The sequence below is a fragment of the Ranitomeya variabilis genome, chromosome 8 (genome assembly GCF_051348905.1).
Source record: "Ranitomeya variabilis isolate aRanVar5 chromosome 8, aRanVar5.hap1, whole genome shotgun sequence".
Lineage (NCBI taxonomy): Eukaryota > Metazoa > Chordata > Amphibia > Anura > Dendrobatidae > Ranitomeya > Ranitomeya variabilis.
The window spans coordinates 77,225,799-77,369,977 of record NC_135239.1 but is presented as its reverse complement, the minus strand read 5'-3'; positions in this window follow the sequence as shown (position 1 = coordinate 77,369,977).

Here is a 144,179-nt window from a genome sequence, read left to right as displayed (position 1 = left end):
TGGACTTTCTGGTATCAGGTCATTAGCTCTTATGGATTCGTCGGGCAGACAAGATACCAACTTGTTTAGTTCCTTGTAATAGTCCTGTGTAGGATCCAACTCCAATTTTTGTAGTAGCGTGTGTCCATAAGTTGTCTGTTTGCTTACTTCATATAGTCTAATGTGTTCATCATGACTATAGCACCTCCCTTGTCAGCAGGTTTGATGATGATTTCTTTGTTGGTTTTCAGAGACTGTATGGCCTTTCTCTCCTGGGCACTGATGTTGGATGCTTGTCTCCTGTTAGTATCTATGATGGTGGATTTTATCAAATGTCTGAAGGAGTCTATATATTTATCCAAATGAGGGTTGCGTCCAGGTGGAGGTGTCCAGTCTGACCTCTTCTTTGTTGTTAGGATCCCTTTTCCTTCAGTCCAGGTGGGTTCTGAATCTTCTGTATCATTGAAATATTCCCTCAGGCGCAGTCTCCTGAAAAAATGTTCCATATCACTGCAGAGTTCAGTTTTATCCAGGGCCTTAGTAGGAGAAAATAAGAGTCCTCTGGAAAGCAAGGCCAGTTCCACTGTGTTGGGTTTATAATCTGAGAGATTAATGACACAGTTAGATGCTTTTGTGTCTGTAATGGAGTGGTTGTCCAAGTTGTCAGGTTTTGGCTTTGTTTTGTATCTGTTTGCATAGAGTCCTGAATTGAGGCGCAATCTGTGCAGTTTCTTTTCCTTGTTATGAATCAGAAGGGCCCGTAGTTTGTTGCAATATTGTTGTAATTTTTGCTCTGTGTCTTCTGTAAGTGTTTTCCTCACAGTTTCAAATTGCTCTTGGACTTTACTCTTTATGCTGTAGCAGACATGCAAAAGATGATTCCTTAATCTCTCAGAAGTCCTGTGACACAGGTTTTGTGCATAATGGGTATTGTAGGTATGAAGAATTGGGTTTGTAATCCAGAGTCCTTTGGGAATTAGATTCTCCTTTTTGCATTTAGATAGGAAAAAAATGTCGCTGTCCATTTGAGCACGTTTCTTCAGAAGTGGTTTTAGCTCCATAAAGATGCGGTACATTCTGGTATCCTCCATTTTCATACAGGAAAGATATATATCTTGCTACTGTGTTAGCCAGTCGATAGAAAATATTTAGAATTGACAGTCCTCAGTGGTTGATACCTTTTAATGACTAACTGAAAAGATGGTAACACATTGCAAGCTTTCGAGACTGCACAGGCACATTAGGCAAAGACTAAAAGAAATTCTGAAGAATCACATATTTATGCACAACACAGCACAGGAAAAAAAAAAAGGGAAAAACCATGGATAAGACAGGTGACATGAAGCAGAATTACCATGAGTGATAAACAGTTGTGTCCATAAATATTGGGCCAGTTCTTAGATTGTTTTATTGTCCTCTGATTGGGGTCTTGTTCTGTTGTTATGACCCCTCATAGTCTGAGGGGCAAGTTCCTTAGTTGATGTAAAAAGACATAAATCCATGCGACACATTCATTCCTGCAGTGAGAGTGTCAAAGGTCGTCATCAGTTTATATTCCCAGACTCTTCTGTCTCTCTTAGATTTGAAGCTACCTTTTAACACAAGTAATTTCATTTCCATAATGTTATGATTTGGGAGACAAAAATGTATTGCCACAGGTAGATCCATTCTTTTTTCTCTTATTGTGTGGCGGTGAGAATTCATTCTTGTTCTAAGCCTGATGAAGAGACCTGTGTAGTCTCGAAAGCTTGCAATTTGTTACCATCTTTTCAGTTAGCCATTAAAAGGTAACTATCAACCACTGAGGACTCTCAATTCTAAATATGTTCTATCGACTGGCTAACACGGTACCAAGATATATCTTATCTGCCATAGTAATGATAATTACTATGCTCTAAGGAACCTAGTGCATATTATTAGAAAATACTTCATCATGAGGGCATTTTAAATTCCCCTAATTAGGTCTATGAATTTGGGAATAAAGTGGAAGAAGCAATTATTTTTGCCTTTTTTACGATATATCTTGCTTAACATTTAAGTTATTGCTATGTTTGTAGTTTTTGCAGGGATGGCCTACATGCAGTCATTTAGAATGATTATGGCTTTTGTCATTCTTTAGTTTTATTGCTTTTTCTTTATTTATTTTTGATATTATTTCAGACATTGTTTTCTTCATAGGTGATCACAAACTTTGTTGTTCATTTCAACTTTAAAATGTTTTTGTTTATTGCTGGTTTCTTCTCTAATTGGGGTTGGCAAATTGGCCCTATATACAGGGCAAAGTCAGCCGTTCTGTACTGGAAACATTGCTCATCTCTGAGCAATGATGACAACATTACAGCATATAAGTATTGTTTGGCTGCAGTGGTCACATACTGACCATTTGGAAGCTAAGACTAGGAGGAGTGCCAGATCACTGAGCAAGAAAGTTGGGAGTATCATCTAATTTTTTACTGTTTTTCAGCATTTGACAATATTTTAATTATTTATTTGGTGACAGTTGATAACTCCTTTAATTGCAGCATTGAGGGGTAATTGCTGAATCATTTTAGGTAAGTCATTGGTTCATAAGTATTTATGATATCAATGGAACAAAATGAAGAGCTTGATAGCTTTTTTATTCTTAAGTTTGAGATCGTTTTTCCTTTTATTTTCCTGAATTCTTATGGTACCACAGTGAATTCTTATGGTACCACAGTGACATATTGTCTTGAAAAATTCCAATTAATTCTCTTTATTATCCTTTTCATTGACAAGTTTTCATTTTTCTTTTCTTACTTTCCTACACTTTCCCCTAAGAGACATTACAGGTTGTTGCCTGAGGCATGACGCCCATCTCTTCTTATGGCAGAGGCAGCACTGGTGGGTCATGGAGTCAATGGTGCTTGAGCATGGTCTTCAGCTTGATCCGTGTCCTGACGAAATGGATACAGTTGAAAGGCCGTTAATCTACTCAAGACCAGCAGACAATTGAAGTGTTGCTGAATCCTGATATTCAGGATTCATAGAGGAAACCTTGTAGATTATGTGAGAAGCAGAAAGAGGCGAGCAGAGAAAGTTTTGTGAAGACTGGAGATTACAAGGTCAGAAAATAAGGGCATAAAATTATGGAGAGGACAGGTTGATGACAGCCTCATATGTCACTGCCATCATTATGCATTGAATTTGGTGAGCAATGTGTAGCCATTAAGAGGGCTTGAAGGAAGAACTAAAGAATGAGAGGAGTGGTGGATTATCTTGGTAGCAAAGTTGAGGGTTTGTAAGTTAAAAAGGGGTTAAAGGAGCTTTTCATCTATACATTTTAACTCTTTAGGTTTGCTGTAGATAAAAAAAAGTAAATTCAGCAGTTGGATATGATGTGTTTGAATAAGTTTTTTTGGGGGAATTTAAGAAATTGTTTAAGATGGAGGTGGATGTGGCAGAAGGTTTAAAGACCTTGGATAATTGGTGTGATAGGAACAGAATCAAACTCCTGTAGAAATAGCAAATTCTTCAAAAGAAACTTAGATTAATGCTCAATAAATTATTATTCAAAATATTAATATTGCATATTTCATCATGTATTATTTCTTCTCTTGATGTTAATATTATTGATATTTTATGAATATTCTTTTTTATCTCCTTTACTTCCATCTTTATCTAAACACAGACATTTGACCCATAGATGTAAAAGTGCCTGGGGATGGAAATGTTTCTCACTGTGTTATTTCACAGCAGAATGGGAATTTGTGTCCCTTGACATATAGGACCAAAATTGTTTTACTTTCAGACAGATAGATTCTGCTATTGACGAATCAGGAGAGGTCACACAGCAATTTAGAAGCAATTAAAAGGTAATGAGTAGAAAAGACAGAAATCTCTGCCTGGAGATCTTCCCATGTGAAGGAATGAGTAAGATAAATGAGCTTTGTCTCCTTTTTTATCTCAGCTTCTGCTCAGTTCACTGGTTACAGTTAGGGAAGCCAGGTCTTAAATCCTAGCACAGAGGCAAGAAATGACTCACTGCCATGTTTCCTTTGGGGGTTAAACACTTGTATCTGGCAGAGTGATTGAGGAGTAACAGTACAAAGGTGAAGTAGAGTCATTGCTCCATAATTTACTAGGTGCACTCTTAGTCCTGTAAACATTATCCCCTTTTACCTTGTGTACTTTAATGTCTTTTTTTCATCTTCTTCCTATATCTGTTATATTTTCTTTTACTGCTAACTACTCCTTCATTAAATATGTCCTCTTTCTTTACCTTCAACTTTTCTGAGTTTTATATTGTGCTCCATAAAAAACTTTGCTTTGCATACTGGCTGCATATTGACCACAGCTAAAAAAAGAGTGATGTTTGGGCTCTACATCTCATGACACAGGACATAGCATGATGCAGCATGATTTAATAATCAAATGTGTCAGAGAGATGTCAGAAATCATTAAGGGGTTTGTGGCAACTCTGGGTTTGCTGGAGTTTAAATGTAGTTTTTTCCTTTGGTCCAGCAAGAATTAATGTCAGTCTCTTTCTGGCTTCTTTTAGGCTGGTCAGCTGATTTTGGTTGATAGCCACTCCAACCACCCTTTAAATAGTCACATGACTCATCAGTGGGTTAAAAAGTTACTTCTATGCAGACCAGCTAGGTGTATGGAACTCTCTTGTGACTGTGGTGTTGCTGCTGTTGAAGTCCTGTTTACCTGGTGCCATTTACTTTGTTGCTGTGGAGTTAAGCAGCAGATTCTGAGCTGAGTTGTATCCTTTCTGTCAGTCCCTTGTTTGTCTCTTTCCCTGTGTAATATTACCTGCAGTGGCAAGGCTAGCATCTTTGCCGGCTAGTGGACAAGCCAGGGTTAGTAGAGGTGACAGCCAGGGACTAGGTACCTGATAGCGGCAGAGGTAAGGACCCACATAGGGCGTTAGGTGTGCTTAGGGACAGGTGTTAGGGGTTGAGCTTCTGCCTCTGCACAGGTGGAATCTCAAACCATCTCCGCTGTGGTCTCCCATTCTTCTCCAGCCGCAGTGGAGCCTGCTTAGCGGAGACGTTGTTCCCAGTGTCTGGCTCAGCCTGATACTGTGTGGATGGTTACTGCTGCCTTTCCAGGCTCAGCCATTGTAGCCAGTACTGGTCAGCGGTGAGCAGATGTCTCTGGGACTAAGTCCTGTGCTTCCCCTTCTGAGCATGCCCGGGGTAAGACCTCTCATTGGAGGTCGGGGGTCACATGATCAGGTACTTTGGCAGCTCCCATTTGTCCTTTAGGAAGGTCCTAAAGTTGCTCAGGCACTGTAGCAGCTACCATTGGTCCTCTAGGAAGGTCCTGAAGTTGCTGCAGCTATAAAAGGTTCGCATGGCCGCATAGTATCAGCTTATGTTATGAGCTTTAGCTACTCAGTAGTCTTGTCTGCTTGTGGTCAGGGTCCGGCTGAAATAAGCCACTAGAATACCGGCACCTCCGGTGAGGAGTTTGTATGGTGAATTCAGGGCTGGCGTAAAGCCATTCGAATTCCGGCTTCACCGGAGAGGAGGTGTTTGTGTGCTTGCTACTCCCTGACCACTGATTGCTTTTGCTCTGTTAGGCAGCTGTGTTCCCCTGTGACGCTAACAGGGCACAGCATTTTCCCTTCTGTTCGACTATGTGAAGTAACAGAGTTCGCTTCTACAGCCATATTGTGCCACCATTTGCTAGCAGCAGGTTGATCTCCTGCACGGTGGACCCCGGGCTGCGAACGCACCAATAATAATATCTAAATATTCTCGGTGCGTTCCGCCAGCCCTAACAACAGGTTGCTGTCAGAAGGTGTCTCATCCCCCTTTCCTACCATTAGGGCCTTCTGCAACACCCGATAGGGCCATGGGGTACTCAGAACCGGGTCCCACGGCTTTTAAAGGGCTGGTCATGGCAGCATTGATTATTCATGACACCACCTGTGGTACTCGGCCAGGAATGGCCAATGCTGCTTAAAGGTACCGCTGGGGATGATGGTGATACAGCTGGGATGGTTCTGCTCCCCACATGTTGAGCAGGGCCCCAGGGCTACCAAAACAGTTTATGAGGGATGGTGGATGTTGGAGTGCAGGAATAAGGTTGCAGGAATAACTAGAGGACTCAAGGGTTGCAGTTTCCTTCACCTTTAATCCTAGGTTGCAGGTGCAGTCCGGGGCACAATTCACAGCTGGTAATGGAGATCCGAGCAGCCTGGAAGCAATTCAGGATCCTCCTAGCCAGGTGGGATTGGAGGCCTCCCTGCTGCACTGTTCTCTGGGTGCTTGGTGCTTTTAGTTCTCCTCAAGAGAATAGTGAATAGTGAATAGTCTTTGTTTTCAGATCATTTGACAGTTGTTTTGAGGAGCCCATGATACCACTCTTCAGAGGAGATTCAAACAAGAGAACCACTTGCAAGTGGCCACTTTAAGTAGCTTTTCTCATGATTGCATACACCTGGATATGAAGTTCAAAGCTCAATGAGGTTACAAAACCAAAAAAAGTGCTTTAGTAAGTCAGTAAAAAGTAGGTAGGAGTATTTAAAACAAGAAAATGATAAGGGTGCCCATACTTATGCACCTGTCAAATTTTGTTTGAATGCAGATTGCACATTTCCTGTTAGTACAATAAACCTCAATTCAAGGCAGAAACATTACTGTGTCCAACAGTTATTAGATATATGAAACTGAAATAGCTGTTGCAAAAAAACCAATTTTTATAAAACATTAAGCTTAAGATTAATAGGGGTGCCCAAACTTTTTCATATAACTGTATATATATTTATTTTTCCTATTGCTTCACATGTAGGGTGTTTTCACAGTAGTGCATGGGATTTATAAGAGTTATATTTTATTACTACTCCGATTAGAATAGACATTGAATTACGATCAGTAAGTTATCACTAGAGATGAGCTAACTTGTTTGGAAAACGTTCGCCAATCTCAATTACGGCATGAACTTAGCACATTTGGATTTGTGTTCGATTTCACAAGCATTTTTACTCAAAGTCAGCAAAATTCTGTCACAGTTCGGTAAGTCATCGATTTTCACTTTCCACTAATGCTTTTGATAATACCATATTTTTCCGACCATAAGACGCACTTTTTTTTCCTCCAAATTTGGGAGGAAAGTGTGGGTGCGACTTATGGTCGGAATGCAGCATGTGGGGAGGGGGGCAGCAGCGAGTGGGATCGCACTGTGATGCCACTTGCAGGAGGCAGAAAAATGTCCCAGCTGCAGGAATCCAGTGCTGGGGAAACCACATGGTCGCCATGATTAAAGTGCAGTGATTATTAATTAACCGCTTCTCCGCCCACCTGTCAGCTGAGCAGTGAGTGGGGAGCAGCAAATGAATAGTACTTCACTGAAACACACATGGTTTCCCCAGCGCTGGATTCCTGCAGCAGCTGGGGAGATCTATGTGTCTGGTGTAGGAGGGGGCAGCAGTAGGGGGCCGGAGGAGACAAGATCGTCACATACCTGCTCGACTGTGCTGGATGCTGCCGCATAAGGACCTGTGCAATGTCATGTAGGGGGTGGGCTGGAGCATCACATGATGGCACAGAGCCCTCTCTCTTCTGATGTCATCACAGGTCCTTCAGACACCACACTAGAATCTGCTGGCTATCTCTTATGACCTGTGCTGTGGAGAGGCAGGGAGGGCTTTGTGTGTGCAGTCATGGGGTGCTCCAGCTCTTTACCTCACCACAGCATGCCTAACTGTTGTGGATTCTGTTTTTGGGCTCCCTCTGGTGGTTACGGCTGGTACTGGGTGACTTTGGTGGGTTGCGGTCTCTGGTTTCCACCTGTCCATCAGAGGCTGGGTGTTTCCTATTTAACCTGGCTTTCCTGTCATTCCCTTGCCGGCTATCAATGTACTCAGATGTGCTCAGTTTGGTTCCTGACTACCTGCTCCCAGATCTCTCAGGATAAGCTAAGTTTTGTTTTTCAGTTGTTTGGTTTTTTGTCCAGCTTGCTAATTATGACTCTGTGCTAGCTGGTAGCTCTAGTGGGCTGAGGTTCTCCCCATGTGCCATGAGTTGGCACATGGGTCCTTGTAATCTCAGGATGGTTTTTGATTAGGGTTTTTTGCTGACCGCTCAGACCCCTTTTGTATCATTCTGCTTTCTAGTTATAGCTAAAATCTATTTTCATCTCTATGTGCGTGCCTTCCTTTCATTTCACCGTCAATACATGTGGGGGGCAACTATACCTTTTGGGGTTCATTCCTCTGGAGGCAAGCTAGGTCTTTATTTCCTCTGCAGTGCTAGTTAGCTCTTAGGCTGGCGCGTGGCATCTAGAATCAACGTAGGCACGCTCCCTGGCTATTTCTAGTTGTGTTTGTCAGGAGTAGGGCAGCGGTCAGCCCAGGTTCCATCACCCTAGAGCTCGTCCGTTATTTATGTTATTTTGCTTGTCCAGTGCGATCCCCAGCCATTGGGATCCATGACAGGATAGCCGGCCCACAAAGTGTTAATTGTTTGGGCTGAAGCAGGAGAAAAAGAAGTGTTTAAGGGAAATTTTTTTTTTTTTTTTCCCCCTCAGAGTTTTGCTGCTTAGCCCTTAATTGCTGTCTAGCTGCTTCTTACCTCCTCTTAACCCTTGAATGGCTCTGAACTTAGCTGTTTAGCATGGATGTCCAGAGTTTGACTTCCAGCCTGAGTAATCTTGCTGCAAAAGTTCAAAACATACAGGATTTTGTTGTTCACACTCCCATGTCTAAACCTAGAATTCCTATTCCAGAGTTTTTTTCTGGAGATAGATCTACCTTCCTGAATTTCAGGAACAATTGCAAATTGTTTCTTTCTTTGAAATCTCGCTCCTCTGGAGACCCTGCTCAGCAGGTTAAGATTGTAATATCTTTCCTGCGGGGCGACCCTCAGAATTGGGCATTTGCATTGGCACCAGGGGATCCTGCATTGCTCAGTGTGGATGCGTTTTTTCTGGCACTGGGATTGCTCTATGAGGAACCTAACCTGGAGATTCAGGCTGAAAAGGCTTTATTAGCCCTCTCTCAGGGGCATGATGAAGCGGAAGTATATTGTCAAAAATTTCGGAAATGGTCGGTGCTTACTCAGTGGAATGAGTGCGCCCTGGCTGCAAACTTCAGAGATGGTCTTTCTGAGGCCATTAAGGATATTATGGTGGGGTTCCCTGCGCCTACAGGTCTGAATGAGTCTATGGCTATGGCCATTCAGATTGATCGGCGTTTACGGGAGCGCAAACCTGTGCACCAGTTGGCGGTGTCTTCTGAACAGGCACCTGAGACTATGCAATGTGATAGAATTCAGTCCAGAAGTGAACGGCAAAATTATAGGCAGAAAAATGGATTGTGTTTTTATGGTGGTGATTCAGCTCATGTTATATCAGCATGCTCTAAACGCACAAAAAAGGTTGATAAATCTTTTACCATTAGTACTCTGCAGTCTAAGTTCATTTTGTCTGTAACTCTGATTTGTTCACTGTCTTCCATTTCCGTCGATGCCTATGTGGATTCGGGCGCTGCCCTGAGTCTTATGGATTGGTCATTTGCCAAACGCTGCGGTTTTAGTCTGGAGCCTCTGGAAGTTCCTATTCCTTTGAAGGGTATTGACTCTACACCATTGGCTACGAATAAACCGCAGTACTGGACACAAGTGACCATGCGCATGACTCCCGTTCATCAGGAGGTGATTCGCTTCCTTGTACTGTATAATTTACATGATGTACTAGTGCTTGGTCTGCCATGGTTACAAACTCATAATCCTGTCCTGGATTGGAAAACAATGTCTGTGTTAAGCTGGGGATGTCAGGGGGTTCATGATGATGCACCTCTGATTTCAATAGCTTCATCTACTCCTTCTGAGGTCCCTGCGTTTTTGTCTGACTATCAGGATGTTTTTGAGGAGCCTAAGCTCAATTCGCTCCCTCCTCATAGGGATTGCGACTGTGCTATAGAATTAATTCCTGGCAGTAAGTTCCCTAAGGGTCGTTTATTTAATCTGTCAGTGCCAGAGCATACTGCTATGCGGAATTATATTAAGGAGTCCTTGGAAAAGGGACATATTCGTCCACCTTTGTCCCCTCTGGGAGCAGGTTTTTTTTTTCGTGGCAAAAAAAGATGTTCCCTGAGGCCTTGTATAGATTATCGCCTTCTGAATAAGATTACAGTCAAATATCAGTATCCATTGCCATTATTGACTGATTTGTTTGCTCGCATTAAGGGGGCTAGGTGGTTCACTAAGATAGATCTTCGCGGTGCGTATAATCTTGTGCGGATAAAACAGGGTGATGAGTGGAAAACCGCATTTAATACGCCTGAGGGCCATTTTGAGTATTTGGTAATGCCTTTTGGACTTTCTAATGCTCCTTCAGTCTTTCAGTCCTTTATGCACAATATTTTCCGTGAATATCTGGATAAGTTTATGATTGTGTATTTGGATGATATTTTGGTGTTTTCTGATGACTGGGAGTCTCATGTTCTACAGGTCAGGAAGGTGTTTCAAGTCCTGCGGGCCAATTCTCTGTTTGTGAAGGGCTCAAAGTGTCTCTTCGGAGTCCAGAAAATTTCTTTTTTGGGGTACATTTTTTCTCCTTCTACTATTGAGATGGATCCCGTCAAGGTTCAGGCGATTTGTGACTGGACACAACCTACATCTGTTAAGAGTCTTCAGAAGTTCTTGGGTTTTGCTAATTTTTATCGTCGGTTCATTACTAATTTTTCCAGTGTTGTTAAACCTTTGACTGATTTGACTAAAAAGGGTGCTGATGTTGCTAATTGGTCTCCTACGGCTGTGGAGGCCTTTCAGGAACTTAAGCGCCGGTTTTCTTCTGCTCCTGTGTTATGTCAACCAGATGTTTCACTTCCTTTTCAGGTTGAGGTTGATGCTTCCGAGATTGGAGCGGGGGCGGTTTTGTCACAAAGAATTTCCAATGGCTCGGTGATGAAGCCATGTGCGTTCTTTTCCAGAAAACTCTCGCCCGCCGAGCGCAATTATGATGTGGGTAATCGGGAGCTTTTGGCCATGAAGTGGGCATTTGAGGAGTGGCGTCATTGGCTTGAGGGTGCTAGACATCGTGTGGTGGTCTTGACTGATCACAAAAATCTGATTTACCTTGAGTCTGCCAGGCGTCTGAATCCTAGACAGGCTCGTTGGTCGTTGTTTTTTTCTCGTTTCAATTTTGTGGTTTCATACCTGCCAGGTTCAAAGAATGTGAAGGCAGATGCTCTTTCCAGGAGTTTTGTGCCTGACTCTCCTGGAGACTCTGGGCCTACTGGTATCCTTAGGGATGGGGTAATATTGTCCGCCGTCTCCCCAGACTTGCGACGTGCATTGCAGGAGTTTCACGCGGATAAACCTGATCGTTGTCCACCAGAAAGACTGTTTGTTCCGGATGATTGGACCAGTAGAGTCATCTCCGAGGTCCATTCTTCTGTGTTGGCTGGTCATCCTGGAATATTTGGTACTAGAGACTTGGTGGCCAGGTCTTTTTGGTGGCCTTCCTTGTCAAGGGATGTGCGCACCTTTGTGCAGTCTTGTGAAGTGTGTGCTCGGGCTAAGCCTTGCTGTTCTCGGGCCAGTGGGTTGTTGTTATCCTTGCCTATCCCGAAGAGGCCTTGGACGCACATTTCCATGGATTTTATTTCAGATCTCCCTGTCTCACAGAAAATGTCCGTTATCTGGGTTGTGTGTGACCGCTTTTCTAAGATGGTTCATTTGGTACCCTTGCCTAAGTTGCCTTCCTCCTCTGAGTTGGTCCCTTTATTTTTTCAGAACGTGGTTCGTTTGCATGGGATTCCGGAGAATATCGTTTCTGACAGGGGATCCCAGTTTGTGTCTAGATTTTGGCGGACGTTTTGTGCTAAGATGGGCATTGATTTGTCTTTCTCGTCTGCATTCCATCCTCAGACGAATGGCCAGACGGAGCGAACTAATCAGACCTTGGAAACTTATTTAAGGTGTTTTGTTTCTGCTGATCAAGATGACTGGGTTGCCTTTTTGCCACTGGCCGAATTTGCCCTTAATAATCGGGCTAGTTCTGCTACTTTGGTCTCTCCTTTCTTTTGTAATTCGGGGTTTCATCCTCGTTTTTCCTCTGGTCAGGTGAAGCCTTCAGATTGTCCTGGAGTGGACGTGGTGGTGGACAGGCTACATCAGATTTGGAATCAGGTGGTGGACAATTTGAAGTTGTCTCAGGAGAAGACTCAGCAGTTTGCTAATCGCCGTCGCCGCGTGGGTCCCCGACTTCTTGTTGGGGACTTGGTGTGGTTGTCTTCTCGTTTTGTCCCTATGAAGGTCTCTTCTCCTAAGTTCAAGCCTCGGTTCATCGGTCCTTATAAGATCTTGGAGATTCTTAACCCTGTGTCTTTTCGTTTGGATCTCCCAGCATCGTTTGCTATTCATAATGTGTTCCATCGGTCGTTATTGCGGAGGTATGAGGTGCCCGTTGTTCCTTCGGTTGAGCCTCCTGCTCCGGTGCTGGTGGAGGGAGAATTGGAGTATGTTGTTGAGAAGATCTTGGATTCTCGTGTTTCCAGACGTAAACTCCAGTATTTGGTTAAGTGGAAGGGTTATGGTCAGGAGGATAATTCCTGGGTGGTCGCCTCTGATGTTCATGCGACTGATTTGGTCCGCGCCTTCCATAGAGCTCATCCTGATCGCCCTGGGGGTTCTCGTGAGGGTTCGGTGACCCCTCCTCAAGGGGGGGGTACTGTTGTGGATTCTGTTTTTGGGCTCCCTCTGGTGGTTACGGCTGGTACTGGGTGACTTTGGTGGGTTGCGGTCTCTGGTTTCCACCTGTCCATCAGAGGCTGGGTGTTTCCTATTTAACCTGGCTTTCCTGTCATTCCCTTGCCGGCTATCAATGTACTCAGATGTGCTCAGTTTGGTTCCTGACTACCTGCTCCCAGATCTCTCAGGATAAGCTAAGTTTTGTTTTTCAGTTGTTTGGTTTTTTGTCCAGCTTGCTAATTATGACTCTGTGCTAGCTGGTAGCTCTAGTGGGCTGAGGTTCTCCCCATGTGCCATGAGTTGGCACATGGGTTCTTGTAATCTCAGGATGGTTTTTGATTAGGGTTTTTTGCTGACCGCTCAGACCCCTTTTGTATCATTCTGCTTTCTAGTTATAGCGGGCCTCATTTTGCTAAAATCTATTTTCATCTCTATGTGCGTGCCTTCCTTTCATTTCACCGTCAATACATGTGGGGGGCAACTATACCTTTTGGGGTTCATTCCTCTGGAGGCAAGCTAGGTCTTTATTTCCTCTGCAGTGCTAGTTAGCTCTTAGGCTGGCGCGTGGCGTCTAGAATCAACGTAGGCACGCTCCCTGGCTATTTCTAGTTGTGTTTGTCAGGAGTAGGGCAGCGGTCAGCCCAGGTTCCATCACCCTAGAGCTCGTCCGTTATTTATGTTATTTTGCTTGTCCAGTGCGATCCCCAGCCATTGGGATCCATGACACCTAACTGGCTGCCACAATTAAAAGGTTAGTCTTTACAACACACAATAAAGCGTTCTGCCACTCCTGTGGTGAACTATAACTCCCAGCATGCCATAGGATCTGCAGGACATGCTGGGAGTTATAGTTCTCCCAATGGGATCTTAAAGCAGCACTCCAGTGTTATTTTTCAGTTCTGGAGTGGTGCTTTAAATATAAGCCCTGTGCCCCCATTCTTATACTCACCCTCCAGCATCTTCATACAGTACTTTATAGACACTACACTGGTCCCACAGCACCATCTTCTACCCATAGCTTCCAACATAATAACATACTATTATATATAATAACACCACATATAATAGTATGTTATTCAATTTTACCACTTTTTTTGCTTAAAATATTTTTTTCCCTATTTTCCACCTCTAAAACCTGGGTGCGTCTTATAGTCCGGTGCGTCTTATAGTCCAAAAAATACAGATAATACAGATGCTGAGATAAAGGTGCTATATGATGAGCAGTGCTGATTGGGGACCTGTTTGATGAGGGGAGGGTGTGTGGAGAGGTTGGAGGACAGACTTGTTCCTTTTTTTCTCCCCTTAACTTTATGTTTATCCTGGCAGCCAATAATGGTGCAAAAAGATGCACAGCGTCATGACATAAGGTCTTCTGTGATTGGCTGCCAAAGTCACATGTCCCTGGCCATATAAAAATAGGACATATTATTTTGCTGGCACCATTTTCTCAGTGTCACAGTGCAGAGAAGCCAAACAAGTGGGAAAAAGCAAGGTCGTGGTGCAAGGGGGGATAGGCTTGGTGTTCGATGTGTACATGAGTTAAGTGTTAATGTGAATGAAAGCTCAACTGAACAAACACCGTCTCATCCTATCCAAAGACTACTGACAACATCTGTTACTGGCCAGGCAACTAGACTCCCCTTCTTTGGCAGCCACACAGTGGTACACCTTGTAGATGAGGCTACAGTGGATGGCAAGCCTTGTATTAAGTGGCTTCTCCTCCGCTTCCTCCTCCTTAACATCACACACAGTACAATCCTCAGAAGTGGCACCCCAATCAGTCTTGTTCCCCCCTCGTCACAAAATTTCCAAACGCCCAACTGACTGTGGGGAACCTCAGATGGCCATTCTGCAGAGCTTTTCACACATTCTATTCCATGGGCATCAGAGGTGTGCTCCGAAGATTCACAAAATCCAGAGAAGGAAAGCATCTACACTGATGTCAATTTTTTTCATGTTGAATCTGGAAGTAGGGTCCAAGCAGAATCCAGACCCTCGTCACCAGATGTTAACCACCAAGGGTGGAGGTAATCATGTTGAGATTCAGATACCAGAGGCACATGTGGATTGCACTGTGGTGTCAGGATAAGAAGAGGAGGAGGGAGACTTTGAGGGTGAGGAATGTGAGAGCAGACAGGATGGCGATTAGGTTGTAGATCCCACTTAGTGTGAACTCAGAGGTAAGCAGCTGAGTAGCTCAGCAGAGGAAGTAGAGGCGGAAGATGAGGAGGATACGTTTTGGCTTCCCACACAGACATAATGTGGTGTAACCATGACAAGCACTGCATCCTCGGTCCCAAATCTGGCTGGGGCCAGCACCAGTCACGAGTGTGCATTTTGCAGAGGTGGCAAGGGTTGCCTAGCCTGGGGTTTTTTGAGACTTCAAATGATGATCCAACAGGCGTTATCTGTCAGATTTGCAAAAAAAAACTCAGTAGAGGCAAAAATTGCAATAATTTGATGACTACATGCATGAACCGGCACATGCACGATCAACATGTCTGTGTGGAAAATATGTGTGGAAATATCACTGCGATAAAATGTGGACTAGCGGGCCTTGCCAAATACCAACCATCCCATCAAACACATCTGCTGCTTCTTCCTCCTCCGTCACCATTCCAAGTCTTGTCACACAGGTCTCTTACTGCAGAAACTACAATTGTTTTCCCACTGCAGTCGGGGTGAGAGAGACGTTCAACTGTTATGGAAGTAGACATGACAGATGCTTTTGTGCTACTTAGCAGAACACATCTTTCTCAATCCATCATAGCATCTCCACCTGCACCTCACTCACAGTCCAACAGTTTGTCCTGTTCTACATACTCTCTCCTACACATGGCAAAGCTAAGAGCTTGAACTCCACCATCTCCAATCAGTTGGCCACGGAAATGCTGACTTTCCGCAAGTGGCATACAGATAGTTTAAGAAAGTTGATTGCAGTTTCAGTCCTACAGTATCGGATGCCCAATTGCCATTCCTTCTCAAAGGAAGCTGTGCCTGCGCTACACCAGCATGTCGCCGACAACATCAACCGTTCCCTCAAAAAAATCTATGTCTGCCAGATTGCATTTCACCACTGACACATGGACGAGCAAACATGGGCAGGGGTGTTACATCTCGCTGACTGGGCACTGGGTGACTATAGTGCCTGTGTAGGCAGGCAGTCAAAGGGCTGCTCCACAAATCTTGGAATTGTCAAGGCTTGTGGGAAAAACCTCTGTATCTAACTGTTCCTCCACTTCTTCCTTCTCCACTTTCTCTAGGGACTCCACCTGTGCCCTCAACCTATCCCTTAATCAGACTTGTGTTCCAACAGTGCAGATAGAGTCTCCCCCACCTCTGCACTGCATTTTTAGACCAGCCTGTGCACCAGCAAAACAGAGTACAAGTCTGACACTTTGTGAATGACTTGAGAGGATAGTGCAAGAATTTCTGGAACTCAATATCAATGCCATCAGGGCGTTTGGACCCTTTTGAATTTTGGTCCTCAAAAATGGAAGAGTGGCCTGAGCTCGCCTGTCAAGCCTTGGAGTTTTTTCTATGGCAAACTGCAATCAGGCAGTGTTTAAATTAATATGCCTTGAAGATCTCAGTCACACAGCTCTAGAGCTGTGGACAGGTATCCAGTCCCAGTTAGAGCAATGACTGTCTCCACTAAACCTGGAGCCAGGGAAGGCCATGTTCAATAACGGTGAAAACCTGTTGGCGGCCCTATGCTGTGGCAACCTCACACATGTGCCTTGCATGGCTCACATCCTCCACCTGGTAGTACAGCAATTTATCTGCCACTATCCTGGCCTGGATGCGCTGCAGCAGAAAGCAGGGTCTCTGTGTGCTCACTTTCGATGATTGCAACCCGCAGATCATTGACTTGCATTGCTACAGAGGTCTATAGGCTTACCGGTTAACCATTTGATTAGCTTTATTCCAACACTGTGGAATTTTACTTGGCACATGTTACAGTGACTGTGGCAGCAGCGACGAGTCCTGGTACAGTAAGTCCTTTTGCATAGCTTGGGCCAACGCAGTCACATTTGCTGAGTGGGCACAGGTGAAGGACATCTGCACCCTTTGGCGCAGTTTTGAAATTGCTACCAAGATGGTTAGCGCTGACAATGCTGTCATCATCATCACTATTCCGGTGATCTACATGCTGTAGTCCACTTTGAATAGTCTGCATGAGGATGTGATGGTTCCAGAGGAAGAGTTGGAAGCAGAGAAGGATGCGGAAGGGATAACAGTATCTTAAATTTACAGACTGTCATCGCACTGGCAGGTGCCATGGGAGGGGAGCTTACAGCGATCAAAGGGGGCTCATGGTACCAGACAAACTGTTAGTGAAGAAGCAGGAGCTGAGGAACAAATGAAGTGGGACAAGGTGATGTACGCATAACAGTCAGGAGATGAAAAGGATAATGATCTTCTCTCTCTTGTCTGTGGTTGGAGGGGACGGAGGAAGCAACTTTGAGTGTTACCCCACCATCAACACACCATGGACTTGGACTTCATGGAAGCGCCCCAACACATTAACGCCTTCTTGCTGCACTATCTTCAACACGATGCCTGTATTCTTAGAGTTAGAAATAATGCTGACTACTGAGTTGCCACTCTGTTAGATCCATCGTACAAAAGTAAATTTAGCCAGATGCTTCACTCCCTGGAAAGGGATTCCTGCATGCTGGTGTATTGAAACACACTTGCATACAATCTTAAGAGTGGTTTTCCCCAAGACAGTAGTGAGGCACACAGTATGCATCCCAGTTCTAGATGTCCATACCCATAAAGGCGTCATCGCAAAAACATTAACAGCAGCAGTGAAAGTGGCATAAGCAATTTCTGTGAGTCGTTTAACACATTTTTTAGACCAGCCTGTGCACCAGCAAAACAGAGTACAAGTCTGACACTTTGTGAATGACTTGAGAGGATAGTGCAAGAATTTCTGGAACTCAATATCAATGCCATCAGGGCGTTTGGACCCTTTTGAATTTTGGTCCTCAAAAATGGAAGAGTGGCCTGAGCTCGCCTGTCAAGCCTTGGAGTTTTTTCATGTCTAGCAACCAGCATTCTCTCAGAACGTGTCTTCAGCGCTGCTGGTGGTGTCCTGATGGATACGTGCTTCTGGCTGTCACCTGAAAGTGTAGACCACCAAATGTTATCAAAATGAACAAGTCATGGATCTCCAATGACTTTTGCACTCGAGTCGCAGATTGGGCAGACTAGCCGATGGTTTTGTTTTTAGTGTCATGTATTGATCTTGCATTACTACATTCTGTGTCATCTTTGTGGTGTCTTCTGTGCCTGCTGTTGCTACTGTTGCTGATGCTACAAAAAAATTTTTGAAATGTGGAGACTCCAAGTTGGGACTCCATCTGGTGGTTTGCATGTAGTAAAAGGTCGGTCTATTATACTGTTTCAACTCTATGAAAACTGATGCCACTTTAATGCTGTGTGACAATTAGTTTTTGAAATGTGGAGACTCCAAGTTCGGTCTCCATCTGGTGGGTTGCCTGTGTAAGTAGGGCTTCCAGACAGGCAGGCCTGAGTTTACTTTCAGTCATCTACCTGTGTTACTTTCCTTACATTTTTCTACCAATATTTCTGTGTGAAACTGAGGTTTGTGCCACTTGAGTGTGGCTGGGAAACTAAAAAAAATGAGCTGTTGCATGAGGTATCTGGGCTCCCAGCTAAGAAGGCTTACACCACTCCCTTAACCACTAGATCCTCATTAAAACTTCAATTCCAAGCTGTAAATGCTGGGCCAGACCCTGATATCTCATGCATGGGCCATGGCTGACTGCTTCTGTACTGTTCTAAAAGTTTCTACTGTGGATCAATTGATCAGTCAACTACCTGTGTTACTATTCTTACATTTTTCTACCAATAGTAGTCTATAAAACTGATGTTTGTGCCATCTGAGTGTGGCAGGAATTGAAAAAAATATATAGGTGTTGCATGAGATATGAGGTCTCCCAGCTAAGAAGGCTTACATAGCTTCCTTAACCACCATGTCCTCACTGAAAGTTCATTTCCAAGCTGTAAATGCTCGGTCAGTCCCTGATACCTCATGCATAGCCCATGGCTGACTGCTGCTGTTCCATTTGCAAATTTCTACTATGGGTCAAATGATGCCAGTTTTCATGGTGTCTACCCCTAATTTTAGCTGTTTGGGAAGCTTTTTGTCACGCGTTAAGGTGTTGTGTATACATTTGGTTTAGCCTCCCATTGAATCTAATGGGGTTCGGGTACGTTTGTCGAAACGTTCATCGAACATGTTCGGCAAACATCTAACCATTCAGCAAATTGAACCATACTTCGAAAGGTTCACTCATCTGTAGTCTTGAAAGAGAGTTGGAAACACCTGTGTGACTTGTTCTCTGTGCATGAAGGACAAAAGACCTGTGTTGTTGTTTAGTCTCTGAAAGACTAAGACCTGAGGTATATAAATGGATGAACCCTTATGGTCTTCTGTATGAACTGTTTTCTTATGTTATACCTTTTGCATCCAGAAGAGGCTATTTATGTTTGTTTGTTGGAAGTTTATGGACTTTTAAAAGATCCTCCTGTGTGATCAAGACATCACGTGCCTGTGTAAATACCTCAACTGCTGCCAAGAATGATTGTATCCCTTACAGGGTATACACAGAAGAGAGCAACATATTATGTGCCCAGTGGCGTAGGAAGGGGGGTGCGGGGGGGGCGGGCCGCCCCGGGCGGCACAATGCGGGGGGCGGCACAATGCGGCGGTGAGTCAGTGGCGTATCTAGGGGGGCGCAGCCGGCAGGGGGGCGCAGTCGGGCCGCCTAAAGCGGCGGTCCGCAGTGTCTCCCCCGGCGGCTGCATTCTATCACCCCCCGCACTGGGAGTCAGCTGTTCTCTGTGCCGACTGTCAAGCTGACAGCCGGCACAGAGAAGCTGCAGCGTGCCGGCTCCCAGTGTTCAATTGTACTCGTATCTGAGATGCGAGTACAATTGAAGCTCTGACTTCCGGGTCAGAGCGACGCCAGCAGCGTGATCAGGTCATGTGATCACGCTGCTGACGTCACTCACCTGCGCGGCAGAGCAGGTGCAGGAGATGCAGAGCGGTGGTAAGTGCTCCAGTGGAGCTGAAGACACCGAAGGTGCAGGGGGGGATTTACTGTGAGTGGGGATGGGGGGCATATATTGTGGGGGGGATTTAATGTGAGTGGGGATGGGGGGCATATATTGTGGGGGGGATTTAATGTGAGGGGATGGGGGGCATATATTGTGGGGGGGATTTAATGTGAGGGGATGGGGGGCATATATTGTGGGGGGGATTTAATGTGAGGGGATGGGGGGCATATATTGTGGGGGGGATTTACTGTGAGTGGGGATGGGGGGCATATATTGTGGGGGGGATTTACTGTGAGTGGGGATGGGGGGCATATATTGTGGGGGGGATTTAATTTGAGGGGATGGGGGGCATATATTGTGGGGGGGATTTACTGTGAGTGGGGATGGGGGGCATATATTGTGGGGGGGATTTACTGTGAGTGGGGATGGGGGGCATATATTGTGGGGGGGATTTAATGTGAGGGGATGGGGGGCATATATTGTGGGGGGGGGATTTAATGTGAGGGGATGGGGGGCATATATTGTGGGGGGGATTTACTGTGAGTGGGGATGGGGGGCATATATTGTGGGGGGGATTTAATGTGAGTGGGGATGGGGGGCATATATTTTGGGGGGGATTTAATGTGAGGGGATGGGGGGCATATATTGTGGGGGGGATTTAATGTGAGGGGATGGGGGGCATATATTGTGGGGGGGATTTACTGTGAGTGGGGATGGGGGGCATATATTGTGGGGGGGGATTTACTGTGAGTGGGGATGGGGGCATATATTGTGGGGGGGATTTACTGTGAGTGGGGATGGGGGGCATATATTGTGGGGGGATTTACTGTGAGTGGGGATGGGGGCATATATTGTGGGGGGGATTTACTGTGAGTGGGGATGGGGGGCATATATTGTGGGGGGGATTTACTGTGAGTGGGGATGGGGGATATATTGTGGGGGGATTTAATGTGAGTGGGGGGGATTTAATGTGAGTGGGGGGGATTTAATGTGAGTGGGGATAGTGGGATATATTATTGGATTGGGGATATTTAATATGAGTGGAGATGGGGGGATTTATTGTGGGGGGATGTTTAATATGAGTGGAGATGGGGTATTTATTGTGTGTGGAGATGGGGGATTGAATGTGTGTGGGGGGAGATTTGTCATGGGGATGGGGGGATTTAATGTGTGGGGGAGATCTGAGGACACAAAATGAAGAGCAAAGGGGGTGATGGGGGGGCATATATGAGGAAACAGTATGGGGGATGGGTGCAGACAGCATTATAATGACACTTGTATCTTTAAGGGCATCATGTGGAGATTTTCTGCAAAAGAACGGAGAAGATGGAAGTCTGCAGAGACGGCTGTGGATGAGAAAACTCATCATTGGGTCTGGACAAGATGAAGAAATGAAGGAGAACAACTCCAGAGGCGACGTCATCTATAAGGTACCTGGATGTACATGTTATTTGTGATACTGACTAACTCTCATGTTTTTATTTATGTTAGGAGCATTAAAGGGGATGTCCAGGTTTGTAATGAGTCTGCAGTCATTCTTTGTGACTGCAGACTTCTGACTTCTCACAGTGCGCCCTGCACACTGTCAGGATTCTCTGGTGCTGGCGATTTACATACATGCGGTCACGTGCTGACTAGACATGTGTGGCCTCACTCTATGAAAATGAACTGAGCGAGGCCAGGCACGTCTAGTCGGAATGTGGTCAGAAGTATACAAATCGCATGCTTGTGCTGACATGATTGTCCACCGGCAAGGGAGAATCCTAAAAGTGTGCAGTGCATGCGTTGTGAGAATTCAGAAGCTGCGATGTCAGGATTCACCTCTGCAGGTTCCAGTCGTCGACACATGGACACGTCACTCATATGCGATTTTCATACTCATGGTCCTGTAACAACGAGCTTCTCTTCTGCTTCTCTCAGTTTTTCACTGAACATTGGGAGCTTAAGGGAGAGGAGCTCGTCGGTACATGACTAAGGGTACTGTCACACAGTACCATTTTGATCGCTACGACGGTACGATTCGTGACGTTCTAGCGATATCGTTACGATATCGCAGTGTCTGACACGCAGCAGCGATCAGGGATCCTGCTGAGAATCGTACGTCGTAGCAGATCGTGTGGAACTTTCTTTCGTCGCTTGATCACCCGCTGACATCGCTGGATCGTTGTGTGTGACAGCGATCCAGCGATGTGTTCGCTTGTAACCAGGGTAAACATCGGGTAACTAAGCGCAGGGCCGCGCTTAGTAACCCGATGTTTACCGTGGTTACCAGCGTAAACGTAAAAAAACAAACAGTACATACTTACATTCCGGTGTCTGTCCTCCAGCGTCTCAGCTTCTCTCCACTGTGTGAGCGTCTGCCAGCCGGAAAGCGAGCCCGGCGGTGACGTCTGACGTCACCGCTGTGCTTGCCGGCTATGGCGCTTACACAGTGGAGAGAAGCAGAACGCCGGGGACAGACACCGGAATGTAAGTATGTACTGTTTGTTTTTTTACGTTTACGCTGGTAACCACGGTAAACATCGGGTTACTAAGCGCGGCCCTGCGCTTAGTTACCCGATGTTTACCCTGGTTACCGGGGACTTCGGCATCGCTCCAGCGCCGTGATTGCAACGTGTGACCGCAGTCTAAGACGCTGGAGCGATATTCATACGATCGCTGCGACGTCACGGATCGTGCCGTCGTAGCGATCAAAATGGTACTGTGTGACAGTACCCTAAGTGTGAAAATCGCATACGTTCTGGGGGGGGGGGGGGGGGCGCCAAACTCGGGAACAGCCCCGGGCGGCAAAAGCTCTAGCTACGCCCCTGTATGTGCCCTATACTCTGCTATGTTCTTCCTCTATATTGACAAATCTTATTAAAGTCTGTCATATGAACCTAACCAGTCCTTCTCATTTCCATCCATGGAGAACCATTGTTGGCACGTTACCGCATTTTAGTGCTGAGACATTCTACAGATTATGTCAACAATTGCAACTTGAGGTTTCTCACCACCTTGGAGACTTGTAGACATTTGTGTTCTTCATTTTAATTTCAATGCAAATTGTCTTTTTCATTTCAAATGTCTTGCAATCTTTATATATCACATCTTTTTTCCAGCCATTATCTATCTTACCATCTACTTTACGTAGTGCCTGGCTCAATTTGACTTTGTAACATTGTCTTTAATGGTCCCCTACAAACTTTTTACAATGCGCCGTATAGAAGTGAATAGATCACCCACTACTCATGCACATCCAGTAAATGATTTGTTCATCAATCTAATTTTCTAAAGTAAGAAAAAAAATACATTTAGTTTCATTCCAATCAACTGAAAAACTAAAAAGGGAATCAATTGAACATGTAAAAAGAAAAGGTTAAACAAAGCTTCCTATTTGGCTTTTTCATCGATAATGCAAAAAGCTTTGAACAGTTGCTTAAGAGGCTTGTAAAAGGAAAGTAGCACTGAAAAAAAAAATCCAAGATATTCTATGTCCCAGCATGCGTCATTTGTCATGGTGAGAGGCTCTTATCACTGTATGTGGCAGGAACACAAAAAAAGACCAAGAAAGGAACCTTTGTTGCTGATTTCCTTTCTCGCATGATTCTTACCCAATACTCAGCTTCGTCACACATGGTTCTGACATCTTAGCTCCAGTATGAATTGTGCTCTTCATTGTGGTAGGGGGAGCTGTTCAGCTTCTAAAAAGAGAGAAAAGTAATGTACTTGCACTTCTAGGCGAATACACAACTGTGACTACTGTAAAGATAGAGTTATATTAAATAAATATATATATATATATATATATATATATATATATGTCCTATATTGTAATTAAAGACAATATATATTTCTAAAATATTTTTCATTAATATATACAGTATTATCTTTGATTAAAATATTGGATGATGGGTAGGCAATGCTCTGTGCATGCTATTCATCAGGTAACTGAAGTTCCTCTAGAGTACATACAGGCAATTTGTCACCAGGATTTTGCCACCTCATCTAAGAGCAGCATAATGTAAAGACATAGACCGTGATTTCTGTAGTGTGCCACTTATTTTACTGCTTGCTGTAGTTTTGATAAAAGCAATGTGTTATCAGCTGCAGATCTACCAGTTCTCTGACTGCTGAGCTCTGTATAACCCCACCCACACATCTGATTGGCAGCTTTCTCTGTACACTGTGCATAGGCAGACAACTTCCAATCAGTGGTGGGGGCGGGGTTATACACGGCTCATGAATATGGAGGATTACCTAGCAGCAGGTTTGCTAATCCTCTAGTGACAATCTCCTGCGAACGAGCAGTGATTTTACCAAAACTACAGCAATAAACCCACTAAGGCTATGTGCACACATTGCAGATTTGACTGTGGAAATCTGCAACTTGTGCACATAGCCTTAGTTACACAATGCTAGAATCAAGGTATTTGTCTCTCCATCATTCAGCTCTAACATTAGGTTGAACAAAACCTGGTGAAAAATTCCCTTTATAAAGAAGTTTTAACTGTATTTATTGTTTGACATGAATCACAGCTCATCAGGAGAATCAGCATTGAACATCTATTGATCTCTAGAAAAGGGATGTTAAATGTCTTTAAAGCATAATGCCATTTTTTTTATTAGCTATGAGGGCGAGTTAATGGAAATCTCTCTTTCAGTAAAATAGAATTGTATGTATTCTATAGTCCCCTGTCAATAAATTAGGAAGGGATATGATGGAGCACAGCAATCTTCACTCTGGTTAGCAATGCAGACCTATTGTGCTTAGGGTCAGTACTGTCCTTAAGACACAGTCCATACTGATGACATCTTATAACATGCTTCAGTGACTCGTCAAAAAACACATAAGGTGAACATTCCTTATAAAACCTTCTCTGGTATTAGTATAGTGCCAAATAAAGTCATTTGTAAGCGCTTGTGCACACAACTGATTATATAAGACGAGTGCTATCTGTGGTTTTGACGGATAGTACTCGTACCTTTGATATTCTAGAATCTATGAGCTGTGCACATGTCTGATTTTTTCCTCGGATCGACTAATTTGCAGAAAAAAAAATCGGAGACATGTTCAATTTTGATCCAACTGCTTTATCAAATGCAGCAATGCAAGTTAATGGGTTAGTGAAAAAAATTGGACAACACTAAGATGACATCCAAGTGTGGTACAATTTTCACGGTCTGACAGAATGGAGAAGGAGAATATTTTTTTTTCATTTTTCTCTTGGCATCCAGGAAAAACTGTTACTAACTGAACTCTGATCAAAGGCTGATCAAACTCTGATGAAACACTAATCAAAATAATTGGACTGTTTTTCTCAGATGTGAAGGATAAGGACGTGTGACCCCACTCTTATTTCCTATGTGTTTCTGTTTATTTGATTCTTCGTCTTGGATAAGGCTGGAGTCTTCATTGATTTTTCATTTGATTAAGATCTGGAAAATGATGTGATTATTGTTTTCTCAACCTGGTCTTGTTGATGACTAGTTGTAGTTGCTTGCAGTTGTTTTCTCTTATTCCTCTATGTGGAACTATGATTAAAGGAGACTGGGGGAAAGCTTCCTTCATGTGGGTATTCTCCAACCAAACAAAGTGTAACATTCCACAAGTACTTGAATTGTACAAGAATCCATATTCTCCAGAACTTGGATTTTTTTGTAATTCGCTTTGCACAAATTCAGCAACAGAGGGAAGACAAAGAAAAGGAGGTTGCCTGTCATGAAGACCATAAGAGACCGCTCAGACATGGAGCAAATCACAAAAAAATAGGTTTGGGAGAATCTGATTTTTCTTTTTTTTTTATAAAATTCAAGGTGAATTCAATTTGGATCCATCTGATTTGCTCATTTCTAGTTCATACAAATGATAGAGTCCAATGCTTTAGATACCTTGTTTTGGTCCTGGAAAAGTTACTTAAAGCTATTGAAACCCATAAAATTCAATTCCTATTATGGCTGGTTATAATTGTGCTGGAGGACTTTCCGTTGCATAGTGCAAGACCCCATTAAACCACATGTTAGAAAACTCTCACCCAGCCAAATCAGCTCTTCTTCTTTACAATGATGAGGGTCAAGCAACCCAAAACATATATCTGCAGTTGGAACTTCTCAGAACTGTCCATAGGTTCATCAGAGCTGGAAGTGACAAACTAACTTGATGAACCCCAAGATTTCAATACCTGTGGTGGTGATGAGACATTGCGACACGGACTGGATGGAGGAAGGTTAGGTTAGAGCCAGAGAGGTGTGCAGTGAGGTAAGTATAAGGATTCTAACTATAAAATCTGCTTATCTCTAGTCCGCACTAGAGATCCAGTCATTTTCCTCATTGAAGAGGCTGTTTGCACAGTGCATGAGACACACAATGTACTGTTTATACAGGGCACAAAGCGCGATCATCCTGAGCATTGAGAGGACCATACACATACTGAAAATCTTGCAGCGGAGCGAGCATACGCTTAAGGTGAATACCAAAAATTTAGTCCAAACAAATTTCTTTAAAAAAAACCTGCCACTTCCAAATAGTATATAACCAAAATGCGGACTAACACTCTTGGAGGCCGCAAGAAGAGATCCAGATAACATTAAAGTTAAAACTAATTTTTATTATAATATTTTAAAATTAGACAGACATATCTAAAAGTATATACAGAAACCCCAACTAGGAGGGATTCTGGAACTAGTTACAAGTACATCTAGATATCAATATACAAATCAAAAAGGAGCGTGAGAACACTTAGTAACCACTGAGCACAATATCAAATCCATGAAACAGTCACTATTCAGTGCAAGGCAAGGATATTTTCATACCATCCATATCATAGTCATGTGACCCTACTACGCTCAAAACAAATCCCGACCTATGCTGAAGGGAAAGAAATCCTTTAACATATAGAAAGAATAATATTTTCAATTATTACCCGGTTATTCCAGTGTTGCTCCAAAGCCCTGTGGGTAGCCAGAATCCCTCCTCACCCCGACGCACGTTTCGCTTCCGCTTCTTCCGGGGGCATCCAGATGCAAGGTTTTTTTAATAGGACTGAAGCCAAATTACTTAAAAAAGTGATTAGCAACATTTAATAACTTTCAATGCTGCATAAAATTAGCAAAACATTTTTAAAGTTTAGTTACTCATTAAAGTGCAAGCTACATATAGCTGTGAAAAAAAGAGATTAGTGTGGCTTTCAAATGTGATATTTTCTAATCATGTTTATTTATGGACAGGATTGTAATCCTGAAGACTAAGCAGAGGCTCTTCTTATCACTAAGTGCCTGCACATGCTGGGTCCTATGCTGAAACTGTATAATAATAATAATTCATATTTCAATAATTGCTGCCGTACTGTAAGCAAGGTCATCACAAAATGTAAGGCGAGCTTCAATTAGGAGGAGGCCTCCAATTGTTGGGGAAGAACAGCTGATGGGAAGTGTTGACGTAGCTAATTATGGGAAAAATTAGGATAAACTGAGTTTTCCTTTTAAATATTGGCATAGATGTAGAGCACCAAAAAGTCTCTGTAGGACCTAGTGAACTCATCGGTATTCTGTGACTGTCAGACAAGGATCCTGTGAATGCTTTGGCTCATCTGTACATACAAAGTGTGCACAATTATTAGACAAATGAGTATTTTGACCACATCATCATTTTTATGCAGATTTTCCAACTCCAAGCTGTATAAGCTTGAATGCTTATTGGATGAGACAGATCAGCTGTTGTGTATTTGTGTAATGAATGGGGTGCAACCTAAGGATATCAATGCCCTTTATCAAATTATACAGAATTGTTATGCAGCTTGTCCTCCTTATAAAAAGTAGACCAAAATAAAGATTTAACTGACTCTGAAAAGTAAAAAAAAAATAAAAAATATTGTAAAGGGATTCAGCACTCTTGAAATTGCTAAGATATGATGATCACAGAACCATAAAAAGTTCTGTTATAGATAGACAACAGGGTCGAAAAAAGTATTTGGATGGAAAAAAAGATATACTTTAACTGCCAAAGATTTGAGAAAAATCAAACGCTAAGTAACCCAAACCCATTATCCTTCAGTGCTGTCACATTCCAGAACTGCAACCTCCCTGGAGTGCCCAGAAGTACAAGGTGTTCATTGCTCAGAGACATGGCCAAGGTAAGTAGACTGTAAGTTGACCATCACTGAAAAAGAATCAGAAGTTGAAATGGTAAGACTGGGTCAAGATATATCTGAAGGTTATTAAAGGTTGGACTGATGAGATAAGAGTGACTCTTGATGGACTAGATAGCTGGGCCCATAGTGAAATCAGTATCAGGCACAGACCTCCACTCCAACTCAGACACCTGCAAGGTGGAGATGGGATACTGCCATGGGCTAGTATAAATAAGGAAGAGCTAGTTGGTCCTTTACAGGTTCAAGATGAACTTACATTCGACTGCCAAACTTACTGCCTGATTTTAGAAAATACTTTGTTCAAGACGTGGTGCAAGAAAAAGTCTGCATCTTTCAAGAAAACCATGCTTTTTATTTAGGACAATTATCCATCACAGCATCAAAGTCTCCACTGCTTGACTGCCAGTAAAGGCCTTACAAATGAAAGATTAATGAAATGGCCCCTTTTCACCTTACCTAAACCCTACTGAGAACTTGCGGTTGCTTCTTAATCAGAAATTTATGGTGATATTATACCTCTCTTAACAGTGACTAGGAGGCTGTGGCTGGTGCTGCCCAAAAAAGTTGATCGGCAACAGATGAAGAAACTGGCAGACTCCATGGATGGTAGGCTTATGCAGCATGTTACTAAAAAGAAAGGAGGCTACTATGGTCACTGATATTTTTTGTGAAATATCAGAAATGTATTTTTGTAAATTTTGAGCTGTTTGGTTATTATTCTCACTTTATCAGTAAAAAAAAACACAATTAGGATGGAAAATTTGCATTTTTCATTTAGCTGCATTATGATTCTGCACAATAATAGCCCAATAATTATGAATGTTTCGTATTCTCCTAAGAAAGAGAAAACATCACATTTACTTTCTAGATTACTCAGGTTTTAGGCTTATTAACCTTTTAGATTGACTGACAATTGTTCAATAATAAAATGAAAAATAAAAAATAAATTTGCCTAATTGTGTACACAGTGTAGGCTATTATTAATGTTGGGGCCCATGCAACTCTTCTTAGTTATGACTGATGAGGACCTAGTAAAAAAATACTAAAAGGCCATGCGGTACCCAATGGGTCCGCCATGGTGCCAAGCACAGCCAGAATGACTTCCTTACCTGAAGAGGAAAAAAAAACAGTGAAGAAGTGAAAACACTCTGAAATAAACAGAAATTTACAAAATGAGCCATTAACGTCACCAAACAAATGGGCTATGACATTGTATGGGTATTCTATCATCTTCCACTTTCACAAGTACAGTTCAGGAGCAGAATCTAGACTTTATGTCTCTACATCAGTGCACGAGGCTGTGGTACAGAAACTATTTTACTAGAAAAGCATAATACTCTCTGCAGCCATTAATCACCCTTTGTATTTGCATTCTATCATTTGTACATATTGCTATTGTCGCTATAATAAAAATATGACTTGAGTAAAATTGTTTGAGAATTATGACATGGGTTTCAATTGCCTGGAGCATTCAGCATTGCTGGGAACAGAGACAATTGGAAATTGATGGATTGCTTGTGAACAGAATGCTTATGCAATGCTCTTGTCTAAATGTTTTCCTATCAGCTAACCTTATTATGAGTGTTGTACTAAAGATGAGAAGTGCTTTGCAGTTTATGAGGGCTCTGAATATCCAGGACCTTTTCAATTCCTCTGAAAATGTCACAAGGAGACTTTTTCAAGGGTCTATTTTTTAGTATATTGATAAACTTGTAAAGGGGATAATGTGAGATGCACCACTATACCCCCTCACTGCAAACTGTGTTTGACTAGAGATGAGCAAAAACATTCAAATGGAGTTGAATTCTACTCAAATTTAATATAAATCTACTGTTAGGGCTAGCGGAACGCACCGAGTAAATATAGATGTTTATTATTATTGATGCGTTCGCAGCCCGGGGTCCACCGTGCAGGGGAACCTGCTGCTAGTAAATGGTGGCACTATTTGGCGGTATAGACTAGCTCTGTTACCTCACAGAGTAGCCAAGAAAGGAAAGCTCTGTGCCCTGTTAGACTTCAACGGAGCACAAGTTAACTGCCCATCAGAGAGCAGTCTGTGGTCATGCAAACATACAATCTCCTCACCGGAGGTGCCAGCATTCTAGGGGCTTATTTCAGCGGGGGCCCTAAATTCACGCGCACAATCTCCTCGCCGAAGGTGCCGGCATTCTAGGGGCTTATTTCAGCTGAGTCCCTGAACACACATAAATGACCACACTGACGCATGCACGTAACAGATTCAATACTAGCGCATGGCCGTGCGGTCATGAGAGCCTTAAATAGCTGCAGCAAGTACAGGACCTTCCTAGAAGGACCAATGAGAGGCTGCTACAGAGCCTGAGCACCTTCAGGACCTTCCCGGAGGACCAATGGATTTAGCTGCAGTATCTGAACATGTGACCCTCGATCTCCACTGAGAGATCTTACTCTGGGCATGCTCAGAACGAGAAAAGAAGGACTTAGTCCCAGAAGCGTCTGCTCGCCGCTGCCTAGCACAGACTTCAATGGCAGAAGCTGGCAAAGCAGCAGTAACCCTTTGTACAGAGTCAGACTGAGCGAGACGCTGGGACTGACGTCTCCGCTGAGCAGGCTCCACTGCGGCAGGAGAAGAATGGGAGACCACAGCGGAGATGGCCCGAGGTTCCCTCTATGCAGAGGCGGGAACTCGACCCCTAACATCCACATTCACCAAAATGCAGATTTTTTTCTCTGCTGGCCACCATTTTTTTAAACCATAAAAAGCCATCAAAAGGATAAAAAATAAATAAGCTCCTTATGTTTACCTTTCACTTACCTCTTCAGTCTCTCCACTCCTCAAGGTCACCCTCTAGTTTGAGATGCATCTTCTTAACACCACCACTCACCAACAACTCTGATGAGACTTCTATATCTGATGAGGTCCAGGAGGCTTCTGTGTATGTGCGTGTAACATTACAGTGCATATAATGACGTCAACCTCCCGGGTCTCATTGGACCCATGGATGTAAAGGGAACCTGACATCAGGCTTGACCAATATGAGATACGGCCACCACCTTTCAGGCCTGCTATGTAGCATTGTAGAATACTGTATATCTTCCTCCAATCTGAAATAATGGATAAGAAAAAAAGCTTTTATTATACTCAACTGTGGGGCTACCAGTCTGAGGAGTGTCACTCTTCTTGGTCTGTCACCTCCCTTCTTTTTGCTCTTTCTAGCTTCGTGAAGATGACGAGTTCCGATGTTATCCACACAGTCTCCTCGACATCATGCTCCTGAGCAGGTGTACTTCTCTGGCCTGTTGAGAGCAGAGCAAAGTACTGCAGTATGCAGGCACTGGAAAAGGTCAAAGAGCCTTAGCGCATGCACACTGCAGTACTTTATGCTGCCCTAGTAGGGGCAGAGAAATACGCCTGTGCAGGATCGCGATGCTGGGGAGACTGTGTGGATGACGTAGGGATGTGTCATACAAATGAAGCAAGAAGGAGGGCAGCATCACAAGAAGAAGGGAGGTTCCAGACCAAGATCACTGACATCCCTAGGACTGGACAACCCCGCCAGTGAGTGTAGTAAAAGGTCCTTTTCTTGTCTTGCAGGTCGAGTTGGTGGTAGATATGCAGCAGGTGGTGGCCGTTTCTCATAATGGCCAAACCTGGTGACAGGTTCGCTTTAAGCGCAAGCTACAGTGATAAGATGATATGCTGAAGAACGGACAAGTGACAGTGAGGAGCTGAGGGGCTGGAGAGGTGAGTGATGAAGTGATTATAAGTATTTTTTTATTTTTGCAACTTACGTTGCATTATGGCCCAGTATGTAATGTACATGCAAAGGCAGCTTTGCCAATGAAGCTACTGGGAAGTGCAGTGTGACTAACGATTTCCAGATTGGGAGTTAACTGTGTTCTAGTGATCTGGCCATCATTGCTTACAAGCTGTATTGGAAAGTGCTTGTAAATGCTGCAATCGATGTAATGTAGGAAATTAGTAGTAATCTACAGTAATCTACAGATTTAAAATCTACAGATTTAAAATCTCTCCATTTTTAGACCATCGACATTGTCTCCATGCTTATGCAATGAACTGCTACCTTCTGATTGGCTGTTTAGAAATTTAAATTCTAGAGTAGATTTACGTGGACTTAGCATACAAGTAATTCAGTGACTGTTTATAGGAAGTGTGGAATAATTCTGAGTAACACTGCAATTTTATGCCTAGATTAATACTAGTAATAATAAAATAATATTCTTTATTTGTATCTGACTTTTCATGTGTGGATAACATTTTACGTAATTTAGGTTTGCTGATTTTTTTTACATTTTATAAGTGCATTCTTATCTGTATATAGAGCTTTACATACAATCATTGCTCATTCTTAAGTTAAGAGAATACAATTCTGCTTACGTCAGGTATTTTTCAGATATGTAGAAAGAAATTTTACTGACTGTCTTTCCACAAGGATGGCTGGCGTCCAGCCGGTACTATTCAAGTAAATAGAATGATTGCTAGTTGCTGCTTTGTTTTTAGCCCCATCAACAAGGGCTAAATTATGGGGCCATATCTTGCAATATGCCTCTGAAATAAATGTCATCTCAGTGTTAAGTTCCGGGCGATTTATTGCAGCATTAGGGCCAATAATACATATCTTCAGTATGACAAGGAGGGGGGAAATAAATCAGAGCCGCTAACCCAGTGAAGCAGCAAGGAAAATAGTTTTATGGTAATGTTAGAGCGCTCGGAGTGATGAAAGGGGAAACTTACCTATACAAACAGACCATAAATCCATCAAATCACAACAGCCATCCACTAAATTCTAAATGAATTTATGTGGCTTGAAAAAAGGAACTATTTTTTCAATAAATGTAATTGAATTTAGAATTTAGTGGCTGGATACTATGAATGTTTTCGATACTCTACAGTCTGTCTGCCTTGTAATGAACAGTGCTTGGGGCACAGCACTGACCACTCATTTACCTGGCTGTAACATAAATTAATTGGGAGACATTCGAGTAGAGTTATGTGCCTAGTCTCCCCGGTGTGTAGGCTAAACTTCTCAATGGTAAATAACTAGACAAATGGAGGAAGCATTCTATTAGACAAGGTGCTCAGCTCATTGTTTTCTACTATATTTAACACCTCATTAAACTGCAACTCCACAAAGAGGAGGCATTTCACATTACTGGCTCCATATGCTTTATATATCGTATCTCAGCTTCTATATTTAATATTCCCAGCTGTGTATCTGTAAGGTTATGATAATCTCGTGAGTGCAAAAAATGAGTACGGTTGTAAAAATGGTTCTCGGCAAATTAAGAATAATTGTTCCAAAACTAAAATAAAGTATCACATTTTTGTTGACATTTAATTGTTGTTAAAGAAATGTAAAAATATAATATAAAGGTTGCCTATTTTAAAGAGAAGCTGTGACATGATTCATGCAGTGTCCAAGGGCAGCATGAACCAAAGACCGGCTGCATTATTACAAACAGACTAACCCACAGGGGAACAGGTGAATCCTCTAGTGGACCCCTGTGGAGGCATGGAACCCCCTCTTAAAAGAGCACTTTATCCACTATGTTTAAATAAAAGCTTGACACTCTGCACAAGGAGCCACTTTCCCACCTAAGCCTTCCATGAGAGGCCCATCACCAAGCACAATTAGATCTCCTGATTTGCACTGAGAATACCTGTGTCTGTAAAAGGAGTTTCTGATTTGACTTCTGATCCTAAGTCATATGGCAAGTCAGTATTGACTTTTAGGACTGTTACATCCAATAGAAGGCACCACAGTTCAAGTCCTCTTACTCTCTGAAGTGGCTATTTGCATATTTAAAATCCCAGAGGAGCATTGCATGGCCTATAAATCTTGTTTTGGCCACCTTCTGTCCCTCTGCAATCCTCCAACGCTGCAGAGGCAAAGCTGTCTGTGCTCCCAGGATGAGAGAAAGTACAATTCGGGCAAGTGGCAGATATACTACTGCTCTAAACTGTCAATCATAAGGAGCACTGAGGTGACCTTACAGTGACATTTATTTTAGGGAAAGATCTTGCTATATGGCCCTGAATTAGGAGATATTCTCTACGGAAGCACTTTTTCTGAAAGATAATATCTTTGCATTACATTATATATTATTACTTTTGCATGTGTGTGCCACATTCCACTTTTTTCTGCCACATTTATGTAGTCAGGCATCATATACCAATGTGGATGCAGTATAATGTTTCAATACTACTCAGGTGTGGTTGTGTACTTAAGTACCTAATTTAAAGGGGGCAAAGTACTAACGCACAAAGGGTTCAAAATTAACAAATGATAATTTAATAATAATAAAAAAAAGCCTTATAACTTCTAATTTTCTTCTCCAGGTGACTCAAAGTAGCATTCTTGATGCCTTTAGAAAATGGCACGCCTTTTGAGATTTTCCAGCAAACTTTAGAAAATCAGAAAATCGTATCATAGTTAATGTTTAAGGGGCTAATTTATGTAGAGAAAAATTAGTAATCTAGCGAAACAATGTTTAATGCAACGCTTTCTGTTAAGCTTTTATTAAACTAAATGAGTTGGCCATGTGTTTAGTGACATCGCTGTTGGGTTAAAGAGAAGTCACAATATCAGCTGGGGTTAATTACAACCCATTCTCTCAGACATTTTACATAGAATAAGCAATTTACTTTCCTTTTTCTCCACAGAGTTCAAGATTCCTGAGATTTTACTTTGCATTTTAATAAGGAAATTATCACATAAATTAGCAGGCGTGTTTAGAGTGAATGATGATCCATACGGTCGGAGAGTGGAGTTGTCGACAAATCGGTAAAATCCTATATATTGTCTGAACTCATTCAGAATGAAATATTGAAGTGATGTATGGAATACAAACTGTTCTTAGACAATAGGGATCAGTCAACGTTGAATAATTATACATTTAGGAAACCATTCTGACATAGCTTGAATAATTGCAATACTTATTTCTGTTCTAAATGGTCATGATACAATGTAACACATAATCATTTCTTTCAGGACTAATTTTATGAATCTGAAATCACAACCATTTCGTCTTCTATGTGCTTCATATACAGAATTAGGCAAGCAAATGTCATTTGTAACACTAGATATAGCAATTGACGCTATATCTCATGAAAATAAAAATTGGGGCAAAATTGCCAATGTGTAAGGAGAGAGACAATATTTGACATTCTATGGTTTTCAAAAGAAATTGTTCATCATATTCAACTGTGGAATAAGATAATTTGAATGAAGGGAAGAGTAAAGGTAAACCGATAATGCAAAAAGCAATCTGCACTTTTTTAATGCCTGATCCCAATTGTTTATCAAACTATATCAACAATCATAACATTTTTATATATTTATATACGCATGTAAGTTAATTTCTTCAAATACATCATCTAACCCTTTTTTTTTAACCCATCAACGATTTCTGCTGTGACCATCTCCTGAGATACCATAGACTATTCCACAAAAATTTCTGATGGTAAAAAATCCTTGTCGCCTCTAGAGATTGAAACTTTTTTTAAAAAACCTGTTAAAGGGAATGCCTTCTTTACTTTTGAGAGGAGCACCTGGAACAGTTTTTTCAACATATTTTTTGGAGAAGCCCTTTACATACTTGTAAAGGTTGATCATGACCCCCCCTTAGATGTCTCTTCCTAAGACAAACTAAATGGGATTGTGTTTATCTTTCCTTATATTAAGCTCATCCATGCCCCTAATTAGTCTTGTTGGTCTTCTTTGTACCTCTTCTAATTCAATGGCATCCATTCTATGAACTGATGCCTAGAACTGAACTGCATATTTTAGATGAGTCACACAAACACTTTGTAAAGTACTTTTATTAAATCCCTGTCCCTTGAGTCCAAACCTCTATTAATATATGTCAATACCTCTTTACACTTAAAAAAAGCAAATTGGCATTGAATTCTGTTGTTTAGCCTGTGATCTAGAAGTACACCCAGATCCTTCTCAACAAGTGATTCTCCTAAAACTATTCCTCCTAGAACATATGAACATATGATAACTGCAGGCTATTAGTGCCCATAACTTTACATATATCCATTTTGAGCCTGATTTACGAAGTGGATGTACAAGTGTAGAGTTTGCCCAAGTCAGCTGTTAACTTATGGATATCTTCCATAGATTGCACTACATTGCATAGCTTAGTGACATCTGTAGAAATTAAAGACAAAAACATTAATAATTAGTGTTGAGCATTCCGATACCGCAAGTATCGGGTATCGGCCGATACTAGCGGTATCGGAATTCCGATACCGGGATTCCGATACTTGCCGCGTATCGGATACCGGAATCGGAAGTTCCCAGATTCAAAATGCAGAAATTCAGCCAATGAGAATGATTTCAAGTGTGGGCACATCCTGTTCAGCATGGAGGGCATGAAACTACTGGCATGGCTGTGATTGGCTGCTGAAATGATGTCATGATGCAGTTTAAAAGTCGCTGGCGCCATTTTGCGATCACTCTGCTGTGAATTCAGTTAGTGACAGGACGCTGTTTGCTGACTGAGGGACAGTTTAGAGATAGCGATTTGCTTCTTTGTGCTTTCCAAAGGCTAATTTAGCAACCGCTGTGTTCACCTACTATTCACCTTCCTTTTGCCTTGTAGCGCTGTTTTCACAGCGATCTGCAAGGTCTCTCTGTGTGTGTGTGTGTGAGTGCAGCCCACTCTCTAGTCTGAGTGCAGCCACATAGGCCATCCATAGCTGGTTGTATTCAGTTCAGGGAGGGTGGTTCATTGCCTCATACTGTCCTTTTTTTTTTTTTTTTTGAAGTAGTGCAGGCTGCTGCACATTTTTTCCAAAAATTCCTATTAGTGTCTTTCCACCCGTCTCCAGCTAATTTGTGGAAAAACACTACATAGGATAAAGTAGAGGAGGGTTTTTGGGCCTTGCAGCGCCGTTTACGGCTGTCTGCACGGTCTCCGTGTGACTGCAGCTCGCCCTGTAATCTGTGAGCAGCTATAGCCTGGTTGTCTCCAGCTCAGGGTTTTTCACTGCGTCATACCGCCAAATCAATTTTCTTTTTTTTCAAAGTAGTGTAGTCTGCTGCTAATTTATTTTAAAAAATCCTATTAGTGTCTTTCCACCCGTCTCCAGCTAATTTGTGGAAAAACACTACATAGGATAAAGTAGAGGAGGGTTTTTGGGCCTTGCAGCGCCGTTTACGGCTGTCTGCACGGTCTCCGTGTGACTGCAGCTCGCCCTGTAGTCTGTGAGCAGCCGTAGCCTGGTTGTCTGCAGCTCAGGGTTTTTCACTGCGTCATACCGCCAAATCAATTTTCTTTTTTTTCAAAGTAGTGTAGTCTGCTGCTAATTTATTTTAAAAAATCCTATTAGTGTCTTTCCACCCGTCTCCAGCTAATTTGTGGAAAAACACTACATAGGATAAAGTAGAGGAGGGTTTTTGGGCCTTGCAGCGCCGTTTACGGCTGTCTGCACGGTCTCCGTGTGATTGCAGCTCTATCCGTTGTCAGTTCAGCCCCCAAAAAATAAATAAATAATAAAGTTCACCAAACACACCAGTTACACACCACTTTACATTTGTGTAGGCCACATTAGCTCATATTCAAGTCTAGTCCACACTTTAGAAAATTAGTGTGTCTTATACCTGTTAGGAGGAGTTGCTCAGGAATAAGCACACAAAGCCGTTAGTACTTTTCTGCTTATCTTTATCAGTCAACCAAGATGAAGAAGGCAGTGAGTAAGGCACGTGGGCGTGGGCGTGGGCGCGGAGCAGGGAGGGGACGTGGGGATTCTGTGCCTGCTGCGGGCACCGGTGAGTCATCAGCACCCACTTTCACAAGGGAACAGTCGTTCATGCGCAGCTTTGTCGCCGAGCGCCGTACACCGCTGCTGCGTGAAGACCAAATTGAAGCCGTTGTGGGATGGATGGCAGCTAATGCATCAACTTCCATTAGTGCCACATCCTCTCAGACACAGAGCACTGGAGAGCAGCCATCTGTCTCTTCACCACCTGCAAAATTGCCCAGGCAGACAGAGATCCCAGGACAGGAGCAGTCTCTACTTCTGTTCTCTGAATCATCTCTTGGCTTGGAAACAGGGGGCCAGCCAAGCAGCATTGGAGAAATGGAAGAAGAGGCAGGGTGCAGTGATGCCCAACCGCTTTTTCTGTCTTCCTCTGAAGAGGCGGGTGGGCCAGTGGCTCCGGTCACCACCTCGCAGGCCGCATCAGCTGATGATGACACTCAGGTGCCACTTACTGGTGCGTGCTCTGCTGCTGAGACTACCCAGGAGGAGCAGTTGGGGGCAGAGGGTAGTGTAGATGATGAGGTCCTTGACCCATCTTGGCGTCAGGGACAGGAAGGTGGTGGGAGCAGCTCTGAGGAAGAGATTCCCCGTACGGCCCAAAGAGGGAGAGGGAGGGGGAAGACTGCGGATCCTGCAGCCTCCGCTTTGGCACCCGTAAGGAGCATGTCTCTTCCAAAAGTCAAAAGGGGGGCTCCCAAGACTTGCAGTGCCTGGTCCTTTTTTGACACAGTTGCAGATGACATTTGCTATGTCAGATGCAAGGTGTGTCATCAAAAAATCAAAAGAGGTCAAAAAGTCGCCAACCTCAATACCTCCAACATGTGGAAACATGTGCGCAACAGGCACCCGGCGGAGTTAGACAAACACACTGAAGAGCTAGGCCAACCAACAGCGGCAGCTACCACCTCTTCAGCTCGTGTTGCCTCTTCCTCTAGCTCACACGCAGCTGGTTCGGCTTCCTCCCAGGATCGCCGTGGAAGAACCTCTGGCCCTGTTGTCCAGAGACCCGCTGTCATTCCACCCGCAGCACCACTTTCCCAGTCATCCACACACTCCCAGCCCAGTCTACAGCCATCGGTAGTACAGGCATGGGAGAAAAGGCGGCCTTTCTCGTCAAACCACCCACGAGCACAGGCTCTGACTGCAGGCATTGCCAAACTTCTGTCACTGGAAATGCTGTCATTCAGGCTGGTGGAGACTGACAGCTTCCGTGACTTGATGTCATTGGCAGTCCCACAGTACAATGTGCCCAGCCGCTTTTACTTCAGCAGGCAAGCCGTCCCTGCCCTGCACAAGCATGTGGAGGGACACATAAAACACGCGCTACTGAACGCCGTCAGTAGCAAGGTCCACCTCACCACCGATGCGTGGACCAGTCAACATGGACAGGGGCGATACCTTTCCCTCACTGCCCATTGGGTTAATGTAGTTGAGCCGGGTACAGACCGTGCGAGTGGCGCAGGACGTGTCCTGCCCACTCCAAGGATTGCAGGAATCCATTCTGTACGCATTGACTCCTCCTCTTACACCAGTTCCTCAGAATCATCGCTGCAGGAGCCGTCACAGTCCACCTCCACATGGACCCGTGATGAACGTGTACCTGTTACGACCGACATGAGCACAGCCGTGGCCAAACGTCAACAGGCCGTCTTGAAATTAATTTTTTTGGGGAATCGTAGCCACACAGCGCAGGAGCTCTGGAATGCCATCAAGCAGGAGAGCGATGTGTGGTTTGAGCCAGCGAATCTCCAGCCAGGCATGGTAGTGTGTGATAATGGCCGAAATCTGGTGGCAGCCCTGGGCCTCGGCAACCTCACTCACATCCCATGTCTGGCACATGTGCTCAATTTGGTCGTGCAGAGTTTTTTGAGGGACTATCCGGATCTTGATGCACTGCTGCACAAGGTCCGCCTAGAGTGTGCTCACTTGCGGCGTTCCAGCACGGCAAAAGCGCGCATTGCGGCTCTGCAGCGCCGACACCGCCTGCCGGAACATCGCATCATATGTGACCTACCTACCAGGTGGAATTCCACGTTACATATGTTGGAGCGGTTGTGTGAGCAGCAGCAAGCTGTAATGGAGTACCAGCTGTATCAGGCGCAAAAAAGTCGCAGTCAGCGCCGTACAGACTTCACAACCACAGAGTGGGCCACTATGAAGGATGTCTGCCAGGTTTTGCGTCCCTTTGATTATTCCACGCGGATGGCGAGTGCAGATGATGCACTAGTCAGCATGACTGTCCCCCTTATCTGCCTGCTTGAAAAATCACTGCAAGCGCTAAGGGATGATGTTGTGGAAGAGGTGGAGGATGAGGATTCACCACTTCCATCATCTTCTGGACAGTCAGCGCCACGTGGTTCCTCACAAACGCGTAGGCAGGGGACAGTTTGTGAGGAGGATGAGGAGGAGTCAATGGAGGAGGAAGACATCCGTCCAGAGGAGGGAGTTCCCGAATTGTCCAGTACTCAGTGTGTACAGCGAGGGTGGGGTGATGACGAGCGGGCAGAGATCACGCCTCCAGCTGGGGACAGCGTTTCTTGGGCAGTTGGCAGTCTGCAGCACATGGTGGATTACATGCTGCAGTGCCTGAGAAACGACCGCCGCATCGACCACATTCTCAACATGTCTGATTATTGGGTGTTCACCCTCCTCGATCCTCGCTACCGGGACAACGTAGAAAGCCTCATCACACCGTTGAACCGGGAGCGAAAAATGCGGGAGTACCAAGACACACTGGTCAGTTCCATCATCTTCTCCATTCCAACTGAGAGAAGTGCTGCTACTGCATTCCAAAGCAGCTCAGTGCGTCCAGGCAGTGGTGGAGGCTCTGCACAAAGAGGGAGCAGAAGCAGTGCCTCTGCCCAAGGCAAGACCAGTATGGCCCAACTGTGGCACAGTTTTGTGTGCCCCCCACAAAAGTCTACACCATCACAGACGGCTCCAGTCAGCAGGAGGCAACGGTTCCGTCAGATGGTGACAGACTACATGTCTTGCCCTCTTGCTGTACTCCCAGACGGCTCTTCCCCTTTCAAGTTTTGGGTCTCAAAGCTGGATACATGGCCAGAGCTAAGCCAGTATGCATTGGAGGTGCTGTCTTGCCCTGCGGCCAGTGTATTATCGGAACGTGTCTTTAGTGCTGCAGGTGGTGTACTAACTGACCGTCGCATGCGACTATCCTCCGATAACGTTGACCGGCTTACTTTTCTGAAAATGAACAAGGCCTGGATCTCGCAGGAATTTGCCACTCCTCCTCCTGATTAAATAATTGGGTCACTGTATACGTTATCCAGGTCTCCTGTTGTGTTCATCTTTCTACCACCTGAACTTAAATTCCTGGGCTCCAACACCGCCAGTTGAGGCTCAGACGTGCCGTCTGCACAGTCAAAACATACGACCCAGTGTTATTGGGTTTCAGTAACGTCAGCTGATCCCCAGCTGTGTAGCCGGCAATGTGTCATGCGACCGCCACGCTGACACAACAACTGAAATGTAAGGGAATCTGTCCCCCCCCCCCCAAGGCGTTTGTTACTGAAAGAGCCACCTTGTGCAGCAGTAATGCTGCACAAGGAAAAAGGTAGCTATTTTGGTTTTGCTCCTTGCACACGCAAAACTTAACACTTATAAAATGTGTCCACTGATACCGTAAAACCGTCCCGGAGGTGGGACTTTCCTTCGTAATATGACGCAGCACAGCCGTCATTCCTACCCCCCCGGCGCCGCGCCCCGGCTCCTCAGCGTTGTTTGATTCCGTCCCGGAGCCTGCGCTGTTATGTTATCCCGTGGCCAGGCACACTTAGCGCTGCCCGTCTTCTGGCATCATTTGGTGTCAGGCTGGCTGCGCCTGTGCGGCCACGCTGGCCGAGAGCCCGCCTCGCAGTGTCTTCTGATTTAATCCCACTGGGGGCCTGGGATCTATGGACATGCGCAGTGCATATCTGAACCTCCACCTCTCACTCATCTCCCTATGGCTTCTTCAGACTGTTCGGTGTCAGCTGGTCCCTAATAGCATGCCACGGCCGTGACACCGCACAGTCTGAAAAAGAAGCCGTAGGGAGGGGAGTGAGAGGCGAGGATATGCACTGCGCATGGCCATGGATCCCAGGCCCCCAGTGGGATTACATCAGAAGACACTGCGAGGCGGGCTCTCGGCCAGCGCGGCCGCACAGGCGCAGCCAGCCTGACACCAAATGATGTCAGAAGATGGGCAGCGCTAAGTGTGCCTGGCCACGGGATAACATAACAGCGCAGGCTCCGGGACGGAATCAAACAACGCTGAGGAGCCGGGGCACGGCGGCGGGGGGGTAGTAATGATGGCTGTGCTGCGTCATATTACGAAGGAAAGTCCCACCTCCGGGACGGTTTCACGGCTTCAGGGGACACATTTTATAAGTGTTTAGTTCTGTGTTTGCAAGGAGCATGATGAAAAGAGCCACCTTTTCCTTTTGCATCTTTTGTGCTGCACAAGCTGGCTCTTTCAGCTACAAACGCCTTGGGGGGGGGGGTTAAAGGTTCCCTTTCGACTTTCTCAGGCTTCGGCCTACATTGTGTTCCTCTGCTTTTCCACCTGCCCCTGGGCTCCAACACCGCTAGTTGCCGTCCAGAAGTGCTGTACGCACAGTCAACAGTCGCTCCTCTGTTATTGGGGTTCAGTAACGTCAGCTGTTCCCCTGCTGTGTGTGTGGCAATCCCTCCTACCTCCTCCAACCTCCTCCTCCTCCACCTGTCCCTGGGCTCCAACACCGCCAGTTGCCGTCCAGAAGTGCTGTACGCACAGTCAACAGTCGCTCCTCTGTTATTGGGGTTCAGTAACGTCAGCTGTTCCCCTGCTGTGTGTGTGGCAATCCCTCCTACCTCCTCCAACCTCCTCCAACCTCCTCCTCCTCCACCTGTCCCTGGGCTCCAACACCGCCAGTTGCCGTCCAGAAGTGCTGTACGCACAGTCAACAGTCGCTCCTCTGTTATTGGGGTTCAGTAACGTCAGCTGTTCCCCTGCTGTGTGTGTGGCAATCCCTCCTACCTCCTCCAACCTCCTCCTCCTCCACCTGTCCCTGGGCTCCAACACCGCCAGTTGCCGTCCAGAAGTGCTGTACGCACAGTCAACAGTCCCTCCTCTGTTATTGGGGTTCAGTAACGTCAGCTGTTCCCCTGCTGTGTGTGTGGCAATCCCTCCTACCTCCTCCAACCTCCTCCTCCTCCACCTGTCCCTGGGCTCCAACACCGCCAGTTGCCGTCCAGAAGTGCTGTACGCACAGTCAACAGTCCCTCCTCTGTTATTGGGGTTCAGTAACGTCAGCTGTTCCCCTGCTGTGTGTGTGGCAATCCCTCCTACCTCCTCCTACCTCCTCCAACCTCCTCCTCCTCCACCTGTCCCTGGGCTCCAACACCGCCAGTTGCCGTCCAGAAGTGCTGTACGCACAGTCAACAGTCCCTCCTCTGTTATTGGGGTTCAGTAACGTCAGCTGTTCCCCTGCTGTGTGTGTGGCAATCCCTCCTACCTCCTCCAACCTCCTCCAACCTCCTCCTCCTCCACTTGTCCCTGGGCTCCAACACCGCCAGTTGCCGTCCAGAAGTGCTGTACGCACAGTCAACAGTCGCTCCTCTGTTATTGGGGTTCAGTAACGTCAGCTGTTCCCCTGCTGTGTGTGTGGCAATCCCTCCTACCTCCTCCAACCTCCTCCTCCTCCACCTGTCCCTGGGCTCCAACACCGCCAGTTGCCGTCCAGAAGTGCTGTACGCACAGTCAACAGTCCCTCCTCTGTTATTGGGGTTCAGTAACGTCAGCTGTTCCCCTGCTGTGTGTGTGGCAATCCCTCCTACCTCCTCCTACCTCCTCCAACCTCCTCCTCCTCCACTTGTCCCTGGGCTCCAACACCGCCAGTTGCCGTCCAGAAGTGCTGTACGCACAGTCAACAGTCCCTCCTCTGTTATTGGGGTTCAGTAACGTCAGCTGTTCCCCTGCTGTGTGTGTGGCAATCCCTCCTACCTCCTCCAACCTCCTCCAACCTCCTCCTCCTCCACCTGTCCCTGGGCTCCAACACCGCCAGTTGCCGTCCAGAAGTGCTGTACGCACAGTCAACAGTCGCTCCTCTGTTATTGGGGTTCAGTAACGTCAGCTGTTCCCCTGCTGTGTGTGTGGCAATCCCTCCTACCTCCTCCAACCTCCTCCAACCTCCTCCTCCTCCACCTGTCCCTGGGCTCCAACACCGCCAGTTGCCATCCAGAAGTGCTGTACGCACAGTCAACAGTCGCTCCTCTGTTATTGGGGTTCAGTAACGTCAGCTGTTCCCCTGCTGTGTGTGTGGCAATCCCTCCTACCTCCTCCAACCTCCTCCTCCTCCACCTGTCCCTGGGCTCCAACACCGCCAGTTGCCGTCCAGAAGTGCTGTACGCACAGTCAACAGTCCCTCCTCTGTTATTGGGGTTCAGTAACGTCAGCTGTTCCCCTGCTGTGTGTGTGGCAATCCCTCCTACCTCCTCCAACCTCCTCCTCCTCCTCCACCTGTCCCTGGGCTCCAACACCGCCAGTTGCCGTCCAGAAGTGCTGTACGCACAGTCAACAGTCCCTCCTCTGTTATTTGGGTTCAGTAACGTCAGCTGTTCCCCTGCTGTGTGTGTGGCAATCCCTCCTACCTCCTCCAACCTCCTCCAACCTCCTCCTCCTCCACCTGTCCCTGGGCTCCAACACCGCCAGTTGCCGTCCAGAAGTGCTGTACGCACAGTCAACAGTCGCTCCTCTGTTATTGGGGTTCAGTAACGTCAGCTGTTCCCCTGCTGTGTGTGTGGCAATCCCTCCTACCTCCTCCAACCTCCTCCTCCTCCACCTGTCCCTGGGCTCCAACACCGCCAGTTGCCGTCCAGAAGTGCTGTACGCACAGTCAACAGTCCCTCCTCTGTTATTGGGGTTCAGTAACGTCAGCTGTTCCCCTGCTGTGTGTGTGGCAATCCCTCCTACCTCCTCCTACCTCCTCCAACCTCCTCCTCCTCCACCTGTCCCTGGGCTCCAACACCGCCAGTTGCCGTCCAGAAGTGCTGTACGCACAGTCAACAGTCCCTCCTCTGTTATTGGGGTTCAGTAACGTCAGCTGTTCCCCTGCTGTGTGTGTGGCAATCCCTCCTACCTCCTCCAACCTCCTCCAACCTCCTCCTCCTCCACCTGTCCCTGGGCTCCAACACCGCCAGTTGCCGTCCAGAAGTGCTGTACGCACAGTCAACAGTCGCTCCTCTGTTATTGGGGTTCAGTAACGTCAGCTGTTCCCCTGCTGTGTGTGTGGCAATCCCTCCTACCTCCTCCAACCTCCTCCAACCTCCTCCTCCTCCACCTGTCCCTGGGCTCCAACACCGCCAGTTGCCGTCCAGAAGTGCTGTACGCACAGTCAACAGTCGCTCCTCTGTTATTGGGGTTCAGTAACGTCAGCTGTTCCCCTGTTGTGTGTGTGGCAATCCCTCCTACCTCCTCCAACCTCCTCCTCCTCCACCTGTCCCTGGGCTCCAACACCGCCAGTTGCCGTCCAGAAGTGCTGTACGCACAGTCAACAGTCCCTCCTCTGTTATTGGGGTTCAGTAACGTCAGCTGTTCCCCTGCTGTGTGTGTGGCAATCCCTCCTACCTCCTCCAACCTCCTCCTCCTCCTCCACCTGTCCCTGGGCTCCAACACCGCCAGTTGCCGTCCAGAAGTGCTGTACGCACAGAGCCAAACACCTCGCCTATGTGTTAGTGGGGTTCAGCACCGCCAGCTGTTCCCCTGCTGTGTATACGGCAACGTGTACTGCGACCACCACGCAGGCACAACAAGTTAAATTTAAGGGAACCTGTCCCCCCCCCCCCCATGCGTTTGTTACTGAAGGAGCCACCTTGTGCAGCAGTAATGATGCAAAGGGAAAAAGTGCCTCTTTTCGTGGTGCTCCTTGCATATGATGAACCTAACACTTATGAAATGTGTCCCCTCACAGCGTTCAACCGTCCGGTAGGTGGAACTTTCCTTTGTCATGTGACGCAGCACAGCCGTCATTTTTACCCCCTTGTCGCCGTGCGCCGCCTCCTCAGCGTTGTTTGAATCTGTCCCGGAGCCTGCGCTGTTAGGTTACCCCTTGGCCATGCACACATTTTGCGCTGCCCGTCTTCTGACATCATTTGCTGTCAGGCTGGCTGCGCCTGTGCGGGTGCGCTGTCCGAGATTCAGCCTCGCGGTGTCGTCTAATGTAATCCCACCGCGGGCCTGGGATCCGTGTCCATGCGCAGTGCATATCCTCGCCTCTCACTCCCCTCCCTACGGCTTCTAAAGACTGTTCGGTGTCAGCTGGTCCCTAATAGCATGCCACGGCCGTGACACCGCACAGTCTTTAGAAGCCGTAGGGAGGGGAGTGAGAGGCGAGGATATGCACTGCGCATGGACACGGATCCCAGGCCCGCGGTGGGATTACATTAGACGACACCGCGAGGCTGAATCTCGGACAGCGCACCCGCACAGGCGCAGCCAGCCTGACAGCAAATGATGTCAGAAGACGGGCAGCGCAAAATGTGTGCATGGCCAAGGGGTAACCTAACAGCGCAGGCTCCGGGACAGATTCAAACAACGCTGAGGAGGCGGCGCACGGCGACAAGGGGGTAAAAATGACGGCTGTGCTGCGTCACATGACAAAGGAAAGTTCCACCGACCGGACGGTTGAACGCTGTGAGGGGACACATTTCATAAGTGTTAGGTTCAGCATCTGCAAGGACCATAATTAAAAGAGCTAAGTTTACCTTTTCCAGCATTAGTGCTGTACACGATGGCTCTTCCAGCTACAAACGCCTGGGGGGGGGGTTAAAGGTTTCCTTTCAACTTGCTCCAGTGCAGGCTTCGGCCTACACTCCGCTCCCCCTGCTCCTCCTGCTGACCCTGGGCTCTAACACCGCCAGTTGGGGCCCAGATGTGCTAGCTGCACAGAGAAAAACACCTCGCCAATGTGTCAGTGGGGTCCAGCACCGCCAGCTGTTCCCCTGCTGTGTAGCCGGCAACGTGTCCTGCAAAAGCCACGCAGACACAACAGACCCAAAGCTGCCGCCAGTGCAGGCTTCGGCCTACACTCCCCTCCCCCTGCTCCTCCTCCTCCTGCTCCTCCTCCTGCTTTCCCTGGGCTCTAACACACCGCCAGTTGGGGCCCAGATGTGCTAGCTGCACAGAGAAAAACACCAGCCAATGTGTCAGTGGGGTCCAGCACCGCCAGCTGTTCCCCTGCTGTGCAGCCGGCAACGTGTCCTGCAAAAGCCACGCAGACACAAGAACTGAAATTGAAGGGAACCTGTCCCCCCTCCCCCAGGCGTTTTTACGTTATCCAGCCACCTTGTACAGCGGTAATGCTGCATGTGTGCAAGGTGGCTCAGAAACGTATTCTCCTCGCACATGTGGAACTGAAAACACGTCTGAAATGTGTCCTCTGTGTGACCATTTAACCATCCCGGTGGTGTGACTTTCCTTTGTAATGACACGCTGCAACCCCCTTGGTAGCGCTGCCCGTCTTCTGGCATCATTGTTTGGCTGGCTGCGCCTCTGCGGCCGCCCTGACCCACTCAACGCCCCTCGGTGTCTTATTTATTGGGACTGCGAGGGTGTGATTCATGGGCAGGATCAGTGCATCAGTTCGCCTGTCCCTCCTCTCCTTCCGCCTTCTTCGGACTGTGCGGCTTCATGGCCGTGGCATGCGATAAGGGATCAGATGACGCCGCACAGTCTGAAGCGGGTGTAAGGACCCGAGTGTGAGAGGCCAACATATGTGCTGCGCCAGGCCCTGAATCCCAGCCCCGCAGTGTTTTAACAATGTTAAGACACTGCGGGGCTGGGATTCATGGTCATCGCGAACCGCACCGGCCGACATTACATGATGCCAGAAGATGGGCAGCGCTAACGGCGCTAGGCCAGGGGATAACACGACAGCGCAGACTCCTGTACAGCAAATAACAACGCTCGGGAGGCTGCACCCAGCACCAAGGTGGGATTCTTGACACCTGTGCTGCGTCTCATTACAAAGGGAACTCGCGCCTCCATTACACAGTTTGACTGTATAAAGGGCTGAATGTTATACGTGTTCCATTCAGCGTGTGCAAGGAGAAAAATTACAAGAGCAACCTTTGACTTGCGCAGCACTGCTGCTGCATAAGCTGTGGCTCTTCTACTTTGTAACCCCTGAGGGGGGGGTTAAAGGTGACTTTTGAAATCGGTTCAATTAGGCTTCGGCCTACACTCTGCTCCACCTGCAGAGCCCGGGCTCCAACAACGCTAGTTGCTGTCCGGAAGTGCTGGCTGCACAGAGCCAAACACCTCGCCAATGTGTCAGTGGGGTCCAGCACCGCCAGCTGTTCCCCTGCTGTGTAGCCGGCAACGTGTCCTGCAAAAGCCACGCAGACACAACAGACCCAAAGCTGCCGCCAGTGCAGGCTTCGGCCTACACTCCCCTCCCCCTGCTCCTCCTCCTCCTGCTCCTCCTCCTGCTGTCCCTGGGCTCTAACACACCGCCAGTTGGGGCCCAGATGTGCTAGCTGCACAGAGAAAAACACCAGCCAATGTGTCAGTGGGGTCCAGCACCGCCAGCTGTTCCCCTGCTGTGCAGCCGGCAACGTGTCCTGCAAAAGCCACGCAGACACAAGAACTGAAATTGAAGGGAACATGTCCCCCCTCCCCCAGGCGTTTTTACGTTATCCAGCCACCTTGTACAGCGGTAATGCTGCATGTGTGCAAGGTGGCTCAGAAACGTATTCTCCTCGCACATGTGGAACTGAAAACACGTCTGAAATGTGTCCTCTGTGTGACCATTTAACCGTCCCGGTGGTGTGACTTTCCTTTGTAATGACACGCTGCAACCCCCTTGGTAGCGCTGCCCGTCTTCTGGCATCATTGTTTGGCTGGCTGCGCCTCTGCGGCCGCCCTGACCCACACAACGCCCCTCGGTGTCTTATTTATTGGGACTGCGAGGGTGTGATTCATGGGCAGGATCAGTGCATCAGTTCGCCTGTCCCTCCTCTCCTTCCGCCTTCTTCGGACTGTGCGGCTTCATGGCCGTGGCATGCGATAAGGGATCAGATGACGCCGCACAGTCTGAAGCGGGTGTAAGGACCCGAGTGTGAGAGGCCAACATATGTGCTGCGCCAGGCCCTGAATCCCAGCCCCGCAGTGTTTTAACAATGTTAAGACACTGCGGGGCTGGGATTCATGGTCATCGCGAACCGCACCGGCCGACATTACATGATGCCAGAAGATGGGCAGCGCTAACGGCGCTAGGCCAGGGGATAACACGACAGCGCAGACTCCTGTACAGCAAATAACAACGCTCGGGAGGCTGCACCCAGCACCAAGGTGGGATTCTTGACACCTGTGCTGCGTCTCATTACAAAGGGAACTCGCGCCTCCATTACACAGTTTGACTGTATAAAGGGCTGAATGTTATACGTGTTCCATTCAGCGTGTGCAAGGAGAAAAATTACAAGAGCAACCTTTGACTTGCGCAGCACTGCTGCTGCATAAGCTGTGGCTCTTCTACTTTGTAACCCCTGAGGGGGGGGTTAAAGGTGACTTTTGAAATCGGTTCAATTAGGCTTCGGCCTACACTCTGCTCCACCTGCAGAGCCCGGGCTCCAACAACGCTAGTTGCTGTCCGGAAGTGCTGGCTGCACAGAGCCAAACACCTCGCCAATGTGTCAGTGGGGTCCAGCACCGCCAGCTGTTCCCCTGCTGTGTAGCCGGCAACGTGTCCTGCAAAAGCCACGCAGACACAACAGACCCAAAGCTGCCGCCAGTGCAGGCTTCGGCCTACACTCCCCTCCCCCTGCTCCTCCTCCTCCTGCTCCTCCTCCTGCTGTCCCTGGGCTCTAACACACCGCCAGTTGGGGCCCAGATGTGCTAGCTGCACAGAGAAAAACACCAGCCAATGTGTCAGTGGGGTCCAGCACCGCCAGCTGTTCCCCTGCTGTGCAGCCGGCAACGTGTCCTGCAAAAGCCACGCAGACACAAGAACTGAAATTGAAGGGAACCTGTCCCCCCTCCCCCAGGCGTTTTTACGTTATCCAGCCACCTTGTACAGCGGTAATGCTGCATGTGTGCAAGGTGGCTCAGAAACGTATTCTCCTCGCACATGTGGAACTGAAAACACGTCTGAAATGTGTCCTCTGTGTGACCATTTAACCGTCCCGGTGGTGTGACTTTCCTTTGTAATGACACGCTGCAACCCCCTTGGTAGCGCTGCCCGTCTTCTGGCATCATTGTTTGGCTGGCTGCGCCTCTGCGGCCGTCCTGACCCACACAACGCCCCTCGGTGTCTTATTTATTGGGACTGCGAGGGTGTGATTCATGGGCAGGATCAGTGCATCAGTTCGCCTGTCCCTCCTCTCCTTCCGCCTTCTTCGGACTGTGCGGCTTCATGGCCGTGGCATGCGATAAGGGATCAGATGACGCCGCACAGTCTGAAGCGGGTGTAAGGACCCAAGTGTGAGAGGCCAACATATGTGCTGCGCCAGGCCCTGAATCCCAGCCCCGCAGTGTTTTAACAATGTTAAGACACTGCGGGGCTGGGATTCATGGTCATCGCGAACCGCACCGGCCGACATTACATGATGCCAGAAGATGGGCAGCGCTAACGGCGCTAGGCCAGGGGATAACACGACAGCGCAGACTCCTGTACAGCAAATAACAACGCTCGGGAGGCTGCACCCAGCACCAAGGTGGGATTCTTGACACCTGTGCTGCGTCTCATTACAAAGGGAACTCGCGCCTCCATTACACAGTTTGACTGTATAAAGGGCTGAATGTTATACGTGTTCCATTCAGCGTGTGCAAGGAGAAAAATTACAAGAGCAACCTTTGACTTGCGCAGCACTGCTGCTGCATAAGCTGTGGCTCTTCTACTTTGTAACCCCTGAGGGGGGGGTTAAAGGTGACTTTTGAAATCGGTTCAATTAGGCTTCGGCCTACACTCTGCTCCACCTGCAGAGCCCGGGCTCCAACAACGCTAGTTGCTGTCCGGAAGTGCTGGCTGCACAGAGCCAAACACCTCGCCAATGTGTCAGTGGGGTCCAGCACCGCCAGCTGTTCCCCTGCTGTGTAGCCGGCAACGTGTCCTGCAAAAGCCACGCAGACACAACAGACCCAAAGCTGCCGCCAGTGCAGGCTTCGGCCTACACTCCCCTCCCCCTGCTCCTCCTCCTCCTGCTCCTCCTCCTGCTGTCCCTGGGCTCTAACACACCGCCAGTTGGGGCCCAGATGTGCTAGCTGCACAGAGAAAAACACCAGCCAATGTGTCAGTGGGGTCCAGCACCGCCAGCTGTTCCCCTGCTGTGCAGCCGGCAACGTGTCCTGCAAAAGCCACGCAGACACAAGAACTGAAATTGAAGGGAACCTGTCCCCCCTCCCCCAGGCGTTTTTACGTTATCCAGCCACCTTGTACAGCGGTAATGCTGCATGTGTGCAAGGTGGCTCAGAAACGTATTCTCCTCGCACATGTGGAACTGAAAACACGTCTGAAATGTGTCCTCTGTGTGACCATTTAACCGTCCCGGTGGTGTGACTTTCCTTTGTAATGACACGCTGCAACCCCCTTGGTAGCGCTGCCCGTCTTCTGGCATCATTGTTTGGCTGGCTGCGCCTCTGCGGCCGCCCTGACCCACACAACGCCCCTCGGTGTCTTATTTATTGGGACTGCGAGGGTGTGATTCATGGGCAGGATCAGTGCATCAGTTCGCCTGTCCCTCCTCTCCTTCCGCCTTCTTCGGACTGTGCGGCTTCATGGCCGTGGCATGCGATAAGGGATCAGATGACGCCGCACAGTCTGAAGCGGGTGTAAGGACCCGAGTGTGAGAGGCCAACATATGTGCTGCGCCAGGCCCTGAATGCCAGCCCCGCAGTGTTTTAACAATGTTAAGACACTGCGGGGCTGGGATTCATGGTCATCGCGAACCGCACCGGCCGACATTACATGATGCCAGAAGATGGGCAGCGCTAACGGCGCTAGGCCAGGGGATAACACGACAGCGCAGACTCCTGTACAGCAAATAACAACGCTCGGGAGGCTGCACCCAGCACCAAGGTGGGATTCTTGACACCTGTGCTGCGTCTCATTACAAAGGGAACTCGCGCCTCCATTACACAGTTTGACTGTATAAAGGGCTGAATGTTATACGTGTTCCATTCAGCGTGTGCAAGGAGAAAAATTAAAAGAGCAACCTTTGACTTGTGCAGCACTACTGCTGCATAAGCTGTGGCTCTTCTACTTTCTAACCCCTGAGGGGGGGTTAAAGGTGACCTTTGAAATCGGTTCAAGTAGGCTTCGGCCTACACTCTGCTCCCCCTGCAGAGCCCGGGCTCCAACACCGATCGTTGCTGTCCGGAAGTGCTGGCTGCACAGAGCCAAACACCTCGCCAATGTGTCAGTGGGGTCCAGCACCGCCAGCTGTTCCCCTGCTGTGTAGCCGGCAATGTGTCCTGCAAAAGCCACGCAGACACAACAGACCCAAAGCTGCCGCCAGTGCAGGCTTCGGCCTACACTCCCCTCCCCCTGCTCCTCCTCCTCCTGCTCCTCCTCCTGCTGACCCTGGGCTCTAACAAACCGCCAGTTGGGGCCCAGATGTGCTAGCTGCACAGAGAAAAACACCTCGCCAATGTGTCAGTGGGGTCCAGCACCGCCAGCTGTTCCCCTGCTGTGCAGCCGGCATCGTGTCCTGCAAAAGCCACGCAGACACTTGCTCTTGTACCTTCTGCTCCCCATCCTGGTTCCAGTACCGTCAGCTGGTTCCGGGCAGAGCCTTTGGCTTAGGTGCCTCCCTTTGGTATCCGAGTTCCACCAACGTCAGGTGGTCCTTGGTAGTGCTTTCAGGCACGGGTACCTCCTGCTTAGTAACCGGGTTCCAGTAACGTCAGCTGGTCCTCGGTAGTTCCATTGGCTCTTGGACCTTCGGCTACCCATCCGGGTTCCAGCACCGTCAGCTGGTTCTCGGCAGTGTCTTTTGCTCTTGTACCTTCTGCTCCCCATCCTGGTTCCAGTACCGTCAGCTGGTTCCGGGCAGAGCCTTTGGCTTAGGTGCCTCCCTCTGGGTATCCGAGTTCCACCAACGTCAGGTGGTCCTTGGTAGTGCTTTCAGCACAGGTACCTCCTGCTTAGTAACCGGGTTCCAGTAACGTCAGCTGGTCCTCGGTAGTTCCATTGGCTCTTGGACCTTCGGGTAGCCATCCGAGTTCCAGTTCCATCAGCTGGTTCTCGGCATTTTCTCAGCCTTCTTGTACCTTCTGCTACATTTCCAAGTTCAAGAGACTAAACACAATGACCCAGAAGACCACCCCTAAGATGACGACGACACCAGAGACGACAACCACCGTGATGACGACGACCCTGGAGACGATGACCCCGAAGACCACCCCGATGACGACGACCCCGGAGACGACGACCCTGAAGACCACCCCGATGACGACGACCCCGGAGACGACGACCCTGGAGACGACGACGACCTGGAAGACCGAGAAGCAGAAGAACAAGAGGCTGCAGAACAAAGAGCAGAAGAACATTAAGCATAACACTAAATATCAGAGCAAAATATATTATCTAAATTATAAGCAGAAGAAGACTAAGCAGTGTATGGGGGTGAGTCCGTTCCTCCTCGTGGTGCCCCTGGATAAAGCCTGATGCTGCAGGCCAAACTGAACGCGGACAAATGTAACTGTTTTGTGACAGGCAGAACGGAAGGTGTAATCTTCAAACTTTTATAGATAACAACTACGGGAATGCCTGTCACAAATAAGAATATGATGAAGAAGTTGAATATGATGAAGATAATAGTAAAATAAAAAGAATATGAACAATGTAACCCAAAAAATAATAGGTAGAAGATGAAGAAGAAGATGAATAAGGTGAAGAAGTTGATGTCAAAGAAGCTGATGATGAGGATAATTAAGAAGAAAGCGTGGGAGAAGTAAAAAAGAAGGTGAAGGGCGTGGAAGTAGTGAAACATCAATATCTGACATAAAAAAAAAAAAAAAAACATAGTCAAATTCTTTCTAACGCCGAACTTCATAAAAAAAAATAAAAAATCCTGCTATTCTATTACATTGGGCTAAACCTCTGTCCCTTTAATATCTCCGCCACGTCCCCCAATACATCCTACAATATTCTTAGTTGTTTTCCTTCATGTAGAATGAACCTACAAGTGTATAAAGGGTTTATTTTAATTCCGATATTTTCGTCCCATTGACTTGCATTGGGATCGGGTATCGGTATCGGATTGGATTCCGATACTGTGACGGTATCGGCCGATACTTTCCGATACCGATACTTTCCGATATCGGAAAGTATCGCTCAACACTATTAATAATACCACCTTTAGCCTAATTAATAAATAATAAGAAATAGAAAACCCAGCACTGAACCTTGGGGTATACCACTTAACCAGAGACAATTCAGTGTAGCAATCATTGACCACATCTCACTAGGTGCAGTCTTTGAGATAGTTTTCAATCTCATTATAAAATATACTTTCTAAACCTATAGATGTTGACTTACTGAAAGCCTCCTATTTGGGACAGTATAATATTCCTTTGCAAAGTCTGAAAACTATAATTCTTCTTGTAGACGTTAAGGGTAACCATAACCAATCCTTTCTACATGCCAGGATAGTAATTCTGTGAAACAGATTTGTGACTCAAAGTGGTGCAACCTGCCAGAAATCAGATTTCAACAGCACAATTTCCTTTACACCAGATATTAGCAATAAAGATATGGAATATCTGAACTCCACTATATACTGTACCTACTTGAACATGTGTGTTTGCTTCTCAGCCAATGCTTCAACTCCGCTGTCATAGTGAAAAATTAAACTCCATAAGACATCTCCGAAGAGGGGACACATCATCATCACATTAAATATATGTGGTTAATTACAGCTGAGGAAGAGAAAAATTAATTATATCTGTGGAAGAGAAAAAAAATAATAACGGGGAAGTAAGAGAGAAATTGGCGACACTTCAATCTCCATTGAAGTAGATGAAGCTGCCATGAACAGGTAATGACCACAGGAGATTTGTTCTGGAAAAAGACACCAAGGTTGAGAATCATTTATGTAGAGGCAGAGCAGTACGCTTTCCAGGAATAGAGCTTCATCTGATCAAAGCACTGAAATTTTTGCAGCCAGTAGATAGTGATGAAAATTGGGGTTTGCATTGATCCAATATACAGTTACGTCCATATATATTTGGACAGAGACAACATTTTTCTAATTTTGGTTATAGACATTACCATAATGAATTGGAAAAAAAAACCCAATTCAGATGCAGTTGAAGTTCAGACTTTCAGCTTTCATTTGAGGGTATCCACATTAAAAATGGATGAAGGGTTTAGGAGTTACAGCTCCTTAACATGTGCCACCCTGTTTTTAAAGGGACCAAAAGTAATTGGACAATTGACTCCAAGGCTATTTCATGGACAGGTGTGGGCAATCCCTTCATTATGTCATTCTCAAGTAGGCAGATAAAAGGCCTGGAGTTGATTTGAGGTGTGGTGCTTGCATTTGGAAGGTTTTGCTGTGAAGTAAACATGCGGTCAAAGGAGCTCTCCATGCAGGTGAAACAAGCCGTCCTTAAGCTGTGAAAACAGAAAAAAACCCATCCAAGAAATTGCTACAATATAAGAAGTGGCAAAATCTACAGTTTGGTACAACCTGAGAAAGAAAGAAAGCTTCTTTCACTTGAACCTCCTGTGTATAAACATCAGCAAGGTATGCATTTCTCTCAAGATGAATACTTTTTGGACCATTTTCAAATTTAAGAAGCCTAAAAAGTTTTTAATGCAGTATTGTTAAGTGGGCTGTAGTTTACCCTAGACACAATTTATTTTTTCCCAGCCAGATACGTGCAGATCTCTTGTACATTATTGAAGCTTCTTTAGGCTGGGTTCACACTGCATTAGCAGCAGCCCATTCAGCACATACGCTAACGGTCAATCCAAGCGAGCCTGAGCTTTCAATCACTAGTAATAAATATGGAGATATGCAAAACCAGTTGACAGAATGGTGCCTGAGCAATCTAATTAGCACATTTGATTAAACTTTGGTTTCTGCAGAATGAAAGCAGCAATTAAAACACAAATGTTGCAATTTTTATAATAAATATTTCCTCTACAATGCTGCGTACTTAATTTATGTTTTGAGTTATGGGCCAATAGTCTACCACTAAAAACTATTAGCCTGTTTATTAACCCCTTAACCCAGTGGTGAGGAATAGGGTTGAGCGAAACGGGTCGTTCATTTTCAAAAGTCGCCGACTTTTGGCTAAGTCGGCGTCTCATGAAACCCGATCCGACCCCTGTGCGTGTCGGCCATGCGGTACGCGACTTTCGCGCCAAAGTCGCGTTTCAATGACGCGAAAAGCGCCATTTCTCAGCCAATGAAGGTGAATGCAGAGTGTGGGCAGCGTGATGACATAGGTCCTGGTCCCCACCATCTTAGAGAAGGGCATTGCAGTGATTGGCTTGCTGTCTGCGGCGTCACAGGGGCTATAAAGGGGCGTTCCCGCCGACCGCCATCTCACTGCTGCTGCTCTGAGCTTAGGGAGAGGTTGCTGCCGCTTCGTCAGAAGCAAGGATAGCGTTAGGCAGGGTCCACTAACCACCAAACCGCTTGTGCTGTAGCGATTTCCACTGTCCAACACCACCTTCGGTGTGCAGGGACAGTGGAAGCTACATTTTTTTTTTTTCTCTCAGCGCTGTAGCTCATTGGGCTGCCCTAGAAGGCTCCGTGATAGCTGTATTGCTGTGTGTACGCCACTGTGGAAACCAACTGCTTTTTTCAAAGCGCATATCCTCTTGTTCCTTCCTTTCTGCACAGCTATCTTTTTTGTTTGTCCACACTTTTTATTTAATTTGTGCATCAGTCCACTCCTATTGCTGCCTGCCATACCTGGCTGAGATTACTGCAGGGAGATAGTAATTGTAGGACAGTCCCTGTTTTTTTTTTTTTTTTTTTTGTGGGAGATTAAGATTTGCATTTCTGCTAGAGTGCCATCCGTGTGTGTGCCATCCCTGTGTGCGCCATCTCTCACTCAGTGGGCCATAGAAAGCCTATTTATTTTTTTGCTTGATTTGGGTTCTAAAATCTACCTGAAAAAAAACACTACATCAATCAGTGGGAGATTAATATTGTCCTCAGGGCTTGTGTGCCACTCCTGATCCTGACTCGTGTGAGCGCCATCTCTCACTCAGTGGGCCATAGAAAGCCTGTTTATTTTTTTGCTTGATTTGGGTTCTAAAATCTAACTGAAAAAAAAATCACTACATCCATCAGTGGGAGAGTAATACTGTCCTCAGGGCTTGTGTGCCACTCCTGATCCTGACTCCTGTGCGCGCCATCTCTCACTCAGTGGGCCATAGAAAGCCTATTTATTTTTTTGCTTGATTTGGGTTCTAAAATCTACCTGAAAAAAAAAAACACTACATCCATCAGTGGGAGATTAATACTGTCCTCAGGGCTTGTGTGCCACTCCTGATCCTGACTCCTGTGAGCGCCATCTCTCACTCAGTGGGCCATAGAAAGCCTATTTATTTTTTTGCTTGATTTGGGTTCTAAAATCTAACTGAAAAAAACAAAACACTACATCCATCAGTGGGAGATTAATACTGTCCTCAGGGCTTGTTTGCCACTCCTGATCCTGATTCCTGTGAGCGCCATCTCTCACTCAGTGGGCCATAGAAAGCCTATTTTTTTTTTGCTTGATTTGGGTTCTAAAATCTAACTGAAAAAAAAAAACACTACATCCATCAGTGGGAGATTAATACTGTCCTCAGGGCTTGTGTGCCACTCCTGATCCTGACTCCTGTGAGCGCCATCTCTCACTCAGTGGGCCATAGAAAGCCTATTTATTTTTTTGCTTGATTTGGGTTCTAAAATCTAACTGAAAAAAAAAATCACTACATCCATCAGTGGGAGAGTAATACTGTCCTCAGGGCCTGTGTGCCACTCCTGATCCTGACTCCTGTGCGCGCCATCTCTCACTCAGTGGGCCATAGAAAGCCTATTTGTTTTTTTGCTTGATTTGGGTTCTAAAATCTACCTGAAAAAAAAAACACTACATCCATCAGTGGGAGATTAATACTGTCCTCAGTGCTTGTGTGCCACTCCTGATCCTGACTCCTGTGCGCGCCATCTCTCACTCAGTGGGCCATCGAAAGCCTATTTATTTTTTTGCTTGATTTGGGTTCTAAAATCTACCTGAAAAAAAAAACACTACATCCATTAGTGGGAGATTAATACTGTCCTCAGGGCTTGTGTGCCACTCCTGATCCTGACTCCTGTGAGCGCCATCTCTCACTCAGTGGGCCATAGAAAGCCTATTTATTTTTTTGCTTGGTTTGGGTTCTAAAATCTACCTGAACAAAAAATACACTACATCCATCAGTGGGAGATTAATACTGTCCTCAGGGCTTGTTTGCCACTCCTGATCCTGACTCCTGTGAGCGCCATCTCTCACTCAGTGGGCCATAGAAAAGCGATTTTTTTTTTTTGCTTGATGTGGGTTCTAAAATCTAACTGAAAAAAAAAAAACACTACATCCATCAGTGGGAGATTAATACTGTCCTCAGGGCTTGTGTGCCACTCCTGATCCTGACTCCTGTGAGCGCCATCTCTCACTCAGTGGGCCATAGAAAGCCTATTTTTTTTTTGCTTGATTTGGGTTCTAAAATCTACCTGAAAAAAAAAACACTACATCCATCAGTGGGAGATTAATACTGTCCTCAGGGCTTGTGTGCCACTCCTGATCCTGACTCCTGTGAGCGCCATCTCTCACTCAGTGGGCAATAGAAAGCCTATTTATTTTTTTGCTTGATTTGGGTTCTAAAATCTACCTGAAAAAAAAAACACTACATCCATCAGTGGGAGATTAATACTGTCCTCAGGGCTTGTGTGCCACTCCTGATCCTGACTCCTGTGAGCGCCATCTCTCACTCAGTGGGCCATAGAAAGCCTATTTATTTTTTTGCTTGATTTGGGTTCTAAAATCTAACTGAAAAAAAAAACACTACATCCATCAGTGGGAGATTAATACTGTCCTCAGGGCTTGTGTGCCACTCCTGATCCTGACTCCTGTGCGCGCCATCTCTCACTCAGTGGGCCATAGAAAGCCTATTTATTTTTTTGCTTGATTTGGGTTCTAAAATCTAACTGAAAAAAAAAAACACTACATCCATCAGTGGGAGATTAATACTGTCCTCAGGGCTTGTGTGCCACTCCTGATCCTGACTCCTGTGAGCGCCATCTCTCACTCAGTGGGCCATAGAAAGCCTATTTATTTTTTTGCTTGATTTGGGTTCTAAAATCTAACTGAAAAAAAAATCACTACATCCATCAGTGGGAGAGTAATACTGTCCTCAGGGCTTGTGTGCCACTCCTGATCCTGACTCCTGTGCGCGCCATCTCTCACTCAGTGGGCCATAGAAAGCCTATTTATTTTTTTGCTTGATTTGGGTTCTAAAATCTACCTGAAAAAAAAACACTACATCCATCAGTGGGAGATTAATACTGTCCTCAGGGCTTGTGTGCCACTCCTGATCCTGACTCCTGTGAGCGCCATCTCTCACTCAGTGGGCCATAGAAAGCCTATTTATTTTTTTGCTTGATTTGGGTTCTAAAATCTACCTGAAAAAAAAAAACACTACATCCATCAGTGGGAGATTAATACTGTCCTCAGGGCTTGTGTGCCACTCCTGATCCTGACTCCTGTGAGCGCCATCTCTCACTCAGTGGGCCATAGAAAGCCTATTTATTTTTTTGCTTGATTTGGGTTCTAAAATCTAACTGAAAAAAAAAAACACTACATCCATCAGTGGGAGATTAATACTGTCCTCAGGGCTTGTGTGCCACTCCTGATCCTGACTCCTGTGTGTGCCATCTCTCACTCAGTGGGCACTGGGCCATAGAAAGCTTTTTTTTATTATTATTATTTGGTTTCTAAAGTCTCCCTGAGGGAAAAAAAAAAAAAAAAAAAAAAGGTGGGAGATTAATATTGACATTTGTGCTTGAGTGACAGTCCTGCGTGTGTGGCATCTCTGTGATTTTGTGCCACAGAAAACAGAGTGTGTAACATTGTGCCTGATTTTCCTTGTGGTCTCACCAACCTGTTAAGGGATATTGAAATCATACTGAAGTTATAGCTTACCGTGTAAGTTGTTTGACAGCAACAAATAAAGTTACTTTGGTTAAGTTTTTAAAACAATGAGGAAGTCTGGTGCAAGAGGTCATGGCTGTGGGCGTTCATTGTCAGCTGGTAATGATGGTAGTGATAGTGGAGCATCAGGTGGTCGTGGGGATAAAAATATTCCACGTAAGTCTGGAGCTGTGGAGCCAGTTTCGTCGTCTGGCTACACAAGGCCTCGAACGCTCTCTTTTCTGGGAGTAGGAAAACCGCTTTTAAAGGCGGAGCAGCAACAGCAAGTTTTGGCTTACATTGCAGACTCAGCCTCTAGCTCTTTTGCCTCCTCTTCTGAAACTGGTAAATGTAAAAGCAGCGCGTCGCTTGTGGATGTCCACGGTCAGGGACAAGTCGCTTCCTTGTCCTCTTCAGCAAAAACTACAACAAGAGAGAAGGATGCAGCAGGCGACACAACGGGTTACTCCATGGAGCTCTTTACAATACCGTCCCTGGCTTACAAAGTGAAACACTTAACAGGCCATGCCCATTACAAGTTGATTCTGACATGGAGTGCACTGATGCACAGCCACAGCCAGAGTACTATGCTGCTCCTTTGACTCAGACCACCACATTGCCCTCTCAGGGTACTGATCCACAATCAGACCCTGATGAGACTATGTTGCCCCGCCACGAACGCTATACCACCGACCGACACAGTGACACAGACGAAGTTGCACACGAGCTCGAAGAGGAGTTAATAGATGACCCAGTTATTGACCCCGATTGGCAGCCATTGGGGGAACAGGGTGCAGGCGGCAGTAGTTCAGAAGCGGAGGTGGAGGAGGGGCCACAGCAGGCATCAACATCGCAACAGGTTCCATCCGCCGGGCCCGTATCTGGCCCAAAACGCGTGTCAAAGCCAAAACCTGTTGGAGGACAGCGTGGCCATCCGGTTAAAGCTCAGTCTGCAATCCCTGAAAAGGGATCCGATGCTAGGAAGAGTGCAGTCTGGCATTTTTTTAAACAACATCCAATTGATCAGCGCAAAGTCATCTGTCAAAAATGTTCAACTAGCTTAAGCAGAGGTCAGAATCTGAAATGTCTCAATACTAGTTGCATGCATAGACACTTAACCACCATGCATTTTCAAGCCTGGACTAACTACCAAACGTCCCTTAAGGTTGTAGCACCCTCGGCCAATGAAGCTAGTCAGCAACACAACATCCCTTCCGTCACTGTAAGGCCACCATTTTCCGCACCACCGGCAGTATCTGTGCAGGTTTCTTTGCCAGCCAAAAGCACTCAGGGTCAGGGAATCACCAGTTTTGTAGGAGGAAATATTGCATCTAGGTCACCGGCGGAAACAATACCATCTCCAACCGTCTCGCAGTCTGCCATGTCCACCGGCACACCCGCAAGTTCCACGATCTCCATCTCTCCAGTTCAGCTCACACTACATGAGACTCTGGTTAGAAAAAGGAAGTACTTATCCTCGCATCCGCGTACACAGGGTTTTAACGCCCACATAGCTAGACTAATATCGTTAGAGATGATGCCCTACCGGTTAGTTGAAAGCGAAGCTTTCAAAGCCCTGATGGAGTACGCTGAACCATGATACGAGCTACCCAGTCGACACTTTTTTTCCAGAAAAGCCATCCCGGCCCTGCACCAGCATGTTAAACAGCGCATCGTCCATGCACTCAGGCAATCTGTGAGTACAAAGGTGCACCTGACTACAGATGCATGGACCAGTAGGCATGGCCAGGGACGTTATGTGTCCATCACGGCACACTGGGTGAATGTGGTGGATGCAGGGTCCTCAGGGGACATCAATTTCGGGACAGTTGTGCCTAGCCCACGGTCTAGGAAACAGTTGGCTGTAGGCGTTCGCACCACCTCCTCCTCCTCCTCCTCGTCCTCCTGCAGAAGCTACAGCTCTTCCACAGACCACAGTCGGCCAACCACTCCATCGGCAGATGACACTGTTGCACACCAGTTGTCCCGTTATGGGCCAGCTACTGCCAAGCGTCAGCAGGCTGTATTGGCTATGAAGTGTTTGGGCGACAACAGACACACCGCGGAAGTTCTGTCCGAGTTCTTGCAACAAGAAACGCAGTCGTGGCTGGGCACAGTAGATCTTGAGGCAGGCAAGGTAGTGAGTGATAACGGAAGGAATTTCATGGCTGCCATCTCCCTTTCCCAACTGAAACACATTCCTTGCCTGGCTCACACCTTAAACCTGGTGGTGCAGTGCTTATTGAAAACTTATCCTGGGTTCTCCGACCTGCTCCTCAAAGTGCGTGGACTTTGCTCATATATCCGACGTTCGCCTGTACACTCCAGCCGTATGCAGACCTATCAGCGGTCTTTGAACCTTCCCCAGCATCGCCTAATCATAGACGTTGCAACAAGGTGGAACTCAACACTGCACATGCTTCAGAGACTGTGCCAACAGAGGCGGGCTGTTATGTTTTTGTGGGAGGATACACATACACGGGCAGGCAGTAGGATGGCAGACATGGAGTTGTCTGGTGTGCAGTAGTCCAAGATACAAGACATGTGTCAAGTCCTTCAGTGTTTTGAGGAATGCACATGGCTGGTTAGTGCAGACAACGCCGTAATAAGCATGAGCATCCCCCTAATGCGTCTGCTGATGCAAAGTTTGACGCACATAAAGGAGCAGGCGTCTGCACCAGAGGAAGAGGAAAGCCTTGATGACAGTCAGCCATTGTCTGGTCAGGGCAGTGTACAGGACGAGGTAGCGGGCGAAGAGGAGGTGGAGGACGAGGAGGATGATGGGGATGAGTATATTTTTAATGCGGAAGCTTTCCCGGGGGCACTGGAAATTGGTTGCGTGGCAAGGCCGGGTTCTGGTTTTTTGAGGGACACAAGTGACGTAGATTTGCCTGAAACTGCCCCTCAACCAATCACAACCGGAGATTTGACAACTGGAACTTTGGCCCACATGGCGGATTATGCCTTACGTATCCTAAAAATGGGACACACGCATAACGAAAATGATGAACGATGACGATTACTGGTTGGCCTGCCTCCTTGATCCACGCTATAAAGGCAAATTGCTAAATATTATGCCACATGAGAACTTGGAACTAATATTAGCAACCAAACAATCAACTCTTGTTGACCGTTTGCTTCAGGCATTCCCAGCACACAGCGCACGTGATCGTTATCACACGAGCTCCAGGGGGCAGCAGATTAGTAGTGTTAGGGGTGCACACATCAGAAGTGGCGTTGGACAAAGGGGTTTTCTGACCAGGTTGTGGAGTGATTTTGCTATGACCGCAGACAGGACAGGTACTGCTGCATCAATTGAAAGTGACAGGAGACAACATTTGTCCAGTATGGTTACTAACTATTTTTCATCCCTTATCGATGTTCTCCCTCAACCGTCATTCCCATTTGATTACTGGGCCTCAAAATTAGACACCTGGCCAGAATTGGCAGAATATGCATTGCAGGAGCTTGCTTGCCCGGCATCAAGTGTCCTATCAGAAAGAGTATTCAGTGCTGCAGGTTCAATATTAACCGAAAAAAGGACTCGTCTGGCTACCCAAAATGTTGACGATCTAACATTCATTAAAATGAACCACAACTGGATTTCAAAATCTTTTGCCCCACCTTGCCCGGCCGACACCTAGCTTTCCTATGAAAAGCTCTTGCCTGTGGACTACTGTAAATTACTTTTCTAATGTCTAATTTTCTGCAGCTGATTGTCCGGCATATGACATGTTTACACCTCCCTAAATGGCCAAACTCCCCACACGGGGCCGTGGTATCGCGACTTGGCGCAAGCACCCGTGAGACAGCTGTTTGCCTGAAGAGGTGGGTGTGCTCGCTTTTGGTCGACGGCATTGGTACTGGGTCCCTCATAGTACAATAAAGTGTCTCTGGCGCTGGTGGTGCGCACCCAACGTCAGACACACTGTTGTAACATGAGGGGCCCTGGGCCTGTACCGCCGGCCACAAGAGAGTTCACCCACCCCCAGGTCAAACATTGCTCTACCACTTCCACAGTTATCTCTCACACTTCCACCAATGTTTAGTCTATGCGCTGACATCCTTCCATACCTGCCACTGACAATACCATTGTGTTGACATGTATGATGGTACATAACATAGTCAGGGGCAGTGTCCTCTATTTACCACAGTAAATACTTTGCGCTAAATTAGTAGGTCTGAAACAACGCAGAGGATCCCACCCCTGAACCTAATGATTGCACCCTTTAGTGTCTTTGTTTTAATGCGAGACATTCACATTTATTTGTTGTTTTTTGACTACTAACTGGCAGACACTCATTACAATCGGCCTCCGTTGACCACACCACTGCTGCCCGTGTACCCCTGGAACCTATTTTACAGTGCCTACAGCCAGCCCATTTTATCATGTTAGGCCTTCGAAGCCTGTCTGCGGTCCTTCCTTCCACTAGGCCTCCACTGACCAGACCACTGCTGCCCGTGTACCCCTGGAACCTATTTTAAAGTGCCTACAGCCAGCCCATTTTATTATGTTAGGCCTTCGAAGCCTGTCTGCGGTCCCTCCTTCCACTAGGCCTCCACTGGCCAGACCACTGCTGCCCGTGTACCCCTGGAACCAATTTTAAATTGCCTACAGCCAGCCCATTTTATCATGTTAGGCCTTCGAAGCCTGTCTGCGGTCCCTCCTTCCACTAGGCCTCCACTGACCAGATCACTGCTGCCCGTGTACCCCTGGAACCAATTATCAAGTTTATAAGCGTGTCCCGAGGAACACTCCGGTATAAAACATCAGAAAATATAAAAATAAGTATTTTGCTTATAATAAAGAAAATACTGGAGAGATATCAAATGCATACATTTTAACATTAAAAACAAAAACACATACAACCAAAAACTGGTACAGTACCAAAATTGGCCACCAGCTACAAAAACTTTCTCCTGCAAGTAGTTAACTGAAAGGTTTTTTTCCATTGAAAACACAGAGATGGCATCCACCGAGTGTTGTCCTGTCGCGTCTTCTTTATATTATTGCAAAGAAGCTGCAACTGAATAAAGCTGTGCTTCAACCTTCTGGCTTTCGGCCTATAGTATCAGATATTAAACTGCATTTGGCCTTCAACTTTGGTTACGGCCTACTAACGGTGTCTGCCCCTCCCTGGTGTTGCCCTCAACTGAATACAGCTGAGCTTCAACCTTCTGGCTCTCATTAAGTGCTGTGTTTTTAAAAAATGGTGGTTAGGGCCTACTAACGGTGTCTGCACCTCCCTGGTGTTGTCCTCAACTGAATACAGCTGAGCTTCAACCTTCTTGCTCTCATTAAGTGCTGTGTTTTTAAAAAATGGTGGTTAGGGCCTACTAACGGTGTCTGCCCCTGCCTGGTGTTGTCCTCCACTGAATACAGCTGAGCTTCAACCTTCTGGCTCTCATTAAGTGTTTTTTAAAAAACAAAATGGTGGTTAGGGCCTACTAACGGTGTCTGCCCCTCCCTGGTGTTGCCCTCAACTGAATAAAGCTGAGCTTCAACCTTCTGGCTCTCATTAAGTGCTGTGTTTTTTGTGTTTTTAAAAATTGGTGGTTAGGGCCTACTAACGGTGTCTGCCCCTGCCTGGTGTTGTCCTCCACTGAATACAGCTGAGCTTCAACCTTCTGGCTCTCATTAAGTGCTGTGTTTTTAAAAAATGGTGGTTAGGGCCTACTAACGGTGTCTGCCCCTCCCTGGTGTTGCCCTCAACTGAATAAAGCTGTGCTTCAACCTTCTGGCTTTCGGCCTATAGTATCAGATATTAAACTGCATTTGGCCTTCAACTTTGGTTACGGCCTACTAACGGTGTCTGCCCCTCCCTGGTGTTGTCCTCAACTGAATACAGCTGAGCTTCAACCTTCTGGCTCTCATTAAGTGTTTTTTAAAAAACAAAATGGTGGTTAGGGCCTACTAACGGTGTCTGCCCCTCCCTGGTGTTGCCCTCAACTGAATACAGCTGAGCTTCAACCTTCTGGCTCTCATTAAGTGTTTTTTAAAAAACAAAATGGTGGTTAGGGCCTACTAACGGTGTCTGCCCCTCCCTGGTGTTGCCCTCAACTGAATACAGCTGAGCTTCAACCTTCTGGCTCTCATTAAGTGCTGTGTTTTTAAAAATTGGTGGTTAGGGCCTACTAACGGTGTCTGCACCTCCCTGGTGTTGTCCTCAACTGAATACAGCTGAGCTTCAACCTTCTTGCTCTCATTAAGTGCTGTGTTTTTAAAAAATGGTGGTTAGGGCCTACTAACGGTGTCTGCCCCTGCCTGGAGTTGTCCTCCACTGAATACAGCTGAGCTTCAACCTTCTGGCTCTCATTAAGTGCTGTGTTTTTAAAAAATGGTGGTTAGGGCCTACTAACGGTGTCTGCCCCTCCCTGGTGTTGCCCTCAACTGAATACAGCTGAGCTTCAACCTTCTGGCTCTCATTAAGTGCTGTGTTTTTAAAAATTGGTGGTTAGGGCCTACTAACGGTGTCTGCCCCTCCCTGGTGTTGCCCTCAACTGAATAAAGCTGTGCTTCAACATTCTGGCTTTCGGCCTATAGTATCAGATATTAAACTGCATTTGGCCTTCAACTTTGGTTACGGCCTACTTACGGTGTCTGCCCCTGCCTGGTGTTGTCCTCCACTGAATACAGCTGAGCTTCAACCTTCTGGCTCTCATTAAGTGTTTTTTAAAAAACAAAATGGTGGTTAGGGCCTACTAACGGTGTCTGCCCCTCCCTGGTGTTGCCCTCAACTGAATAAAGCTGAGCTTCAACCTTCTGGCTCTCATTAAGTGCTGTGTTTTTAAAAATTGGTGGTTAGGGCCTACTAACGGTGTCTGCCCCTCCCTGGTGTTGCCCTCAACTGAACAAAGCTGAGTTTCCACCTTCTTGCTCTTTTTTTTTTTTTTTAAATTGCTGGATGGGGCCTAATAGCTCTGTTTGCTCCTCCCTGGTGTTTGTCCTCAACTAAAAAAAGCTGAGCTTCAACCTTATGGCTTTCAGCCTATAGTATCAGATATTAAACTGCATTTGGCCTATTAGTGTGTTTGGGCCCTTAAAACAGTGTCTGCTGCTCCTGGGTTTGCTACTCCACTCAACAAAGCAATGCCACCTGTTTAGTCCTGTTACCAATTTTGAACTGCATTTAGCCTACTTTATTCTTTGGCCCTATATCTGTTTCCTCCTCATCCTGCCCACTGCCCAGCCACTGCTACATGAGTCTGCTGGTACATTGACCTAGACCACTACATTCCCCTTGCACTCTACACAGCCAGAATCTGACCCTGCTGAAAGTCAGGTTCCCCTTCCCGCATGTTATACCACCTTACACAGGGACAAAGAGGAAGGTGCAGATGAAAGTGCAGGTTCCTTCATCAGGTGGGGGGGGCATACTCGTTGGCGACGTCACTGGCACAGGGCCCCTCAGAGTACGCAAAAGTGTCGCTGCTGGTGGGAGGCGCCCCCGCCGTGCAAACACACCGCTGTACTTTGAGGGGCCCTGTGCCAGTGCCAATGCCAACGAGTGGGCCCCCCTGCTTGCTTAGGATCACAGCACTTGCAAACTTGACATACTTACCTCTCACTGCTCCACCGCCGTGACGTAGTCCATGTTTCCTGTGCCCACTAAAACCTTGAACCAGCCCTACCCCCCACAACTTTTGCAAAATCACCCCCAATTTCCAGTGCCCAACTATTATTATAAAGTTAATTTAGATTGACAAGCTTCAGAAAACAAGAATGGATGTTTTTGGCATTAAAATGGGCACTGTAGGTGTTTTCCTGGCCTCCACTCACTGCCGGCTATGCTTCCCCATTGACTTGCATTGGGTTTCGTGTTTCGGTCGATCCCCGACTTTTAGCGATAATCGGCCGACTTCACTCGACTCGACTCTGGACTAAGTCGGGTTTCACAAAACCCGACCCGATCTTAAAAAAATGAAAGTCGCTCAACCCTAGTGAGGAACCTTAGGCCCCTTGGCCATTTACGGACCTCGATGACCTTTTATCAGGCCCCTGGGGCAGATTCTCAGGGACCTCATTCTTTGGCAGGGAGCTGTATTTTGATTGCCACCAGCTCATTAATTTCTTCTTGCTCTGTTAGCGCACACACACACACACACACACACACACACACACACACACACACACACACACACACACACACACACACACACTGTTCACTACTGAACACTGAAGGGCATGCAATGAAAGATTACATCCTGACACCAGTGCCAGAGTCAGGATGCACTGTGTGGGTGGAATTTGTACGGCCCCCGAAGGATGGTATAAATATCCAAATGGCCCTTGGTAGAAAAAAGATGCAGATACAATCTTTTCATCACCCGTTATTGCATTTAAATGCAATGTTTCTGTGACCAAAAAATGTAAATCTGGCGTTTTTATTTTTTTTCTTGCTATGGTTTAGCGATCAGGTTAATCCTTTTTTTTATTGATAGAGCGAACAATTGTGAAGGCGGCAATACCAAATACGTGTATGTTTGATTTTTTTATTGTTTTATTTTGAATGGAGTAAAAGGAGGGTGATTTGAACTTTTATATATTTTTTATATTTTGAAAAACTTTTTTTTAACTTTTGTCATGCTTCAATAGTCTCCATGGGAAACTAGAAGCTACCATAACTCTATCGGCTCAGCTACATATAGGCGATGATTAGTTCATCTATATGTAGCTGAATTACTCACTTGCTATGAGTGCCAACCACTGGGCGGAGCTCACAGCAAGCCGGCAGTGACAACCATAGAGGTCTCCAAGAGACCTCTGGTTATCATGCCAACCCACCGGTGACCCGTGATCAAGTGACGGGGGTCACTGGTGGGCAGATTTCCAGCGCGATTGCCGGAAGCGCTTGATAAATGCCGCTGTCAGTGTTTGACAGCAGCATTTAATGGGATTCCAACCGCGGCTGTCCGGGCACATGTCAGCTGTTAAAAACAGCTGACATGTGACAGGAAAGATGTGGGCTTGCCGTCGGAGCCGACCTCAAAGGAAGGGAGTCCAACATCAGCGTAAATATATGCCCGATGTCGGAAAGGGGTTAAAGGTTTACAATTAAACTGGTGTTACATGGATTCACAAAGAGGCAACTTGCCTCAAATCAAATCAATTTCTGGTGTAAAATACTCCACAGTATGTCAGGACTTATATGACCTGTGGCTTAAAAACCCTGTTCTGAGCCTTACCTGCTCCAGCTCTGTTGAGTTTGGTAGAGCTGGCTATAAATAGAGCAAAAACGCCAAGAGTCACAATTTTTTTCTTCACAACTCCATGTTCCACAAAAAAATTGCAACTTTTCAAGGCAATTTTAAACAGAATTATGGCGTACTCGCTTTAATAGATTGGTGCTTATGTGTATTGTACTTAAAAAAATTGCACCTCCTGTCTGAAGGCTTAAGCTCAGAAACAAAGTGGTTGTGTCTAGCCTTATTTCATTTTTGGGTGAAATGTACTCTTGATGTGATGACGTTAGATATATTATTTTTATATTCTATTGCATGAGGTTAGTCCTCCAGCTGTATTGCTGAAGGCTTTATTGGTGTTTCTTTGAGACGTAATGTACAAATTCTCAAATTGATGCTTATTATGTGCAAAGGTTCTTTAAGTTCTGTTAATATATAATCTCGGCAAAAAATAAAATAAATATTACTGTAGAAAGACATTAGAGAAGCTGTACTGATTGAAAGTAAATGATTTACAAGTTATGTTTGTGATAATCTGTAGGTAGGAAACTTAAAGATTTTAAGGAAACTCAAGAAATTGTCAATTCTTGCTGAACAACATTTCCAAGACTGAAGTTTGCCAATGTTCTCCCTACAGAAAGTCAAGGTTTTTTCACTTTTGTTTGGTTGGCTTTATAAGGCCAGTGAGTTTGTGGCCACTTTTAATTGGATCTCTCTGACTTTTAATTAGAGAAAGCCGCGCTGTGCAGCAAGCAGCTGGTGAAGTCTTCTGTTTTAACCAAAAGTCAAACTAATTAAGATTCTTGGAGGGAAACATTTTCATTACAGCAGGCTTAATCAGCCAGGCTTGTTAAAAGAATGCAGAGCTGGGTTCTGTTTGCGGACATGGGGGTAACCTTGAGAAAGTAAGACTTCAAATTCAGAATTAAGATGCTTTAATTTAGAACTCATACAAACCAGAAAGTAGCTTTCGAATCAAACTAACAAATGCTTGCACATGTGGACTTTGTGTATTAGTACAGTTGTGTAAAAAAGTGTTTGCCCCTTCCAGATTACCTATTTCTTTGCATGTTTGTCACATTTAAATGTTTCAGATCACTAAACAAATTTAAATATTAGACAAAGATAACACAAGTAAACACAAAATGTAGTTTTTAAATAAAGGTCTTTATTATTAAAGATAAAAGAAATCCAAATTTGCAGGAACCTGTGTGAAAAAGTGATTGCCCCCTAAACCTAATAACTGGTTGGGCCACTCTTAGCAACAACAATTGTAATCAAGTGTTTGCGATAACTGGCAATGAGTCTTTTACAATGCTATGGAGAAATTTTGGCCTACTCGTCTTTCCAGATCTGTTGTAATACATATCAATTGGCATGGATTTAGTCCTACTTGCCATGTTATTATCAAGTGTGAATTGTACATCTATAAAATTTCCTCCTGCTCTAGAATCTAACATGGCACCACACTGTATTTTTTAGCTCCCAATTATGACCTGCATGGGAGCAACAAAATAAGATGACGGTGATTGCTCTTTGCCATTATCCTGCATTAGAGATTAGATGGTCTGCATAACCGGATATGGCCATTTAAAAAAGGTCTAAATCACTTTCAGTTTTGGCATTTGTGAATGCTATGATCATTTTATTAGGACAGTTGATAGCAAACTGTTCAGTGCCCCCACAATAGAGGCATACTTTTTCTGTACGTTGCCTCTCCTTTTCTACTGCAGAGAGAGGTTTATGGATTACATCAATCTGCATAGGTTCAGGCACACTTTCCATTTCCTGTTGGTGTTTTAAGGCTGATTAACCCCTTCACCCCCAAGGGTGGTTTGCACGTTAATGACCGGGCCAATTTTTACAATTCTGACCACTGTCCCTTTATGAGGCTATAACTCTGGAACGCTTTGACGGATCTTGGCGATTCTGACACTGTTTTCTCGTGACATATTGTACTTCATGTTAGTGGTAAAATTTATTCGATATAACTTGCGTTTATTTGTGAAAAAAATGGAAATTTGGCGAAAATTAAGAAAATTTCGCAATTTTCCAACTTTGAATTTTTATGCCCTTAAATCACAGACATATGTCACACAAAATACTTAATAAATAACATTTCCCACATGTCTACTTTACATCAGCACAATTTTGGAACCAAAATTTTTTTTTGTGACGGAGTTATAAGGGTTAAAAGTTGACCAGCAATTTCTCATTTTTACAATACCATTTTTTTTTAGAGACCACATCTCATTTGAAGTCATTTTGACGGGTCTATATGATAGAAAATACCCAAGTGTGACACCATTCTAAAAACTGCACCCCTCAAGGTACTCAAAACCACTTTCAAGAAGTTTATTAACCCTTCAGGTGTTTCACAGGAATTTTTGGAATGTTTAAATAAAAATGAACATTTAACTTTTTTTCACACAAAATTTATTTCAGCTCCAATTTGTTTTATTTTACCAAGGGTAACAGGAGAAAATAGACCCCAAAAGTTGTTGTACAATTTGTCCTGAGTACGCTGATACCCCATATGTGGGGGTAAACCACAGTTTGGGCGCATGGCAGAGCTTGGAAGCAAAGGAGCGCCATTTGACTTTTCAATGCAAAATTGACTGGAATTGAGATGGGACGCCATGTTGCATTTGGAGAGCCCCTGATGTGCCTAAACATTGAAACCCCTAACAAGTGACACCATTTTGGAAAGTAGACCCCCTAAGGAACTTATCTAGATGTGTGGTGAGCACTTTGACCCAACAAGTGCTTTACAGAAGTTTATAATGCAGAGCCGTAAAAATAAAAAATCATATTTTTTCACAAAAATGATCTTTTCACCCCCAATTTTTTAATTTTCCCAAGGGTGAGAGAAGAAATTGGACCCCAAAAATTGTTGTGCAATTTGTCCTGAGTACGCTGATACCCCATATGTGGGTGTAAACCATTGTTTGGGCGCAGGGCAGAGCTCGGAAGGGAAGGAGCGCCATTTGACTTTTCAATGCAAAATTGACTGGAATTGAGATGGGACGCCATGTTGCATTTAGAGAGCCCTTGATGTGCCTAAACATTGAAACCCCTAACAAGTGACACCATTTTGGAAAGTAGACCCCCTAAGGAACTTATCTAGATGTGTGGTGAGCACTTTGACCCACCAAGTGCTTCACAGAAGTTTATAATGCAGAGCCGTAAAAATAAAAAATCATATTTTTTCACAAAAATGATCTTTTCACCCCCAATTTTTTATTTTCCCAAGGGTAAGAGAAGAAATTGGACCCCAAAAATTGTTGTGCAATTTGTCCTGAGTACACTGATACCCCATATGTGGGTGTAAACCATTGTTTGGGCGCAGGGCAGAGCTCAGAAGGGAAGGAGCGCCATTTGACTTTTCAATGCAAAATTGACTGGAATTGAGATGGGACGCCATGTTGCGTTTGGAGAGCCCCTAATGTGCCTAAACATTGAAACCCCCCACGAGTGACACCATTTTGGAAAGTAGACCCCTTAAGGAACTTATCTAGATGTGTGTTGAGCACTTTGACCCAACAAGTGCTTCACAGAAGTTTATAATGCAGAGCCGTAAAAATAAAAAATCATATTTTTTCACAAAAATGATCTTTTAACCCCCATTTTTTTATTTCCCCAAGGGTAAGAGAAGAAATTAGACCACAAAAGTTGTTGTGCAATTTGTCCTGAGTACGACGATACCCCATATGTGGGTGTAAACCATTGTTTGGGCGCATAGCAGAGCTCAGAAGGGAAGAAGCGCTATTTTACTTTTCAATGCAAAATTGACTGGAATTAAGATGGGATGCCATGTTGCGTTTGGAGAGCCCCTGATGTGCCTAAACATTAAACCCCCCCACAAGTGACACCATTTTGGAAAGTAGACCCCCTAAGGAACTTATCTAGATGTGTTTTGAGAGCTTTGAACCCCCAAGTGTTTCACTACAGTTTATAACGCAGAGCCGTGAAAATAAAAATTATTTTTTTTTTTCACAAAAATGATTTTTTAGCCCCCAGTTTTGTATTTTCACAAGGGTATCAGGATAAATTGGACCCTAAAAGTTGTTGTCCAATTTGTCCTGAGTACGCTGATACCCCCTATGTGGGGGGGAACCACTGTTTGGGCGCATGACAGAGCTCGGAAGGGAAGGAGCGCCATTTGGAATGCAGACTTAAATGGATTGGTCTGCAGGCGTCACGTTGCATTTGCAGAGCCCCTGATGTACCCAAACAGTACAAACCCCCCACAAGTGACCCCATATTGGAAACTAGACCCCCCAAGGAACTTATCTAGATGTGTTGTGAGAACTTTGAACCCCCAAGTGTTTCACTACAGTTTATAACGCAGAGCCGTGAAAATAATTTTTTTTTTTTTCACAAAAATGAAATTTAGCCCCCAGTTTTGTATTTTCACAAGGGTATCAGGATAAATTGGACCCTAAACATTGTTGTCCAATTTGTCCTGAGTACGCTGATACCCCCTATGTGGGGGGGAACCACTGTTTGGGCGCATGACAGAGCTCGGAAGGGAAGGAGCGCCATTTGGAATGCAGACTTAAATGGATTGGTCTGCAGGCGTCACGTTGCATTTGCAGAGCCCCTGATGTACCCAAACAGTACAAACCCCCCACAAGTGACCCCATATTGGAAACTAGACCCCCCAAGGAACTTATCTAGATGTGTTGTGAGAACTTTGAACCCCCAAGTGTTTCACTACAGTTTATAACGCAGAGCCGTGAAAATAATTTTTTTTTTTTCACAAAAATGAAATTTAGCCCCCAGTTTTGTATTTTCACAAGGGTATCAGGATAAATTGGACCCTAAAAGTTGTTGTCCAATTTGTCCTGAGTACGCTGATACCCCCTATGTGGGGGGGAACCACTGTTTGGGCGCATGACAGAGCTCGGAAGGGAAGGAGCGCCATTTGGAATGCAGACTTAAATGGATTGGTCTGCAGGCGTCACGTTGCATTTGCAGAGCCCCTGATGTACCCAAACAGTACAAACCCCCCACAAGTGACCCCATATTGGAAACTAGACCCCCCAAGGAACTTATCTAGATGTGTTGTGAGAACTTTGAACCCCCAAGTGTTTCACTACAGTTTATAACGCAGAGCCGTGAAAATATTTTTTTTTTTTTTCACAAAAATGAAATTTAGCCCCCAGTTTTGTATTTTCACAAGGGTATCAGGATAAATTGGACCCTAAAAGTTGTTGTCCAATTTGTCCTGAGTACGCTGATACCCCCTATGTGGGGGGGAACCACTGTTTGGGCGCATGACAGAGCTCGGAAGGGAAGGAGCGCCATTTGGAATGCAGACTTAAATGGATTGGTCTGCAGGCGTCACGTTGCATTTGCAGAGCCCCTGATGTACCCAAACAGTACAAACCCCCCACAAGTGACCCCATATTGGAAACTAGACCCCCCAAGGAACTTATCTAGATGTGTTGTGAGAACTTTGAACCCCCAAGTGTTTCACTACAGTTTATAACGCAGAGCCGTGAAAATAATTTTTTTTTTTTCACAAAAATGAAATTTAGCCCCCAGTTTTGTATTTTCACAAGGGTATCAGGATAAATTGGACCCTAAACATTGTTGTCCAATTTGTCCTGAGTACGCTGATACCCCCTATGTGGGGGGGAACCACTGTTTGGGCGCATGACAGAGCTCGGAAGGGAAGGAGCGCCATTTGGAATGCAGACTTAAATGGATTGGTCTGCAGGCATCACGTTGCATTTGCAGAGCCCCTGATGTACCCAAACAGTACAAACCCCCCACAAGTGACCCCATATTGGAAACTAGACCCCCCAAGGAACTTATCTAGATGTGTTGTGAGAACTTTGAACCCCCAAGTGTTTCACTACAGTTTATAACGCAGAGCCGTGAAAATAATTTTTTTTTTTTTCACAAAAATGAAATTTAGCCCCCAGTTTTGTATTTTCACAAGGGTATCAGGATAAATTGGACCCTAAAAGTTGTTGTCCAATTTGTCCTGAGTACGCTGATACCCCCTATGTGGGGGGGAACCACTGTTTGGGCGCATGACAGAGCTCGGAAGGGAAGGAGCGCCATTTGGAATGCAGACTTAAATGGATTGGTCTGCAGGCGTCACGTTGCATTTGCAGAGCCCCTGATGTACCCAAACAGTACAAACCCCCCACAAGTGACCCCATATTGGAAACTAGACCCCCCAAGGAACTTATCTAGATGTGTTGTGAGAACTTTGAACCCCCAAGTGTTTCACTACAGTTTATAACGCAGAGCCGTGAAAATAAAAATTATTTTTTTTTTTTCACAAAAATGATTTTTTAGCCCCCAGTTTTGTATTTTCACAAGGGTATCAGGATAAATTGGACCCTAAACATTGTTGTCCAATTTGTCCTGAGTACGCTGATACCCCCTATGTGGGGGGGAACCACTGTTTGGGCGCATGACAGAGCTCGGAAGGGAAGGAGCGCCATTTGGAATGCAGACTTAAATGGATTGGTCTGCAGGCGTCACGTTGCATTTGCAGAGCCCCTGATGTACCCAAATAGTACAAACCCCCCACAAGTGACCCCATATTGGAAACTAGACCTCCCAAGGAACTTATCTAGATGTGTTGTGAGAACTTTGAACCCCCAAGTGTTTCACTACAGTTTACAACGCAGAGCCGTGAAAATAAAACATATTTTTTTTCCCACAAAAATGATTTTTAGCCCCCCAAATTTTTATTTTCCCAAGGATAACAAGAGAACTTGGACCCCAGAAGTTGTTGTTCAATTTGTCCCTAGTACGCTGATACCCCATATGTTGGGGTAAACCCCTTTTTGGACGCACGGGAGAGCTCGGAAGGGAAGGAGCACTGTTTTACTTTTTCAACGCAGAATTGGCTGGAATTGAGATTGGACGCCATGTCGCGTTTGGAGAGCCCCTGATGTGCCTGAACAGTGGAATCTCCCCAATTCTACCTGAAACCCTACCCCTAACCTCACCCCTAACTGTTTACTGAACATTTTCTGACAGTCATAAGTGCCACGTATATAAGTGCCACGTATTTAAGAGCCACGTATTTAAGTGCCACGTATTTAAGTGCCACGTATTTCAGTGCCACGATATTTCAGTGCCACGATATTTCAGTGCCACGTATTTCAGTGCCACGTATTTCAGGCACTGAAAAATACGTGGCACGTAAATACTTCAGTGCCACGATATTTCAGTGCCACGATATTTCAGTGCCACGTATTTCAGTGCCACGTATTTCAGGCACTGAAAAATACGTGGCACGTAAATACGTGGCACTTAAATACGTGGCACTTAAATACGTGGCACTTAAATACGTGGCACTTAAATACGTGGCACTTAAATACGTGGCACTTATATACGTGGCCACTGAAATATCATGGCACTTATATACGTATATACGTATATAAACGTATATTTCAGTGCCACGTATTTCAGTGCCACGTATTTCAGGTTAGGGGTAGGGTTAGGGTTTTTTGTTTTTTTCTTGTTTTCTTGTGTTTTTCTATAAAAACGCATGCGTTTTACCGCGTTTACATGCATTTTTTCACACATGTGGTTTTTTTAAAAAACGCATGCAGATAAAAACGCAAGTGTGAAACCAGACTAAAAGACGCTTTTTATAGCAAAAAAGTTTTTGCGTCTCCACATTTTGAGACCTATAATTTTTCCACATTTTGGTCCACAGAGTCATGTGAGGTTTTTTTTTTTTTGCGGGACGAGTTGACGTTTTTATTGGTAACATTTTCGGACACGTGACCATTTTTTATCACTTTTTATTCCGATTTTTGTGAGGCAGAATAACCAAAAACCAGCTATTCATGAATTTCTTTTGGGAGAGGCGTTTATACCGTTCTGCGCTTGGTAAAATTGATAAAGCAGTTTTATTCGTCGGGTCAGTACGATTACAGCGATACCTCATTTATATCATTTTTTTATGTTTTGACGCTTTTATACGATAAAAACTATTTTATAGAAAAAATAATTATTTTGGCATCGCTTTATTCTGAGGACTATAACTTTTTTATTTTTTTGCTGATGATGCTGTATGGCGGCTCGTTTTTTGCGGGACAAGATGACGTTTTCAGCGGTAACATGGTTATTTATATCCGTCTTTTTGATCGCGTGTTATTCCACTTTTTGTTCGGCGGTATGGTAATAAAGCGTTGTTTTTTGCCTCGTTTTTTTTTTTTTTTTCTTACGGTGTTTACTGAAGGGGTTAACTAGTGGGCCAGTTTTATAGGTTGGGTCGTTACGGACGCGGCGATACTAAATATGTGTACTTTTATTGTTTTTGTTTGTTTCTTTTAGATAAAGAAATGTATTTATGGGAATAATATTTTTTTTTTTATTATTATTTATTTAGGAATTTTTTTTTTTTTTTTTTACACATGTGGAAATTTTTTTTTTTACTTTTTTACTTTGTCCCAGGGGGGGACATCACAGATTGCAGATCTGATAGTGTGCACAGCACTCTATCAGATCCGCGATCATACTTTCATCGGAGCAGGCTGCAGCTTTCATCTGCAGCCTGCTCCGACCCGGAAGTGCTCCCTGCAGGACCCGGATACAGCCCCTCGGCCATTTTGGATCCGGGGCCTGCAGGGAGAAGACGTTCGGTACGAGGTGAGTACATCACCTTGTACCGATCGTCTCAGGGAAGCCCGCAGGGAGCCCCCTCCCTGCGCGATGCTTCCCTGTACCGCCGGTACACCGCGATCATGTTTGATCGCGGTGTGCCGGGGGTTAATGTGCCGGGGGCGGTCCGTGACCGCTCCTGGCACATAGTGCCGGATGTCAGCTGCGATATGCAGCCGACACCCGGCCGCGATCGGCCGCGCTCCCCCCGTGAGCGCGGCCGATCGCGTATGACGTACTATCCCGTCGGCGGTCATGGGGGCCCACCCCACCTCGACGGGATAGTACGTCAAATGTCGGGAAGGGGTTAAGTAAAGGAATAGTTAGGGGTGTTTCCAAATATTCGCAGTCTTTCCTTTCTTTGTTCTGAGAGTCTCTGATCAATTTGGATGCATATTTGATTAAAGTCCTCTATATTATCAGGGGTCTCAATGCTTGAAAGTCCATCCTTAGTTAGCTCTGATGATCCTTGTCAAAATTGACTCTTCTGGGCAGCTAAATTCCATGTGGTGTCTGCCACCCAGCGGCGGAATTTGGAGGTATATTCAGCTACAGACTGGAGCCCTTGACCTAGGTTATGCAATTTGGTTTCAGATGGGGCACAATGATTTGGGTCATCAAACACTTGATCCATAGCGGTGATGAAGGAAACTAAGTCATTTAGGAAGTCAGAGTTATTTTCCACATAAGATGATACCCATGCAAGAGCCTCATCAGTTAGGAGATTAATGATAAAAATAACCTTTTTTCTACCACTGGTAAATGGAGAAGGTTGCATTTGGAAATAGATACAATATTTATTAAGGTATCCATGATAATGATTACGATACCCACTGAATTTTGCTGGCAGCGGCATGCGTGTGTTTGATTCCGATCCTGTGTTGTGCAAATTCAGAAGTTGCCTCTGCAACTCAATAATTTCCTTTTGCTGACCCAACACCTGTGTTTGCAACTTAGAAAATTTTTCTTGATATGTGTCACCAAAACTCTGAAGTTCAGTGACTTATTGCCCCAGTTGGGCTGCAACAGATTTCAATTTGTGTGCGAGATTATCCTGTTAAGAACTGACCTGAGTTGGAGTAGTGATATCTCAACCACTAGGAGCAACACTGGCAGGTAGCATCATCAGAATATAGCCAGAGGTCAGTACACAGAGCAGCAGTGGAGATGGAAGGATAAGCAGGAATCGTAGTCAGGATATAGCCAGAGGTCGGTACACAGAGCAGCAGTAGGATCTTGAAGGTAAGTGGGAATTGTAGTCAGGATATAGCAAGAGGTCAGTACATGGAGCAGCAGTATAGTTGTAAGAATAAGTAGGTAACATAGACAGGATATAGCCAGAGGTCTGTACACAGAGTAGCAGATACTAGTATCTGATTTAGGGAGGAACTGTCCAGTGAGCTTACTAGCTCAGAGGGAAGAGCTGCCACCTGGTGTACAAGAGCTGCTAGGTTTGAATCCTGAAAGGTGCATTACAGGTGCATCATACTATTTGGAGGACTATGGGCTGTGCAGTATGTTATATGAAGGACTATGGGATGTATTATACTATATGGAGGGCAATCGGACGTGCATAATATTTCTGCCATGGGGCCTCATGACTTCTATGTACGCTCCTGGTGAGTAAAATGGTTTATTTTTTTCTAGATATTAAAGAACAGCGGCAAAATGGGGGGACATATATCAGAATGATGATTATATACACCAGGATAACGGACATATTCCAGGATGGGGATTTACATACCAGGATGGGGCCAGGATGAGGGACATATATACCAGGATGACGGACATATATGCCATATATATATATTCAGGATGTGGGGGGCCCCCCATCCAAATCTTGCACTTGGGTCCATCAGACTCTAGTTACGTCACTAAATACACCCCATATGAAAGATAAGATATTAATCAATAGCACGCTGAATACAAGAACAATTTACAAAAATTTGACAAGACTGAGTTTCATAGAACTATTTTTAACCCATACCATGAAAGTTAGGTGAATAATATAACTTTCGTTACAATATCGTGCTCAAATTAGTTAATGCAAAATGGTGCCTAAAGTGCAACACGGTGGTGACAATATCCTTATGTGGGGCTATAGGAGTGATCCTGGTGTCAGGGAGCTACATTTCATTGATGGTATCATGAATTCACAGATGCACTGCTCTATATTAAAAGAGAACCATCACTCCGTGCCACTATAAAGGACCTTCATCTGTCCTCTGGAAAATTAATATTAAAAAAATTGCATTGGAAAGAAGCCATGGGAGAGAGTGTAACTAGTAGAGAAGAACAGGAGGCCTTAGAAGTACTAACATCTCTCCTGGACGAAAACACCTCAAGTGTAAGTAGATTCCCCATAGAATTGATAAACAAATCAAAAACATTTCCTCCATTAACAATAGTTCCAGCTGTTGACACCTTCACAAAAATGGTTATGCAGGATATTGAGGTGATGAGTACTTCAGAGAAAGTGGTTGATCATAATCTCAAGCTTTCAGAAAGGAAAGCATTGAAACAACTTGGCAATTGGGATGATGTTGTTTTCAAAATGGCTGAAAAACGGGGCAATATTGTAATTTGGCCAAATAAAATGTATGAAATTCAGGCCTATAAAATATTACACAATGCCCAAGAGTACAAGTCACTTACTTTCAATCCTATGATCAAATTGAAAATGGAACTCATTGATATTTTATTTGAAGCCTTTAAAAACAACATAATCCCAAAAAACTTTTGGAAATACATCAAAAAATAAATCCAAGGCTGACAACCTTTTGCCTGGTCCCTAAAGTCCATAAGGACCCATCGGATCCTCCTGGAAGACCCATAGTTGCAGCCAATGAGGGACTATGTAAAATAATTTGTGATGTAATTGAATATTTATTGAAGCCCATAGTGACACAATTACCCGCTTACATCAAGGATACCACTGCTGCCCTAGGTCATTTTGAAAACATACAGGTGATGGAAAATATGGTCCTAGTTACATCAGATGTTGATGCTTTGTACTCAGCCATCAGATACACTGATGGACTGAGAGCAGTGGATAAATATTTGTTACATAGCAATGTGGAGAGTCCATCACTGGATTTGTTTCATAGATTACATCATTTTCATCTGGGAAGGACCAGTAGAAGATTTGAAATCCCTCATGGATAGGTTGAATGACAACAATCAGAGCATTAAGTTATCATATAAATTTGGATGGAACATTGAATTCTTGGATTTGTTAATTAAGGCACTACCCAATGGCTGACTATCTACAACATTCTATCGTAAACCAATGGCAACAAACTCTCTATTACAAGCGTCTTCTCTAAATCTGAAATCCACCATTAATGATATACCCATAGGACAATTTCTGTGTATTAGGAGGATATGTTCAGAAGAGGATTCATTCGAGAAACAATCAACAATTCTGAAAAAACAATTCCAAGATCATGGCTATAGCAGAAGAGTTATTCAAAAGGATACATGTGCGCAAAACACACACCCAGGGAACAATTATTACATAAAAATCAACCCATCCGAACCTCACAGGCAATATACTGTGTTCCAAATTATTATGCAAATAATATTTCCTCATATTTTCTCTAAATTACCTATCTGAATTTCAGTCATTGTTATTTTCCAGTCATCTACTTTTCTAGTATAATTGCAATGTTTTGGAACAAACTGCCTATGCAAACAGTATCTTTTTAAAAAAAATAAACTCTCAAAATGCATGTTCCAAATTATTATGCACAGCAGAGTTTTCAACCTTTTTTTTTATTTTGAACAAAAAAATGGTCAATTGTGAAGTTATAAGCATTATCAGCTTATTACAAAATGAAATCAAACAGTTTTCAAGTGAAAACTTTATTCTAGGTGATGTTACATTTGCACATAGGATCACTTGTTCGAAAGAAGCTTCTGAACTCTCTCGTCCATTGAATTTGTCAGTTTTTGGATGGTTTCTGCTTCAATTGTTTTGCATGTGGACAGAATACCCTCCCAGAGCTGTTGCTTAGATGTGAACTGCCTCCCGCCATCATAGACACTCCTTTTGATGATGCTCCAGAGGTTCTCAATGGGGTTGAGGTCAGGGGAAGATGGTGGCCACACCATAAGTTTGTCCTCTTTTATGCCCATAGCAGCCAGAGATGCAGATGTGTTTTTTGCAGCATGAGACGGTGCATTATCATGCATGAAAATGATCTTGCTGCGGAAAGCACGGTTCTTCCTCTTAAACCATGGCAGGAAGTGTTGATTTAGAAACTCCACATAGATTATTAAGTTCATCTTTACCCCTTCACGGATCAGAAAGGGGCCTACAATCTCTCTCCAAATGATTCCAGCCCAAAACATTACTCCACCTCCTCCTTGTTGGCGCCTTAGCCGTGTTTTCATGAGGTGTCCATCCTCCACTCCATCCATCTGGACCATCGAGCGTTGCACGGCATTCATCGGTGAACAAAACAGTTTGGAAGTCAGTCTTCATGTATTGTTTGGCCCACTGGAGCCATTTCTGTTTGTTGCAGTGGATAGAGGTGGTCGACAGGATGGCTTACGCACAGCTGCAAATCTCTGAAGGACCCTGCATCTTGTTGTTCTGGGGACGTTGGAGGCACCAGCAGCTTCAAAAACTTGTCTGCTGCTATGACAAGGCATTTTTGCAGCTGCTCTTTTAACCTTACGCAATTGCCTGTTGGAAAGAGTCCTCAATTTTTCCTTATCAGCACGCACATGTGTGTGCTGGGAATCAGCTACATACTTCTTGATTGTGCGATGATCACGATGAAGTGTCTTGGCAATGCTGATTGTAGTCATGCCTTGACCTAAATACTCCACAATTTGCTGCTTCTCAGCAGCCGACACATCCTTTTTCTTTCCCATTTTGGCAAAAAATGTAGGCTGCTTAATAATGTGAATCAGCCTTCTTAAGTAGTCTTGCCTTTATTTGGACACACCTGCCAAACTAATTTGCACAGGTATCTGCAATTGCTTTCAGTGATATAAAGAGCCCTGACACACATCACCATCAATGAGTTTAAATGAGAAACAAAAAAATTCTAACCTTATCACTCCTAAACTCTATGTGCATAATAATTTGGAACACAGTGTAGATGAACAGGTAAGATTCATTACCAATTATATTAACGGGTGGTATGCTTTGAAAAATGTTCTTCAAAAGCACTGGCGAATTCTTTTGATGGATCCCTCTCTGAAAAAAATACTACTGAAGGGACCTTTCTTTATAGCAAAACGAGCCCCGAGTTTACGGGACATATTACACACAGTAACTATGACCCCAAGAAGAAAGAGACCACTAAAAAACAAATGGAAAGTAAGGGGTTCTTCCCCTGTGGTATGTGTAAGGGATGTGCCAACATGAGAAAGGGACAAATATTTACAAACTTCAATAACACCAGGAGGTTTGTTATAAGAACTCACATTACAAGTACCACAAAGGGAGTAATTTATGTAGCAGAGTGTCCATGCAAAAAACTCTACGTAGGCATGACCAGCCGTGAATTAAAAATTAGAGTGCGGGAGCATTGCCTAGACATAGACAAAGCTAAAACAGTGGATGATGATGCCACCCTGAAAACTCTTCCAAGACACTTCAAGAAATTCCATCAATTCCAGATTGTTAATTTTTAACGGTATAGACACAGCAGACCTGTAGTCTGGAGCCGGACGCTTTCTTGGAACCACAAATGCCCAAACCCAGGTCACTGGGGTTCTTTCTGACTGCCGACAGGAGAGACAGGAACCCGGAACTGGCAAACAGAATAAACGAGGGGAGGAGTCCTGCAAAGATCATTTGCTTATTCCCAGTTAAGTCTGGGATAAGTGAAAAGTCACTGTGAACTCACAGAACTTCTGATTTTGGCCGTTGCAGCAGAAAGGATGCCATCGGAAAACCACACAAATTTTGGCCTGTTCTTCGCTGCTTTCATATCATATAAGCATTAAGAACATGGAAGAAGCTAGGAGCCATTTGGTGAGCTGCATTGCATGCTACATGTTCACAGACTTGTCAGTGGAAAAGCCAAGCTTCACCTGCCAGAAATGCCAGATTATTTCCCTGTTGGATGAAAAGTTGCAAAGCCTAAAAGAGAGAATAGCAACATTGAAAATTATTAAGGAAGGTGACTAGTTTTAAGACAGAGCAGAAGTATCTCTTCTGAATACAGAAAGGGAAGAAATTTGTAGGGCACCTGAAGAAACAGATGAATAAAAGCATGTGACCCAGAAATACAGGAGGATCGGGAGGCAGTCAGCACTCATACTACACAGGAACCAGTACCCGGCTCTCACGCAGAAGAATGATTATCAAATACAGTACATCAAGATAAAACTTTGCCCACAAACTGCTAACTTGCAAGCACTCAGAGTCTTCTTGAATGGAGGAAAAAAATGCTGTGAAGAAGAAACAGTGAGTGGTGGTCATGTGGGAATCCCTTTTGAGAGGAACAGAGGTCACTATCTGCTGATCGGAAATAACCTCAAGCAGGGGCGCTGCTATCATGAAGCAAGTTGAGCACTTTGCTTCAGGCGGCAGCTCATCCCTCAAGCCAGGGGGCGGCAGAGCGGCGGTCAGAACACGTAGTGCTGTTGCCGACTCTCCCTGTAATACCTGCAGACCCTTGCCTTGCTGGCACTCAAAACTTAATGTGACTGCTACCATACCAGCAGCAGTGCCCTGTCTCCTGACCCTGGGGACACACATTGCTGATTGCTGGGACTCGCAGAGCAGTAAGTAAACATCTCCTGACTCCTGCCCACGCTCTGCTGCACCACGGCTCCGTGACTCCGTCATAGTTCACCTCTTCCCTCAATCAGACTCCTCAGCCTTGTCTCTGCCTGTGTGCACACAGCAGGCAATATTTGCTCCCACTGGCATCCTGCCCAGCATCTCTATATGCTGCTGCACTGTGCATGTATGTGTATGTAATGTAGAGCGCTGTTCACATGCACAGGATTGGATCTCGGAGTTGCACACTACTTATACAATTGTGCAGTGATACAGCCGCTGTGGGTCTGCCCCCTAGTATATAGTCCTATAAGTCTGTATTCTGTTGCACACTTGAGCACTAGGGTTGAGTGACTTTTATTTTTATAGGATCGGGTCGGGTTTCACGAAACCCGACTTTCTCAAAAGTCAGGTCGAGTGAAATCGGCCGATCCTATAAAAAAGTCAGGGTCGGGGTCGGCCGAAACACGAAACTCAATGCAGTGCAATGGGATACTATGGTTCCCAGGGTCTGAAGGAGAGGAAACTCTCCTTCAGGCCCTGGGATCCATATTAATGTGTAAAATAAGGAATCAAAATAAAAAATATTGATATACTCACCCTCGGACGCGCCCTGGTACTACCGGCAGGCTTCCTTCCTAAGAATGAGCGCGTGAATGACCTGTGGTGACGTCGCGGCTTGTGATTGGTCGCGAGCGGTCACATGGACAAGCCGCAACGTCATCTAAGGTCCTTCACGCGCTCATTCTTAGGAAGGAAGGCTGCCGGAAAGAAGCAGGGCGCGTCCGAGGGTGAGTATATTCCTATTAGGTATATACTCACCCTCGGACGCGCCCTGCTTCTTTCCGGCAGCCTTCCTTCCTAAGAATGAGCGCGTGAAGGACCTTAGATGACGTCGCGGCTTGTCCATGTGACCGCTCGCGACCAATCACAAGCCGCGACGTCACCGCAGGTCATTCACGCTCTCATTCTTAGGAAGGAAGCCTGCCGGTTAGTACCAGGGCGCGTCCGAGTGTGAGTATATCAATATTTTTTATTTTGATTCTTTATTTAACACTTAAATATGGATTCCGATACCGATTCCTGATATTGCAAACATATCAGAACTCGGTATCGGAATTCCGATACCAGATTCAGAAGATCGCCAACCTCATGGCCGACCCCACACAGGGGTCGGGTCGGGTTTCATGAAACCCGACTTTGCCAAAAGTCGGCGACTTCTGAAAATGGCCGACCCATTTCGCTCAACCCTATTGAGCACTATAAAAAACTGTGTCTATGGTGATAATAACTGCACCCAAGTAATTGTGCCACATCCACAGCAGTGTGTCTGTATTGTCTTGCACACTTGAGCCCTGTGTGTGTGTGTATATATATATATATATATATATATATATATATATATGAAGCACTCCGATTAATTGTGGAAAGTGGAAGACTATTAGCCCATGTGGCAACGTTTCAGATCCATAACTGAAAATTTCTCTGCTGTGGAGTTGAGATGTTACCAAATAGGCTAATAAGTATTCCTCCACTTTTCTCTTATTTAATCCGTGTACTGATTAATTTCTTTTTATAAATCCCTTTGATTTAAGGGTGTGTGTCCTAAAAGCATTTCACCCACTTCTTAATTTTTGGTGGTGCTCAGTTATGACACATCAGGACTGACATCACCACTCGGCGCAAGTTGGCAAGTGCCAGAGTCCACAAACCGTTGTGGACATGGCATGCTATGGGGCTCGTAAGTCGTGGGGCCCCAGTACCAGCACCATCACAGTTGAAAAAAATGATGAGTGAGGGAGCCACCCGTTGATGCTCCCTCTCCCATCATTCCCCCTCTGTGTCTGAGCTCTGTGACGTCTTAGCGCAGAGGGCACAATTACATCACTACAGCATATCCTTTGTGTCGGGCAGTGCAAAAGGTCAGAATACGCTGAGGAGACCAGAGCAACAGGCTACAGGGAGAAGTGAGTATTTAATTTTTTTATGTATGGAGTATATAGGGCCCATTATACTGTATGAAGTAACATTTGGGGCCCATGATACTGTATAGAGTAATATATGGGGCCCATAATACTGTATGGAGCATTATGTGGGCCCATTATACTGTATAGAGGACTATGCGGTGCCCATAATTCTGTATGGAGGTCTATGCGGTGCCCATAATTCTGTATGGAGGACTACGTGGTGCCTATAATACTGTATGGAGGACTATACTGGCTACACTCACTCTGTGTGTCACTCTGTGACTACAGACTTTCTAATCCTCCCAGGATTCGCACTGTGTGCTTCGAGGATTCGCCAGTTTCTGAGCTATTGTAGAATTCATAATAGATATCGCTCATGTAATGTAAGAAGTAAAATCTTTGGCATTGTACTATACCTATATTTCCCTGTACATCATATATAAGTATCTGTTTTTATCCAGGAGAATGGGATGATTTTTTTTCTCACTAGTTTTTTGTTTGCAGTCAGTTTTTTTTCTGAGCAGTTATTAATCTTTTACAGGATCATTTACAGTCCCCTATGTTATAGAATTGTAATGCAACCGTAAATACTGGATGTTATACTGAGGTATCCATTTTTTTCTCCCACCCATAGACTAGAATGGGTGAGTCATTCAATTGCAGAGCCAAATCGCAGCATGATCTGAATTCTCACGCCGGATCAGTTTGAGAAAAAAAATGTTTCTCTGCCTGGCCCCATTGTTTAACATCGGTCAGTGTGCTATCTGATGAAAAATCGTGCCTGATTTATACACTTGTTTGCACGAGCATTGGAGTACTGGATTGTCATTATTGGTTTATTTTCTACATTCCTCTAAATGTAATAAAAATACCGCAAGTCATGAAAAACCTGTTTAAGCTATCTCAAATTTGGAAGTTCTCCCCTATCTTCTGGATAGGGGATGACTTTCTGTTTGTTGTGGACCTTATTGCGGGGACCCCCATGATCCTGAGAAAAATAGCTTTGAAGAGCACCATGTAAACGGAGCTGTGGGCGATCATACACACTGCAGCACCATTCACATGTGGCTCTTAAAATATCTCCTATAAGAGAGTGGTGATGAGCATGACAAAGTATAGCAAAAATTCACTGATCTGGGGTGGGACGTGTTATAACGTGTTATGTGGGCTGGAGGGGTTTGTGTGGCAGGGCTGCTTTTTTGTCCCAGTCCGGCCCTGCTACAGGACCGCTCTGCAGCCATCATTGTCTGTCTGTATGCTTGTGCCAGGCCCGCCATTGCCATTAATGATCCTTGTTCTGGATTCTTCTGTGTGGTTCTTGTATGTACGGTGATGGCGCTGATGTACCGTATTTTCTGGTGTATAAGACGACTGGGCGTATAAGACGACCCCCAACTTTTCCATATAAAATATGGAGTTTGAGATATACTCGCTGTATAAGATGGGGGTCATCTTAAACGCCCAGTCATCTTATACGGCGTGTACGGTGCGGATGGTTCCCAGGATCTGAGGAGAGGAGACTCTCCTTCTGGCCCTGGGATCCATATTCGTGTAAAAAAAAGAACAAAAATAAAAAATATGGGATATACTCACCCTCCGACGGCCCGCAGCTCTCAGCGGTGCAAGTGGCAGCCTCTGTTCCTAAGGATGCAATAAGCGAAGGACCTTCGATGACGTCACGGTCACGCGACGTCATCGAAGGTCCTTCGCTTATTGCATCCTTAGGAACGGAGGCCGCCACTTGCACCGCTGAGAGCTGCGGGCCATCGGAGGGTGAGTATATCCCATATTTTTTATTTTTATTCTTTTTTTTACAAGAATATGGATCCCAGGGCCTGAAGGAGAATCTCCTCTCCTCCAGATCCTGGGAACCATACAGGACCGCTCCCTGCACACGCCGTACCCGGCGTATAAGACGAGCCCCGACTTTTGAGATGATTTTCAGGGGTTAAAAAGTCGTCTTATATGCCGGAAAATACGGTACTTGTGTTCGGACATAATTTTTTCTATTTCTCTAAATTCAAATGACCACTATTGCACAAATGTTTACAGGATAGAAAGAAATCTGTATGAACCAGATTAATTTCTACCGATTTAAAAAATTTACTATGGGGGGCGCCGTTTTGCAGTTCACCTCAGGTGGCAGAGAGGCAAGGTTCACCCCTGACCTCAAGAGTAATGTGCTGTCTTCCAGGTGCAAAAACCAAAGATGTGTCTCATGTGATATCAGGACTAGGGTTGAGCGACTTTTATTTTTATAGGATCGGGTCGGGTTTCACGAAACCCGAATTTCTCAAAAGTCGGGTCGAGTGAAATCGGACGATCCTATAAAAAAGTCGGGGTTGGGGTCGGCCGAAACACGAAACCCAATTCAGTGCAATGGGATACTATGGTTCCCAGGGTCTGAAAGAGAGGAAACTCTCCTTCAGGCCCTGGGATCCATATTAATGTGTAAAATAAAGAATCAAAATAAAAAATATTGACATACTCACCCTCGGACGCGCCCTGCTTCTTTCCGGCAGCCTTCCTTCCTAAGAATGAGCGAGTGAAGGACCTTAGATGACGTCACGGCTTGTGATTGGTCGCGTGACCGCCCATGTGACCGCTCACGCGACCAATCACAAGCCGCGACGTCACCGCAGGTCATACACGCGCTCATTCTTAGGAAGGAAGGCTGCCGGTTAGTACCAGGGCGCGTCCGAGGGTGAGTATATCAATATTTTTTATTTTGATTCTTTATTTTACACTTAAATATGGATTCCGATACCGATTCCCGATATCGCAAACATATCGGAACTCGGTATCGGAATTCCGATACCAGATTCAGAAGATCGCCGACCTCATGGCCGACCCCACACAGGGGTCGGGTTTCATGAAACCCGACTTTGCCAAAAGTCGGCTACTTCTGAAAATGGCCGACCCGTTTAGCTCAACCCTAATCAGGACTAGTGATATTGCAGGAAGGAACTGGCGCTGGGAATCATAAGGGGGACATACTAAGGGACACTCTATTCACGGAGAATAAATGAGCTGAGAACTCATTTTCCTGGTACAATTTAGCAGATTTGGCCAATTCACAACTCATCAGACCTGTTCACCTCTAGTTGGCATAAATGTTAGCACAGATACATTTAATGCAATAGTTGCTGCAATAACTATTTCAGAAACTACAGGATTCGCCTTCCTATAGCTCATTAGACTTAATTCACACTCATAAGCCTGTAACGAGGTGGCACGGGGTGGTAGTTGTGGGCAAGATCGCTAAGCCACAGTCAGTGAATGGCACCCCGGCACCTTGTACATGAAAAGATAAATAAAGTCCCTTGTACTACATGTGCAGCATGCACCACAGGACACTCATAGGCTCTGTCAGATTCCCCTCAGCCGCTTCCATGCCAGCTCCGCATTCATGAGCTCCGCAAATCACTTCAGGTCTTTTTCCAACAGCTTAAATTTAATAGACAGCAGCGTATTCATCACATAGTGTCATGTCAGACGCTGTTCAGACCAGGTCGTCCGACAGACAGCGGTAATTCCGCTTTTGACCACTATATACTCATTGGCGTCTGCTAGATTTTGTCTAGCTGTTCCGGGGTTAATTTACCTGATCCTCGGATTGGAAGCTGGGCCATTTCCATGGCCTTTAAATTGTTCTCCTGATCATTGGGCGACGCCGATTATAGCTTCTGTCTTGCGTTGTTATCTCGGTCTGGAGTGGAGAGCTGGTGGTTGGAGATTCGTTGCTGGTGGTGTATATTCCTTCGTCTTATTTACTCCTTCCTATATTTGTATTTATTTTGCCCTGCACATTTATAGTGTATTCCTGAGTGTCTGCGGCGTGGTGTATATTTTCCTTTATCCTTGTCTGTGCTAACTGTGGATATTTAAGTATTACCTCTTCACTGGGTGGTGGGTGGAGGTTTCAGCCTAGGGCTGAGCTCAGGAGTTAGGGTGAGGTTCGAGGCCTGAACATGCACACCATCAGTGTAAACTTCAGGTAGAGGGTCAGTCAGGATTTCCCTAGTCTTAGGGAAATTGCAGGAGCCCGGGTTATTAGCTCTCGCTCACCAAGTCTCTCCCTGACATTATAATCGGCCCAACAACAACAAAGAAAAAAAGAAAGGGGTTTCTTTTTTTTTTTGTTTTGTCATGGATCCCATGACTTCCATAACCCGCCAGTTGGAGGCGCTGTCCCTACAGGTCACTGAGTTGAGGGGGGCAGTGCAGCAACAGGGACTAGCAGTGTCCAATGTGCAAGCTGGAGCGACAGGAAGAGTTACTAAGCCTAAATTTCCGTTGCCTGAAAAATTTGCTGGGGAACGCAGTAAATTTGTTTCTTTTCGTGAAGCTTGCAAACTATATTTCCGTATGATATCTTCAGGTAATGAGGCTCAGCCTGTGGGCCTGGTGTTGTCATTGTTAAGTGGGGATCCCCAAGCATGGGCATTTTCTTTGCCATCTGATTCTGCGGCATTTGTCTCTGTGGAGAGTTTTTTTTCTTCTCTTGGGAAAATCTACGATGAACCTGACAGAATGGCTCTGGCAGAATCTAACATACGCTATATTCGCCAGGGGGAGCGAGTTGCAGAGGATTACTGTGCTGAATTTCGTTGCTGGGCGATCGATACCCAATGGAATGATGCAGCATTGCGGAGTCAGTTTATACATGGGATTTCTGTAAGGGTTAAAAAAGCCCTTCTGATGTATGAGACTCCTACTTCTCTAGTTTCCGCTATGAGTCTGGTTGTCCGCATTGATCGCCGATTGCGTCAGGGGGAGCATGAGACACCGCCTATGGGAGAGGGTTTAGGTTCACGTGAGGTTGCTGCAGGTGAGCCCACGGAGCCTATGCAAATCGCAGGGGTGTCACATGTCAAGCATCGTGCCCCTGAGCTCAGGAAGCAGGGAGCCTGTTTTTACTGTGGTAAAACTGGTCATTTTATTAACATCTGTCCTCTGCTGCCTAAGAAAAATGCAACGGCGGAAAACTTCTGAGCTCAGAGGGTGTGGAGGAGACCAGTCTGAGCTTATGTATATCCTCCATGGTGGTTTCTCAGTGCATGCTCCCTGCTAAGGTTTTTGTTGCTGGCACTGAGCTGCCAATTACTGTTTTTGTGGATAGTGGTTCAGCCACAAATCTCATTGATGAGGGGTTTGCGGGCACAGCAGGTTTTAGGATTGAAAAACTGTCTCATCCTATCCACGTGGTCACCATCAATGCTGCTCCTCTCTCTCAGGGGGAGATTACTGAATTTGTGGCTGAGGTGAAACTCCACATTGGAGTTCTACATTCTGAGCGGGTTACATGTAAGGTGCTCAGGAATCTTTCTGCTCAGGTGGTTTTGGGTTTTCCTTGGTTGTCTATGCACAACCCGGTAATTGACTGGAAAACTCAGGACATAATTCGGTGGAGCAAGTTCTGCCAGGAGAATTGCCTGGCCACATGTGTGGCTGCGGTTACTTCAAGCGTTCCGGAGTCACTTCAGGATTTTGTGGATGTGTTCTCTGAGAAGGGTTGTTCAGGGTTGCCGCCACATCGTCCTTATGACTGTTCTATCAGGTTTAAACCAGGGGCCAAATTACCTAAAGTAAGGATGTTTAACATCTCCGGTCCGGAGAGACAAGCGTTAAAAGATTACATTGCGGAAAGCTTGAGCAAAGGGCACATCAGGCCGTCATCCTCGCCGGTGGCAGCAGGGTTCTTCTTTGTGAAGAATAAAGATGGCGGATTACGCCCGTGTTTGGAATTCAGGGAGTTGAACCAGATTACGGTTCGTGATCCATACCCTATGCCTCTGATACCAGATTTGTTCATCCAGGTGGCATGTGCTAAGTGGTTCACCAAGCTTGACCTCAGGGGGGCGTACAACCTCATAAGAGTCCGTCAAGGTGATGAGTGGAAGACGGCTTTTAATACCCCTGAGGGTCATTTTGAAAATTTGGTGATGCCGTTTGGGTTGACTAACGCACCTGCAGTGTTCCAACATTTCATCAATGATGTGTTCTCGCATGTTTTGGGGAAATTCGTTATCGTGTACCTAGATAACATTCTCATATATTCTTGCGACCGTGAGGCTCATTTAGATCATGTCAGGCAGGTGTTACAGCTTCTCAGAGAGAATAAGCTGTATGCTAAACTTGAGAAATGTGTATTTTCTGTTCAAGAGTTGCCTTTCTTGGGTTATATTGTGTCTGCTTCTGGTTTTAAAATGGACGCCGCTAAGGTGCAGGCGGTGCTGCATTGGGAACGTCCTGATAACCTGAAAGCACTTCAGTGGTTTCTTGGGTTTTCTAACTACTATTGGAAATTTATCAAGGATTTTTCCATCATTGCTAAACCGCTAACTGACATGACTAAAAAGGGTACCAATTTCTCTGTTTGGCCTGAGGCTGCTGTGCGCGCATTTGAATTTCTTAAGAACAGTTTTGTTTCAGCCCCCATTCTTGTGCAGCCAGACGTATCTAAACCATTTGTTGTGGAAGTCAATGCATCTGAGTTTGGTGTGGGGGCGGTACTATCTCAAGGCTCATCTTTGAGTGGTTTACGTCCGTGCGCCTATTTCTCCAAGAAACTGTCGTCCGCCGAACGTAACTACGATATTGGCAACAGGGAGTTGTTGGCAATTAAGTTGGCCTTTGAGGAATGGCAACACTTTTTGGAGGGGTCGGTCCATCAGGTAACTGTTATTACCGATCATAAGAATCTGCTGTATTTGGAGTCAGCCAAGCGTCTGTCCCCCAGGCAGGCTCGCTGGGCATTGTTTTTCACGCGGTTCAATTTTGTGGTCACTTACAGACCAGGGTCTAAAAACACTAAGGCGGATGCTCTGTCCAGGTGTTTTCCGGGGGGAGAACCTCGGGAGGATCCAGTACCTATCCTCCAAAAGGGTGTTGTGGTTTCGGCTCTCACTACCGAGGTTGAGGCTGAGATTGCCGAGGCTCAGGAGGAGGTACCATCTGAGCTTCCCGTCAACAAATCTTTTGTTCTGCTTCATCTCCGCCTAAAGGTTTTGGCGGAGCATCATGATGCCATCCTGGCTGGTCACCCAGGGGTTAGAGGTACCTTGGAGTTGGTGTCACGTCGGTTTTGGTGGCCCAAGATCCGACAGGACGTGGTCTCATACGTGGCAGCTTGTAACACGTGCGCTAGGGCTAAGACGCCCCGCTCCCGTCCTGTTGGCACACTACTTCTTCTTGAGGTACCTAGTAAGCCATGGACGGAAATCTCCATGGATTTCATCACTGATTTGCCCTCATCAGCTGGAAACACGGTCATCTTGGTGATTGTTGATCATTTTTCTAAAATTTCGCACTTTGTGTCTTTGCCTGCTTTGCCTAATGCTAAGACTCTGGCTCAGGTATTTGTGCAGGAGGTGGTCAGACTTCATGGGGTTCCGTCTGACATCGTGTCTGATAGGCGGTCTCAGTTTGTGGCAAAATTTTGGAGAGCGTTTTGCTTACGGCTGGGAATCAAGTTATCTCATTCTTCGGCATTTCATCCTCAATCAAATGGTCAGACTGAGCATATGAACCAAAATTTGGAACAGTACTTACGCTGCTTTGACTCGGATAACCAGGAGGAGTGGTCTACCTTTCTTCCTTTGGCTGAGTTTGCCATCAATAATCACCGCCAAGAGTCGTCTGGGGAGTCTCTTTTTTTGTGTTTACGGGCTACATCCTCAATTTTGTATCTTGAGTCAGAGGGGCTCTTCCGGCGTTCCGGAGGAGGACTAGTTAGGAACACAATTGTCATCAGTCTGGAGGAGAGTTAAACAGCGCCTGTTGAGTGTGGGTGCTAGGTACAAATGTGTGGCTGACAGTAGGCGTGTGCCAGGTCCGGACCTGAGTGTGGATGACTGGGTGTGGTTATCAACAAAAAACATAAGACTCAAGATACCGTCCCTTAAATTGGGTCCACGGTTTATTGGTCCATTTAGGGTCACCGCCGCCATTAACCCAGTTGCGTACCGATTGGAGCTCCCTACGGTGTATAAGATACACAACGTGTTCCACAGGTCTCTTCTAAAGAAGGTGGTGGGTTCTGTGGACGCGGCGCCTATGCCACCTCCATGGAGTCTTGGTGGATGGTAATTTGGAGTTTGAAGTCTCCAAGGTGGTTGACTCTCGTATAGTGCGTCGCACTTTACAGTACTTGGTACACTGGCATGGTTATGGGCCTGAGAAGAGGTCCTGGGTACCAGCCTCGGACATTCATGCTGACCGGCTGGTCAGGTTGTTTCACCGCCATCATCCGGACAAGCCGGGTCCTATAAGCCGTGAGGGCCCTGGGGTCCCTCGTAGAAGGCGGGGTATTGTCATGTCGGACGCTTTTCAGACCAGGTCGTCCGACAGACAGCGGTAATTCTGCTTTTGACCACTATTTACTCATTGGCGTCTGCTAGATTTTGTCTAGCTGTTCCGGGGTTAATTTACCTGATCCTCGGATTGGAAGCTGGGCCATTTCCATGGCCTTTAAATAGTTCTCCTGATCATTGGGCGTCGCCGATTATAGCTTCTGTCTTGCGTTGTTATCTCGGTCTGGAGTGGAGAGCTGGTGGTTGGAGATTCGTTGCTGGTGGTGTATATTCCTTCGTCTTATTTACTCCTTCCTATATTTGTGTTTATTTTGCCCTGCACATTTATAGTGTATTCCTGAGTGTCTGCGGCGTGGTGTATATTTTCCTTTATCCTTGTCTGTGCTAACTGTGGGTATTTAAGTATTACGTCTTCACTGGGTGATGGGTTGAGGTTTCAGCCTAGGGCTGAGCTCAGGAGTTGGGGTGAGGTTCAAGGCCTGAACATGCACACCATCAGTGTAAACTTCAGGTACAGGGTCAGTCAGGATTTCCCTAGTCTTAGGGAAATTGCAGGAGCCCAGGTTATTAGCTCTCGCTCACCAAGTCTTTTCCTGACACATAGGCAGCACAAGTCAAAAGTGTTAGCTTACTGACCAAAAACTCCGCCCTTCAACATGTGGTGATTTTAATTATAGCAGGTTCTTACCCATAAATGCAGGCATTGCTGACAGAGGTGTCCACATTCACCCAGGAATTCAGACATCAGCCTGAGAGGTGTTCACACACATAGGTACCCATCAGCTTTTGAGATCACCTTGACGATGCATTATGGGCAGATATAATTTGGCCAAATTTTATGCTAAGCGTCTCAAATTGTTTTTCCTAATATTGAAAAGCCATATTGCTATTCATATTTCATATATTTCACATTGACATGCCTTAGCATGATAGCATGCAACCTTTTCTTTTATATTTTACATGGAGGTAACTCCTCCTGGTATGCACCTATTCACACTTGTCTGAATGTACCAGTCAGTTTTTTGTCATTTGTATGTTAGCTTAGTGACCGTACACTCCACCCTTCAACATGTGGTGATTTTAATTATATTAGATTCCTGCTTACCCATAAATGCAGGCATTGCTGACAGAGATGTCCACATTCATCCAGGAATTCAAACATCAACCTAAGAGAGGTGTTCACACACGTAGGTGCCCATCAGCTTTTGAGATCACCTCCTTGACGATGGTTTATGGGCAGATATAATTTGGCCAAATTTTATGCTAAGTGTCTCGAAAAAATTTTCAAAAGCTCTATTGCTATTTATATTTCATATATTTCACATTGACATACCTTAGCATGATAGCGTGCAACCTTTTTTTGTATATTGTACATGGAGGTAGCTCCTCCTGGTAGGCACCTATACACACTAGTCTGGATGTGCCAGTCAGTTTTTTGTCACAAGTCATACACAGAGAAATCTTCTTATCTGTATTCTTCACACAGGCAGCACAATTTAAATACAGAGACATCTTTCCCTGTCATCCAGACATACTTTATCTTCCGCATGAGCTTCCTTTTCCTGTCAAGCTCAACTATATCCCTGGACAATTTGTGTCCCACCTGTTTCCTTGGACAATCTCTGTCCCACTTCTGCACAGCTTCCTACAGTTTCCCTTGTCCGGCTGTGAGTTGTAGGGTAACGGACTCTGCTGCCTCCTAATCCCAGCCTGTTGTGAATTTGGATTCTGGGCTCCCCCGGTGGCTACTGGTGGAATTGAACTTGTGACATCATCTTCCCTGTTCACCTGTTCTGATTAGATCTGGGTGTCGCTATATAACCTGGCTTCTCTGTTAGATGCTTGCCGGTCAACAATGTTATCAGAAGCCTCTCTGTGCTTGTTCCTGCTCCCAGACATCTACTAGATAAGTTGGACATTCGTCCATGTTTTGTTTTTGTATTTTTGTTCCAGTTCACAGCTGCAGTTTCGTTACTGTGTCTGGAAAGCTCTTGTTGATCAGGAATTGCCACTCTGGTATTATGAGTTAATGCCAGAGTCCTAAAGTAATTTCTGGATGTGTTTTGTTAGGGTTTTCTACTGACCATGAAAGTATGCTTTCTGTCTTCTGCTATCTAGAAAGCGGACCTCAAATTTGCTAAAACTATTTTCCTGCTGCGTTTGTTATTTCTTCTAAAATCACCGCCAATATATGTGGGGGGCCTCTGTCTCCTTTTTTTTGGGCATTTCTCTAGAGGTGAGTCAGGTCTTATATTTCCCTCTGCTAGCATTATTTAGTTCTCCGGCCGGCGCTGGGCATATAGGGATAAAAAGTAGGACATGCTACCTGGCTACTTCTAGATGATGCGGTAGGTTTAGTTCATGGTCAGTATAGTTACATCTTCCAAGAGCTTGTTCCTATAGAGGCTTATGCTAGTTCTCTGGCCATGGAGATCATGACACCAGCCGCTAGCTTCGGATCCTTCCTTGGAAAGGTTCTGTATAAGCTGGTGATCACCTGCACGATTCTCAGCCTGGGGCCCCATACTGTCATCTGCAGACTTATCCCCCATGACCTTTAATACTCTGCTCACACATCCTGCCCTTGTGCAAGCTGCCTGTGTGTCTGAAAGAAAAACAGGAAGTATCTGTCCTATACCTCCCTGCTCTGCTGTGTGACTCCTCCCATCTACTTAACCCCTATGCTGCCTTTACCTTACTACTCTTACATCTATCCCATGCTATATCGCTACTGTGCCCCCTCTATTCTAATCCCCCTATGGTCCTATACTACTTACTAATCTATCCCTAAGCTAAAGCACATTACAGTGCATGACAAATACATTACAGTGCACCAATAGTCAAACATTAATAAAACACCAAGGTGCCCTACATGACACATGTGCATGGTGTTCAGGAGAGCAGAAGCACATGAGGGTCATTGCCACCTCCTTACACTCATCCCTCCTAAAATATAGTTGTCCACGACCATGACGGCACCTGTAATCGTAATACTGTTAGGCCTTGTTCACACCATCCTTTTTTTTCTGCGGATTTTTCAGGTCCTGATTTGGAAATCCCGCAGTGCTAATCCACGGTGGATTTCCCTGCGGTTTTTTGTGCTGTTTCTCCTGCAGTTTCCACTGCGGTTTTCCAACTGCACTTTCCTATTGGTGCAGGTGGAAAACAGTTGCGGAATCCGCAGAAAGAAGTGACATGCTACTTCTTTTTTTCCGCAGAAAATCAGCGCGGATTTTTCAGCGGAAAAAAGGAACGTGGGAACAGCGGATTTGGTTTTCCATAGGGTAACATTGTACTGTACCCTGCATGGAAAACGTCTGCGGATCCGCAGCTGCAAATCCGCTGCAGATCCGCAGCAAAAACCGCAGCGTGTGAACATAGCCTTAGAATTTTTTAAGCATATAAACAATTAGAACAGTCTTTATCTAGTGACTTTGGTTGTGTCTACCATGTCCTTGGCTCCACTCGGTTGGAGCCCTGGAACAGAAAGATCAAATCTCTTTTAACTTGGGTCCAACTGACCCCAGTCCTTTTGCTCCTGGGACTCAGACACATACGGTGTCACTCAACAACCATTCGGACCCATGGACCAGTCCTATCCCACTTCGGGTAGTCAAACATGGCGTAATGAATGGAAGCGTAGGTAGGTGTTGAAGTTCACATTCATTTTTTATTAATATTTCTGTGGAACCACGGGAACACGATCCGGGGGCTCCAAAGGGGGCATGACTACATGAGCCCCAGTGTAATAATTATAGGGGATAATTCAGGAGACTCTTTGCATGGAACAAGACAACAGGACACAGTTTTATAAGTGGTAAAGTTTATATTATCACACGGTGATTCAAACAGGTGCAGAGAGAAACTCAAGTCCACAACACTTGGTGCAAATAATAAACGCAGCTTAGAAGTCAATAGGAAACTTCAGAGGTAGATGCAAACAAACAGAAAGTCTATGAAGCACAGTTATTCTTGAGGAAACTTGACACGAATAGATCCTTGACTTAGTCCAGACACAGATAGATAAGCTTATAAGGCAGTTCAAATCATATCTTAGCTCAACCAGGGAGGCCTGGTTAATAGTCTCAGGTTATTGCAGAGCAGCACAGCTTACATGTCCAGCAAATGCAGATGGAAGTAACACAAGCAGCAGATGAAGGAGGATTACTGAACACTGGTGTATGCAGCAGGAACTCAGAGCAGAGTGGCAGGATCTCCAACACAGGTTCACAGGAGCAGGTGCAGGTGCAAGGCCAGGGAGTAATCAGGAGCTGGATGCAAAGCAGAATAATCTAGCACAGACTGAAGGCTGGGGTGGAGTTTTATAGCAGGAAGACAAGTGCACATGAGACCAAAGACGCCATGTTGGAAAAGGGCAGTAATGCACAAAAGGTAAAAAATGTTCAGAGTCCTGACATTACTCCCTCCTTAGAAGTGGCCTCAGGATGATCCTGGACCTGGTTTCTCAGGGAATCTTTGATGAAAACAAGAAATCTTCTGTTGGGCATTGATGTTTTCCACAGGTTCCCAAGAGTCTTCCTCAGGGGGATATCCCTGCCATCTTATCAGATTTTGGAGCCGATTCCTGCGAATCCTGGAAACGATAATTTCCTCCACCACAAATTGTTCTTGCCCATCAATCAACACAGGCTGCGGAGGTGGCACAACACGTCCCTGGAAGGTATTAGGAGATACAGGCTTTAGTAAAGATACATGAAAAACTGGGTGTACCTTCAATGTCCTAGGTAGCTTCTGCCGGCAGGCCACAGAGCTCACAATACCGTTGATCTTGAAAGGGCCAATGAATTTCTGTCCAAGTTTCTGTGAAGGAACGTTTAACTTCAGATTCTTAGTTGCTAACCACACGGAATCTCCTACCTTGAACATGGGTGCAGGTTTACGGAATCTATCAGCCGATCTCTTATAACTAGTGTTGAGCATTTCGATACCGCAAGTATCGGGTATCGGCCGAAACTTGCGGTATCGGAATTCCGATACCGAGATCCGATACTTTTGTGGTATCGGGAATCGGAATCGGAAGTTCCCAGTGTATGGTTCCCAGGGTCTGAAGGAGAGGAAACTCTCCTTCAGGCCCTGGGATCCATATCCATGTAAAAAATAAAGAATTAAAATAAAAAATAGGGATATACTCACCCTCTGACGCGCCCTGGTAGTAACCGGCAGCCTGCTTTGCTTAAAATGAGCGCGTTCAGCACCTTCCATGACGTCACTGCTTCTGATTGGTCGCGTGCCGCTCATGTGACCGCCAAGCGACCAATCACAAGCCGCGACGTCATTCTCAGGCCCTAAACTCCTCATTCTAGGAATTTAGGACCTGAGAATGACATCGCGGCTTGTGATTGGTCGCGTGGCGGTCACATGAGCGGCACGCGACCAATCAGAAGCCGTGTCGTCATGGAAGGTGCTGAACGCGCTCATTTTAAGCAAAGCAGGCTGCCGGTTAACAGCGGTAAGGTGCAGGGGCCTCCGGACGGGTGAGTATATCAATATTTTTTATTTTAATTCTTTATTTTACACATTAATATGGATCCCAGGGTCTGAAGGAGAGTTTCCTCTCCTTCAGACCCTGGGAACCATCAGGATACCTTCCGATACTTGGTGTCCCATTGACGTGTATAGGTATCGGGTATCGGTATCGGCGATATCCGATACTTTTCGGGTAGCGGCCGATACTATCCGATACCGATACTTTCAAGTATCGGACGATATCGCTCAACACTACTTATAACGTTCTTCAGCCTTTCCTCCACTGCTGGAACCGGAGAATTAATTGGAGACCTAGGTAAAATACACGGATGATAACCCAGATTGGCAAAGAAAGGTGTAAATTTAGTGGAGGCGCTCTGAGAATTATTATATGAAAATTCAGCTAACGGCAACAACTCCAACCAATCATCCTGGAGATGGCTGACATAGCATCTTAGATATTGTTCCAGCATCTGGTTGGTACGCTCAGTCTGACCATTTGTCTGGGGATGGTAAGCAGAAGAGAGACAGACATTAATATTGAGTGCAGAGCAAAACCCCTTCCAGAATCTTGAAGTGAACTGTACTCCACGGTCAGAGATGATCTCATCCGGCACCCCATGCAACCGAAAGACATTCTGTGTAACCAAGTTCACTGTATCTTTAGCTGAGGGGAGGCCGGTGCACAGAACAAAATGAGCAGCTTTAGTCGGGCGATCAACTACCACCAAGATTGTATTCATGCCCCCCGATGTAGGCAGCTCCACAATAAAGTCCATTGATATAGACCCCCAAGGGCGGGATGGAACAGGTAATGGTTGGAGAAGACCCATAGGTGCCACATGAGGAGTCTTGTAACGGGCACATACCTCGCAAGAGAGAACATAGTCCTTGGTATCCTTCAGGCAAGTTGGCCACCAGAAGAATTGGCTCAGGAACTCTTGTGTCTTCTGTACCCCCCTGTGACCAGCCAACTTGGAGTCATGTACCAACTTGAGGATCTGCAGACGGACAACCTCCGGGATGTAGATACGTCGATCTCTGAACCACATGCCACCCTTAAAGACAAGATTAATATCCACAGGTGGGTTGGCCAGAAATTCATCACCTTCATAGGCCTCCCTGCACTCTTTCCACAAGTCCTGATTGTGGATAACTCCGATGAAATTGGCATCAGATAGAATGGTCTTGGACGGGGCTCCAGGTACGGAATCCGCAGCATGGATTCGGGATAAAGCATCAGCCTTCCCATTACGAGAACCTGGACGGTACGAGATAACAAAGTTAAATTGATTTAAGAATAAGTTCCAACGAGCCTGACGAGGAGAAAGACATGTAGTGGATCTAAGGAATTCTAGATGGTCAGTTAGCACTATGATCTGTTGTGCAGCTCCTTGCAGATGATGCCTCCATTCTTTGAAAGCCGCAATAATAGCCAGCAATTCCTTGTCTCCCACGTCGTAATTATTCTCTGCTGAGGTTAGTCTAAGGGAAAACAAAGCACAAGGATGTAGCAGACCCTTCTCTCCAGTTCTTTGGGAGAGAATAGCCCCCAAAGCATTATCAGAAGTGTCCACCTCCACAATGAAAGGATGTGTTGGATCTGAGTGTATCAACAGCGGTGCTGATGTGAAACAGATCTTCAGCCGATCAAAAGCTTCTTGAGCCTGTGATGATCACTTAAAGGGCTTTTCCTTTGTCAAGGAAGTAATGGGACGGACAATATCAGAAAAATTTTGAATGAAGCGCCTGTAGAAATTTGCAAAACCAATAAAACGTTGGACCTCCTTAATGTTCTTGGGTGCCGGCCAGTCAAGGATAGCCTGAATCTTACCAGATTCCATGTTCAGCCCCTGGGGAGAGATGATATAACCCAAGAACTGTATCTCAGAACGATGGAACTCGCATTTCTCCGGCTTGATATACAGATGGTTCTCTTTCAGACGTCTTAAAACAGTTTTGACATGTTCTTCATGTTCCTGTAGAGAGTCAGAAAAGATTAGTATATCGTCCAAATAGATCACCACAAACTGGTCCAACAAATCTCTGAAGATGTCATTAACAAGGTGTTGAAATGCTGCAGGGGTGTTACAAAGCCCGAAGGGCATCACAAGAGATTCAAAGTGTCCATACCGGCATCTGAATGCTGTCTTCCACTCATCCCCTGGACGAATATGCACCAAATTCCAAACCCCACGAAGATCCAGCTTAGAGAACACCTTAGCATGGCGGACTCTTTCCAGTAATTCGGGAATCAAAGGCAAAGTGTAACGGTTTCGTACGGTTACCTTAGTGAGTTCCCGATAGTCAACACAGGGTCTCAGGGTCCCATCCTTCTTTACAAAAAAAATGGGTGCCCCTGCTGGTGAGGAAGAAGGACGTATGAAGCCTTTGGCCAGATTTTCATCAATATACTCCTTTAAGGCTTGAAGCTCAGGTGCCGCCAAAGGGTATACGTGACCAAAAGGAATATCTGCCCCAGGAAGCAACTCAATGGAACAGTCATAATGCCTGTGTGGAGGAAGCTGATCTGAATTCTTCTTGTCACAGAGGTCAGAGAACTCTTTATATGCTGGAGGTAAAGAAAATACCTGTACATGTGGTTCCATAGCCGTGGACTCAGGGACAGCTTCTGTTAATGCTGAGTTGCTCCTTGTTGGAAAGATAATCTCCTTTGTCTCCCAGTTGATAATTGGGTTCTGACAACGCAACCAAGGAATGCCTAAAATCACAGAAAAATCAGGAGAAGAAATTAGCAAGAAAGAAAGTTGCTCCTGATGATTAGGCTCCAACAAATTTTCAAGGGGTACGGTCTCCTGATCCACAGGCCCAGAGATTAAAGGTGACCCATCCACTGTTTCCATGGTAATTGGAGAGGCTCTTTGCTGAATTTTAATACCATGTTCCTTGGCAAATGCGATATCCATGAAATTGCCACCTGCACCAGAGTCAATCATAGCTGAACTGGAAATCCACTGTCCTGAACACAGGATCTTAATAGGGAGAGAACAGTGAGAGTTCTTTTCCTTCAGCTCATTGGGGGGTGAAGTCATAGAAAGTGAATGGAATACAGCGTTTAAAGGCAGGCTACATTCAGAGATGTCAGATTCATCATTACAGTTGTCATACTCCCCTATTGCTGCTAGCACCTTGTTAGGCCGTCTAGGACACTAAGGACAATTGATCAAGAAGTGGTCAGACTGGCCGCAGTAGAAACATAGACTTTCACGAAGGCGATGCTCCCGGCGCTCATTGATCTCGCGTCTCTGAATCAATTTGCATGGGCACCTCCTCCACTTCCCGAGATGTTTTACCTGCAGGCTCTTTGGAAGGAAGGAAAAAGTGAGAAATACGGTTATATGCAGCAAATTTCTCCTGCCTACGCTCAGTAAGGCGAATGTCTATGCGCACACAATGCTGTATAAATGTCTCTAGTTCTTGTGGTGACTCCGAGCGAGCTAGTTCATCTTTTATAATACTAGACAGACCCCTTTTAAAAATAGGCAATTTTGCATAACTGTCCCAATTGGTATCTACCGCCAATCTCCTGAATTCAGTGGCATACTCAATAACAGAATGTTTAGCCTGGCGTAAAGACAACAAAGCAGATTCAGTGGTTGCACGGTGATTAGGGTCATCAAACATTAATGCCATAGCGGCCAAGAAATCATCCAAGTCATTTAACCGTGGGTCACGAGACTCAATCATCGGATTCGCACAGGCGAGTGCACGTGAGTAGTGTTGAGCGATACTTTCCGATATCGGAAAGTATCGGTATCGGAAAGTATCGGCCGATACCGTCAAAGTATCGGATTTAATCCAATACCGATACCCGATCCCAATGCAAGTCAATGGGACGAAAATATCGGAATTAAAATAAACCCTTTCTTTCCTTGTAGGTTAATTCTACATGAAGGAAAACAACTAAGAATAATGTAGGATGTATTGGGGGAGGTGGCGGAGACATTAAAGGCACAGAGGTTTAGCCCAATCAAATAGAATAGCATGATTTTTATTTTTTTTTATGACGTTCGGCATTAGAAAGATTTTGACTATGTTATTTTTTTTTTAATTTTGTCAGATATTGATGTTTCACTACTTCCACGCCCTTCACCTTCTTTTTTACTTCTCCCACACTTTCTTCTTCATTATCCTCATCATCAGCTTCTTTGACATCAACTTCTTCACCTTATTCATCTTCTTCTTCATCTTCTACCTATTATTTTTTTTCTTACAGTGTTCATATTCTTTTTATTTAACTATTATCTTCTTCGTATTCAACTTCTTCATCATATTCTTATTTGTGACAGGCATTCCCGTAGTTGTTATCTATAAAAGTTTGAAGATTACACCTTCCGTTCTGCCTGTCACAAAAGAGTTACATTTGTCCGCGTTCAGTTTGGCCTGCAGCATCAGGCTTTATCCAGGGGCACCACGAGGAGGAACGGACTCACCCCCATACACTGCTTAGTCTTCTTCTGCTTATAATTTACATAATATCTTTTGCTCTGATATTTAGTCTTATGCTTAATGTTCTTCTGCTCTTTGTTCTGCAGCCTCTTGTTCTTCTGCTTCTCGGTCTTCCAGGTCGTCGTCGTCTCCAGGGTCGTCGTCTCCGGGGTCGTCGTCATCGGGGTGGTCTTCAGGGTCATCGTCTCCAGGGTCGTCGTCATCTCGGTGGTTGTCGTCTCTGGTGTCGTCGTCATCTTAGGGGTGGTCTTCCGGGTCATCGTCTTTAGTCTCTTGAACTTGGAAATGTAGCAGAAGGTACAAGAAGGCTGAGAAAATGCCGAGAAACAGCTGATGGAACTGGAACTCGGATGGCTACCCGAAGATCCAAGAGCCAATGGAACTACCGAGGACCAGCTGACGTTACTGGAACCCGGTTACTAAGCAGGAGGTACCCGTGCCTGAAAGCACTACCAAGGACCACCTGACGTTGGTGGAACTCGGATACCCAGAGGGAGGCACCTAAGCCAAAGGCTCTGCCCGGAACCAGCTGACGGTACTGGAACCAGGATGGGGAGCAGAAGGTACAAGAGCAAAAGACACTGCCGAGAACCAGCTGACGGTACTGGAACCCGGATGGGTAGCCGAAGGTCCAAGAGCCAATGGAACTACCGAGGACCAGCTGACGTTACTGGAACCCGGTTACTAAGCAGGAGGTACCCGTGCCTGAAAGCACTACCAAGGACCACCTGACGTTGGTGGAACTCGGATACCCAGAGGGAGGCACCTAAGCCAAAGGCTCTGCCCGGAACCAGCTGACGGTACTGGAACCAGGATGGGGAGCAGAAGGTACAAGAGCAAAAGACACTGCCGAGAACCAGCTGACGGTACTGGAACCCGGATGGGTAGCCGAAGGTCCAAGAGCCAATGGAACTACCGAGGACCAGCTGACGTTACTGGAACCCGGTTACTAAGCAGGAGGTACCCGTGCCTGAAAGCACTACCAAGGACCACCTGACGTTGGTGGAACTCGGATACCCAGAGGGAGGCACCTAAGCCAAAGTCTCTGCCCGGAACCAGCTGACGGTACTGGAACCAGGATGGGGAGCAGAAGGTACAAGAGCAAAAGACACTGCCGAGAACCAGCTGACGGTACTGGAACCTGGATGGGTAGCCGAAGGTCCAAGAGCCAATGGAACTACCGAGGACCAGCTGACGTTACTGGAACCCGGTTACTAAGCAGGAGGTACCCGTGCCTGAAAGCACTACCAAGGACCACCTGACGTTGGTGGAACTCGGATACCCAGAGGGAGGCACCTAAGCCAAAGGCTCTACCCGGAACCAGCTGACGGTGCTGGAACCAGGATGGGGACCTATTCAAGCTTGTCTTCCTAGAGCCCCAACTAGCGTTGTTGGAGCAAAGGGTCAGCAGGGGGAGCAGAGTGTAGGCCGAAGCCTGCACTGGTGGCAGCTTTGGGTCTGTTGTGTCTGTGTGGCTGTTGCAGGACACGTTGCCGGCTACACAGCAGGGGAACAGCTGGCGGTACTGAACCCCACTGACACATTGGCGAGGTGTTTGGCTCTGTGCAGCTAGCACATCTGGGCCCCAACTGGCGGTGTTAGAGCCCAGGGTCGGTCAGCAGGAGGAGCAGAGGGAGCGGAGTGTAGGCCGAAGCCTAATTGAACCAATTTCAAAGGTAACCTTTAACTCCCCCTCAGGTGTTACAAACTAGAAGAGCCACAGCTTATGCAGCAGTAGTGCTGCACAAGTCAAAGGTTGCTCTTTTAATTTTTCTCCTTGCACACGCTGAATGAAACACGTATAACATTTAGCCCTTTATACAGTCAAACTGTGTTGGAGGCGAGAGTTCCCTTCGTAATGAGACGCAGCACAGATGTCAAGAATCCCACCTTGGTGCTGGGCGCAGCCTCCTGAGCGTTGTTATTTGCTGTACAGGAGTCTGCGCTGTCGTGTTATCCCTTGGCCTTGCGCTGTTAGCGCTGCCCATCTTCTGACATCATTTAATGTCGGCCGTTGCAGTTTGCGATGACCATGAATCCCAGCCCCGCAGTGTCTTTACATAGTTAAAACACTGCGGGGCTGGGATTTATGGCCTGGCGCAGTACATGTGTTCGCCTCTCACACTCGGGTCCTTACACCCGCTTCAGACTGTGCGGCGTCAGCTGATCCCTTATCGCATGCCACGGCCATGAAGCCGCACAGTCTGAAGAAGGCGGAAGGAGATGAGGGACAGGCGAACATATGCACTGCTCATGCCCATCAATCATACCCTCGCAGTCCAAATAAATAAGACACCGAGGGGCGTTGTGAGGGTCAGGGCGGCTGCAGAGGCGCAGGCAGCCAAACAATGATGCCAGAAGACGGGCAGCGCTACCAAGGGGGTTGCAGCGTGTCATTGCAAAGGAAAGTCAAACCTCCGGGATGGTGAAATGGTCACAGAGGACACATTTTTGACGTGTTCAGTTCCACATGTGCGAGGAGAATAAGTTTATGAGCCACCTTGCACACATGCAGCATTACCGCTGTACAAGGTGGCTGTAAAACATACAAACGCCTGGGGGAGGGGGGACAGGTTCCCTTCAATTTCAGTTCTTGTGTCTGCGTGGCTGTTGCAGGACACGTTGCCGGCTACACAGCAGGGGAACAGCTGGCGGTGCTGAACCCCACTGACACATTGGCTGGTGTTTTTCTCTGTGCAGCTAGCACATCTGGGCCCCAACTGGCGGTGTTAGAGCCCAGGGTCAGCAGGAGGAGCAGGGGGAGCGGAGTGTAGGCCGAAGCCTGCACTGGCGGCAGCTTTGGGTCTGTTGTGTCTGCGTGGCTGTTGCAGGACACGTTGCCGGCTACACAGCAGGGGAACAGCTGGTGGTGCTGAACCCCACTGACACATTGGTGAGGTGTTTGGCTCTGTGCAGCTATCACATCTGGGCCCCAACTGGCGGTGTTAGAGCCCAGGGTCGGTCAGCAGGAGGAGCAGAGGGAGCGGAGTGTAGGCCGAAGCCTAATTGAACCAATTTCAAAGGTAACCTTTAACCCCCCTTCAGGTGTTACAAACTAGAAGAGCCACAGCTTATGCAGCAGTAGTGCTGCACAAGTCAAAGGTTGCTCTTTTAATTTTTCTCCTTGCACACGCTGAATGAAACACGTATAACATTTAGCCCTTTATACAGTCAAACTGTGTTGGAGGCGAGAGTTCCCTTCGTAATGAGACGCAGCACAGATGTCAAGAATCCCACCTTGGTGCTGGGCGCAGCCTCCTGAGCGTTGTTATTTGCTGTACAGGAGTCTGCGCTGTCGTGTTATCCCTTGGCCTTGCGCTGTTAGCGCTGCCCATCTTCTGACATCATTTAATGTCGGCCGTTGCGGTTTGCGATGACCATGAATCCCAGCCCCGCAGTGTCTTTACATAGTTAAAACACTGCGGGGGCTGGGATTCATGGCCTGGCGCAGTACATATGTTCGCCTCTCACACTCGGGTCCTTACACCCGCTTCAGACTGTGCGGTGTCAGCTGATCCCTTATCGCATGCCACGGCCATGAAGCCGCACAGTCTGAGGAAGGCGGAAGGAGATGAGGGACAGGCGAACATATGCACTGCTCATGCCCATCAATCACACCCTCGCAGTCCAAATAAATAAGACACCGAGGGGCGTTGTGTGGGTCAGGGCGGCCGCAGAGGCGCAGGCAGCCAAACAATGATGCCAGAAGACGGGCAGCGCTACCAAGGGGGTTGCAGCGTGTCATTACAAAGGAAAGTCACACCTCAGGGATGGTGAAATGGTCACAGAGGACACATTTTTGACGTGTTCAGTTCCACATGTGCGAGGAGAATAAGTTTATGAGCCACCTTGCACACATGCAGCATTACCGCTGTACAAGGTGGCTGTAATACATACAAACGCCTGGGGGAGGGGGGACAGGTTCCCTTCAATTTCAGTTCTTGTGTCTGCATGGCTGTTGCAGGACACGTTGCCGGCTACACAGCAGGGGAACAGCTGGCGGTGCTGAACCCCACTGACACATTGGCTGGTGTTTTTCTCTGTGCAGCTAGCACATCTGGGCCCCAACTGGCAGTGTTAGAGCCCAGGGTCAGCAGGAAGAGCAGGGGGAGCGGAGTGTAGGCCGAAGCCTGCACTGGCGGCAGCTTTGGGTCTGTTGTGTCTGCGTGGCTGTTGCAGGACACGTTGCTGGCTACACAGCAGGGGAACAGCTGGCGGTGCTGAACCCCACTGACACAATGGCGAGGTGTTTGGCTCTGGCAGCTAGCACATCTGGGCCCCAACTGGCGGTGTTAGAGCCCAGGGTCGGTCAGCAGGAGGAGCAGAGGGAGCGGAGTGTAGGCCGAAGCCTAATTGAACCAATTTCAAAGGTAACCTTTAATTCCCCCTCAGGTGTTACAAACTAGAAGAGCCACAGCTTATGCAGCAGTAGTGCTGCACAAGTCAAAGGTTGCTCTTTTAATTTTTCTCCTTGCACACGCTGAATGAAACACGTATAACATTTAGCCCTTTATACAGTCAAACTGTGTTGGAGGCGAGAGTTCCCTTCGTAATGAGACGCAGCACAGATGTCAAGAATCCCACCTTGGTGCTGGGCGCAGCCTCCTGAGCGTTGTTATTTGCTGTACAGGTGTCTGCGCTGTCGTGTTATCCCTTGGCCTTGCGCTGTTAGCGCTGCCCATCTTCTGACATCATTTAATGTCGGCCGTTGCGGTTTGCGATGACCATGAATCCCAGCCCCGCAGTGTCTTTACATAGTTAAAACACTGCGGGGCTGGGATTCATGGCCTGGCGCAGTACATATGTTCGCCTCTCACACTCGGGTCCTTACACCCGCTTCAGACTGTGCGGCGTCAGCTGATCCCTTATCGCATGCCACGGCCATGAAGCCGCACAGTCTGAAGAAGGCGGAAGGAGATGAGGGACAGGCGAACATATGCACTGCTCATGCCCATCAATCACACCCTCGCAGTCCAAATAAATAAGACACCGAGGGGCGTTGTGTGGGTCAGGGCGGCCGCAGAGGTGCAGGCAGCCAAACAATGATGCCAGAAGACGGGCAGCGCTACCAAGGGGGTTGCAGCGTGTCATTACAAAGGAAAGTCACACCTCCGGGACGGTGAAATGGTCACAGAGGACACATTTTTGACGTGTTCAGTTCCACATGTGCGAGGAGAATAAATTTATGAGCCACCTTGCACACATGCAGCATTACCGCTGTACAAGGTGGCTGTAAAACATACAAACACCTGGGGGAGGGGGGACAGGTTCCCTTCAATTTCAGTTCTTGTGTCTGCGTGGCTGTTGCAGGACACGTTGCCGGCTACACAGCAGGGGAACAGCTGGCGGTGCTGAACCCCGCTGACACATCGGCGAAGTGTTTGGCTCTGTGCAGCTAGCACTTCTGGGCCCCAACTGGCGGTGTTAGAGCCCAGGGTCAGCAGCAGGAACAGAGTGTAGGCCGAAGCCTGCACTGGAGCAAGTTGAAAGGGAACCTTTAACCCCCCCCCCAGGCGTTTGTAGCTGAAAGAGCCATCTTGTACAGCACTAATGCTGGAAAAGGTAAACTTAGCTCTTTTAATTATGGTCCTTGCACATGCTGAACCTACCACTTATGAGATGTGTCCCCTCACACCGTTAAACCGTCCGGTAGGTGGAACTTTTCTTTGTCATGTGACGCAGCACAGCCGTCATTCTTACCCCCTTGGCGCTGTGCGCCGCCTCCTCAGCATTGTTTGCATCTGTCCCAGAGCCTGCGCTGTTAGGTTACCCCTTGGCCATGCACACATTTTGCGCTGCCCGTCTTCTGACATCATTTGGTGTCAGGCTGGCTGCGCCTGTGCGGCCGCGCTGGCCGAGATCCCGCCTCGCAGTGTCGTCTAATGTAATCCCACCGCGGGCCTGGGATCCGTGGCCATGCGCAGTGCATATCCTCGCCTCTCACTCCCCTCCCTACGGCTTCTTCAGACTGTGCGGCGTCACGGCCGTGGCATGCTATTAGGGATCAGCTGACGCCGCACAGTCTGAAGAAGCCATAGGGAGGGGAGTGAGAGGCGAGGATATGCACTGCGCATGGCCACGGATCCCAGGCCCGCGGTGGGATTACATTAGACGACACTGCGAGGCGGGATCTCGGCCAGCGCGGCCGCACAGGCGCAGCCAGCCTGACACCAAATGATGTCAGAAGACGGGCAGCGCAAAATGTGTGCATGGCCAAGGGGTAACCTAACAGCGCAGGCTCCGGGACAGATGCAAACAACGCTGAGGAGGCGGCGCACGGCGCCAAGGGGGTAAGAATGACGGCTGTGCTGCGTCACATGACAAAGGAAAGTTCCACCTACCGGACGGTTTAACGGTGTGAGGGGACACATCTCATAAGTGGTAGGTTCAGCATGTGCAAGGAGCACCACGAAAAGAGGCACTTTTTCCATTTGCATCATTACTGCTGCACAAGGTGGCTCTTTCAGTAACAAACGCCTTGGGGGGGGGGACAGGTTCCCTTAAATTTAAGTTGTTGTGCCTGCGTGGCGGTCGCATGACACGTTGCCGTATACACAGCAGGGGAACAGCTGGCGGTGCTGAACCCCACTAACACATTGGCGAGGTGTTTGGCTCTGTGCGTACAGCACTTCTGGACAGCAACTAGCGGTGTTGTTGCCCAGGGACAGGAGGAGGAGGAGGAGGAGGTGGAGGAGATAGGAGGGATTGCCACACACACAGCTGGGGAACAGCTGACATTACTGAACCCCAATAACAGAGGAGCGACTGTTGACTGTGCGTACAGCACTTCTGGACAGCAACTAGCGGTGTTGGAGCCCAGGGACAGGAGGAGGAGGTGGAGGAGATAGGAGGGATTGCCACACACACAGCTGGGGAACAGCTGACATTACTGAACCCCAATAACAGAGGAGTGACTGTTGACTGTGCGTACAGCACTTCTGGACAGCAACTAGCGGTGTTGGAGCCCAGGGACAGGAGGAGGAGGAGGAGGTGGTGGAGGAGATAGGAGGGATTGCCACACACACAGCTGGGGAACAGCTGACGTTACTGAACCCCAATAACAGAGGAGGGACTGTTGACTGTGCGTACAGCACTACCAGGCAACAACTAGCGGTGTTGTAGCCCAGGGACAGCAGGAGAAGCAGAAGAACACAATGTAGGCCGAAGCCTGATTGGAGAAAGTTGAAAGGGAACCTTTAGCCCCCCCCCAAGGCGTTTGTAGCTGAAAGAGCCAGCTTGTGCAGCACAAAAGATGCAAAAGGAAAAGGTGGCTCTTTTCATTATGCTCCTTGCAAACACAGAACTAAACACTTATAAAATGTGTCCCCTGAAACCGTGAGACCGTCCCGGAGGTGGGACTTTCCTTCGTAATATGACGCAGCACAGCTGTCATTCCTACCCCCTTGGCGCCGTGCCCCGGCTCCTCAGCGTTGTTTGAATCTGTCCCGGAGCCTGCGCTGTTATGTTATCCCTTGGCCATGCACACTTAGCGCTGCCCATCTTCTGACATCATTTGGTGTCAGGCTGGCTGCGCCTGTGCTGCCGCGCTGGCCGAGATCCCGCCTCGCAGTGTCGTCTAATGTAATCCCACCGCGGGCCTGGGATCCGTGGCCATGCGCAGTGCATATCCTCGCCTCTCACTCCCCTCCCTACGGCTTCTTCAGACTGTGCGGCGTCACGGCCGTGGCATGCTATTAGGGATCAGCTGACGGCGCACAGTCTGAAGAAGGCGTAGGGAGATGAGTGAGAGGCGGAGGTTCAGATATGCACTGCGCATGTCCATGGATCTCAGGCCCCCAGTGGGATGAAATCAGAAGACAATGCGAGGCGGGTTCTCGGCCAGCGCGGCCGCACAGGCGCAACCAGCCTGACACCAATTGATGTCAGAAGATGGGCAGCTGTCATGATTCTCAATGGCGAGAGAACATAGCCCAGCATATATGAGAACTAGCTCTTGGAAGATGGAAACTATACTGACCATGAACTAAACCTGCCGCACAACTAGAAGTGGCCGGGTAGCATGCCTACGTTTTTTTATCCCTAGATGCCCAGCGCCAGCCGGAGAACTACCTAATCCTAGCAGAGGAAAAGACAGTCCTGGCTCACCTCTAGAGAAATTTTCCCAAAAGGCAGACAGAGGCCCCCACATATATTGGCGGTGATTTAAGATGAAATGACAAACGTAGTATGAAAATAGGTTTAGCAAAAATCGAGGTCCGCTTACTAGATAGCAAGAAGACAGAAAGGGCACTTTCATGGTCAGCAGAAAACCCTATCAAAACACCATCCAGAAATTACTTTAAGACTCTAGCATTAACTCATAACACCAGAGTGGCAATTTCCGCTCACAAGAGCTTTCCAGACACAGTAACGAAACAGCAGCTGTGAACAGGAACAAAATGCAAAAACACACAAGGACAAAAGTCCAACTTAGCTGGGAGTTGTCTAGTAGCAGGAACATGCACAGAAAGGCTTCTGATTACATTGTTGACCGGCATGAAACTGACAGAGGAGCAAGGTTATATAGCGACTCCCACATCCTGATAGGAGCAGGTGAACAGAGGGGATGATGCACACAAGTACAATTCCACAAGTGGCCACCGGGGGAGCCCAGAATCCAATTTCACAACAGTACCCCCCCCTCAAGGAGGGGGCACCGAACCCTCACCAGAACCACCAGGGCGATCAGGATGAGCCCTATGAAAGGCACGGACAAGATCGGAGGCATGAACATCAGAGGCAGTGACCCAAGAATTATCCTCCTGACCGTATCCCTTCCATTTGACCAGATACTGGAGTTTCCGTCTGGAAACACGAGAGTCCAAGATCTTTTCCACAACGTACTCCAACTCACCCTCAACCAACACCGGAGCAGGAGGCTCAACGGAAGGCACAGCCGGTACCTCATACCTGCGCAACAATGACCGATGAAAAACATTATGAATCGAAAAGGATGCAGGGAGGTCCAAACGGAAGGACACAGGGTTAAGAATCTCCAATATCTTGTACGGGCCGATGAACCGAGGCTTAAACTTAGGAGAAGAAACCCTCATAGGGACAAAACGAGAAGACAACCACACCAAGTCCCCAACACAAAGCCGAGGACCAACACGACGACGGCGGTTGGCAAAAAGCTGAGTCTTCTCCTGGGACAACTTCAAATTGTCCACCACCTGCCCCCAAATCTGATGCAACCTCTCCACCACAGCATCCACTCCAGGACAATCCGAAGATTCCACTTGACCGGAGGAAAATCGAGGATGAAACCCCGAATTACAGAAAAACGGGGACACCAAGGTGGCAGAGCTGGCCCGATTATTGAGGGCGAACTCCGCCAAAGGCAAAAAAGCAACCCAATCATCCTGATCCGCAGACACAAAACACCTCAAATATGTCTCCAAGGTCTGATTAGTCCGCTCGGTCTGGCCATTAGTCTGAGGATGGAAAGCAGACGAAAAAGACAAATCTATGCCCATCCTAGCACAGAATGCCCGCCAAAATCTAGACACGAATTGGGTCCCTCTGTCAGAAACGATATTCTCCGGAATACCATGCAAACGAACAACATTTTGAAAAAACAGAGGAACCAACTCGGAAGAAGAAGGCAACTTAGGCAAGGGAACCAGATGAACCATCTTAGAGAAACGGTCACACACCACCCAGATGACAGACATCTTATGAGAAACAGGCAGATCCGAAATAAAATCCATCGAGATGTGCGTCCAAGGCCTCTTCGGGATAGGCAAGGGTAACAACAATCCACTAGCCCGAGAACAACAAGGCTTGGCCCGAGCACAAACGTCACAAGACTGCACAAAGCCTCGCACATCTCGTGACAGGGAAGGCCACCAGAAGGACCTTGCCACCAAATCCCTGGTACCAAAGATTCCAGGATGACCTGCCAACGCAGAAGAATGAACCTCAGAGATGACTCTAAATGAGGTTCCTCATAAAGCAACCCCAAGGCCAGAAAAAACGCATCCACATTGAGCAACGCAGGATCCCCTGGTGCCAATGCAAAAGCCCAGTCTTGAGGGTCGCCCCGGAGCAAGGAAATTACAATCCTGACCTGCTGTGCAGGGTCTCCGGCAGAGCGAGACTTCAGGGACAAAAACAATTTGCAATTATTTTTAAAATTTTGAAAGTGAGATCTATTCCCCGAGAAGAATTCAGGCAAAGGAATTCTAGGCTCAGACATAGGTGCATGAACAACAAAATCTTGCAAATTTTGTACCTTTGTGGTGAGATTATTCAAACCTGTAGCTACACTCTGAAGATCCATTTGAAACAGGTGAACACAGAGCCATTCAAGGATAAGAAGGAGAGAAAGAGAGGAAGGCTGCAGTATAGGCAGACTAGCAAGTGATTCAATTAAGAGCACACTCAGAACTAGAGGAAAAAAAAAAAAAAAAATTGTAGCAGACTTCTTTTTTCTCTCCTTTCTCAGCCAGTAATTTAACCCTTTTTTTTTGGGCCGGTCAAACTGTCATGATTCTCAATGGCGAGAGAACATAGCCCAGCATATATGAGAACTAGCTCTTGGAAGATGGAAACTATACTGACCATGAACTAAACCTGCCGCACAACTAGAAGTGGCCGGGTAGCATGCCTACGTTTTTTTATCCCTAGATGCCCAGCGCCAGCCGGAGAACTACCTAATCCTAGCAGAGGAAAAGACAGTCCTGGCTCACCTCTAGAGAAATTTTCCCAAAAGGCAGACAGAGGCCCCCACATATATTGGCGGTGATTTAAGATGAAATGACAAACGTAGTATGAAAATAGGTTTAGCAAAAATCGAGGTCCGCTTACTAGATAGCAAGAAGACAGAAAGGGCACTTTCATGGTCAGCAGAAAACCCTATCAAAACACCATCCAGAAATTACTTTAAGACTCTAGCATTAACTCATAACACCAGAGTGGCAATTTCCGCTCACAAGAGCTTTCCAGACACAGTAACGAAACAGCAGCTGTGAACAGGAACAAAATGCAAAAACACACAAGGACAAAAGTCCAACTTAGCTGGGAGTTGTCTAGTAGCAGGAACATGCACAGAAAGGCTTCTGATTACATTGTTGACCGGCATGAAACTGACAGAGGAGCAAGGTTATATAGCGACTCCCACATCCTGATAGGAGCAGGTGAACAGAGGGGATGATGCACACAAGTACAATTCCACAAGTGGCCACCGGGGGAGCCCAGAATCCAATTTCACAACAGGCAGCACTAAGTGTGCCTGGCCAAGGGATAACATAACAGCGCAGGCTCCGGGACAGATTCAAACAACGCTGAGGAGCCGGGGCACAGCACCAAGGGGGTAGGAATGACAGCTGTGCTGCGTCATATTACGAAGGAAAGTCCCACCTCCGGGACGGTTTTACGGTATCAGTGGACACATTTTATAAGTGTTAAGTTCTGCGTGTGCAAGGAGCTAAACAAAAATAGCTACCTTTTCCTTGTGCAGCATTACTGCTGCACAAGGTGGCTCTTTCAGTAACAAACGCCGTGGGGGGGGGGACAGGTTCCCTTACATTTCAGTTGTTGTGTCAGCGTGGCGGTCGCAGGACACATTGCCGGCTACACAGCTGGGGATCAGCTGACGTTACTGAAACCCAATAACACTGGGTCGTATGTTTTGACTGTGCAGACGGCACTTCTGAGCCTCAACTGGCGGTGTTGGAGCCCAGGAATTTAAGTTCAGGTGGTAGAAAGATGAACACAACAGGAGACCTGAATAACGTAGTCACCTAATTATTTAATCAGGAAGAGGAGTGGCAAATTCCTGCGAGATCCAGGCCTTGTTCATTTTCAGGAAAGTAAGCCGGTCAACGTTTTCGGAGGATAGTCGCATGCGACGGTCAGTTAGTACACCACCTGCAGCACTAAAGACGCGTTCCGATAATACACTAGCCGCAGGGCAATCCAGCACCTCCAATGCATACTGGCTTAGCTCTGGCCATGTATCCAGCTTTGAGACCAAAAACTTGAAAGGTGAAGAGCCGTCTGGGTGTACAGCAAGAGGGCAAGACATGTAGTCTGTCACCATCTGACGGAACCATTGCCTCCTGCTGACTGGAGCCGTCTGTGATGGTGTAGACTTTTGTGGCGGGCACAGAAAACTGTGCCACAGTTGGGCCATTCTGCTCTTGCCTTGGGCAGAGGCACTGCTTCTGCTCCCTCTTTGTGCAGAGCCTCCATCACTGCCTGGACACACTGAGCTGCCTTGTAATGCACTAGCAGCACTTCTCTCACTTGGAATGGAGAAGATGATGGAATTCACCAGTGTGTCTTGGTACTCCCGCATTTTTTGCTTCCGGTTCAACGGTGTGATGAGGCTTTCTACGTTGTCCCGGTAGCGAGGATCGAGGAGGGTGAACACCCAATATTCAGACATGTTGAGAATGTGGGCGATGCGGCGGTTGTTTCTCAGGCACTGCAGCATGTAATCCACCATGTGCTGCAGACTGCCAACTGCCCAAGAAACGCTGTCCCCTGCTGGAGGCGTGATCTCTGCCCGCTCGTCATCACCCCACCCTCGCTGTATACACTGACTACTGGACAATTGTGTAACTCCCTCCTCTGGACGGATGTCTTCCTCCTCCATTGACTCCTCCTCATCCTCCTCACAAACTGTCCCCTGCCTACGCATTTGTGAGGAACCACGTGGCGCTGACTGTCCAGAAGATGATGGAAATGGTGAATCCTCATCCTCCACCTCTTCCACAACATCATCCCTTAGCGCTTGCAGTGATTTTTCAAGCAGGCAGATAAGGGGGACAGTCATGCTGACTAGTGCATCATCTGCACTCGCCATCCGCGTGGAATAATCGAAGGGACGCAAAACCTGGCAGACGTCATTCATAGTGGCCCACTCTGTGGTTGTGAAGTCTGAACGGCGCGGAGTGCGACTTCTTTGCGCCTGATGCAGCTGGTACTCCATTACAGCTTGCTGCTGCTCACACAACCGCTCCAACATATGTAACGTGGAATTCCACCTGGTAGGTAGGTCACATATGATGCGATGTTCCGGCAGGTGGTGTCGGCGCTGCAGAGCCGCAATGCGCGCTTTTGCCGTGCTGGAACGCCGCAAGTGAGCACACTCTAGGCGGACCTTGTGCAGCAGTGCATCAAGATCCGGATAGTCCCTCAAAAAACTCTGCACGACCAAATTGAGCACATGTGCCAGACATGGGATGTGAGTGAGGTTGCCGAGACCCAGAGCTGCCACCAGATTTCGGCCATTGTCACACACTACCATGCCTGGCTGGAGATTCGCTGGCACAAACCACACATGGCTCTCCTGCTTGATGGCATTCCAGAGCTCCTGCGCTGTGTGGCTTCGATTCCCCAAAGAAATTAATTTCAAGACGGCCTGTTGACGTTTGGCCACGGCTGTGCTCATGTCGGTCGTAACAGGTAAACGTTCATCACGGGTCCATGTGGAGGTGGACTGTGACGGCTCCTGCAGCGATGATTCTGAGGAACTGGTGTAAGAGGAGGAGTCAATGCGTACAGAATGGATTCCTGCAATCCTTGGAGTGGGCAGGACACGTCCTGTGCCACTCGCACGATCTGTACCCGGCTCAACGACATTAACCCAATGGGCAGTGAGGGAAAGGTATCGCCCCTGTCCATGTTGACTGGTCCACGCATCGGTGGTGAGGTGGACCTTGCTACTGACGGCATTCAGTAGCGCGTGTTTTATGTGTCCCTCCACATGCTTGTGTAGGGCAGGGGCGGCTTGCCTGCTGAAGTAAAAGCGGCTGGACACATTGTACTGTGGGACTGCCAATGACATCAAGTCACGGAAGCTGTCAGTCTCCACCAGCCTGAATGACAGCATTTCCAGTGACAGAAGTTTGGCAATGCCTGCAGTCAGAGCCTGTGCTCGTGGGTGGTTTTACGAGAAAGGCCGCCTTTTCTCCCATGCCTGTACTACCGATGGCTGTACACTGGGCTGGGAGTGTGTGGATGACTGGGAAAGTGGTGCATCGGGTGGAATTACAGCGGGTCTCTGGACAACAGGGCCAGAGGTTCTTCCACGGCGATCCTGGGAGGAAGCCGAACCAGCTGCGTGTGAGCTGGAGGAAGAGGCAACACGAGCTGAAGAGGTGGTAGCTGCCGCTGTTGTTTGGCCTAGTGTAATGACCCCAATGGCAGAGGGTCTCAGGAATAATGCTAAGTCAGTAAATACAGAAAACCAGCTCATAGGGCAGTGGTAACTGGGCTGACCATATAACTAATCCTAGCACCACAAATACCAGCAGCCGGGGAATGTTCCTACGTTGATCCTAGACGTCTCGCGCCAGCCGGAGAGCTAACTACCCCTAGAAGGGAAAAGGAAGACCTTTCTTGCCTCCAGAGGAAATACCCCAAAAAGTTGGATAGAAGCCCCCCACAAATAATAACGGTGAGGTAAGAGGAAAAGACAAACATAAGAATGAGCTAGGAATTTAGCAAAGAGAGGCCCACTAGCTAATAGCAGAATATAGAAAGATAACTTATATGGTCAGCAAAAAATCCTATCAAAAATATCCACACTGGAAATTCAAGAACCCCCGAACCGTCTAACGGCCCGGGGGGAGAACACCAGCCCCCTAGAGCTTCCAGCAAGGTCAGGAATCACATTTAGTACAAGCTGGACAAAAATGATAGCAAACAAATAACCCAAAAAACAAAGAAGCAAGACTTAGCTTAATTTAGCACGAACCAGGACCAGCAAACAGGAGCAAACAGAATGTGTCTGATAACACCGATGCCAGGCACTGGACTAAGGTTCCAGGAGGTTTATATAGCAACACCCCTGAAGTAACGACCCAGCTGGGTGCAAACAGAGGGAAGGAAATCCCAGAGTCATATCACTAGTAACCACTAGAGGGAGCCAAAAAAGTCTAATTCACAACAGTACCCCCCCCTTAAGGAGGGGTCACCGAACCCTCACCAAGACCACCAGGGCGATCAGTTTGAGCAGCGTGAAAGGCACGAACTAAATCGGCCGCATGCACATCAGAGGCAACCACCCAGGAATTATCCTCCTGACCATAACCCTTCCACTTGACCAAATACTGAAGCCTCCGCCTGGAGAGACGAGAATCCAAGATCTTCTCCACCACATACTCCAACTTGCCCTCAACCAACACCGGAGCAGGAGGCTCAGCAGAAAGAACCACAGGCACAACATAGCGTCGTAACAAAGACCTATGGAACACGTTGTGAATGGCAAACGAAACCGGAAGATCCAAGCGAAAGGACACAGGATTAAGGATTTCCAATATCTTGTAAGGACCGATGAAGCGAGGCTTAAATTTAGGAGAGGAGACCTTCATAGGAACAAATCGAGAAGACAGCCACACCAAATCCCCAACACGAAGTCGGGGACCCACACCGCGGCGGCGGTTGGCAAAACGCTGAGCCTTCTCCTGTGACAACTTCAAGTTGTCCACCACATGATTCCAGATCCGCTGCAACCTATCCACCACAGAATCTACTCCAGGACAGTCAGAAGGCTCCACATGTCCCGAGGAAAAACGAGGATGGAAACCAGAGTTGCAGAAAAATGGCGAAACCAAAGTAGCGGAACTAGCCCGATTATTTAGGGCAAACTCAGCCAACGGCAAGAAGGTCACCCAATCATCCTGAACTGCCGAAACAAAACACCTCAAGTAAGCTTCCAGAGTCTGATTAGTTCGCTCAGTTTGTCCATTAGTCTGAGGATGAAAGGCAGACGAGAACGATAAATCAATGCCCATCCTAGCACAAAAGGATCGCCAGAACCTGGAAACAAACTGGGATCCTCTGTCAGACACAATATTCTCAGGAATGCCGTGTAAACGAACCACATTCTGAAGGAACACAGGAACCAGATCGGAAGAGGAAGGCAGCTTAGGCAAAGGCACCAAATGGACCATTTTTGAAAAGCGATCACATACCACCCAGATGACAGACATACCCTGAGACACCGGGAGATCAGAAATGAAATCCATGGAAATATGTGTCCAAGGCCTCTTCAGGACAGGCAAGGGCAAGAGCAACCCGCTGGCACGGGAACAGCAAGGCTTAGCTCGAGCACAAGTCCCACAGGACTGCACAAATGACCGTACATCCCGTGACAAGGAAGGCCACCAAAATGACCTAGCCACCAGATCTCTGGTGCCAAAAATTCCCGGATGACCTGCCAACACCGAGGAATGAACCTCGGAAATGACTCTGCTGGTCCACTTATCAGGAACAAACAGTCTGTCAGGTGGACAAGAGTCAGGTCTACCAGCTTGAAATCTCTGCAACACACGTCGCAAATCAGGAGAAATGGCTGACAAAATAACTCCTTCTTTAAGAATACCAACAGGTTCTGTGACTCCAGGAGAGTCAGGCACAAAGCTCCTTGAAAGAGCATCAGCTTTCACATTCTTTGAACCTGGTAAATACGAGACCACAAAGTCAAAATGGGAGAAAAACAATGACCAGCGGGCCTGTCTAGGATTCAAGCGTTTAGCAGACTCGAGATACATCAAATTTTTGTGATCAGTCAAGACCACCACACGATGCTTAGCACCCTCGAGCCAATGACGCCACTCCTCAAATGCCCACTTCATGGCCAGTAATTCCCGATTGCCCACATCATAATTCCGCTCAGCAGGCAAAAACTTCCTAGAGAAGAAAGCACATGGTCTCATTACCGAGCAACCAGGGCCTCTCTGTGACAAAACGGCCCCTGCCCCAATCTCAGAAGCATCCACCTCGACCTGAAAGGGAAGTGAGACATCAGGCTGGCACAAAACAGGCGCCGAAGTAAACCGGCGCTTCAACTCCTGGAACGCCTCCACGGCTGCAGGAGCCCAGTTAGCAACATCAGAACCTTTCTTGGTCATATCCATCAAAGGTTTAACAACGCTAGAAAAATTAGCGATAAAACGACGGTAGAAGTTAGCAAAACCCAAGAACTTCTGAAGACTCTTAACTGACGTGGGTTGAGTCCACTCATGAATAGCTCGGACCTTGACTGGGTCCATCTCCACAGCAGAAGGGGAAAAAATAAACCCCAAAAAGGGAACTTTCTGTACTCCAAAGAGACACTTTGAGCCTTTAACAAACAAGGCATTCTCACGCAAGACCTGAAACACCATCCTGACCTGCTCCACATGTGAGTCCCAATCTTCAGAGAAAACCAGAATATCGTCCAGATAAACAATCATACATTTATCCAGATACTTCCGGAAAATATCATGCATAAAGGACTGAAATACTGAGGGAGCATTAGAAAGCCCGAAAGGCATCACCAAGTACTCAAAATGACCTTCGGGCGTATTAAATGCAGTCTTCCATTCATCACCTTGCTTAATGCGCACAAGGTTGTATGCACCACGAAGATCTATCTTGGTGAACCACTTGGCACCCTTAATCCGGGCAAACAAGTCCGACAAGAGAGGCAAAGGATACTGAAATTTTACAGTGATTTTATTCAGTAGCCGATAGTCAATACAAGGTCTCAAAGATCCATCCTTCTTAGCCACAAAAAAGAATCCCGCACCAAGAGGGGAAGAGGATGGACGGATATGCCCCTTCTCCAGAGACTCCTTGATATATGAACGCATTGCGGCATGCTCAGGTACTGACAGATTAAATAATCTTCCCTTAGGAAATTTACTACCTGGAATCAAATCTATGGCGCAGTCACAGTCCCTATGAGGAGGCAGAGCACTGGATCTGGACTCACTGAATACATCCTGATAATCAGACAAATACTCAGGAACTTCCGAAGGAGTAGAGGAAGCAATAGACACCGGCGGGGAATCAGCATGAATTCCCTGACAGCCCCAACTTGACACAGACATTGCCTTCCAATCCAGGACTGGATTGTGGGTGTGTAACCATGGCAGACCCAAAACGACCAAATCATGCATTTTATGCAGAACAAGAAAACGAATCACCTCCCGATGTTCAGGAGTCATGCACATGGTCACCTGCGTCCAAAACTGCGGTTTATTTTCCGCCAATGGCGTAGCATCAATACCTCTAAGAGGAATAGGATTTAGTAATGGTTCAAGAACAAAACCACAGTGCTTGGCAAATGACAGATCCATAAGACTCAGGGCGGCACCTGAATCCACAAACGCCATAACAGGGTAAGAAGACAAAGAGCAAATTAAAGTCACAGACAAAAAAAATTTAGGTTGCAAATTACCAATGGCGACAGGACTAACAACCCTTGTTAGGCGTTTAGAGCATGCTGATATAACATGTGTAGAATCACCACAGTAAAATCACAACCCATTCTGACGTCTATGATTTTTCCGTTCATTTCTAGTCTGAATTCTATCACATTGCATTAAATCAGGTGTTTGTTCAGACAACACCACCAGAGGATTAGCGGTTTTGCGCTCCCGCAAACGCCGGTCAATTTGAATAGCAAGCGCCATAGAATCATTCAGACTTGTAGGAATGGGGAAACCCACCATCACAGTTCTTAATGGCTTCAGAAAGGCCATTTCTGAAATTTGCAGCCAGAGCACACTCATTCCACTGAGTAAGCACGGACCATTTCCGAAATTTTTGGCAATACACTTCAGCTTCATCCTGACCCTGAGAAATAGCCAGCAAGGCTTTTTCTGCCTGAATTTCAAGATTGGGTTCCTCGTAAAGCAATCCGAGCGCCAGAAAAAACGCATCAATATTCGCCAATGCCGGATCTCCTGGCGCTAGCGAGAAAGCCCAATCCTGAGGGTCGCCCCGCAAAAAAGAAATAACAATTTTAACTTGCTGAGCAAAATCTCCAGATGAACGGGGTCTCAGAGAAAGAAACAATTTACAATTATTCTTGAAATTCCTAAACCTAAATCGATCTCCAGAAAACAATTCCGGAATAGGTATTTTAGGTTCAGACATAGGACTACTGGTAACAAAATCTTGTATACCCTGCACACGAGCTGCCAGCTGGTCAACACTTGTAATCAAGGTCTGCACATTCATGTCTGCAGCAAGCACACGCCACTCAAAGGTAAAGGGGAGGAAGAGAAGGAAGGAAAAAAAAAACTCAGAATTTCCTTTCTTATTATCCCACTTCTGCAATGCTTTAAACAGTCAATATTGGCCTGGCATACTGTTATGACCCCAATGGCAGAGGGTCTCAGGAATAATGCTAAGTCAGTAAATACAGAAAACCAGCTCATAGGGCAGTGGTAACTGGGCTGACCATATAACTAATCCTAGCACCACAAATACCAGCAGCCGGGGAACGTTCCTACGTTGATCCTAGACGTCTCGCGCCAGCCGGAGAGCTAACTACCCCTAGAAGGGAAAAGGAAGACCTTTCTTGCCTCCAGAGGAAATACCCCAAAAAGTTGGATAGAAGCCCCCCACAAATAATAACGGTGAGGTAAGAGGAAAAGACAAACATAAGAATGAGCTAGGAATTTAGCAAAGAGAGGCCCACTAGCTAATAGCAGAATATAGAAAGATAACTTATATGGTCAGCAAAAAATCCTATCAAAAATATCCACACTGGAAATTCAAGAACCCCCGAACCGTCTAACGGCCCGGGGGGAGAACACCAGCCCACTAGAGCTTCCAGCAAGGTCAGGAATCACATTTAGTACAAGCTGGACAAAAATGATAGCAAACAAATAACCCAAAAAACAAAGAAGCAAGACTTAGCTTAATTTAGCACGAACCAGGACCAGCAAACAGGAGCAAACAGAATGTGTCTGATAACACCGATGCCAGGCACTGGACTAAGGTTCCAGGAGGTTTATATAGCAACACCCCTGAAGTAACGACCCAGCTGGGTGCAAACAGAGGGAAGGAAATCCCAGAGTCATATCACTAGTAACCACTAGAGGGAGCCAAAAAAGTCTAATTCACAACACCTAGCTCTTCAGTGTGTTTTTCTAACTCCGCCACGTGCCTGTTGCGCACATGTTTCCACATGTTGTAGGTATTGAGGTTGCTGACATTTCGACCTCTTTTTACTTTGTGATGACACACCTTGCATTTGACATAGCAAATGTCATCTGCAACTGTGTCAAAAAAGGACCAGGCACTGCAAGTCTTGGGAGTGCCCTTTTTGGCTTTTGGAAGAGACATGCTCCTAACGAGTGCCAAAGCGGAGGCTGCAGGATCCGCAGTCTTCCCCCTCCCTCTCCCTCTTTGGGCCGTACAGGGAATCTCTTCCTCAGAGCTGCTCCCACCACCTTCCTGTCCCTCATGCCAAGATGGGTCAAGGACCTCATCATCTACACTACCCTCTGCCCCCAACTGCTCCTCCTGGGTAGTCTCAGCAGCAGAGCACGCACCTGAAAGTGGCACCTGAGTGTCATCATCAGCGGATGCGGCCTGCGATGTGGTGACCGGAGGCACTGGCCCACCCGCCTCTTCAGAGGAAGAGAGAAAAAGCTGTTGGGCATCACTGCACCCTGCCTCTTCTTCCATTTCTCCAATGCTGCTTGGCTGGCCCCCTCTTTCCAAGCCAAGAGTTTCAGAGAACAGAAGTAGAGACGGCTCCTGTCCTGGGCTCTCTGTTTGCCTGGGCAATTTGGCAGGTGGTGAAGAGACAGATGGCTGCTCTCCAGTGCTCTGTGTCTGAGAGGATGTGGCACTAATTGAAGTTGATGCATTAGCTGCCATCCATCCGAGAACGGCTTCAATTTGTTCTTCACGCAGCAGCGGTGTACGGCGCTCTGCGACAAAGCTGCGCATGAAGGACTGTTCCCTGGTGAAAGTGGGTGCTGATGAGTCACCGGTGCCCACAGCAGGCACAGAATCCCCATGTCCTCTCCCTGCTCCGCGCCCACGCCCACGTGCCTTACTCACTGCCTTCTTCATCTTGATTGACTGATAAAGATAAGCAGAAAAGTACTAACGGCTTTGTGTGCTTATTCCTGAACAACTCCTAACAGGTATAAGAAACACTAATTTTCTAAAGTGTGGACTAGACTTTAATATGAGCTAATATGGCCTACACAAATGTTAAGTGGTGTCACTGGTGTGTTTGGTGAACTTTATTATTTATTTATTTTTTGGGGACTGAACTGACAACATAGAGAGCTGCAGTCACACGGAGACCGTGCAGACAGCCGTAAACGGCGCTGCAAGGCCCAAAAACCCTCCTCTACGTTATCCTATGTAGTGTTTTTCCACAAGTTAGCTGGAGACGGGTGGAAAGACACTAATAGGAATTTTTTAAAAAAATGTGCAGCAGCCTGCACTACTTAAAACAAAAGGAAAATTGATTTTACGGTATGACGCAGTGAAGAACCCTGAGCTGGAGACAACCAGGCTATGGCTGCTCACAGACTACAGGGCGAGCTGCAGTCACACGGAGACCGTGCAGACAGCCGTAAACGGCGCTGCAAGGCCCAAAAACCCTCCTCTACGTTATCCTATATAGTGTTTTTCCACAAGTTAGCTGGAGACGGGTGGAAAGACACTAATAGGAATTTTTTGAAAAAATGTGCAGCAGCCTGCACTACTTAAAACAAAAGGAAAATTGATTTTACGGTATGACGCAGTGAAGAACCCTGAGCTGGAGACAACCAGGCTATGGCTGCTCACAGACTACAGGGCGAGCTGCAGTCACACGGAGACCGTGCAGACAGCCGTAAACGGCGCTGCAAGGCCCAAAAACCCTCCTCTACGTTATCCTATGTAGTGTTTTTCCACAAGTTAGCTGGAGACGGGTGGAAAGACACTAATAGGAATTTTTAGAAAAAATGTGCAGCAGCCTGCACTACTTAAAACAAAAGGAAAATTGATTTTACGGTATGACGCAGTGAAGAACCCTGAGCTGGAGACAACCAGGCTATGGCTGCTCACAGACTACAGGGCGAGCTGCAGTCACACGGAGACCGTGCAGACAGCCGTAAACGGCGCTGCAAGGCCCAAAAACCCTCTTCTACGTTATCCTATGTAGTGTTTTTCCACAAGTTAGCTGGAGACGGGAGGAAAGACACTAATAGGAATTTTTTGAAAAAATGAGCAGCAGACTACACTACTTGAAAAAAAAAAAAAACAGTATGAGGCAATGAACCACCCTCCCTGAACTGAATACAACCAGCTATGGATGGCCTATGGCTGCACTCAGACTAGAGAGTGGGCTGCACTCACACACACACACACACACAGACCTTGCAGATCGCTGTGAAAACAGCGCTACAAGGCAAAAGCAAGGTGAATAGTAGGTGAACACAGCGGTTGCTAAATTAGCCTTTGAAAAGCACAAAGAAGCAAAACGCTATCTCTAAACTGGCCCTCAGTCAGCAAATAGCGTCCTGTCACTAACTGAATTCACAGCAGAGTGAGCGCAAAATGGCGCCAGCGACTTTTAAACTGCATCATGACATCATTTCAGCAGCCAATCACAGCCATGCCAGTAGTTTCATGCCCTCCATGCTGAACAGGATGTGCCCACACTTGGAATCATTCTCATTGGCTGAATTCGTGCAGTTTGAATCTGGGAACTTCCGATTCCGGTATCCGATACGTGGCAAGTATCGGATCTCGGTATCGGAATTCCGATACCGCTAAGTATCGGCCGATACCCGATACTTGCGGTATCGGAATGCTCAACACTACTCGTGAGGTCAGTAGCATTATTACACACAATACTTTGGATCTATCAGTAGGAAAACGGTCAGCATGCACATCAAAATATAGCATACATTGATTCACAAAGCCATGAAATTTGTCGCGATCACCATTAAATCTGAATGGGGGCAACTTAGGTGGGCTAGCTGGTGGCGGTTGACCAGAGGGGGTAAAGTCACTTGTGCAGCTATTTGCGTGCTTATGTCCTGAAAAGCTCGTCCATACTGGGACTCTATGCCAGCAAGTTTGTTTTCCTGGGCTGCCATGCGATTGCTTAAGTCCTGCAAAGTTTGTCCAAACACTTGTTGATTGTGTTCAAAGCTCCCAAACTTCTTTTGCAGACCTTCCACATCTTTCTGCAGTGATATAATTATGGAAAACACCTGCTCTAAGCTGCTCTCTGCAGTCATTGTTCCAGCAGTCTCCTTTTTTTATGGCTAGATTATCCTGTAATAATTATAGGGGATAATTCAGGAAACTCTTTGCGTGGAACAAGACAACAGGACACAGTTTTATAAGTGGTAAAGTGTATATTATCACACGGTGATTCAAACAGGTGCAGAGAGAAACTCAAGTCCACAACACTTGGTGCAAATAATAAACGCAGCTTAGAAGTCAATAGGAAACTTCAGAGGTAGATGCAAACAAACAAACAGAAAGTCTATGAAGCACAGTTATTCTTGAGGAAACTTGACACGAATAGATCCTTGACTTAGTCCAGACACAGATAGATAAGCTTATAAGGCAGTTTAAATCATATGTTAGCTCAACCAGGGAGGCCTGGTTAATAGTCTCAGGTTATTGCAGAGCAGCACAGCTTACATGTCCAGCAAATGCAGATGGAAGTAACATGAGCAGCAGATGAAGGAGGATTACTGAACACTGGTGTATGCAGCAGGAACTCAGAGCAGAGTGGCAGGATCTCCAACACAGGTTCACAGGAGCAGGTGCAGGTGCAAGACCAGGGAGTAATCAGGAGCTGGATGCAAAGCAGAATAATCTAGCACAGACTGAAGGCTGGGGTGGAGTTTTATAGCAGGAAGACAAGTGCACATGAGACCAAAGATGCCATGTTGGAAAAGGGCAGTAATGCACAAAAGGTAAAAAATGTTCAGAGTCCTGACACCCAGACACCCGTGGTAAGTCCCCTCAAAACAGAGTCAGAATTGAAGGCCTGGGGGACACGGGTGCTACCTCCAAACACAATCTGAAGGAGATTTTCCTGAGGATTCCCTTACTTGATTATTATACTAGAATTCTGCCCAAGGCAGCAACTTGACCCAGTCATCATGATGCGCACAGACGAAGTGATGCAAGAATCCGGTCAAGATTTGATTGGTCCTCTCCACTTGCCCATTGGATTGAGGATGGTGTGCAGAAGAAAAGTCCAATCCAGTTCCGCTTTCACTAATTTACTTCGAGGACTTGGAGGTAAACTGGACTCCCCTGTCTGACACAATGTTGAGAGGAAACCATGAAGATGGAAGATGTGCTGTATGAAATGGACAGTGAGCTCAGGAGCAGATGGAAGACCGGGTAGCAGAATGAAGTGAGCCATCTTCGAGAAGCAATCCACCACAACCCAGACAATGGAACAGCCGGAAGAGATGGGAAGATCCCAAATGAAGTCCATCGCAATGTGCTGCCAGGGAGCTGAAGGAATAGAAAGAGGTAACAGCTGCCCAGATAGCAGATGTTTAGCAGTCTTGTTGCGGGCACACAAAGGACAGGCTGCGACATACTCCTGGATATCTTTGCCCATGGTGGGCCACCAGTAATAACGGTAGATGAGCTGCAGAGTCTTTTTCTGACCAGTGTGGCTGGCCAACTTGGAAGAGTGACCCCACCGGAGGACACGACTCTAGTCTGAATTGGGCATGAGAGTCTTTCCCAGGGGAAGATTAACTGAGGCTACAGTCACTAACCCGGATGGCTTGATGATGTGTTGCGGTTCTTCCTCAGAATTAGGAGCCAGGAACTCTCTAGAGAGTGCATCGGCTTTAACATTCTTGTCAGCAGGATGAAAATGAAGGACAAAATTAAATCGGGCAAAAACAAAGCCCACCAGGTCTGACGGGGATTCAACCTCTGTGCGAATTGAAGATAAGCAAGGTTTTTATGATCAGTGAAGATGAAAACCTGATGGACTACTCCCTTGAGGAGGTGTCGCCACTCTTGCAGGGCCAACTTAATTGCCAACAATTCCCGATCTCCACGGAATAGTTCCTTTCAGAAGTGGAAAAAACCTAAGAGAAAAAAACACAAGTGACCATATGACCGGTGGATGACTTCTGGGTGAGAACCACTCCAGCACCTATAGAGGAAGCTTCTACCTCAAGCAAGAATTGCTTATCAGAGTCCAGGTGATGGAGAACACGTGCGGAAAAGAAGGCCTGTTTTAGACAAACAAAAGCTTCCTCTGCCTCGGGAGTCCAATGCTTGGTGTTTGCACCTTTCCGGGTCAAAGTCGAGATGGGGGCCACTCTGGTGGAAAAGTGTGGAATGAATAGACAGTAGTAGTTGACGAACCCCAGGAACCGTTATATGGCTTTCAGTCTCGATGGGCGAGGCCACTTGGGGACGGCAGACAACTTTTCCAGATCCATCTTTAATCCAGTGGATGAGACTATATAACCGAGGAAAGGATGAGTGGATTGTTCAAAGAGGCATTTTTCAAATTTTACATAAAGTCTATTCTCCCTGAGTCTTTGTAAGACCTGACGTACTTGCTTCCGATGTGAAGCTAAGTTTGCAGAGAAGATCAAGATATCGTCCAGGTAAACAACAACACAAGAACAGAGCAGGTCTCTAAAAAATATTGTTTATGAATTCCTGGAAAACTGCGGGTGCATTATTTAGGCCAAATGGCATTACCAGGTATTCGTAGTGTCCATCCCGAGTGTTAAAAGTTGTTTTCCACTCATCTCCTTCTTGTATATGAATCAGGTTGTAGGCCACTCTGAGATCCAGTTTGGTGAAGATCTTAGCCTCTCTGAGATGATCAAACAGTTCTGGAATAACAGGTAATGGATACCTGTTCTTTACCGTGATCTGCTTCAGCCCCCTGTAATCGATACAGGGCCATAGGGATCTGTTTTTCTTCTTCATGAAGAAGAATCCTGCTCCTGCAGGCGAAGTTGACTTCCAGATAAATCCTCTGGCCAGGTTCTCCTGGATGTAATCAGACATGGACTGGGTCTCTGCTAGAGAAAGAGGATAGATTCACCCATGAGGAGGAGCTGTTCCGCGGAGCAGATCAATCAGACAGTCATACGACCTATGCGGAGGTAGTTTCTCTGCCTCCTTTTTCCTGAAGACATTAGCGAAGGTCCAGTAAGAGGAAGGTAGACCCGGCAGGGCAGTAGGCTGGACTGGAGGTGGAACAGGTAGAACAGGGATGATACACGGGTCTGAGCAGAAGTCCCCCCAGCGCAAAACCTCTCCGGTCTTCCAAGTTAAGACTGGTTCATGCATCCAGAGCCAGGGTAGACCTAAAAGCAAGGGGTGAGACAAACCAGGCAGCACATAAAGATGGATTATTTCCAAATACATTAGACACACCCGAAAGTTCCACTGGCACAGTCTGGAACCGGACGGGCTCAGTAAGGAGCTTGCCATCCATGGATATCACCTGCAACGCATCTGGAAGATGCTGGACTGGTATCTGGTAACAGTCCACAACTGCCTGTTGAATGAGATTCCCGGCGGCTCCAGAGTCCAAGTGGCACAGTTCCAAAATTTTACAGTGCCAAAGGACACGGAGACTGTTATTTGCAGAGATGGAGGGAGATGTTCCTTACCTAGGGTAGCCTCTCCTACAGACCAAAGCATGGGAGTTTCCCAACTTCTTTGGGCAGGAGCTGATCAGATGCTCAGGACTGCCGCAGCAGAAACAACTCCCAACCAGGCGATGCACCTCCTGGCGGCAGTTGGCCAAGCTTACTTGGTCCACTTCCATAGCCTTGAGAGAGAGGAGGGCGAAGTCAGAAAGGCCACTGGTCTTGATGAACTAGAAAACAGATGGTAGGGCTTCTTATCACATTTTGTTTCCTTGGAATGTTCCTGAAACTGTAGGTCTATCCGGGTTGCCAGGGAAATCAGGTCATAAAGTTGTAGGCACATCCCGTCCTGCCAGCTCATCCTTTATTCTTCCCGAAAGACCGTCCCAGAAGGTGGCAACCAAGGCCTCATTGTTCCAGGATAACTCAGATGAAAGGGTACAGAACCAAACAGCATGCTGGAGCACAGTAAGATTCTCCTGGCATAGCCGAAGAAGAGCCAAAGCTGTTGACGTGGTACAACCGGGTTCATCAAAGGTCCTGTGGAATACTTGAAGAAAAGACTGGAGACTATTAACCAGAGGACCCCTATCTCTCACAGCAGATTCAGACAGGTGAGGGCCTCTGCAGCAAGGTGAGACATAATGAAGCCCACCTTGGTCCGATCAGAAGCAAATATATGCTCCAGGAGTTCAAAGTGCAGCGTGCACTGGATAATGAACCCCGACACAGAGTGTGGTTGCCATGGAAGTGGGTGGGAGCCACCAGGCAAGGACCTTACTTGCCGTGCAACAGGATATCTCATTGTCAGTAGCAGAGACAGGTACAGTTGAGGATGTCAGGGACTCCATGCGAGTAGACAAGTTGCGCAGATAGGTCATGACCTTATCCTATTGATCCCTCAGACGGGTAACCTCTAGACATAACTCTTCAGCCAGAGGTACCTGGGATCCAGCAGGTTCCATGGCCGGAGCAATCTGTAATGAATGCAAGCGTAGGCACAGGTGGTGAAGTTCACATTCGTTTTTTATTGATGTTTCTGTGGAACCACGGGACCACAGTCCGGGGAGCTCTGAATGGGGAGTGACTACGTGAGCCCCAGACACCCGCTCGAAGTTCCCCCGACAGGGTCAGAATGGAATGCCTGGGGGACACGGGTGCTACCTCCAGTTAGACCCCAGATAAATGGCAGCTTTCCCAGCAGGACAGACAGACTAGCAGGGTTAGCAGATGTTGTGGAGCTAACCGGCAGATTCCGTGTGTACAGGTAGGAGCAGGCACAGTTTGCACTCGTGTTGTCTAGAGGTACGGATAGCTGCATGTTGGGACATGAGGAACTGTCGTAGAAAGGATGTCGTCCAGGATAGCCAGGTAGCAGGTAGCTGACAGTCTGCGGAGACAAACAGTGTAAGCGGAGCACTGGTAAAACACTTCAGAAGCTAAAGCACACACTAGCGGATACCGGAAGCTAGCGACAGAGGATACTTGTTGCTCTGGCACTCTCCCTATGACAGAGGGGCTCGAAATAGTAATCACTAACATGCCATTTGTGAGAAGTACTTTTGAAAATGTACGCTGTCTCTCTAAGAGACCGTGAGCGTGCGCAAGCTAAGTACTCTACCCGGGAAAGTGCTGGCCACGCACCTGGAAGCAGGGGAAAGAGAGGAAGCAGAGGCTTCAGTGGGACGGCGTGGAGCTGGCACAGAGAGGGAGTCCCAAAGGGGACCCCGTGAAGGTATGGGACTGTCACGGGGGAACTGGGTAGACTAAGGTAGGTTACCCGGGCCCCTGCGATATCCCTCAGGCTAGGGAAACCCTGTCTGTCCCTTTCCCAAAAGTTACACTAAAGGTGTGCATGTCTGGGCCGCCAGGCCTGACCCCGACTCCTGTTTCAGCCCTAAGCTGAAACCACCTCTCGCCACCCACTGAAGAGACCACACACCAATCCCCACAGAAAGCACAGACAGGGAAAACTGAAAAACGCACCACGCCACAGACACACAGGAATACACTATAATGTGCACAGGGCAAAACAAATACAAATAGGAAGGAGGAATATGACAAAGGATTATACACCACCAGATACGATATTCTTGCAACAAGACCACCACTCCAGACCGGAATCACCAGGCAAAGCACAAGCTATAATCGACGACGCCCAAAGTCCAGCGTGACTATTTAAAGGCCGTGGGCGTGACCCAGCCTCCAACCAAATTATCAGCTAGATTAACCCCTAGCAAGCTGGATAAAATCTAGCCGGCGCCACTGAGCATGTAGTGGACATAAGTGGAATTACTGCTGTCTGTCGGACGCCCTAGTGTGAACAGCGTCCGACATGACAGGGACCAGGAACAGGTGTAACACACGGGAAGTCTTTTAAAACACATGACCCATTGGTCAACTGAGCAGTTCATTCAGTCATGACCCAGCTTGCTCTTTGGGTCCTCCTGCTCAGGTTCTTCCACCTCCCTCCTTTTAGTGGAGTGCGGTCTCTTAACAACAACAGGTGGGCTGCTTTCACCAGGGAACGGTACAGGGTTAAAACAGTTCAGTATTTAAAGTAGCCGCACACAGTCCATTTCCGTTTCCAAGGGTGATTAACCTCGTCAGGGTTCAGTCCCGTAATCCAGCAGGGGGTATGCAACCATGTCCAAATAACATTTAGGTGAGGGGGGAGGAAAGCAAAACAACAGTCCTTGACTTGTCACTGTATGGGTCACTACCGACACGCAGTCCTGGTACCATCCAGGGCTCACTGCTCTTCCAGAGATGCGGAACAGTCTCACATATTTTGGTGCAACCAGCACAACACTTTCTTCTTAAATGGGCCCTCACTAGTCAATGCATGGACACTTTCAATCCTTGCAGCCGGAATAGTGGACAACACTGTGGTCCAAAGACCCACTGGATGATGACTCATCACTGCTTCTTCAGCTTCTTTCTTCTGGCAACGGCTAGCTCAGCAAGCTTGGAACCTTCCGCTCCCGTGACCCAACTGTGGCCACCGATTTCTTTAAGGGCGCCTCTGCCCTCTGGCCTTCGGTAGGGGCCTCCTATTATATGGCCGGACATGCTTCCTCCTCCTTGCCGCTGCAGCTCCTTTAAAACTCAGCGCTCCCGCCATTACTTTTCTTCTTTAACTTACTTCACCCACCAAGTTTTTCTCGCTTTCGGGACCTGGGTCTCGTCTGGGTACCCACTGTGGGAGATGTGGGGACTGGGATCAGGGTCGGTGCAAAACACACCGCAAATGTAGCCGGCTGCGATGGTCCTCCACTATGGCCATGCATACTTGGGATTATGGCCGCGATGGTCCCTCTCTCTATGACTTCCGATTTCTCAATCACCTCTTCCGGTGGGAAGATTCATCCGCAGAACGACATACTCCATCACTGAATTCGGACAGGTATCTCACTTGGCAATGGCATCTCTCTTCCGGGCATGCCATCTTGCTCTTGTGGGATCCATCCATTCAAGGGTGGAGTTACTTCTAGCTGCCCCACCCATTCCTCAAGACTCTGCTATAGGAGTCGGGGCTTCTTCTTCTGCCTCACCCATCTCGGGCGGGCACCAGTCACAGTGGGACGTGGCCTCGGCTCAGGCCACTGCTTCTTCCATCTTCGCTCCCTTTTCTTCTTAGGATGCCCATGATGGGCGGCACCCACAGCACACTTACAGGCTTTGTCAGATTCCCCTCAGAGGCTGCCATGCCCGCTCCGCATTCATGAGCTCCACAAATCACTTCAGAGACGAGGTCTTTTTCCAACAGCTTAACTTTAATGATCAGGAAAGAGGAAGCACATGAGGGTCCCTGCCACCTCCTTACACTCCATAGTAATAAAACCATAGAGAATTCAAGGAAATAACCATTTAATTTCGCAGTATATCTGTAGACATGATGCAATGAGCCACAATTGCAACTTCTAACGGTTTACAGCGGTACCTACTGATCAAATTTCGACATCATGTCTAAACAAGTTTGAAGCTTTTAGATGCAGGGAAATATATTGGATTTACAGATTAAACATTTTTGTTCTAGTAGGCCTCAATGAAAGACTTTAAATGTATGAGTCATTTTTGCCACCTGTTCCTCCTCAGAACGAACGTTTGACTCATAATTTCAGAAAGATGCAGCTTTTCTTTTTTTTTATTTGATCTTCTTTAAAGGGCAGTTCTGCTAGATATCAGAAAAAGATATGTTTTACATCATGTTCCCATTTATAAGACTAACTTGTGTTACTTAATATCAAAACTAGATTTTATGTTTTAATACAGATACAGTGGGTACAGAAAGTATTCAGACCCCTTTAAAATGTTCACTCTTTGTTTCATCGCAGCCATTCTTTTTTAATAAATTTGAAAAAAAATTTCTACATTTCTGTTTTTTTCAGTCAACATGGGGTGCAGATTGTACATTAATGAGAAAAACTTTTTTGAATTTACCAAATGGCTGCAATGAAACAAAAAGTGAAAAATTTAAAGAGGTATGAATATTTTCCGTACCCACTGTATGTGCCATATACAGTATTTGCTTTTATACTATTATTAGCTTAGTAAGATCAGCTCACTAATTTATTATGTTACAATGTTTCCATGCACCAATATGATCCCACTTAAGTTGCATGTCTTATGTTTGAATTCTTTTCTTTTATCTTTTACAATTTAATCTTTCTTTTAATGTCACAAACCATCACTTTATAGTTTTTACGAATATAGGACTTTACTATGCCCCTTTTATTTAATATCCGAGGCATTACGACTCAAAATCATATACAGTACAGAGCAAAAGTTTGGACACGCCTTCTCATTTAAAGATTTTTCTGTATTTTCACGACTATGAAAATTGTAAATTCACACTGAAGGCATCAAAACTATGAATTAACACATGTGGAATTATATACTTAACAAAAAAGTGTGAAACAACTGAAAATATGTCTTATATTCTAGGTTCTTCAAAGCAGCCACCTTTTGCTTTGATGACTGCTTTGCACACTCTTGGCATTCTCTTGATGAGCTTCAAGAGGTCTTCATCTGAAATGGTCTTCCAACAATCTTGAAGGAGTCCCCAGAGATGCTTAGCACTTGTTGGCCCTTTTGCCTTCACTCTGCGGTCCAGCTCACCCCAAACCATCTCTATTGGGTTCAGGTCTGGTGACTGTGGAGGCCAGGTCATCTGGCGTAGCACCCCATCACTCTCCTTCTTTGTCAAATAGCCCTTACACAGCCTCTAGGTGTGTTTGGGGTCATTGTCCTGTTGAAAAATAAATGATGGTCCAACTAAACGCAAACCGGATGGAATAGCATTCTGCTGCAAGATGCCATGGTAGCCTGTCATGATCTGCTTAGTTTGTGGGATTAGGTAGGTCAGAGGTTAATCTGGATGGCCTCACTATGGGTTTCTGGGAGGCTTCTTATAGCCTCATTGTGGGGTCATTCCTCTTTGCTTATACTCTGACCCTTGGCTGAGTGTGTATGACCCTGTTGTGCCTGTGTCTGTGCTGTGCCTGTGCGCTGTGCCTGTGCTTTGTGCCTGTGCTACTTTATGCTTTCCTGGTTCTGATCTGGTTATGCCCCCATTAAGAATTCTGCCTGTCCCTTCTGTACTGCATTGCTGTCTCCGTGTATGACTCCTTGCCTATGTTCTGACTATTCTCTGCTCGCCCCTCCTGTACCGCACCGCCCTCTCCGTGTATGACCCCTGCTTGTCTGACCTGAGTTCCCCTCTCCTCTAATTCAGGGTCCCTGTAGAATCCTGCACTCATCTCCAGCAGCAGGACACTAAGCCCCACAACCTGTGGTCGCAGGTCCTTCTGTTTTCTGCCATCCTCAGCACGCTGCTCAGGTCCCGTGTGCCTGAGCTTTCCCTGCGGTAGCTGACCGCGAGCTCTCCCACAGTGTGGATGAGTCACCCTGTTCAGCTTTTGCAGTGCGCCGGTGCTGACAGGATCTTGACATAGCCATGCTGGTTCAGTATGCCTTCAATTTTTAATAAATCCCCAACAGTGTCACCAGCAAAGCACCCCCACACCATCACACCTCCTCTTCCATGCTTCATGGTGGAAACCAGGCATGTAGAGTCCATCCGTTCACCTTTTCTGTGTCGCACAAACACACGGTGTTTGGAACCAAAGATCTCAAATTTGGACTCATCAGACCAAAGCACAGATTTCCACTGGTCTAATGTCCATTCCTTGTGTTCTTTAGCCCAAACAAGTCTCTTCTGCTTGTTGCCTGTCCTTGGCAGTGGTTTCCATGGCAGTGGCCATGCAAACCTTTTATAGTTGTAGCTTCTTCAGGACCTTCCTAGTGGACCAATAGGAGCTGCAACAGGACCTGAGCATGTGACCCCCAACCTCCAATGAGAGGTATTCCCTTGGGTTTACTCAGAAGGAGAAAAGCAGGACTTGGTCCCAGAAGCGTCTGCTGACCAGTACTGGCTACAATGGCTGAGCCTGGAAGGGCAGCAATAACCAAGCGCACAGTATATGCCTGAGCCAGATGCTGGGACCGACGTCTCTGCTGAGCAGGCTCCACTGTGGCTGGAGAAGAATGGGAGACTGCAGCAGAGGTGGTTCAAGATTCCCCCTGTGCAGCGGCGGGAACTCGAGACCTAACACTGACCTTCATTTCTTAAAGTAATGATGGCCACTCGTTATTCTTTACTTAGCTGCTTTTTTCTTGCCATGATACAAATTCTAACAGTCTATTCAGTAGGACTATTAGCTGTGTGTCCACCAGACTTCTGCACAACACAACTGATGGTCCCAACCTCATTTATAAGGCAAGAAATCCCACTTATTAAACCTGACAGGGCACACCTGTGAAGTGAAAACCATTCCCGGTGACTACCTCTTGAAGATCATCAGGAGAATGCCAAGAGTGTGCAAAGCAGTCATCAAAGCAAAAGGTGGCTACTTTGAAGAACCTAGAATATAAGACATATTTTCAGTTGTTTCACACTTTTTGTTAAGTATATAATTCCACATGTGTTAATTCATTGTTTTGATGCCTTCAATGTGAATTTACAATATGCATAGTCATGAAAATACAGAAAAATCTTTAAATGAGAAGGTGTGTCCAAACTTTTGCTCTGCACTGTATGCAATTTAAAATTAATATATTAGTTTTGCAAATCATGCAAGAAAATCTGTATGTTGTTCTACCAAGGTTTTCAGAACAACCTCCTTGCTGAGTTCCCTCAAAACCTTTTTGCAAGTGTACATAGAAGAATTGATGCTGTTTTGAAGATTAAAGGTTGTCATGTAAAGAACCTTTGGCGGCGAGACCAAAAACTCCCGCTTACGGTATCCCTGAATGTGTGTGTGCGCTATCTGGGGGTTTTCTGCTTTCCCCTCTTCAGGCCAAAAGTGGTTTGACGGTACGAGGACCTTGGAAATACGCAATCAATCAGAGAGACCAGAATTTGTTGTAGAAGGATAAGAACATATTACAGTAATTTTTTAATATAACTTTAACAAATGATAGCAGGCATTATACTTTCTGTACATTTCTTCTGTATCATACAAAGGCTCTCTTCTTATGAGTAACACATATGGCATCTTGATCTTAACAGTATTACTCATGAGTGACAGAATACTGCTCAAGCTCCCTAGCTCTGGCCTTCACTTCTTTTTCCTTCACTGCAATGGTACCACGTGTCACTTCCTGTTCGGAATAGAAATTATCTAAAGCTCCAGAATTGGTTAACACAGTTCCTTAATGTAGCCCACTACTTTTCACTGACTAGTGGAATTCATCCTCCTTCAGCAATGTTAGGTTACGGCTGTCACTCACTAATGGTGAAAGGAACCTTGTAACTACCAATCTCTGGACTCTGTCTGTGTAAGAAATCAGTTGCTTTTGAGCTTGCTCTTGAAATTGGGAAGATCTGGATGAGATAATTGTGCACAGATAGGACAGTAACATAAGAAACAAAATGGTGGTGAGGGTGATGGTAGCGCTCACCTGTAAGGGCAATGTAAGGACACAACACCTTTGGAAGCCTTATGTATCTCAGCTGCAGCCCAGTGGCTGGAGGAGAGTATAGTCCAGAAAACAGTTTGGCAAAGCAGTGATTATCACGATGTGCAGGCTGTTCTCATGGAAAAGATGAGATCCAAAGAGAATAAACATGGTTTTTATCTAAGCAATGCATTTTGGTGCCACACCAGTGCCTTTCTCAAGGTAAAAAAAACAAGTGCTCTAGAATTTACTATCCTTACATCTTTTGTCACTGAACACACTTATCACTTGTTGCCTGTAATCTAAACAACAGAATATAACACTTCCTTAGGGTATATGTCCACGTTCAGGATTGCATCAGGATTTGGTCAGGATTTTTCATCAGTATTTGTAAGCCCAAACCAGGAGTGGGTGATAAATGCAAAAGTGGAGCATATGTTTCTTCTATACTTTTCCTCTAATTGTTCCACTCCTGGTTTTGGCTTACAAATACTGATGAAAAATCCTGACCAAATCCTGATGCAATCCTGAATGTGGACACATACCCTTATTATTCTTCACTAACTTCTCACCAATAGAATGACAAAACAGGAACTAAATTCCTACATGCCCACTTAACTCCTCCCAATCAGTGCTGGCTCTAATCAGTTAACCCCATCACCTCTAAATAACCAGGAAACTGCAAGCACACGAGAATAAAAGACATAAACAGCAGGTCAATACAATAACAAATGTTAAATCTTCAGAGACTTCATCACCTTTACAGTCACTGCAAAGACTGATTTGATTTAGCTTTCTCTTTTGTTTCTTAACTTTTCCTGCTTGTTAATTGACAAAAAAAAATCTATTAACACTTCTGTTTTTGAAATAATTCTTACTTACAAACACTTTTTCCACACCTGCCTAAAACTTTTGCACATCACTGTACATCAGTAGTTCTTTAAATCCTCTTCACCGGTCTTCACTTAGTAATAACAGATAGTCCAGGATTCCTCTAACTGTCAGTGTGAGTTGACAGAGGGATCCTCCTCGCTGACCAAAAGCTCACTACGTAAGGTTGGTCAATCAGGTACAAAAATTTGCCTCCTTGGCAACCGAACACAACTTTGCCTGAAATAAATCAGGAACCTGGCTTGCCATATCTTTGTCTTAAAATTAACATTTGCAGTAATCATTGTATCAACTTGGAAATACATTGTTCTTTATACTATATAACACTCTGTGTATGAATGCACTCATTATCATGTGCTTTCTAAATATTAATATGTACATTAATAAACTGTTGTCACTGTCAATCATTTATATTCTCCATCCATGTGCATCATTTTTTGCCTTTTTTAACTATTTCAACATCCACATTCAGATGAAGTGAATAACACAGAGTTTCTTGTGATTATAACACCTATCCATAAGTGGGATATATAGATGTTATTGCTATATCGGTGCATCACAGAATCTTGTTTGATATTCTGTATATACACAGGTTAGTACCTGAGTTGAACGGATCTACCAAGGTTTGAATTCATTAAATCATGCAAATTTTACAGAGACATTTATTATCCAGTGGAGTTGATCAATCCAAATTGAATGTTCTCTATTATGCTCACAGGTCTCTCCAGATGCCAGAATATAATAAAAAACAGGATGTAAAACAATTAAAAATGAATGATCATCATGCAACTCACCTGTCCCGTCATCCCTGCCGCCCGCAGTCCAGCCATTCATGTCTATACTTTTCCACTTTATACATCATATGCATTCTCCATATTATCTATCACAAGCATACTTTATTCTGTGCCCTGGTTTCTAGGCCTCAGATGTCATTGTCTGCTCCACTCGGGTGACACATTTCATATCATACTGACATCATGGCTTGCACTGCATAGAGTGAACAGGCCAAAATGGATGCCTGTGATGTGGAAAGATAAAAAAGAGGCACAGAGGACCAGAAGGTGGACTGCAGGATCAGTGAGACAAGTGATCAGGGAAATGAGTGGGTTTTTTTTAACCATTTACCTGGTCCTCTATGGTTGAGCAAAATGGCGGACAAAGCTGGTCACCATTTTACTGAATTTACTTAGCACTAATAACAAGCAATTTGTATTCTGTTATGTATAATTTTTTGTAAGATTCGAGGAGAATTCAATTTCATTTGAATAAATTTATTCATCTCCAGGTACTACCTACTAAAGGTGGTCCAAGAAACCAGGAAGAAGCACCTTTAAATAGCAGATCTTGCTGGGTGTTCTCTGTATACCTATCAAAAATTGTCCAAGGAAAAACAATATGTTACTTACAGTTGTACATGGGAATGAAGATTTGTGATATGATATCCATGGTACAGCTTCTGTAGGACAGATTACTGAAAAAAGATCACAATGAAAAGGCTCCACCTACATATAAATGAAAATAGAAACAAAATGGGTGTGTTAGAGCTAGCGCAACGCACCAAATGGATATAGAGACTTTATTATAATAGATGCGTTTGCAGCTCCACCGTGCAGGAGAACCTGCTGCTAGCAAATGGCAGAACTGAATGGCGCTATGAGCTACCTCTGTTACTTCACAGAGTAGCCGTGAACTCAAAGCATGCATGCACACAAAACTCCTCGCCGGAGGTGCCAGCATTCTAGGGGCTTATTTCAGCCGGGTCCCTGAACACAATCATACGTGACCACACTGGCACAAAGTACAACATAGAACAATACTAGCGCATGGCCGTGCGGCCATGCAAGCCTTAAATAGTTGCAGCACGTACAGGACCTTCCTAGAAGGACCAATGAGAGGCTGCCACAGAGTGTGAGCACCTACAGGACCTTCCTGAAGGACCAATGGCCTTAGCTGCAGTATCTGATCATGTGACCCTCGATCTCCACTGAGAGATCTTACTCAGGGCATGCTCAGAACGAGAAAAGCAGGACAGTCCCAGAAGCGTCTGCTCGCCGCTGCCCAGCACTGACTTCAATGGCAGAAGCAGGAAAAGCAGCAGTAACTCTCTGTACAGAGTCAGACTGAGCGAGACGCTGGGACCGACGTCTCCGCTTAGCAGGCTCCACTGCGGCAGGAGAAGAATGGGAGACCACAGCGGAGATGGCCCGAGATTCCCCCTGTGCAGAGGTGGGAACTCGACCCCTAACAGGGTGTAAATTGTATTTAAATTACTGAAAAAATGATGGCAAGGTATCATATTGTCTATACTAACCCTTATTCACTGCAAAAAATGTAAGGCAGATGTCAAAGATGAAAAGATTAGGTGCTTATTTCTGTAAAATCTATGAACTACACTTTGATGAATGTAAAAAGGCATGTAAAAGTTTGGGCACTCTCACAATTACTGTAATTCAGAACAGTTTATCAAGTTGAAGATGAAATTATTTCTTAAAGGGTTAAAGTTAAAGATGACGCATTTACTTTGTATTTTAGGCAAGAAAATAAATATATATTGTATTTTTTTACATTTTAAAAATTACAAAAAGGAAAATGGGCTGATACAAAAGTTTGGGCATCCTTGAATATTTGTGTGCTCAGATACCATTGACCCAATTTTTAGGCCATAATTAGCTTTTTAGGGCTATGGCTTGTTCACTCTTATCGTTAGGAAAGGCCAGATGATGCAAATTTACCAGTTTTATAAAAACAGCAGCCATGAGTTTATTTAAGCAGCTGCCTAGCACTCTGAAAATGAAAAGGATGGAGGCTCACAAATCAGAAGACGATAAGAAGATAGCAAAGCATTTTCAGGTTGCCCTTTCCTCAGTTTGGAAAGTAATTAAGAAATGGCAGTTAACCGGAACAGTGAAGGTCAAGATAAGGTCTTGAAGACCAATCAAAATTTCAGTGAGAGCTGCTCATAGGATTGCTAGAGAGAAGTGATAAGTGAATGTCCTCATATAAGGTGTTATCCGAGAATGCTTGTGTGCTAACCAAGTGTCTCCAGCACACAAAAAAATATGTTTGAATCCCTGTAGCTGCATATATCTCAGTTGTTCGACAACTGCAACACGTGTAGGGATTGCCTGCTTGGTAGGCACAAGAACTCAAACATTTTTTACGAGCACGCTAAAGACACTAAAATAGCACACGAGCATGTTCGGATACCAAGAAAAATAGAAAGATTTAGCAGACTATGGAGTTATGGTACATTGTTCTACTGTTCAGAGGCATCTGCACAAATGTGGCCTTCATGGAAGAAAGTCATCAGCAGAAAACCTTTCCTGTGTCCTCACCATAAAATTCCAGTTCAAAATGACACTGGGAACATTTCACAGGTAAAGGGAAAATGGATTAAATTAAATTTCAACAAATTCTTGATACAAACATAACACCATTTGTAAAAAACCTGAAGATGAGAATAGGATGGCTTCCACAAATAGATAATAATCCTAAATACTCATCAAAATTCACACTAGACAACCTCAAAAGGCACAAGCTGAAGGATTTACAGTGGCCCTCACAGTTCCTTCATTTGAACATTATTGAATATCTGTGGCTAGACTTCAAAATAGCAGTGCATGCAAGACGCCCCAAGAACCTCACAAAACTAGAAGAATTTTCCAAAGGAAGAATAGATGAAAATCCCTCAAAGAAGAATTGAGAGACACTTGGCTGACTACAAAAAGCATTTACAAGCTATGATACTAACCATGCAGGGTGCCCAAAATTTTGAATTAGCCCATTTACATTTTAGTAATTTTTAAAACGTAAAAAATGACAGTATTTTTTTGCCTAACATATAAAGGAAATGTGTCATCCTTAACTTTAGCTTTTTTAGAGATCATTTCAACTTACTTAGCTGTTCACAATAATAGTATATTTTACCAGGGGTGCCCAAACCTTTACATGCTACTGTAGAAGACACCATTTTGTTATATATGAGCTTCCACATTCTTCGTCAAGTGTTGCGGCAAGCAATGAACTGATTTAGTGTTTAGTAGGGTTGAGCGACTTTCATTTTTTTAAGATCGAGTCGGGTTTTGTGAAACCCGACTTAGTCCAGAGTCGAGTCGAGTGAAGTCGGCCGATTATCGCTAAAAGTCGGGGATCGACCGAAACACGAAACCCAATGCAAGTCAATGGGGAAGCATAGCCGGCAGTGAGTGGAGGCCAGGAAAACACCTACAGTGCCCATTTTAATGCCAAAAACATCCATTCTTGTTTTCTGAAGCTTGTCAATCTAAATTAACTTTATAATAATAGTTGGGCACTGGAAATTGGGGGTGATTTGGCAAAAGTTGTGGGGGGTAGGGCTGGTTCAAGGTTTTAGTGGGCA